This window comes from Amphiura filiformis, chromosome 17 (assembly GCF_039555335.1).
Source record: "Amphiura filiformis chromosome 17, Afil_fr2py, whole genome shotgun sequence".
Lineage (NCBI taxonomy): Eukaryota > Metazoa > Echinodermata > Ophiuroidea > Amphilepidida > Amphiuridae > Amphiura > Amphiura filiformis.
Genome location: NC_092644.1, coordinates 1,378,622 through 1,522,800, shown reverse-complemented (window position 1 = coordinate 1,522,800; position 144,179 = coordinate 1,378,622). Strand labels below are relative to the sequence as shown.

Sequence of the window (144,179 nt, the reverse complement as noted above, 5' to 3'; positions counted from 1 at the left end):
TTAATGTTACTTTGCACCAATTAGTTACTAAAACAAAGGCCTATGCAGTATAATTATTTTAATATTTCATTGTTGGTGCTTGTTTGTGGTTCAAGGATCTATGCATCATATTCAGATGTGATTATTGCCTATTGCAAAATAAATAACTGGCATGAATAACAAATTTGCAAACTTTTGCCATCTGCGAAATTTGTAAAATTTTCATGCACATGACTGAACATTCATCACTTTACCTAGGGTATATTCAATATCGATAGTGCAAGAAGTAGTCAATTTTGTGTAATTAATTCTCATGTAGCATTGTGTCTTTTGTGCTCAAAATGGTAAATGGGACTGCTATTTTATGCAAATATTCAGTTTAACATGATTAGTGATGTGAGGATATTGCCATTTAGAATTACAACAGACAGGTGGATTATTTTAACATACTCTCTAAATGTAAAAGAATACAAAACTTACTCCCCAAAAGAGTGGTTCACTTATAAAACCACTCAAAAAAAAGAGTGAAATGTGTTTTTTAACTTTAAAAACACTCTAAAAGTAAAAAGAGTGAAAACCACTCTAAAAGAGGTAATATTAATGCTTTCAAGGAGTTAAATGAAGGAGAACTCTAAAAATGTGTTGTCCTTCATTTAACTCCTTGAACATGTTAAAATTCACTCTTTTCGAGTGGTTTTCACTCTTTTGAGAGTGTTTTTAAAGTTAAAAAACACATTTCACTCTTTTTTGAGTGGTTTTATAAGTGAACCACTCTTTTAAGGAGTAGTTTTTCACTCTTTTACAGTTAGAGAGTAAAAGTACACGTCATGTAGCAGATGAACTCAACTTATATTATACAGAAACATCTATGACATATATTTTAAGACGTAGTTTTATACAATGCATGTAAAATGCTGATCACATTTCCGTAATGCAGGGTAGGTCTATATATACAGCGTGTCCCTGAAAAACTGTATTGTCAGCAACTTTCACCTTTAGGTATTTTTATGACGAAGTCCCTGATCAAAGTCCTGCTCAAAAGTACATCTAGTTGATTTTTACTTGGGCTTTCGCGATCAATAAACTGGTAGATTCTAAAATCAGAATTGTTCAGTATTGAAGTGAGCTATTATAAATAATTATAATTATGTTGCATTCAATAATTATAAACCTACATATACTTTACTTTTACTGTCACTAAACTACATAATTTTTTTATAGCCACTTACTAGTATTTTTTTACAATTTCTCTTCAAAAAATATTGGATCGGATATCGGATCAGCCAATTTAGAAATTTAACAGATCAGCCATCAGATCTGCAAGGGAAAAATCAAGCTTTAGTAAATTCAACTAAAAATACGGTTTCTATCTTCTAGGGATACATGTATGTATAGAGTTGGTAAGGCCAACTTAATTAAATCCTGTGTTTCAAAGCTGCCGCGCATGTTAGTAAAATCGTGCGCGTACTCCTCTTTGAAAATCAAGAAATTAATTTTTTTTATGTCTTTTTATTTATTTTTTTAACAAAAAGGCAAAAATAAAATCCGAAATTCATATTTGATCATAAGTTTCAGATTTTTTAGCAAATTTTGGACACAAAAACAATAAAAGAGAAGAATGATAATTTGTAGCAGTGACTTTATTTGTCTACTATTCCAACATTTGCAACATTAGGTTATTGTTGCACAAAATTCTTGTCTGAAATCCTTAACTGACACATAAAAAAAATAAACATAAAAAAAAATACAATAAAAATACCCGCATTCCGCATTAGGTTTTCAATTTCTCACAAGCTTTGAGACACAGGATTTAATTAAGATGGCCTAATCAATAAACATTTTTGACAAAAATATTTACTGACCTTTATTTTTTTGACCTGTTATGTTTCTATAGAAACTAAAAAACAAAGTGAAATAAATTAATACTTTTCAATAATATTATTTATTCCTTTTCATTCAAAGCTATTCAATAATGTTTGTTCAATACTGTCAACCCTAGAAAATGGAGCTATTTCATGGAAATTGCACATTTCGCAACTTTGTACTCTACGGCCAAACTTGACTGCAACGTCACTGAATCATATTATCATGCAGTCATTAGATTAGGGAGGGCACAACGCATGCGTATTGTATAAATACATGTTTACTATAATCTGCAGCCCAGGCCAAAAGCAAATGCGTCACACAAATACAAAAGATTTTATGAGCCGGCTGCACAAACACACTTGCAAATAGTGCATGGCATATTAGGAATCATTGTTCGATATGTAATCATTTTGCAAATGTTGATTAAGGAAATAATAAAAATATCAGTCTCACACTTTCTGGTCTAAGGGCAGGGTGGACAGGCTATATTATGATCTACATGTATGCATTATCTACATCGATCACTGATATGATAATCATACAACTATATGTATACATTACAAGGGCTTAGAGCAAGAACTAGCTATGTCCACAATTACATGTTACTCATTTCGGCAACAAATGGATGGTTAATTCTGCCCTCCATAATAAATGCAAGTGACTTTGGGGTATATGCATGGTCACTTAAAAAGTTTTATTTATTTATTTATTTATTTATTTATTCTTTCTTTATTGAGGGTTATACTGCTTCAGTGACAAGCACTGCTTTTCAAGCAGGCCCTCATTATTTATGTTAGCATATTTAGTTAGATGCAAGTGACCATGTACATACCCCCACAGTCACTTACATTATAGAGGGCAGAATTAACCGTCAATTTGTTGCACAAATGAGTAACATGGAATTGTGGATATAGCTAGTTCTTGCTCTAAGCCCTCAAAAATTTACATGTATATGGCATGATTGAAGCAAAATTTAGCATTGGCAACTATACCAGCTCGTGAGAGTCCCCCCACCGCTGAATGTCAGACCCCTCATCTTGGACCTTCCCCGCCACTCTAAAACTTAATAGTCCGCAATAAATTCACCTTTAACCCTAATGCCCCAGGTATTCTTTGGCAAGGGGGAAGGAATGAAGGAAGGAAGAAAGAAAGACAAAAACTTTTTTCTCGAGTGCGGTTTTGAACCACCCCTCGGGTGCCAGACACACGCACATGGATACCTTTACACAGGGGTCTAGTATGAGTTCTGTTTTTCATTTCATTAGAAACCAGAACAACACAAATATGTAGGCTCTAAAAGAGTTTATGGCCTAAATCAGATAGTTTTACGCTCTCTGGCTTTCATGCTGGATCTCGGAGCTTGTTCCTTTGTTATGCTAAATCCTTTGCCTATTTTCTGTGCACAAATTCGTTCCTACACAGATGAATGAACATTTTACCATTTTAAGACAATTATTCTTTCAATAAGATTTGGGTACATTTTGTATGGAAAACAATGAGATTTTGAACATTTCTATTTTTTTTTAAATGGTACAATTACCGAATATGGTGCAACTTTCTAGACTTGAGTCCAGTCCTCGTTTACGGAATTTAGGGTTAGGGTTTGGGTAGGGCAGTCTTGTAATAAGACTAGTACAGTTGCACCCTATTCGGCAATCGCTCCAACAAAACACCCAAAAACACACCAGATTTGTGCGCATTTTAGGGTTGGTAGGGGAGGACAACACAACAATGTTTTTTGCCTATTGTGGTAAAAGTTTGTTTGCTGATCTCTATAGCATATTATACAGACAGGCTGCATTTATATGTTAGAGCTCTAGCATATATATGCAGCCTGTCTCAGAGAAAGGCTGCATATATGCTAGAGAGATCTCTGAGACAGGCTGCAATCCTGCATGCAAGAGAGATCAACAAACAAACATTTTAAAAATCCACCTATGAGCAGCCACTGCATGCTAGGAGTACATTACAGACAAAAATATCTATAATCTTAGCTTCCAATCATTTCCAGTACCTCACTATGTAAATCCCCCCAGCCAAGTTTTGCTGAGTTCTATAGAAACCAAATACCTTCATATACCAATCATGTACACAAATATATAAACTTCATATCATGCAGAGTAGCAGTTATATATTATATTTCCTAAAACAAAACGAAATACAATTTATATCCACCATAGTATCTATGGACAATATCTGTGAACGCACATACACACAGGACACACCTAAACACAACACAACACTACAATGTATATGAGTATGAGTACCACTGTACTACTAGTGCTATTGTTGAGTATACTGCAACTCCATTTGAATTTTTTTTTAAACATACACAATGTGCATGGAATATTGGTAAAATTCACTATTAAAGTTATCAGTCTAAATCATTGTTCAATCATTCATTTTCTGGATGAGTCAAAATTCTCTAAAGCAAAACCAATCATGTAAAACATTCATTTTGAATACAAATATAACTGTTAACTGGCAACATCAGTTTTAATATGATGTTGCCATTGCTGTAGAGGCTATCTTACCGTTAGTGCTGGCCCATTCACTCCATATTGTAATGTATATTAAATGTTGATAACCTGAGAAAAACCTCCTTTTGTAGTAAACATAATTTGTATGTTGTTACATGATCACAAAATACCACCTATTGCTATTGACAAAATGATCATAACACTTTGACCTATACCTTTAGTGTACGTGTACATAATATAAATATTGATAGCATAGAGGGTGTCTCAATACCAGGAAGCAGTGAATCATGACAAATGGTGCTAGGTTACCATAGCAACTCATAGTGAATTACTATAGAAAATCATCTAAAATCAATCTTATATTGCAAACATGGTTCTACCATATCCCTGGAAACATGTTTTTCACTAGGATTCACAACATGCTCATCTATCAGGGCACAGTTCTTTAACCCCAATACATTGTACATTCATAGAATGATCTTTGAAAATTTGGGTACAAAAACTTGTACTCTGTAACTTGAGGTCAAATTTGTGCACGATAATTGTTTAATTGAGGTTATATTGAACTATGTCATTGGGAGGATGCTATTGTAGTCCGTAGTCATGATAGTGTCTGGGGATATATCCCTTTTCCAACACATGTTTACTTTCTACTAGTTATGACACCCAGGTAAGTCCACCAATAAGGTCAATAGTTGGGGAATGTTGGACTTAGCTATGTTTCATTTGGCCAAAAAGGATATTTTTCAATAAAAAAAAAATAGTTCTGAAATCACTCAGGAAGAGCATTCAAAACATGGGTAAACTAGAGAAGAGAAATAATGCAAGTTTGTGTGATGTGCAATAGTGTTAAGCAGTCAAGTGGCAGCAGAAGCATTAAAATTTTGTGCCAGTTTTAGGGGACATCTAAAAACTTTCAATTTCAGACTATTTTAGCCCAAAATGAACATGAAATTTGTTATTTGCCCCCTCCCCCACTGCCTATGGTGTTAAAAGTATGTAATCCCATATCATATACAAAAAACACCTCAAAATGTGGAATGATGATGATTGGTAGCAACATTACCTTGCATCATGATATATTATCATGCTGTTGACTGGACTTGTCACCATATAACCTAGTAGTCACCCACTGCACTATGCCAATAACACAAGTAGCCAGAAGAAACACACCGAGCTGGGAAAAGATGCGAACAAAGTTATATTATGAGATCTATGTCCCTTACTTATAAAAACTTGAAAAGAGGTAACTTTCAAAGTTGTTTAACTTCCTTTGTCTATTAAGATCTCACACCACCAAATCAGAGTCCCATAGAGATATGTGCTAAATTTGCCTTAAGAAAACGTCATTTTTTCTTCACAGGAGCGACTCAGTTTTAAGCGACAGCTATGATGGTTGAAATCAGCCCTTGCCTGATCCCTCTGGCTGGGAAAAAATATAGGTTGACCGTCATTATTTTTTACGACTGGCCCTCAAAGTCTACGATGTCTGGGAATTTCCTATTTTTCAGGCAAAACCATGCCGGTGTTTCTGTAAAGAAAAGGCTGCTTAAAATCATTAAAAGTTATTCGATTTCTCCCATCTGTGGTACACTTGCAGGAATTAATATTACTAATCATGACCAATCCAAATTTGGCTAAAATTATGCAAATTTCTGCTCATTTTAATGCTTAAATTCACAATCAATGGGTTTTTCTGAGAAGTGAAATTAAAGGGTGCACAACCATATATACTATTTGGTGGTGTGAAATCTGAATGATGCAACATGTTTCTGATTATCCTTAATTTCAGACTATTTTAATCTAATTAACTTATTTTTAGCATAATTTGAGCAAGAAGCTGGTTAAAAAAAATTTTCAAGCAGAATCATTGTGTTCTGTGACATCTGCTATCTACTGAAGATAGCATTGTGATTACCATGTTAAAAATTCACCAAGACTTAGGCTTTCAGCAATTTACAGTCAAGAGGGACAAGTAACCAGGCAGACACACAAAAACAAAGAAGAACATGACCACAATGTCTGAATTATAAGTGTTGAATTATATGGCCTATTAGTGATATCTTAAGTCTGCCCCCCCCTTAAGCTTACCTGATCCATGGACACATTTTATGAGCTCCAACCAGTGCCCTAGCCCACGTGCCACCATATACTGATGTCTTCTACATCTGGCACTGAGTCATTGCATACCATCATGATTGTAAACATTACCTGGGTTACCAGTAGTGGAATCATAAGCTTAGCCTACCCCCCCACCACCAACACACAAACCGTAAGCTTACCTGATCCAGGCGCCTATTTCATTAGTTCCACCAGTACCCTAGCACCATACTGCAATGTCTTCTCTATCTGGCACTGAGTCATTGCATGCCACTGATGATGTAAGCTTACAAAATATTATGATTACATTGCATGGGCCTAAGTCACTCTACGAAATGGAATCTTTCACTCAAACACACATTTTGGGTCATAAACTCACCTTAGCACTGGTATATTAGTAGCAAATGTTGCAGTTCTCTTCAATTTTAGCCTTTAATTACATAAATTCAGTCAATGCACTTCTTCTGTGAATCCAAACACGAATTAGGCACAGGGCTAACTTGCTCAATCAAAAGTTGAGACTCACACACACAGCTCCATTCAGATCTCACACCACCAAATCAGAGTCCCATAGAGATATGTGCTAAATTTGCCTTAAGAAAACGTCATTTTTTCTTCACAGGAGCGACTCAGTTTTAAGCGACAGCTATGATGGTTGAAATCAGCCCTTGCCTGATCCCTCTGGCTGGGAAAAAATATAGGTTGACCGTCATTATTTTTTACGACTGGCCCTCAAAGTCTACGATGTCTGGGAATTTCCTATTTTTCAGGCAAAACCATGCCGGTGTTTCTGTAAAGAAAAGGCTGCTGAAAATCATTAAAAGTTATTTGATTTCTCCCATCTGTGGTACACTTGCAGGAATTAATATTACTAATCATGACCAATCCAAATTTGGCTAAAATTATGCAAATTTCTGCTCATTTTAATGCTTAAATTCACAATCAATGGGTTTTTCTGAGAAGTGAAATTCAAGGGCGCACAACCATATATACTATTTGGTGGTGTGAAATCTTAAGGTGGCCTTGAAAAGAGCTGTTCAAATTAGGATGTAATCATCAGTGGATATAATATTTACATGGCCACTGTCTACAAGGTCATGCTTTAACTTTTCCTTCTACTGAAAGCTTTTTTACTTTTTTTAGGAGAGTGACATCCACCTCACCTGAAATTATTAGAACTCAATGATGTTAAATTTTAATCACTCCCTGAAAAATCCTCTGGGGAGTAATGTGTAGTCAAAAACCTGCAAGGTGTTGATGTCTAAATAAAATACAGGTGTTTGTTGTTGTTGTTTTTATTTTGATCTTTTTTCTTATGGCTCTTTTGTGGCATCCATTGACAATGGATATTCTGAACAACACTTTTCAGGGCCACCATTTCTGTTGGATGAATTGTGTTCAGTGTTGTTATCACTGATTAGTAAGCTGTAAAATATAACTGCAAGTGACAATGGATTGTTTTTTATCATATAATTACAGATGTTTTCATGAAGCATGGCATTGAGTAGTTGATGGAAATGGCCACTCCCTCACGAACTAGTCGAAGGTTATTTAAAAAATGTAAGTAAATATATTTGGATAAGTCTAATTAATAATCTGATAAAGTGAAAAACAAAAACTTTCTGGAAACCTTCAAGTGTAACAAACCCTATCACAATGTTTGTATGAAGGTATGTTTCATGGTTGTCCTTCTAGACAAATCTAGTTAGATTTGGGGCATCAAATATCACATTGTTGAACTTAAGTTTATTCGGCTAATATAACTTAAGGTGAAAAAATCAGATTCATAACACAGTGTATTGATATAGAATAGCGTGCATGCTGTTGGGCCCACAGTGCTTAATGCGTGACTGGTGCACGCTTATGTGAACTTATGCAAGTGTGAGTTGGGACTTTATTGACACGAGCAGTAACAAAAGCCGAATAATTTCAGCCTTAAATAAACCGAACAAACTTTAGGGCTTAAAGACCCATCCAGTTGACCAGGCAAATATACAAGGGCAACTCAATTAAGTAGGCTTAAAAAATAATCAAGTCAATGTTCACCTCTATACCACCAAACTTTACACAGCTCCCAAATTAATGTGTTTTCCAGATATTTGGAGCGGCCTTTAACTGGGGACATGAGGCCTGAGCCTTTAGTCAGCTGAGGACCCCAAGTAGCCCGTTTTGGGCCCCAAATACCAAATAAAAATGCACTTATATATCTTGTTTCATTTGTTGACCATTTCAGGTCCTGGGAGTAAACACGGCCCTTCTGTGACAAGGTTGACCGCAATTTCTAGGAATGTCAGGAATGTCTTTACCAGTGCTTCAGGTTGTATATCTCGCACCAAAAAAGCAATATCCAAAATTCCACACAGAATTTTCTCCAGAGTGTCATTGCGTAATGTGAGACGCGCAAGCACTTATGTACAAACCATACAAACTGAGATAAAGAGCCCAAGTTCCTGTAATGCTATCGGTACTGATACTCTAGAAAAACTTTCCGAAGCTGAAACATGCTCGGAATCACCAAAACATGTAGGCAATATCCTTGGAAGTTATGGTGTTGGCGACATTATGCAAAATCTTGCTGCTGAAAACTTCAAAAGTGTTGGCGAGAAGTGTGAGGACACTGTTCCAATACCTGGATGTGCAGACAGTCTTTGCAGAGGTACTGCTGATGGGTGTGAAAATGAAGGCACTAGTGGCAGAGAAGAGCAAAATCATTCTCAATTGTTAAACGAAGACACTGAAGGAAGTTGTTGTGGACCATCCACTGAAAATAGTGAAGATACAGACCTTGTCAAAGTGATGACTTCTTCAAATGAGACATTAGGTGAAGGCAAACCTGATATGAAGTCTTGCCAGACTTCACCCATTGTTCATGATAGAAACAAAGGGAAAGAGATACCTACTGCACCTGGGGATAACACTCTGGATGCATCTACTGACATTGGGACTGCTTCTGCACAACAACTTCTACAATTTGAAGATTCTGCCCAAAATGTGAGCAGTACAGAAACACGGGCACTTGTGAAAACTGATACTGATCAAGAGGAAGAGTATGCCAATGCAGAGAAAGAAAACACAGGAAATGGTACTACAACAGATAAGGTGGAGCTCTCTATAAAGGAAGAACAACAAAAAGTGGATTCTGCACAGGTTGATCAAACATCAGGCATGACTGTAAATGAAGAAGTTCAAATGGCTCCTGAGCATTCTTCACAACTGCTTACTGCTAATGAAGTTGCTGAGAAAGCTATTCCAAAGTTTGCTGATCAAATCAACAAGGTTGAGAAGCAGAAGAAACAACATCATCTCCTTGAAGATATTGCAGCAATGCAAGAACATCATGAGGATGTGTCACATGACCCATCTATACACCAAGTTGATGACACTAACTCGTCAGTCAGTCAGGTTGAAGATCAAGACAAAATTGGCAAACTGTATTCTTGCACCAAAGAACCACCAACTACTTCAAATGGTTTTTGTAAACCATGTTTTGGAGGAGAACTTCATGAGAATGACCAAAATGCAAGTTTAGAAGTTGCCAATTCAATTACGAAAGTCTACCAACCAGAAAGTGACCTGTCATCTTTTCAATCTACTGATAAGAAGTCGCCAAATCTGATAGACGAGGAAGAAGAAGAAGAAGAAAAGAGTTTGATGAATGAAGAGAATCTATCTATTATTAGCCAGCGAGCAGAGAGTGGTTACTTCTCTAGCACCTCACACTCAATGAGCAGTTCAATTCCAGCTGACCTTCCAATTGGGGATTCCCTTCATATGCCTTTAAATATAACCATAGCTCACCCAAGTGGAATCCAACCTTCAAGCCCAAGCACCAAGAAGCCCAATGATATGAAGTTTAAAGGTGGAGTGTGTCGACCTGGAGAACAATCAGATGCCTCCTGCAATCAGCCCACTGATCTGAAAGACCAAGTTACACCAGAAGGTTTGAATGGTGGTGCTGCCAGTGGCAACAATAATCCAAATATGAATCCTGCATCTTCCAAGCAAACACCTCTTCTTGGAACAGAAATGCCTTCCATAGAGGTTGACCAGCCACAACTGACAGAGAAGCTTGTTGTGAGGAAATCTGTTGTTACAACAGTGGATATATACCATGTCTCTGGCAATTCTTCCTCTGAAAAGTATTGTTTCTCTTATGAAACTTCACTCCACACAAAGGAAGAGCATCCATGTCCTGACATCACTTCAAAGGTGGCCTTCTTTCAAGCTGTGGCTGACATCAACATCTTGCAGTCACCTGTACACACTGGGAGAAATGCGGAAGCTAGAGATTGTTCTCAGCAAGAAACCAGTAGTGGTGTTTTACAGAATGGCACAGACCTACGCCTTAGTTCAGATGGAATTTTATATAAGGATGAAATCGATGAAAGTGATGACACAGTAGTGTTTTGTGATGCCATGCCAGCTTCGGATGCATGCAATCAATTGATACACACAACTGTCACATGTTCATCTTCACCACAGCTCAAAGAATGTAAATTGGTGTGCACAACAACAGAAACCCCACTGATGGTGGGGACTCTCCCAGAGGAACGTTCTCAAGCCAAGCTTCACAAGCGTGAACAAACATGGGTGAATGGCACAGTAAAAGCAAAGATAAATGGAAGAAAACAAGAATGTACAACTAGCAAACGTCAGGAACCATTCAACCCTCCAGCAGATTGCTTCAGTACCTCCCATGACCAAGATATGCTCGCTCAACTTGGGGTCGTTTCTGCACCTATACAGAATGTTCAACCTCCAGTTTCAAACAATAACAACGCCAAGAATGAGTTGATTCATACAGCTACCCCAGTTCAAGACCCACTAACTGTTACAGAATGCAATACAGATGCAAGTGTAAGGATGTCTGCTCAATATGTGCCTGCAGAAACATCGACAGATATGCACTGTCAAGCTCCAGCAAATAATAACCCTTCCAGGTGCACACAAGTAGAAGTTACTACATGTAGTGAACATGTAGCTGAAGATGCAAACATGTTGACCACCAATCAAACCATGACATGTTCTCAAGATCAGTCTGGGGCTGAAGTTGCATTGGATGAACGTCTAATAAGTGTTGAATTGCCTAATGAAGAAACATCACTAATTGGTGGCATGCAAACCAATGGTCTACCAGATAATACTGCTTCTACATCTGGAAACACAGAAGACTTGGCAGACCAAATCCTTGTACCAGATAGGCAAACCGAACAGGGCAAGATTAGTATGCAAGAGGAGTCCATTGATGCATCCAGTGAATCCATATCAACTGTTGATACACCTGATGACACTACATCATCTACCAATGCATCATCTATTCATCAAGAAATGACAAATGCTGAGCTTGCCAAATGTAATCACAGTGACCAGGCATCTAGTGGCTCCAGGTCTGATGTCATATTGGATGCAGAAGTGCCTGATGAGAACACATCTGAAGAAATATCGCTACCTGGTGGCATGCAAACCAATGAGCTACCAAATAATACTGCTTCTAAATCTGAAGACACAGAAGACTTGACAGACCCAATCCTTGTACCAGATAAGGAGGCTGAACAGGACAAGATAAGTATGCAAGAGAAGTCCATTGATGCATCCTATGAATCCACACCAACTGCTGATACACCCGAAGACACTACATCATCTACCAATGCATCATCTACTCATCAAGAAATAACAAATGCTGAGCTTGCCAAATGTAATCATAGTGAACAGACACCTAGTTGCTCTGGGGCTGATGCCATATTGGATGCTGAAGTGTATGACAAGGACACATCTGAAGAAATATCGCTATCTGGTGGCATGCAAACCAATGGTCTACCAGATAATACTACTTCTACATCTGGAAACACAGAAGACTTGGCAGACCCAATCCTTGTACCAGATAGGCAGACTGAACAGGACATGATTAGTATACAAGAGGAGTCCATTGATGCATCCAATGAATCTACATCCACTGTTGATACACCCGATGACACTACATCATCTACTGGTAGTACCAACACATCATCTACTGATCAAGAAATGACAAATGCTGAGCTTGCCAAATGTAATCACAGTGGCCAAGTACCTAGTGGCTCTGGGTCTGATGCCATATTGGATGCAGAAGTGCCTGATGAGGACACATCTGAAGAAACATCACTAACTGGTGGCATGCAAACCAATGATCTACCGAATAATACCGCTTCTAAATCTGAAAACACAGAAGACTTGGCAGACCCAATCCTTGTACCAGATAGGCAGACTGAACAGGACATGATTAGTATACAAGAGGAGTCTATTGATGCATCCAATGGGTCTACACCAGCTGTTGATACACCTAAAGAAACTGCATCATCTACCAATGCATCATCTACTCATCAAGAAATAACAAATGCTGAGCTTGCCAAATCTTATCACAGTGACCAGGCATCTAGTGGCTCCGGGTCTGATGCCATATTGGATGCTGAAGTGCCTGATGAGGACACATCTGAAGAAATATCGCTATCTAGTGGCATGCAAACCAATGGTCTACCAGATAATACTGCTTCTACATCTGGACACACAGAAGACTTGGCAGACCCAATCCTTGTACCAGATAGGCCAACCGAACAGGGTAAGATTAGCATGCAAGAGGAGTCCATTGATGCATCCAGTGAATCTACATCCACTGTTGATATCCCTGATGACACTGCATCATCTACCAATGCATCACCTACACATCAAGAAATAACAAATGAGCTTGTCAAATGTAATCACATTGACCAGGTACCTATTGGCTCCGGGTCTGATGTCATATTGGATGCTGAAGTGCCTGATGAGGACACATCTGAAGAAACATCACTAACTGGTGGCATGCAAACCAATGAACTACCAGACAATACTCCTTCTACATCTGGAAACACAGATGACTTGGCAGACCCAATCCTTGTACCAGATAGGCAAACCGAACAGGGCAAGAATAGCATGCAAGAGGAGTCCATTGATGCATCCAGTGAATCCATATCAACTGTTGATACACCTGATGACACTACATCATCTACCAATGCATCATCTATTCATCAAGAAATGACAAATGCTGAGCTTGCCAAATGTAATCACAGTGGCCAGGCATCTATGGCTCCGGGTCTGATGTCATATTGGATGCAGAAGTGCCTGATGAGAACACATCTGAAGAAATATCGCTACCTGGTGGCATGCAAACCAATGAGCTACCAGATAATACTGCTTCTAAATCTGAAAACACAGAAGACTTTGTAGACCCAATCCTTGTACCAGATAGGCAGATTGAACAGGAAAAGATTAGTATGCAAGAGGAGTCCATTAATGCATCCAATAAGTCTACACCAGCTGTTGATACACCTGATGACACTGCATCATCTACCAATGCATCGTCTACAAATCACGAAATAACAAATGCTGAGCTTGCCAAATGTAATCACAGTGGCCAAGCACCTAGTGGCTCTGGGGCTGATGTCACATTGGATGCTGAAGTGTATGATGAGGACACATCTGAAGAAACATCGCTACCCGGTGGCATGCAAACCAATGAGCTACCAGACAATACTGATTTTATGTCTGAAAAAACAAAAGACTTTGTAGACCCAATCCTTGCACCAGATAGGCAGACTGAACGGGACATGATTAGCATGCAAGAGGAGTCCATTGATGCATCCAATGGGTCTACACCAACTGATGATACACCTGATGACACTACATCATCTACCAATGCATCATCTACTCATCACGAAATGACAAATGCTGAGCTTGCCAAATGTAATCACAGTGACCAGGCATCTAGTGGCTCCGGGGCTGATGTCATATTGGATGCTGAAGTGTATGATGAGAACACATCTGAAGAAACATCACTAACTGGTGGCATGCAAACCAATGATCTACCAGATAATACCACTTCTACATCTGAAAACACAGAAGACTTGGCAAACCCTATCCTTGTACCTGATAGGCAAACTGAACAGGGCAAGATTAGCATGCAAGAGGAATCCATTGGAGCATCCAATGGGTCTACACCAACTGTTGATACACTCGATGACACTACATCACCTACCAATGCATCATCTACTGAAGTGCTTGATGAGGACACATCTGAAGAAATATCACTAACTGGTAGTGGCATGCAAACCAATGAGCTAACAGATTATACCACTTTTAGATCTGAAAACACAGAAGACTTGGCAAACCCTATCCTTGTACCAGAAAGGCAGACTGAACAGGACATGGTTAGTATGTCAGAGGAGTCAATTGACGTATCCAATGAATCAACGCCAACTGTTGATACACCTGATGACACTGCATCATCTACCAATGCATCATCTACTCACTACGAAATAACAAATGCTGAGCTTACCAAATGTAATCACAGTGGCCAAGTACCTAGTGGCTCTGGGGCTGATGCCATATTGGATGCTGATGTGCCCGATGAGGACACATCTGAAGAAACATCACTACCTGGTGGTGGCATGCAAACCAATGATCTACCAGCATTTACCACTTCTAAATCTGGAAACATAGAAGACTTGACAGACCCAATCCTTGTACCAGATAAGGAGGCTGAACAGGACAAGATAAGTATGCAAGATGAGTCCATTGATGCATCCAATGAGTCTACATTAACTGTTGATACACCTGATGACACTGCATCATCTACCAATGCATCATCTACTCAAGATATAACACATACCGGTACTGAACTTGCTAGCTGTAATCAGGGTGACCAGACACCTAATGGAGGCACATATACAATAGCTGCTCAAGAAGACATGAAGGCTGCTTTAAATGAAGACAAGACGGATGCTGAAGTTGCACCAGATAGTGTCCATACTGATACCGAGTCTCAAATACTAGAGAAAGCTTCTACTCAAGACAAACCACAGGGAAGCCCAAGTGATGACTTATTAGACCAGGAAGCTTCTGTAGGTACATCACCGCCACTGAAAGGAAGTCCTCAAAAACCCTCACCTTGCAAGTCTCAATCATCTCACCAGTCTAATGAAATCCCTAAAGTAGGCGCAGGTTCTGAAAGAAACACAACAGGAAGTGTAGGTGAATCAAAAGACAAGAAAGATTCCTCTGAATTACCAGCTGGGCAGACTGGATCCATACAAACAAAAGATGAAGATCAAGATGAAGACAAGTTGTCTCAGAAACAGACGCCTCAAGATATTCCTCCCAATTCTGAAGAAGAGCATCTTGGATTCATACACATTGAAGATGAAGATCTAACTGTTGATAATGATTCTCAATTTATAGATTCCGCTGAAGCACACAATACAGGTTCTCAAAACCAACCACCTGATGTGTTGAATGCATCTGCAACAGCTGGCCAAAACCATGAAGAAGAGTTTCTAGGACACTCACCTACAGATACAGCTGGTCAAGATGTCTCCACTGTAGACACATCTGCTGAATCAAACAAAGCTGTTGAAAAGGACATGGCACTAACTCAGTCTCTCTCAGTTAATTTAGATAACATACCTGACAATAGTGAAGTTTCAAAAACACCAAATGAAGATTCTTTTGCAGATGGAGGCAAGACTCTAAATCTTCCAGCTGATCCGCACTCTCAAGACATCTCACCTGATAATAATCTTGCTTCTGGATACAGCCATACTCTCAATAGGCATCAGATAGCATCAGATGAACTCCTGAAAAAGGAAACAGCAACAAATCATGAAGCGAGCAAGCCGTTTGAAGGAGCTAGAAAAAAAGTGATAAAACGCATACAAAAACCAAGCAGTAAAACACAACAGAAAGAAAGGACTTCACCACCAGGACAAAAAGAAGCGTTGGTCGCAACATACAAAGTGGAGCAGACTCAATCCTGCACATCCTCAACTTCAGCGACTATCAGCCAACAAGAGAAGGAAACTAAGCGAGGGTGGTGAACAAACCAAAGACTGTGATGTTGACGGCTCAGATGATGGAGACGATGGATTTGCTATGGATACGCAAGCCACACCGTATCAAAGGTAAGAATTTGAGACTGTAAAAGTATTTGTTTAGAAATTCTTAATACATTTGTAGCTGCGATTAGCAGCTCATTAAATCACCATGTCCCTGCATCATTTATAATAAACATAAAATTGTAAAATATTTCTTTTCAAACTACTATCACAGGATGATCCTGTGCTGGGACCTGGGTTCATTTCAGTGTTAGATGAATACAATTATAATTAGAATAATGCACAAGTATAGCAAACACATCTTGTGTATTTGGAAAAACGACCATTCCTACTATGGCCGAGGATTTTATAACTGGCCAGGAAATTGTGCGATAGACATTGGATAAAAACATAGACAGTAGAGATTCTCTCTACTGTCTATGATCAAATTCAGGCAACCATTTTAGAGAACAAACACTGAACTCTTGAACCATTGAAGAGATACATGATTTTAATTGAATGTTAATGATCTCATTAAATATCAACAAGAAAATTCTTATAATGCAAATGTACTGCAAACTCTAACTTTAAAAAAAAAAGCATCTAAACATTTACTTAATGCATTGCAATAAAGAGGAATGGTTACCCTACTTCTTAATTAAGTTTAAAGAAAGTTCAGAAGGTGCATTAATTATTACATAATGTAAATGAGTGAATGTTCTATAGTCATTCAGTAGTTTTAAACAGTGTTTTGGAAATAAAACCTAATACTGGAACATAGCAAAGTTGCAAAAAGTAAGTTCTAGATTTATTTCTAAAACTCTATTACATAATTATTAGAATAGAAGCACTGGATCATTGGGTGTCACTGGCTCCTTTAACTAACTTTGCAAAAATTTCTCTCCAACTTCTCCTTGTTTCGATAGTTTCCCAACTTTGCAGGCATCTTCCAGGAAGAAGAAAAAGGAGGACCACTTTGAAAACTTCCTTCACGACTTGGCAAGCGAGTGTGTTCTTCGAGAAGCTATAGACCATCCGATCAATGATCTCCAACCAGACAGAGGCTTGAGTAATCCTGAACCTCAGCAAAGGCCTAGTAATCTATCCCAACAACAAAACAGGGATGCAAGAGTAGTACAAGCATTGCAGAGAAGTAGACAAGTAGATGCCAGGGGAATAATCCGTGGACCACCTAGACCCAACTATAATCCACCAGCAAACGGCCCTATTCAGCCGCCTGTTCGCATTTACCAATATCTGGTAAGTTTACATGTGTTATTGGTGTTTATGTAACAGTTGATGCAATGCTTTTATAACCCCTGAATGAGTACTAATAGGGGAGAGCAGGTAATTTTGATGAGAAAAAAGTGTGCAGGTCAAATGAATGGAGGCTTCAGTAATAACACTGAAAGATGGTATTTGAGTGCTGCGTGCCACATAGTTATGGCCTTCTTAATGCTTCATTGCATGAAATCAAGCTCTCAAAGAATTAAAAAATGTTTTTCACTGTCCGGATAACAGAGATATCTGTATGAAAGAGATCCAGATAAGAGAGGTTGGACTGTACTTTTCATGGCTTGGATGTCTTGAACTCACTAAGACACACAGATATTCTGAAGACAGGGCTATATTTCACTGGCTGCTGCCAGAGGGGATTTGCTATTTGGTCTAATACCATTTGGTCTAATATGCATTTTGTCTATATCCATTTCGTCTAAACCCATTAGGTCTATATCCACTACGTCCAATAATAATTTGGTCCTTTAACCATTTGGTCCGATAACCATTTGGTCCGATAACCATTTAATCTAACAACCAATAAGTCTAAAACCATTTAGTCTAACAACCATTTAGTCTAATACCCATTTGGTCTATAACCAATAGGTCTAATAGCCATTTGGTCTAATACTCATTTGGTCTACAAACCATTTAGTCTTTCAAGCATTTAGTTTATTAATAAATAGACGAAATGGTATTAGACTACCTGGTTATTAGACCATACAAGTATTAGACCTAATGGTTATTGGACCAAATGGGTATTAGACCAAATGGTTATTAAAGAAATATTAGACCAAATGGTTATTAGACTATATGGTTAGTAGACATACCGGTTATTAGACCAAACAATATTAGACTAAATGGACATTAGACTATATGATTATTAGACTAAGTGGCAATTAACCTTTCTGGTAATAGACCAATTGAATATAGACTAAACGGGAATTAGACCAAATGGTATTAGACCAAATGGCAATAGACCCTGCCAGAATGTAGAATATGCTGCCTACTTACTCGACAAGATCCAACTCGCCAAGGTACCAGACTGGTACACACAGAGTACCAATGCTGCTACTGCACAATACCCACCAGCAGTGGTACTGCACAGATACTTCACTGGTACTGCACACAGTACCAGCCAAGTATCTTGGCGACGGTGTACCTGTGCAGGCAGCCCCAATAGGAATCTGGTAGTGTACATGTGCTGGTTTCATACTTTGCTGCCGGTTTCATACTTTCCTGCCGCTTGCTCCTTTTTGCCGCTCTGGCGGCGATTTTGCTTCACTGTGCAGTCGCACCAGAAACGCTAGCAGTGACCAGTGGCAAGCTGATATATCAATCACCCCACCGCTTTGCCCAACAGCATCGTCAGGAGTTAATTTCAAGTCAACTCGGGAGTGAGGCCACTCTGAGTATGAGAACGGAAGCAATTTTTGGCGGGCTGAGCAGCAACATTGGCTTTCATATTCATGCCGCTCAGTGGTCCCGGGGGGGGGGCACTCAACACAAATGACCATACGGATATGCTCCCCGGAAAGACCCCCTTTTGGGTTTCGCAGCTCGAAAGACCCCTATATTTGACCAAAATACAGCTCGAAAGACCCTTGATTTTGATAATTCCAGCTCTAAAAGACCCAAAAATTGCTCATTCCTCATATTTCTTGTTTTTTCAGGCAATTTTCAACCAAAAAGCCCAGAAAGACCCTTGATTTTGACTTTTCGCAGCTCCAAAAGACCCCATTTAACTTGTTCACAGCCCGGTTCGCAGCTCCGAAAGACCCCTTTTACCGCAACGCCGTCAGCTCCCAAAGACCCACCACCTCAAAATTCGGGGAGCATACCCACCAAAAATTTTGATGTGCCCCCAGGTCAGTGGTGTGCTGCTCCACTTGCAGAAAAGTACAAACGGCATGATGAAACGTCACACCGCTCAGTGGCAAGCACAAAAAAGTATGAAACCAGCATAAGTGTTTAATCAGACTCATATTATTTGCCTAATTTTGTTTTGTTGACATGTTATGTGTCTCAATTGGCTTACTTTAGTATAGTTTCTTGTGTACCCACTAGCTTAATCATACTAGTAACTGTTGGTACGGTACTTATTTACTTTTCTATTTTGTATTAATTCTCGATAGGCACAGAGACGCAGGATTTCAAGCTTACCTGACGTCGTGGAGGACACATTGCTAAGCTTCCATTCTGGAAGAAGTGATGCCAATTCTGAGCCTGATGTGACTGGCTAGGAGGACTTCCATATCTGTAGAAAAACAAACCATCATTAACCATGCACCAGTTAATGTTTGTAGTGATTTGTACAAAAATGCCATTTCATGAAATTCTTTTCCTTAATTTGTTACTGTATATCGGGAAATTTTCGTGGTCGAATATGCATGTGCAACTGCAAATTTTTAGCCTTGCAGAAATATTTATTATTAATTATGTATAGTACTTATAGTGAATATATTTGGAAACATGAATTAAACACCCATTAAGGGATCTGGAATGAGCGTTTTGAGCATTTCGACAGTATTTTTTGTGGGACATGAGAGCACATCAGACATATCGAATTGCATTCTGAATACGCAGAATGTCTTTCTGATACCAAATAATTTTCATTTTTGAAATTCACGATATAATACAAATTTTATGACAAATTATTAAAATTTGATATTTTTCACATTTTTGATATATAACAGTCCTCAAGTAAATTTTTATAAATCTAATGATATATTCTTAAAGTGTATGTAGCTGGGAGGAAAAGCCGACGATCAATTGAAAATTTTGACATTTCATATTGAAGATATGGAATTTTTTTCCCAAAAGACCAACAAAAATTAGGTCTTTTGGGGAAAAAAAATCGTGAATTTCAAAAAATGAAAATTATTTGATATCAGAAAGACATTCTTCATATTCAGAATGCAATTCGATATGTCTGATGTGCTCTAATGTCCCACAATAAAAACTTTCCAAACGTTCATACCCCTTCCCTTAAACTGTCCAGAATTGATAAAATCACGCAAAATTAACCCCGTGAAAATATCCCACTATACAGTATTCGTGAAAAGCTTTATAAACAGGCTAACTATTAGAGTTGCAAGATGAAGTCAACTTTTAGTCGTAGTCACAACGATTAGCATTCATAACCTCATTAATATACGCAGCAAGTGCGATCCAATCAAAAGATATTGATTGCCTGACCGTGCACTAATTGCGCAGTCATTAATAACTCACAATGACTCCTGACAATAACTCACAATGACTTCTGCGCGCTCATGCGTGTATAAGCTAATCGTTATGGCATCGCATACGCAATGCCTTCGCGCTTCTCTGATTGGTAGCTCTTGTTGTCGGCACGAATGCTAAATTCGCCTGGTCAATTTTTTTGTAGGGTAGGTAATAACAATAATAAACTGGTTATATTTAACAGAATTTTATGACATAAAATGACAACAAATGCCATTTTGATTTGTTCAAAATATTAGATACGACGGTAATTAATGACAATAATAACTTTGCACCATCTATTTTGAGTTCATTGTGTGAAATTGTCGGGTTTTGTTTTGGGCTTCGGTATTTTTCCTCGGGATGGAGCAATACCTCGGCCCAAAACGAAACCCTCCGATTTCACCCAGAGGGTCACTCCCATTACGGCCTGTACACCATCCGCGATAATCAACTTTTGAAAAGCACCCTAAACAAGGATTTAACCCTTGGTTAAAACGCTACCCTAAACAGGTAACACAAGCCTGTTTTCACACCCTAAACAGGGATTATTTCTTGCATCAAATTTCATACCCTAAATTTCATTTCCACGTATTAGCAATTGCAATTTTGCTACCCTTTTTTTTCCAATTTTTCATCTTTTTGCAGTGCCCTAAACACGATACGCGTGTATCGTGCCTACCCACGAAAAAAGGAAAACTACCCTTTTTCCGCATTTTTATTATCGCGGATGGTGTATAGGCCACAATGGGAGTGAACCCCCAGGGAATTTCACACAATGATCTCAAAATAGATGGTGCGCAGTAATTATTGTCTTAGAAGTAGACACTACTTTTGACCATGACCTGGTGATAGGCAACTGTCTGTACTACATGTATGTACAAAAAGCTTTAATAATGTTTAAGGAAATATTAACTAAAAATGTAGATGCCTAGATTTATACTGCAAAATTATTGTAAGTTCATGTTAAAGGCTCTATCTGTGATCCCTCAAAGTGTAAAAATATTTCAAACCTCATTTCTAGCTAAGCCTCTACTCTTTATGCTCCCCAATAATTCTACCTTTTCCACTGCTGAAAAGTACCCTAGTTCTTGGAACCAATTTAAAAAAACTATTTAATGAGATTTTTACTTTAAAATATTCCGGACACAAGAGCTGAAATTGTTATTTGACTGTTAACTTATCTACATTGTACATGTACCAATTTTCCAAAAATGTAAAGTGGAGCACTAGGGTCTAAGAAAGCAAGCTGGAAAAGTGGGTATTTGGGGTTGCTATTAGGAACCTAAAAATGGGGTCATCCATCAGAACCACTTATTATAGCCTAAAATGTGATATGTTTTATGGTTCAGGAAGTTATGAAAAGCTGTTAGTCCTGTGTACATGTGATATCTGTACATTGTTATAAACACTTGTAACAGAGAGGACCTTGCCCTTGACATCCTAATTTATGAAATGGATCCTGGCATTGTATTTGTAATAATTGTAATAAGGCAAAAAAAAAAAAAAAAATCGTTGTGTTGCCCTCAACCGTCCGACCCTAAATCCTGAAAAATCAGGGTCGCAATTTTTTTTGATGATTCTTACAGATTTGTTCAAAAACTCAATGTTTTTCACTTAAAATTAATATTTTATTGTAAGACTAGTCTTTAATTGTTGTCTAACAGGTATCCAGAAGTCAAAATTGACAATTGTCCCCTAATTGAACAAGCATTAGGCGCATGAAAGTCGATTCCGAGTTTATCGTCCCCCGCCCGTGTCACTTTTTGGAAACTAAAAATACCCGCGTCAAATTTTCAACAAGAGCACCAATGGCGCTGTGGCTCTGTGCTTTTTTGAATGTGAAAGTAATTGCAGTCGAATGTGCAACAGGTGAAATCATATACATTGTATGTGCCAGATCACACGCAATCATACATCTTGCTGGTTGGTAGCTATATCTTATTTGCAGAGCATAATACATCCATCAATAAGTTTCATATCCACATGAGGTTTTAGTAATTTGACCACAGATGACCCCTGAGTGACCTTGGATGACCCCAAAATGACATTCCAAAAATTTGGCTTGAAATGTTGACTGTACCCACCAAGTTTCATGCCCATGCGAGTTTTTACTAACTTAACCTCAGATGACCCCTGGGTGACCTCGGATGACCCCGAAATGACCTTCCAAAAATTTGACTCTAAATGTTGACTGTACCCACAAAGTTTCATGCCCATACAACAGTTTTTAGTAATTTGACCTCAGATGACCCCTTGGTGACCTCAGATGACCCCAAAATGACCGTCAGAAAATTTGACTCTAAATGTTAACTGTACCCACCAAGTTTCATGCCCATACCACAATTTTTAGTAATTTGACCTTAGATGACCCTGGATGACCTCGAGTGACCTTCACCCACTAACCAATACAAACTTGTTCTGTCTGGGGTCAAGATGCACCCGCCCACCAAGTTTGAAGAATGTGCGACCCCTACTCTCCGAGAAAAAAGGTTTTTGCATATTATGCATAAATTATGCAAATTAGGTAGGTAATTACCATATTTTGCGCTGAAAATCGAATCAGGTCGAGATCCTCTGGTCATGCTACCCCACCACGTTTCATCATCATAGGGCTTAGCATTCTTACGGATCCCCAGAAACAGCTTCACAAGGCGGATTTCTTCAGATTTCCAACCATTTTGTAGAAGCGCCCGCATAAATTATGCAACTTAACAACTAAATGCGCATACTTTTCGCCAAAAACTAATCAGGTGATCAGCAGGTGTGTATCATTCCTGTCACAAGGTTTCGTTACCATGCACCGCTATCAATTTGCGCTGATATTCGCATAAATTATGCAAATTAGCTATGTTAATTTGCATATTTTCACCGAAAACATACAATTACGGAGCAAACTTGGATACCCTTCCTCCCACCAAGTAGCGCCCCGTAGGTCTTACGGTTCCCCAGATACAGCTCCGGACAAACATTCGGACATCCCACCCCCACACACAGACGGAAATAGTGATTACTAAGTCCCATCCTGAACAAAGTTCAGAAATGAAATTTTATCAATTTGCGCTTATTTTTGCATAAATTATGCAAATTAGCTATGTTAATTTGCATTATTTTTCACCGAAAACATACAATTACGGAGCAAACTTAGATACCCTTCCTCCCACCAAGTAGCGTCCACGCACTGCGAGGTCTTACAGTTTCCCAGATACAGCTCCAGACGGACACACGGACATCCACACCCCGGACAGACAGAAATACTGAGGCGAGACAAAAATGAAATTTTATAACAAATTTTTGTGACTTGAGATCATTTGCATTTTTTGTAAACACCAAAACTGTTCTGTCCTGACATGTCTGTTGTGTCATGTGTGTTGAACCCGGGCCAACCGAACAATCGTAAGTTCTGTTCGGATCTGGATCTGCCTGGTCTGGATGCTGTACTCCGATTAAGCAGGACTAGCCTACATCACATCAGTGTTTATTTCTGATAGATTTCACTTCATGATTTTTTCTTCAATTTCATCACTTACGAAAGTACAAAAGTTGACAATCTAGTAGTCAGTATAACCTCGGAGCAGTTCGTGTGAGACCTACGTACATGGAATAGTAGTACATGGCTTCCGAATTTGGAACTTCACATGTTCAACTTGTCATGCCGGTCGAGTCCCGCGTTTACAACTAAAATCAAACCACTTCTATATTAAGTCCATCGCTGAATTTTACAAATAACTTAAATAAACATCTTTATATTTAATAAAAAAAATATTATGGTATGCTCGTAAATGCTTCGGAATGACATTTACCAGAAGCTCATGAGCTCAGAATGGTAAACAAACTAGCGTATTTTCACCTCGATTATGCACCGTAGCTCCGTAGCTCTCTGTGGTTGAGTTTGCAAGGTCAGTGGGTCAGTGAACTTAGTCTCCTATGCAGCCAGTTTGGTTACGCTCCCTCCAGGGGGCGCAGTACTAATTCAGCGTCCCATAGGATAACGTGTGAATTCGGCCTACTTCAAGCGCCATTCCTGACGTCCCTGCAATACTTGGCAAAATAAATTTGGTATCAAATTAAAGCTCTGTTTCTCTAGATTCCAAAACATTTGTCGGCATATATCGATGACCATTGACTTTTTTCGCTATTTTGTGGTGCAAAAAAAAATAGCTAAAAATATACTAAACTCACCACTCACATTTCCAAATGGGGTTTTCTCTAAATCCGCCACAGAGAATTGCTTTTGAGATCAATTGTCCAGTTTTTTTCTGCATGTTATCATTAAAGACACTTGTCGAATTCATATGAGCCAATATTGAGTGATTTAAAGTGAACATGGCGGTAGATATGGTCGCTACAATCTCATGTTCACTATGGACTATATTAGCCGAATTTCGTTGTTACATAAAATGCGGAGTGATTTAGTGTTGCGCCCTCTTATAAGGTGTTAAAAGGTTTTAAAATCCACATTTATTACTCATTATGTAAACTAGAGCAAATTTGAAGCTCAACACCGAAGATTTCATGTCTCTGCGACATTCCGTTAAAGAGAAATGATGTTTTAAAGATCAGTGCCGAAATGCCGAAAATCGAATATTTCGACTTTTCCTCCAATATGCGAAAGTTTGTACAAAACCCACAAAACTAGTGACATACGACAATTTGAGCACGTCTTTGAACCAAGTTTAATTTCTTTTCTAGATTATCAGTGTTGCCATTTTCTTTTGCAAATCATTTATTACTGAGTTTGAAGTATAAATACCCCCCCGTTCCAGTGGTAACAATTACGATCTTTTTGCGTAGGCCTACTGAATATTCAGCAAAACGGCTTCATGCAGATTAACAATGTCTATTAACCTTAAAATCCATTTTTGAGCCTTTTTGAGGATTTTTGGACGCATATCTAGACTTTGTAGGCGCCTACTCGGCCAATAAAGTTTTTTTTTTCCAATAATTTTTCATGAGGATGACTTTTTGTAATCTTTGTTTATCATCATGATTGAAATAGAACACATTTTGTGAAGCGCATCTCTTATTTTGCGCGAAGAATGCAAAAGGAACGCGTTCATAACGACGGCCGTTACAAGGGGGCGCAGTACTAATTCAGCGTCCCATAGGATAACGTGTGAATTCGGCCTACTTCAAGCGCCATTCCTGACGTCCCTGCAATACTTGGCAAAATAAATTTGGTATCAAATTAAAGCTCTGTTTCTCTAGATTCCAAAACATTTGTCGGCATATATCGATGACCATTGACTTTTTTCGCTATTTTGTGGTGCAAAAAAAAATAGCTAAAAATATACTAAACTCACCACTCACATTTCCAAATGGGGTTTTCTAAATCCGCCACAGAGAATTGCTTTTGAGATCAATTGTCCAGTTTTTTTCTGCATGTTATCATTAAAGACACTTGTCGAATTCATATGAGCCAATATTGAGTGATTTAAAGTGAACATGGCGGTAGATATGGTCGCTACAATCTCATGTTCACTATGGACTATATTAGCCGAATTTCGTTGTTACATAAAATGCGGAGTGATTTAGTGTTGCGCCCTCTTATAAGGTGTTAAAAGTTTTAAAATCCACATTTATTACTCATTATGTAAACTAGAGCAAATTTGAAGCTCAACACCGAAGATTTCATGTCTCTGCGACATTCCGTTAAAGAGAAATGATGTTTTAAAGATCAGTGCCGAAATGCCGAAAATCGAATATTTCGACTTTTCCTCCAATATGCGAAAGTTTGTACAAAACCCACAAAACTAGTGACATACGACAATTTGAGCACGTCTTTGAACCAAGTTTAATTTCTTTTCTAGATTATCAGTGTTGCCATTTTCTTTTGCAAATCATTTATTACTGAGTTTGAAGTATAAATACCCCCCCCGTTCCAGTGGTAACAATTACGATCTTTTTGCGTAGGCCTACTGAATATTCAGCAAAACGGCTTCATGCAGATTAACAATGTCTATTAACCTTAAAATCCATTTTTGAGCCTTTTTGAGGATTTTTGGACGCATATCTAGACTTTGTAGGCGCCTACTCGGCCAATAAAGTTTTTTTTTTCCAATAATTTTTCATGAGGATGACTTTTTGTAATCTTTGTTTATCATCATGATTGAAATAGAACACATTTTGTGAAGCGCATCTCTTATTTTGCGCGAAGAATGCAAAAGGAACGCGTTCATAACGACGGCCGTTACAAGGGGGCGCAGTACTAATTCAGCGTCCCATAGGATAACGTGTGAATTCGGCCTACTTCAAGCGCCATTCCTGACGTCCCTGCAATACTTGGCAAAATAAATTTGGTATCAAATTAAAGCTCTGTTTCTCTAGATTCCAAAACATTTGTCGGCATATATCGATGACCATTGACTTTTTTCGCTATTTTGTGGTGCAAAAAAAAATAGCTAAAAATATACTAAACTCACCACTCACATTTCCAAATGGGGTTTTCTCTAAATCCGCCACAGAGAATTGCTTTTGAGATCAATTGTCCAGTTTTTTTCTGCATGTTATCATTAAAGACACTTGTCGAATTCATATGAGCCAATATTGAGTGATTTAAAGTGAACATGGCGGTAGATATGGTCGCTACAATCTCATGTTCACTATGGACTATATTAGCCGAATTTCGTTGTTACATAAAATGCGGAGTGATTTAGTGTTGCGCCCTCTCCACAAAAATGTTTGTGTGGAAGGGGCGGAACCAAACTGGCTGCTGTGGAGACTACTGCAAGAATCGATCAATCACACAAAACTGTTTGCTGATTGGTTCAGAAATGGTGATGTCATCAATCAAGAAAAACTAATCGATTTATTGGTTCAAAATTTGTTGAGCATCGCAGCTTATCGGTAAAAACGTGACCTTTAACAAAAAAATCGGCACTGTCACGGCACAGTGCTTTCGTACTGCACTTGCGCAAGCCAAATAGTCCCCCAGAAAAGTCATTTGTTCAGATTTATTCGGGGATTTATTCAAGATTCAGACATGTTCTTGACTATTTTTTGACATTCCTTACCTATCTCTTTATTTAAATTATAAAGAAATAGTGAAGAAAAGTTAAGAAGTAGTCAAATAATTTCTGATCTGAACTAAATCTTAAGAAATGTACCTCCATTGGTTTCCGTCTGTATTACGCATCTTAAATTATACAGACCAGAATAATCTCTAGCACACACAGGAACCAAGATATAACTCGATTATCGTGACTATTTTGGTCTTTTTACCCAAAATAATACTTTTATCGCCTGAATTTCAATAAAATCTGGAGTGCAATCGATTCGAAAATAACTTAGCCAAACTTAGAAACGAAACTTAAGTCTTCATATCAGTCATTAAATGATCCTTAGCATAAAAACCAACAGCGTATTGTGGCCTGAAAATGAATGCTAGTTAGTTGCATGACAAAGGCACTGATAAGCTCCGCTCAGAGCCAAAAATGCCAAAATAATTCATTATTTTCAAATTATCAGTGTTTTCACCAGTTTTAGTAATTGGAAACATATATTTTTGTTTGTAAAACATATAAATTCATAACTTGGAAGCAAAACCAGGCTCTTATCTAACTTTTCTAGTCCCTGCCCATATAAAAACATGTTTATAACTCACACGTATGAGTTTGGGTTTAAATCAACATGCATTTTAGGTCAATAATGAAATCTGATGAAATAATGAAAAATGAAAAATGAAAAAGTCACCTCATCAACATGGGGAAAAAAAGGGACGATAAACTCGGAATTGACTTTCATGGGCCTTATTTAATATTTGAGGGGATTTTAAAAACTGAAGGTTTAAAAAAAAGAAAAAAAGAAAAAAAGAAAAATAATCCCACCGTCCTACCCAAATTTCCCATTTTTCCACTAGAGGGCAACACAACAATATTTTTTTTGGCCTAACGTAGAAGTAGACTAGTTATTACTGTGTCATTATAAAAAAATTCACCTATTTTAAGCTTTTGAATGTATCAATGCAGTAATGTTTAACATAAGAATGTAACAGCCATTGATATTTATTTATATTGATATTAACACTCAAAATGAAATGGATGATCAACTGATCATGTATTTCTAAAGCAGTATACAGACTTTTTATTGTACGTACAATATTGTATGTACAATATGTACGTTATTTAATCTATTGCCATTCTATTACCAGTAATGTTTAAGTTCTAACGAATGTTTGATGACGTAAAATCGATAATATATTTCTGCTAGATATTGTATGTAACATATTATCGATTTTTCGTCATCAAACATTCGTTAGAACTTAAACATTACTGGAAATAGAATGGCAATAGATTAAATAACGTACATATTGTACATACAATATTGTACGTACAATACTCGGAGTCTGAAGCCCGCTTAATAGGCCAAATAAAATAAATAACATCAAGTACCGGTATATTGTCCCCACCCTCAACAATTTTTGGAGACTTTTAATTTTTGCAAACACTTTCTTCAAGTTAGAGGTAGGGCTTTGGGGAAATAACAAAAATATTAGGGGCCTCCCCACTTTTATGATGACAAAGCCTTTGCAAGTACAATTTTACACAGAAATGAATAGTCAATTTGCAACAAATTAAAAAATAATACGGGCCACCCTCACAAAATTTTGAAAGTCTGGACGATATACATGTTATTTTATCTTACTTAACCTTTCCTCCATGCCCCATTATTCAAAATCGTGCACTGTGATTTGTTGAAACAAGTCGCATGAAAGATCTTAAGTTAAAATAAAATGGCCAGGGCAAGGAACTCCGAAGGAACTTTACGTTATTCTCGCACAACAGCGCACAGCAAAGCTTGATGCAGTATAAGCACCATAACACATTCTACACAAAGCATGACGCTTGGTTACGCGTATAATACGCAATACATGTACTTACTCTCACGTAACGCTTTGGCTATGCAAGTATGCGTACAAGCTCCACCTTGAAGTAAACATATTAAAATATTTGAGCAAAATAAAGAGTGCAGCATAATCCATAAACCGGTAGCGGTACACACAAATAATGTGTTCTCAGTAGAAACGTGCTGCGCCTCACCCATTATTTACGTTGTTAGTGCCTCGGATACATTATTTGGGCGCAGAAAAGGTTATGGTAAAACATTATTACCCTTTAATTCTTTAAAAATATAGTGCAAATAAATATTGAAACATATTTGTGATGCGATCAAGCAAAATCAGTCGGAACTCGGAAATATTAAAATTTCAATTTCTTATAGGATAGTAAAAGGCATTTACAAAGCTGCATTTTGCAGAAAACCACATTGAAATTGAACAACCAGTTCCAAAGATATGAGCAATTAAAGAGTTTCCAAAACAAGAGGAAACAAAAGGAAATATTACCTTTCTTTGGCTATATCTCAAAATCAATATTTCCGAGTTCCGACTGATTTGGCTTGATCGCATCACATTTATTAATTTTTGAACAATCAAACTGAAGATGACAAAATATTTCACAAACCAATAAACGGTACCGTAGGTTGAAGTCAATTGTGACTGCTAGTTTAAGAATATGCAAATTTATGCAAATCAGGATGTTTTTCTAACAATGAACACCATTTCATAAGAAACAAAAAGTATGTTTTCAGAAAATATTGACTCTCATCTACAATATGAGACCAAAATCACATACTTGACATGACATTTAAATTCACAATTTGGGCGCAATATTGCTTGGAATTGCCCATACTGTATATACTTTCAGTCTTCATACGTATGTGATCTGCTCCCATGAATGATATACCGGTACTTTAAAAGCGCAGTGACGTGACTGGAGTGAAGAAGTTAAGTTAATTTGTTTCAAACATGTGTCATGAGTTTATAGTGTTACGGTGTATGTGTAATAACATATTTAGCATGGACACAAATGAAATTACAATGCAATAAAATAGAAATTCGCATCCTTATCTTTAGAAGATTGACCCGTTACAGACTAGTTCCAGTAACTGTAACCATGGGTCCGTAGATGTCATTAATATGTTTATGATAAAGACTGAAGTCTTGCTGGCAAGACTAGCTACAGACGTACATGAGATCAGGTATAGGGCCTACTACAGACGTGATGAGCTTGTGTCTGTTTTGTACCTAACTGCCGCAGGTATCAGACACAAGCTCATCCCATCTAAAAGCAGGTTTTCTTATAATTTCTAAAGATTGTTAGTATATTTATGAGTAGACTTGCCAGCATGATGACTTCGGTCCTATCCTTTTAACATACTGACATTTACTGGGCCCGATAATGTCATAATGTAATAAATAAAGATACTAGACTCGCTTGCCAGTCCTATATACGCCGTACATGAATCGAATCCATGGGTTCCTACAGTCACCGATGGAAAACAGGGTACTGAATAGCTGTACACCATGTCCATATTGGCCAAGGGAGGGTTTGTTTACATGGCAATAATTCCTTCAGAATAGGCAATACAGATTCCAAACATATAAAACTTACCTCATATCAGTTTTAGTGGCCCCTAATAACTCCAAATTGACATGACAATTAATTCTATTTGCTCAATTTCATACCAAAATCAAGGAAAACATGGTTTTGTTATTGCAAAATAACATGAAAAATCAGAAAGGTTATATCTGGTTATTTGCAGTAGGCCACTTCAGATAATCAATATGGGTACTTGAATTGCATGACTCAGTAACTTTCTGCTCATTGTAAGAGTGAGAGTGTTGTAAACTTGATTGCATAACCATGATAACATCAAGATATTCTTTGTATTTGAGTTGTCTGATGATGGTATTAGAACTGTCATGGATGTAAACATTACACAAAATGTCAACAAAACATGCTTCTGCAGAACTCATTGCCTGTACATACATGTATGTGTGTGTCACTCTGAGGGCCGATCTGAGGGCTGATGACACACATTCGATGGGTGTATATACGCAGTACCTATGTATATTAAGGACTGGCTTACGACATTTTGGATGTCAATGGGAAATACACACTTAACGATTTGCGCCGGTTAGAAACTTGAAAAAAAATCTTTAAAATTTCATCAATGTATATATAAAAGTGGTACCAACCTTATTGTGCTTGCTAATTTAAGACTCGGTTGAAACAAAATTAAGGATCAAATGCATTTTAGTGTCCAAAAAGGCAAAATTATCGTCAAAGTTCTGCCGAAATCGGCACCCTTGCGAAGGGTTCAGAATTCGAATCGGGAACGAAAATATCCGATCTTTGCGATCAAAAACACAAAATTACAACTTTAAACATACTATTGGCAAAAGACATTATTACCAAACAATATAGAATAGAAAATTTGACATCATTTTCTCAAAATATTGAAGAAATTTGCTCACTAGACATCGAAAAAGTACGCAATCCAATTCCCATTCAAACACGTGGGAAACTGAAAGTGCATAATCCCCACTAAAAGATACTGAGTTACAGTTTATACTGGAACTAATTTATGAGATATATTTCTATAGTGGTAATTTCTGTTGTGACAAACACGCATCTACCGTATTTCGTCAAATAAACGCCCCTGGGGGCGTTACATTTTCCCAAGGGGGGGGCATTTATTAGAGGTCATTTTTAGCATGACAATTCCCGTTAAAATCATTAGGTAAGCTTCGCTAAAATGACGAACTATGAACTTTTGACACTGACTTTTGGTTCACTTCCGGGTTTCTGATTTTCACCATTTATTGCTGCTATTAGTTACCGACCATGTGAGCAACTTGGTAATTAAGCTTACTACACAAGATAGCATGGAAATATCGGAATTTTTGAAACATCTTGGTTGAAAAAAGTGACGGGGGGCGTTTATTTGAGGAGGGGCGACTATTTGATGAAATACGGTATTCAATCCTCTCTCACTTCAATGGACATGGTGAATAGAAATGATATGGTCATCATCGAGGTCGCGCCATTGTCGCTGAACATGTTGAACTTATCTTGGAAGTCATGATGAATAGATTTATACATGTGTATTATTACTGTTCTTAAAAAAACAAACCATGTTTTCTACCTAAGGCGCTCTAGCTGAAATACAGCAAGATAATGTAAGATAGTAAATGGTCATGTTTTTTATACTGGGACCCTAAAAAAGGTGGTGCTGTCACATTTTGCTAAATCATTTTGTCTACTTATTCCTATATTTTTGCTAAATTTCATCATGAACAAATGATTTTGGTCTTATTTTGAAGATAAATTATTAATCTAATGAATTAATAACAAATACAATTAAACAAATGAATTAATTAATTACAACAGCTTAATTAAGTTAATTAGTCAGGGGTGGTGCCGGAAGTGGAGGAGCCGGAAGCGGAGGAGCTCTGTGTAATTCCAATGGGAAGTTGGTGTTCATTAATAAAATTTATGCACTTTGTTGCCTAGTAGAAGTAAAAATGCATTTGCATAATGTTAATCTTATTTTCTAACTTTCTATCTATAATTGCCTAGTTAATCTTAATAAACATAGTAATTAGGGAAGTTAACAAGCTTTTTATTAATGCAATGGAATGTGGGTCATGCAATACAACAGGCTTTAAATTTTGCATGCATGCATATGAAATCAATTTAAATATTGTTTCATCTTTGAAATATAAAATATATCTTCTCAAAGGAGATTATTACAGTCAAAGGATTTAATCTGATGACATATTGATCTCTGGTTATTGTTAAATAGTTAATTGATGTAGGCTAATTGTGCATGTATATGCCTACAATTATTCACTGTATATTGATTTTTGGAACACGCTATATAGGAATTGGATATTTAAATTTGATATTATAGCAATTTTGAATATATTTTCCAAATTTAATGGCTTACATGTAGGGAAATTTTACATAAATTAAATAATTTAAAATACAACTTTTTTCACACCCTGTATAACACAATGGGCTTAACAAATATAGCACAAACTATATATTTAATGAAAGGACTAACTGTGTACATTCCAAATATCAAGTTCATTTTCCAATTTAATATACTATGTAGAAATATTGGAGTGGCAAAGAAATTTATTTTTTTCGGTATTTTTCAATGGAATCACCCTGTATATTTTTGGTACACCCTGTATATCCACTCAAACTTTCCAGATTTGCAATCCTGACAATATGATCCTGTGTCATATACTGGGGTACCAAAAAAGGTGGCTTTGTTACATTTTGATGTGCAGTTTGGATTTCAAAACACTGTCTCTTGAGTATTCCTTTACTTAGAAGATTCAATTAGGTCTTAAATTGAGGCTAATTTATTCTATATTACTCATGTTTTTATCCTGTTTTAAAATATTTTTCAATTATTTTCTTATGACGTTTGGCATGAAATGTGCCAAGGGTGGCTAAGGATTAGGGGGAGGAGGATTAGGGGGAGGGATTCATATTGTAAATTTGATTTAAAACCCCCTTTAAGAATTTGAATAGAGTAAAAAATGTCTAAATGAACTCCCAGACATCTAAACCAAGTAAATAAATACAGAAGTTCATTTAAAAGACCAATACTTGCTCAGAATGAGTGTAAATGTGGAAAAAAGAGGTGGGGTTACATCTTCCCTACTTTGTGATTGTTTTTGCCCGCACTCTCTCATTTTTTAACCGATTTCCATAAAAAAGGTGTCAAAATGCTTAGAAGGATGAACCACTTCAAATGAGATGTGTAGGTAAAATGTTTGAACCATTTCATTTTTTTACTATGTAACACAAAGGTACCCCAGGTTGTGACACAGGACCATATATGCTTTTTTTAAATGTATATGTTTACATAGTTTGAGTGAAAACTTTTTGAATTATAATCAGAAATGCAAAAAAGGAGTGGATTTTTGACAAATTGCAAGATGTGACACAATTGGGTCCCACCTCAAAAAACATGACCAAATGTATTTTAAATATCTCGAGCTATAGACTGCGGAACCCAGTCCTCAATGATAGTCAGTCATTTATCTTTTGGTCGTTATATGACTATCATTTGAGGACTGAGATGTTATAATATATTTTCGAGGTGCAATTTCAGACAATAGCTGGGGATTAGTGGGGCAGAGGTTATCTATTCTGTCGGTCCGTGTCACGTCACTTCCGGTTGATGATCAGGCATGAGACTGCACTTTCCTAAAAAAAACTGAAAAAACTGAAAATGCGCGTGAAATTGGGCAAAAAGTACCAAAAACAGGCTGAAATTAAATAAAGTTGCGGAAATTTTGACTATAAAAAAAACTGAATTCAGTTTTTAAACTGAAAATTCTCATGCCTGGATGATGTACGAGTGAAAACAAGTCCCTGATTCGATTTTTGTTGATGATTTCTGTCATTGGTGTTATGTAAATTTCGATCGCAAATAGTCAGTGGAATCAAACAACCATTTCTAAGTCTTAAGAGTGAAAGAAACTTACTTGATTTACCGTTTATATACTAACAAACTTAAAATTAAATTCCATGGTCGAGTGTCGTTTTTTTCCGAAATTGAATGCCACTCCAGCAACATCGCTATGTAGCCTCCTTCACAGCCGGTTTCTGTTGTTCACAACAAACCGTGCGCCACATGCAGTTTGGGCCCGAGACTAGAGATAGCCCGGATGTTCGACCGACAGAATTGAATCATTTCATGACCACTGAAGCATAGTCAAGTCTGCAAAGGACACTCAGCACAAATTGAAAGACCATGTCAACTCTCGACAAAAGAATGCATGCATGTCAAAGGTCATGTTTTATTATGACACCAATTTGGTGTTTGTTATGCTCCTCGAAATTAGTACCTTACGGTCTATGTCTGCTCGAGCTCATGTGATGTCATGAATGTGTGGTCTGGTGGTCAATGGTGTGGTGCCGAATTCTGCTCCACATTGCATGAACATGAACATGATGATGAATGACTCGACCCGGGGATGAATGATTTCAAGAATCATTTTCAATTTAACTTTAAAATAATAATGTTTTTTTCTATTCAATGAACAGTTGATTCACACTTGCATTCATTTCTGAGTTCATCCAAAACACTCAACACCCTCGCTGAACATTCTAAAATCAATTTCGTGTGTGGCTGAATTTTTACAGACAGCTTTGAGTCTGATGTTGACGTGTGCTCTGATTGGACAATGATACATACGAGCTGTCTTTTATCAAAGTGGTCAAAGGTTAAAAAGTTTGTAATGTGCAAGACGGTATTTATAAATCATAATAATATACTAGTAGTATCTTTGAGTATACTTGAATTTATAGGTATATTCGTCTCAGATTTTTACGTTTAAGTTTAAACCATATAAGAATGAAGTGCATTTTACTGAAGATACACTCCCTATAATAACTATCATAAATATTTTTTTAATATAATATAGGCCTATAAATGATCAAGGGTGTTAGCTTTTGTCTGTCTGTCCAGTTCTTGTTCAGTGTGTTGTATTTTAATTGTGAGCAATATATTTTGATGCCGGCAACACAAAACGTTTTTTTATATAGAGGGTATCAAATACTATCATTCAAAAACATTTTTTTAACTTACTGCAAAAGATTATACACCGATATACCGTATAAATATAAGTGTTGGCAAACTAATTTGCAAAATAAAAGATTTGCCATAAAATATTTTACAGTAACATATTTTTAAAATGCTGTTGACGTTTTGACCAAAAACCAAAAACGCGTTTATAACGTTTTTGTGTTTGCTGGGTGCTTATAATTATAATTATATGTGTGCACAGATGATCAATGGGAATGATAAATAAACTCAGAATCAGGTTAGAATGGTTATTCTTACCTTGTCTATTTCTTTGGTAAAAAAATTGTAAACGACTGATTATTTCAAATGATGGTATATTTGCCTCAGGGTTAGGTAATTGTTTTAACTAAAGTTACTGATTAAAAACCGCATATTACTTCTGAGAGAGAAATACTGGGGGCTCAACTTTAGAAGTGGCGTATATGGTCAATTCCAGCCAAAGCGGGACAAAATTCTCTCTGGGGGCCATTTTAAAAATGTTTTCCTTTTCATTTCTAGACTTATCAAATGAGAAGATCATATCTAGTGAATCATCGGGTGGAAGTGCCATCGGATTGAAAAATGACTTTTTTTTTGCTAGACCAAATAAAGTGTTAAATGCCCATATGCATGTTACCCACGAATTTAACCCATTTTCACCTGTTGTACGCCATAAAAATTTACATTTATCTACAAAGAAATATTTTTGTTATTACAAATTTTAAGAAAGAACCAGGTGTACAGGTAAGATTGTATCAATTCTTCGAGCTCTTTCCAAAGTGGCTGTCATTTAAGGGGTACTACACCCCTGCCCAATTTTGTGCCTATTTTTGCATTTTTCTCAAAAATTATAGCGCATTGGCGACAAGTAAGATATGTATATTATAGGGGCAAGGACTACAACTACTGCACTGAAAATTTTATTTCAGCACAAACAGTTGTGGAGTTACAGTAAAAAATTAGGGAAAACCAATATTTGATCAATAAATCAATAACTACTTGTCTTGAGTTGCTGAATTTTCAGTGCAGTAGTTGTAGTCTTTGCCCCTATAATATACATATCTTACCTGTCACCAATGCGCTATCATTTTTGAGAAAAATGCAAAAATAGGCACAAAATTGGCCAGGGGTGTAGTACCCCCTTAATATTACTGCATTAGTTCGAAAGATTAGAATAAATGCTTTATAAAAATATAAAGTTAGATTTTGTATCTCGTCGTAGGATGAGGACCTCGGATGGATTCGTGGGGTAACGGCGTCTGAAAATGAGCAAATTCCTATTAATTTTTTGATAATAATTAAAAATTACTTTTCCGTATGTCAATAATTCAGGCTACAATGGCACTAAAATGAATTTTAATCATAAATCTCTTTGAAAAAAGAGGATCATTGGATACAAAATAGTTCTCCACGTTTTAACCGTGACAAAGTCGTGGTACACGTTTAATACGATACCATGGTGCGGTATTGCTTATGGGCCTGATACGTGCATGGAGGTTCATTTGCATTTTGCTGTTTATATAGTAATGTTATATAATTTAGTAGAGGAGCAGTAGTAATGTTCCGTGACCAAATCATTAAGGTTCGAAAGTGTTTTTACTTGCCTGAAAGATACTGAATTTAGCTTGGACTGCCCTCTTGACTTCAACATGTTCAAAGTGTTGTTTATTGTTGGTAGGGGTCAATAAGCCCAATCGGCATTGGAAGTTTGCAATGCATTGTAGGACAGTTTTTGCAGTTTTAGGACACTTTGTCCTTTGACCTTTCAGAAAATTCAGAAATATTGGGTTTTTGTACGTACAAAATATAATCTAAAAATGTTTTACAATATTTAAAACAAATTTAAAAAATATTAGTATTTTATAAATTAATTATTTGGTATTTTTAATGATCAAAATTGTGACAATAATAAGAAAATTAATAATAATTATGTAAATTTTCCCGATATGTCAGAGGTCAAAGTGTCCTAAAACTGCTCTCAAAAACCGGAAGTTAGAATGGCGATTGGGTCAATTCAGGTTAAACAGGGGTCAAAATTGAAAGAAATATCCAATCCTGTTGAAAAGTTCGTTTTTGCCATATAAAAATCCAAAATAATTTTAATAACAACACTACATTCATTGCCATCAAGTTCAGTCATGTCAGTTATCACTTCAAAAACGTTTTTGTATATAATTTATTTAAAGGGTCTACTTACCTTAGTGGAAAATTAGAACTTTCTTTTGAAAGTACATTTTCTTTGAAAGTATGCACTTGAAGATAACAGGGTGTCCCAAAAGTCTCGATACCATTTTGAACCGTCATATCTTTTGCTAGGATTGGCCGAGGGGAAATCTAAAGACATAACACTATATTTGGAAAGAGTAAAAGCATACAATTTTTTGGATACCAAACATGATACATTTTCCTTCGTTAATAAGACAAACATGATCAATGAACAATACAACCCAAATGCGACATGTCAATAATGGTAACCAAACATGTGCGTTTCTCGTTGAGAGTTATGAAATCGACTTTTAGATATCGCTCTTCGCCTTCTTTTCTAGTAAAATTTCGAAGAAAAATCTTATAATCTGTTATGATGATATGGTTGATAACGATAGGCGGCTAAGCTTTACTATACCCTACCACATGGGTAGGGTATTCTAAAGGTACTCCCGATAGGCTATATTGAATTCATTTCTTCATAGAATTTCCAATTATTTAAGGGATCTAAAATGAGCGTTTATTGCGTTTCGACAGTTTTTTTTGTGGCACATGAGAGCACCTCAGACCTATCGAATTGTATTCTGAATACGAAGCATGTCTTTCTGATATCAAATAATTTTCATTTTTTGAAAATCACAAAATAATAAAAATTTTATGAGAAATTATAAAAATTTGATATTTTTCAAATTTTTGATATATAACAGTCCTCGAAGTAAATTATATAAATCTAATGACATATTCTTAAAGTGTATGTAGCAGGGAGGAAAAGCCGACGGTCAATTACAAATTTTGACCTTTCATATTGAAGATATGGATTTAAAAAAAAAAATTGGTGTTTTGGGGAAAAAATCCATATCTTCAATACGAAAGGTCAAAATTTTCAATTGATCGTCGGCTTTTCATTCCACCTACATACACTTTAAGTATAAATCATCAGATTTATAAAGTTTACTTCAAGTACTGTTAAATATCAAAAATATCAATTTTAATGATTTGCCATAAAATGTGTATTAAATTGCGAATTTCAAAAATCAAAATTATTTGATATCAGAATGACATTCTTCGTATTCAGAATGCAATTCGATATGTCTGATGTGCTCTAATGTTCCAAAATAAATACTGTCTAAACGTTCATACCCCAGCCCTTAACAATGTTTATATATATTCAAATAGTAGTTTCAATCCTGGCCATGATCACGTTGATGATGAAGCGCCAACTGAAGAGCAAATGTGACAATTATGTTTAGAAATGCCTTGACTTTGGAACACTTTAATAAAACAACTGGTTGTTTTCCTTGGGTTTGCAGTTACAATATAAAAAAAATGACACTTAATGTTGACCTCCCCGTTTTTTATCATCCACTGCGAATTATAACCATGATAACAATCCTTCGTGCAGGAATCTTGTGAGAGAGCAAAGAATTGAAGAATGGAAAATTACCCATCTTCAGACCCAGGGGAGGTCACTCCCATTGTGGCCTGTACACCATCCGCGATAATCAACTTTTGAAAAGCACCCTAAACAAGGATTTAATCCTTGGCTAAAACGACACCCTAAACAGGGATTTTATTCCTAACATCAAATTTCATACCCTAAATTTCATTTCCGCGTATTTAGCAATTGCGCTACCCTTTTTTTTTTTTTTTACGTTTTTGACACCCTAAACACGACACGCGCGTATCGTGCTTACCCACGAAAAACTACCCTTTTTACGCGTTTTCATTATCGCGGTCTGGTGTACAGGCCACAATGGGAGTGACACGTTTGAGGAAGGGTCAGCACGTTTGAGGTGCCTCAGTTCAGAGTGGAGATTCTTATAATAAGTACACTTGGTAGACAGGGGAAAGAAGAATTACGCATCGCACACTAGCACAATTAAACATGAATTTACAAATGGAAACATTACATGCATAGGCAGATATACCAGAGTAAAAACTCCGGACATACCTGCCTGTGCGGGGACTCGAACCCCAGACCTCTCGCTTGTCGGGCGAGCGCTCTTACCACTGAGCTACACAGACTGTCCCTGATAAACAGGACTCAAGTCTGGTACTTATGGATATGAGCAGTCATGCGGGGTAAACAGTACAAACAACACATTACATACCAGTGTACGAGATCAATTAATGATGCTTACCCGCCGGCCTAATATAATCATGCAAACAAGGGAAGAGACCTACGCATCATACACTGGAACATGGAAACATTCAAACATTACAAACTAGCGCACGAGATCAAATTAATGATGCTTAATTGTATTCTTATTAGAGTCAAGCGGTAGCATGACCAGCAAGTTTTAAAAAACGACTGAAAAAGAAGAATAAACAGATGCACCGCGGGACTATATTTACACGAAACAAAACGCTATTGTTCTATGATATTTTTCGCTGGGTACAAAATGTATCTAAAACCATGCTAAATCTTATTTACTGTCCAAAGTGTAATATTTTAATAACTCATTAATTCAAAAAGTTACACAAATCTTAGAGTCAATCCGATTGTTTGATAATAACAAACATTCTCGCTTCATTTCACGCGGTATTTCATAGCCAAAATTAGTGGCAAATCATAGCTAATCTAGTCCGAATAATCAGACCCAGAACAAAATATTAATTTCTGACATGATACTGATATCCAGAATCTTTCGACACTGCTACAGCCATACATGGCTGTCACTGGCGCACTACTTTTTGAGATTTACTTTCAAATATACCCTAGCATTTTCCTAGATACCCTACATACAAATTCTGGATCTCATTCGCCAAAAAATCAAGTTTTTCACAATTCTTTTATTCTTTCCGGACCACAGCGTACATTCATATTAATAAATACTCCACTTTCACACCTCGTTATATCGGGACGTCACCGTGGCGAAGCGGTTAAGGCCATGGACTTCTAATCCATTTATGAATTTTTGCTCAAGTTCGAAACTTCTCACCACTTTTTTTTAAATGTTTTATTAACCAATTTATTGTCATAAATCAAGAATAACACCATTTCGAACATCCATTGCTATTGTGATATTATATTTTTTTTCATCAAACAAACATGTTTGATTTTTTACACACATATAGGTCTAGGCCTAGGGCCTACTTTCACCATCCAAATGCTTTCACCATGCCTGACTGACTATCATGACATCTTCGTCATTTAAAACACATTGATCAGTGGCTCTGTTCACAGCTCAGACTGAAATTATATTTGGAATAAATATTATAGGCCTAAATTCTCACAAATTTAAATCACAAACCGCGAAAGATCGCCAACAACTGCCGCTGAATATTGATATCCAACTAGATTTCCCCACAGGGCTATAAAGAACCACAAACCGCGAAATTTGGATATCCAACTAGATTGCCCGGCAGGGCTACAAAGAACCACAAACCGCGAAATTTGGATATCCAACTAGATTGCCCGCAGGCCTATCGATTATAAAGAACCACAAACCGCGAAATATGGATATAATTAAGACCACAAACCGCGAAAGATCGCCAACAACTGCCGCTCAATATTGATATCCAACTAGATTGCCCCGCAGGGCTATAAAGAACCACAAACCGCGAAATTTGGATATGCAACTAGATTGCCACACAGGGCTACAAAGAACCACAAACCACGAAATATGGATATCTAACAAGCTTAAACTATAAATTCTCACAAATTAAAATCACAAACCGCGAAAGATCGCCAACAACTGCCGTTGAATATTGATATCAAACTAGATTTCCCCACACGGCTATAAAGAACCACAAACCGCGAAATTTGGATATCCAACTAGATTGCCCTGCAGGGCTATAAAGAATCACACACCACGAAATATGGATATCCAAAAAGCTTAAAATATAAATTAGCTCCCGATAGAGGGCAGGGAAATTAAAATCACAAACCGCAAAAGATCGCCGACAACCGCCGCTTAATAGGGATATCCAACTAGATTGCCCCGCAGGGCTACAAAGAACCACAAACCGCAAAATTTGGATATCCAGCTAGATTGCCCGCAGGCCTATCAATTATAAAGAACCACAAACCGCGAAATTTGGATATGCAACTAGATTGCCCCACAGGGCTGCAAAGAACCACAAACCACGAAATATGGATATCTAACAAGCTTAAACTATAATTAGCTCCCGATAGAGGGCAGGGCTTGATGAAAACCACAAACCACTAAAGATCGCCGACAACCGCCGCTTAATAGGAATATCCAACTAGGTTGCCCCGAAGGGCTACAAAGAACTACAAACCGCGAAATTCGTATAGCCAAGTAGATTGCCCCGCAGGGCTACAAAGAACCACAAACATTAAAACACGATTATCTTGCCTAGTCGGGGCATTTAGTATAAGTTTAAATATATGCGCATTTACCAGTTCCGACTTGAAGTAGGCCTAAATCGGACTTACTCTCTGTGTCTCTCTGGCATTGTCAACATTGGGTATGTGTAACAGTTGTTCATATTTATATTTTCTTTACATATTTACGTAGCCTTGAATAATTAAAGTATACTAGTATTAAAATGTATATTAATCATTGTATACGCCTCTTAAGTTTTGTTTAATTAGGGCCTATTTATTGTCATGAATCAAGAATAGCAACTTCAAACATCTATTTTTTCGTTTTATGGAGCACTTCGTAACCTGATGGCTTTCCAAGCTTGGAGCTGCTTGGCTACATTCATAAAAAGAAAAGAAATCTACCAAAAAACGTTGACAACGTAAAGAAATCAGCAAGTTTAAAAAACCCACCTCGGCTCACTTTTTGAAACTTGGTCCCATTTTGAACACCAACAGCAAATCAGTGTTTTTATTTTATTTCAAGAGAATACAGCGTTTCCAACAAGATTACAAGCCTGCTTGTTATTCGTTTAATTCAATCATTAATCATGATTATTACAAATAATTGGATATTGGCTTACCATGCAAGAACAAGATAATAACCTTTCAGGTCGTTCCAGAAAGCTTACAAATTAATATTGCATCTGCACATTAAAGATACATAACACTTCTGGATATGTTTTAAATTTATATAAATATGTTTAAATCAGTACCTTTTAGAAATGGGACCAAGTTTCAAAAAGTGAGCCGAGGTGGGTTTTTTTAAATTTGCTGATTTCTTACGTTGTCAACGTTTTTTGGTAGATATCAATATACAGGGGAAAGAAGAATTACGCATCGCACACTAGCACAATTAAACATGAATTTACAAATGGAAACATTACATGCATAGGCAGATATACCAGAGTAAAAACTCCGGACATACCTGCCTGTGCGGGGACTCGAACCACAGACCTCTCGCTTGTCGGGCGAGCGCTCTTACCACTGAGCTACACAGACTGTCCCTGATAAACAGGACTCAAGTCTGGTACTTATGGATATGAGCAGTCATGCGGGGTAAACAGTACAAACAACACATTACATACCAGTGTACGAGATCAATTAATGATGCTTACCCCCCGGTCCCCGCACTCCGCGCATCCGCGGGTATTCATGCTCGTCGAAAATTTCGCGAAATAAGGGGTGTATTCAGATGAAGAAACGCGATTCGCGAAACACACAAAAAAGGGGTGTTTTTTCAAACCACGTGTTCGCGAAATTGAAAAAACAAAGGTATTCCATCGAGCAGCCGACGCGTTTCAGCCAGAAAAGAGTATATTAGAAATATCATTCGCGTTTTAGCGAAAATAGGGTATTGTCGAAGGGCAAATAATTCGCGAAATCGCTAAAAAAGGGGTGTTTTTCCCTAAAAACTTCGCGAAATGAGATGCAAAAGGGGGTGTTTTTAAAGTTCACCGACAAGCATGAATACCCGCGGATGCACGGAGTGCGGGGACCGGGGCTTACCCGCCGGCCTAATATAATCATGCAAACAGCTCAGTGTACGCATCGCACACTAGCTCAGAAACATTCTTGTTTTTTGACACACCAATGGTTAATGCAGGTGAGATAAAAAGTATCACATACTTCATTACATATTTCATCCACAGTACATTGATTAAAGGAGTATTTCGTGATTCTAGCATCCTCTTTTTATGACATTTTTCAGTAGATATCCACGAAAAAAACCTATTCCCAAAATTTCAGTTGATTCCGATTTTGCGTTCGCGAGTTATGCTTGATTATGTGTATTACACTGCTCCATAGACAATGCGTTGTAATTTCGTTCTGGTGCACCAGAACGAAATTCAAATTTCACGATATCTTTGCTAAACGAATTAATCTGCAAGAAATATTTTGTACATAAACATTATGTAGCCGGAGGTTTCCAGTGATATAAAAATCTCAACTTTTTTGAGAAAAGTGGGGGGATGAGGCTGTGGATCACGAAATGCCCCTTTAATATGGTAAGCATTTATAACATTGAGCTTATCAAGGAAATTATTCATGTTTTCAACATAAAAACTTGATTTATAATTCTCAGAGTTGTTTTTGTCCCATTTTGTGTAAATATCATTGGTATTAGAATGTTGAGATGCATTAATATCAACTTGCAATTTATCAGTTAAAACACATTTGAAGTAGTAATTGTATCCAACTTATTAGTTATTGGAAGACAGACTTGAACACTGATAGGCTTATGTTTATCATATAAACCTGGATCATAGTCATCGATACTAAAATTTGTGATCAAGGGAAGTAATGAGGATGACATTACAATATAATCAACCACGCTTTTCCCAAATTTACTTACACTATAATCAACCACGCTTTTCCCAAATTTACTTACACAAGTGTAATCACCAACGGCTTTGTCTACCAAATCTACCATTCAGTATTTTTATGTCAAAACCATTACAAATATCAATCAGTTTTATACCATTAACTTCTTATCCAGATTATACCTATTTGTCTCAAGACATCAGGAAAACACAACACTAAAACAATGATTAGACTCCGCATTGCCCTCACGATCATGAGGACCATTTATTAAGCTATTGACCATTCAACAATTTTATATTCATTTCAACAATTTTATATTCATATACATCAATATAATTGAGATAAATAATGATAGATTTCATAGCACTTTCATAGCAATTAAGACATAATATAACCATACTAAATTATTTATCTTCCAATAAATATTATTAATAACACAATACAATAATTATTGGAAAATGTGTACAACAAGCCAACCATACAGGCTGGACATGCAAGAATTGACTTCTGTATCACATTTAACCAAATTTCATCTTAAGCAAATACAGATACCTCTTTGGATCAAACAGAGGATTGAATTGGAAAACAATATTTATAACGCAATTATTAATCAAACAGAAATCTCCAAAAGAAGAAACAATACCAACTCTATTAATGAATTAAATCTTTAAATCCCTATATAAGCTGGTAATGATTGAAAAGTAAGCCACAATTTACTATAAAATAATATTAATAAATGAAATAATCCACTGACAAATACAATCAAGCTAAACAGATACTTCAAATAAGCATAAATTACTCTACATAAAGCGCAGTAGAAAGTGGAGACAATCTACTGACGAGATTCCTCAGGATTTGAAGAAACTCCAGACAAAGCAGCGTAGTAGAAAGTGGAGACAATCTACTGGCGAGATTCCTCAGGATTTGAAGAAACTCCAGACAAAGCATTTATTAAGCCAACACAAAGCGTAGTAGAAAGTGGAGACAATCTACAGACGAGATTCTTCAGGATTTGAAGAACTCCATACAAAGCATTCATTAAGCCATCACAAAGCCTAGTAGAAAGTGGAGACAATCTACAGACGAGATTCTTCAGGATTTGAAGAAACTCCAGACAAATCAGCATAGTAGAAAGTGGAGACAATCTACAGACGAGATTCTTCAGGATTTGAAGAAACTCCATACAAAGCATTTATTAAGCCAGCACAAAGCGTAGTAGAAAGTGGAGACGATCTACAGACGAGATTCTTCAGGATTTGAAGAACTCCATACAAAGCATTCATTAAGCCATCACAAAGCGTAGTAGAAAGTGGAGACAATCTACTGACAAGATTCTTCAGCATTTGAAGAAACTCCAGACAAACCAGAGAGTAGCATAATTTGACATACTTTTATTGAAGCATCTTTGACAAATGAGATAACTGATTTTCCCTTCCCGCTACTGGGTGGGTGGGTGGGTTTTTTTAGTCCAGCATGATCGGAGGAGTAAACGCAAGTGGCTTACTAAGAAAGGTATGAGCACAACAAAGGAAATGGAATTAAAGCAGAGACCTGATTGGCTGCGCCCCACTAAAGTGCCATCTGAATGGCCAGGAATCTGGGATTGTTGCTATAACAACACAACAACTCCTACATCATTCCAATACCATGACCCAAATCAATAGCATAAACTTTCAAGAGGACTTGATATGGCTCAAGTGGAAATGATAGGATAATTGTCCAGACTTGGCTACACATGAACGCCCAGCTCCCCTGATGCTGAGACAATTTGTTTTTTAAAAGATTTTCAACTTAATTTAAAAATTCAACTTAAAAAACGTAATTGTTTCAATACCATGCCCAGCAAACACAAAACGTTTTCGACATCATTCGCAAAAGGTTATCAGAAAACGTTTAAATGTCGGGTTATATACTACATTAATGGTATAAAACGTTTTCATAACATTAAATAACATTTGTTGGTAATTTACTGCACAGCAAACACAAATGTTTTACAGAAAACATTTAAATGTCGGGTTATATAAAGGGTATAAAAACGTTTTAATAACATTCCAAAAACATTTTTGAAAACTTGGTAGAAATCATTCTAAACAGAATGTTATTTTGGGGTTGAAACAAATATTGAAAAAAATGTTTGCCCAAAATATTTACAATAACGTTTTAAAAATGTTTTCACGACCTTTATATAACCCGACATTTAAATGTTATTAAAACATTTTGTAAAAAACATTTTAAGAACATTTCTGTGTTTGCTGGGTGCAAATATTTTAACATTATGTTGTTTAAGTGTTGACAAAATATTTGGCCAAAAATGTTTGCAAAAATAGTTTACTATGACATTTCGAAAACATTTTAAAAATATTGATGTAGTGTGTTTTCATACAAAACGTTTTATAACGATTTCATGACCTTTATATAACTCGACATTTTAATGTTATTAAAACGTTTTTATCCATTTTAAAAACGTGTTTGTGTTTGCTGGGATGATCATCCAAGCATTACTGGAGTGCGCGTGAGTAGTGTATACCCCGGGATTTTTTGTTGTTGCATTATTCTTGGCTTTAACCGAAATCATTCACTCAGGCGGGACGGAACGAGTCAGTTCAGTTTGCAACATGAAGTCTATATACTTGATAGTATGCGTAGTTCTGGTTTTTAGAATGTGCGAGGCGACGCCTCACGGCTCTGAAACAGGTAAGAAGTGATCATCAAAGATCCTTTTATAGTATCTTTGGTGATGCCAATTTTGTCTATAAGTTTATTCAGGGCTTATAAAATAAATGTAGATATTTATATAGCGCTTTATGCCGTAAACAGCCTCAAAACGCTTTACATTTTTTCCGCCGTTATTAGAATATGTCGGAACCACGTTTGCTGCCTACAAATGGCGCAGGGTTCATCAATACAGCGACTGTGACTACCCCTAACAGCTTCCCATTGCACCTGGGTGGGGTGAGGCATGCGAGACAAAGCGCCTTGCCCAAGGGCGCAACACGGTGGCGGGACGGGGACTTGAACCCACGCATGTCAAGCAAGCTCTCAGATTATGAGTCCAAGACCATAACCACTGAGCCACCGTGCCCTCTAATGCAGTGATTTGCAGTGATTTGCTCATCAAAATCATCAAAATTCAGATGTTGGCACCTAGTACATCCTGTCTCAAAAAAAATTGTGCAAGTGAAAAGCGCCCTCTTTGGCAGTCATGAAATACCGTTGTGACATGATGCTTACATCGACGTCTCGGGCGCAGTCTTAGCTCTCAAATGGCGTTTGTTCTGTTCAATTTGCTCGTTCCAATTTCGAGATATGTTTATTTAACAACGAAAGGGTAAAATCACAATTGTGCCACTTTTACTAAGGAAAAGAGCTATACAATGTAAATCAATGATAGCTGATGTTGCTGCGTCTAATGCACTCCCGCTTTCGGGGTGCATGCATTTGCCGCATCAACATTAGCGCGCGTGTATTATTTTGTCTAATATCTCTCCTAACAAGTAATACGCGTTCATTAACCTATAAGTGCGCAATATTTGTTTGTCTTTTAACATGTCTTAAGTGACTAAGATAACAGTATTTACCATGATAAAATCAGTGACATGCACATGTATTTAATTTTTACAGCAGAATATGAAATATTTATTTATCTTTTAATCTCTTTTAAGTGGAAAAAGAGAATCATCATTCCTGCATCATGATAAAACAGTAAAAACAGTCAATTTTGTATTGTGTAATTGATGCATTCTTTTGATTTCACAAAGGAACTCTTGATAAACTTGATGCTATCACTGTTACATTTAAAGCCCTCTTCCCTAGTAAAAGTGGCACAATTGTGATTTTACCCTTTCGTAAATTATGCATGTTAAGTGTCAGGACACGACCAAGCGCTGACTGTGGTAGTGACCATCAGCTACTTGTAGCCAAAGTGAAACTATAAATGATGCTGAAAGCTAAGAGAGACAATGCACCACCTACCAGGTATGATGTTGACAACATTCCCACTTAATATTCAGTAGATGTGAAGAACAAGTTTGACGAGTTACTGAAAGTTAATGAAGAGGAGCAGATCCCAAATGAATTGTGGGAAGACATGAAAGAAGCAGTCCAGAGCACAGCAAAGAAGTACATCCCCCGTGGATCTCTCAGCAGACCTTAAACCTAGCTGATGACAGGAAGAGAGCCAAGGCAGATGGAGGAAAGGAAGAATGGGCACGCTTAAACAAAGAGGTCTCCAAAAGTGTTAAGGAGGACAAAAGAAACTACATCGAAAGGAAGTGTGTGGAAATGGAAAGATGTAAGGGTGACTAAAAAATAGCTTTTGGTATTGCCAAAGAACTTACTAAGAAGTGGACCCCCAGGATGGATGTTATTGATGAGAAAGGTAACCATGGTAACACTCTTACCGAAAGTGAAGACATCAAAAGGCGATGTGTCAGGGGCTATTTTAGGAGAAAATAGTCACTGCACGTTGGCGAAGATCAACCAACTGTCATGACTGTGACGAGATTGCGGGGAGGGGTGAAGGGAGGTTCCCCCTCATGTTTTGGAGAGTTTTAAAAATCATGCATTTTAGTGAGTCATTTTTGACTTAAGTTATCTGATTGAACACTTGACACTCATGAATACAAACGTGCCAAATAGCTTTGAATAAAAATTGAATTAAAAAGGAATTTGGCCGAAGGTCTAACATATTGATTTTAGAGGGAAATTACTGCAGTCAAACGCTTTTCTCACTTGTCGAGATTTTTTTTAAATTTTACTGACAAGTTATCAAAGTTGTGAGCTCAAACTATTGGGGTCCAGGGATCCGCCTTAGATCCCCTGGTGGAGTCCAGAGTCAACACCCTTGCTGGGGAAGGGGTCTCAAGCTCACGAGTTTTTTAAAGGCCTTTTCAAAGAATCCATATTAATTTTTCATGAATAACTTGGAAAGAGTATTCTTGAAGTCATTTAGTAACGTCTCGAGATTTCCAAGTTGATCATATTATACGATATTTACTTCTTTTTTGGTGAGTGTAGCCAATTGCATTTGATCATAATTTGGTTTAATTCATTGTGTTAAAAATCATTTCATTTTATGACCACTCAAACAGTAAGAACTCTCTTCTGAGGCGTTTATTACTGACAACATAATCCCCACTATTCTGTTTCCAAACCATGCATAGTCACATCGCGAAAGAATACATGGATTTATGCACAAAAGATCTAGACGCTGAAAAGAAACGACAGGTAACCTACTTTTAGCCTTGGTTCAAGGCGTTAGGCTGTTTCTCCATGGAGGTATATAAATAAATGGAGAATGATCTAGCCAAGCATCTTTTGTACTACGTTGGTTATGACCAATTATTGTTGAATAGGCAATTTCAGGGGATATTGATTATGCTAAGCTGATTACATTGTTAAGTCTGTTTCACTGGTCATTTATTTCAATGGGGTGCTAAATGCAGTTACTTATAATGTTTATTGGAAAGTGCTCATGTTTCAGAAAATGTAATATCAAAATGTCATTTTCGCCAAAAAATTGCATTGAAATCAGTCCTTTTGAATAAAATAAACACCCTATCTGTAGGCCTATACCTGTTATATTGTGACCCCCTACATTTTGGTCATGATTCTTGAAAAATTAAATTAGGCTATGACCCCTATTTTTCTTTCCAAAAGTTATGACCCCCCCGCCGTATAGGCCTATTTGGAACCGCCTCTCCAAAGAAAATGATGGCCCCTAATAATATTAATAATCATTTAGGCCTAAATACTGATAATTATTTATTATAAAATGAGAAGTTTAATGATGATGAAAAGATTTTAGCTGAATTCCGAAGTACTTCCGGTAAATTTTACTCGCTCTTAACTCAATTGGCCCAAATTGGCCCAACATAATTTTTTTCACAATCGGAAGGTAAAAACGTTTTGCTTTCATTTGCACTATATTTGAACTCCCTCAGACCCCCTTAAAAGCTTAATATATGAACATGAAAACTAAGTATATTTGTCAAGTTACGGCACAACTAGTGTTGAAAACAGTTTCATAACTTGAGAACAGAACATCCAAATTTCATCGGGTTTTCGCACAATCATACATTGAAACTATAAGCTATCAAAACTGGCGACTTTGAACAGCTAATTGACTAGCTGACGTCATTATACAGTCTCTTTTACAAGCCTTCCGGTACGGGTCAATGTAGGGTCAATTCCTATGAGGAAATTTTGGGAGTGACGATCAATGAACCATGGTAGAGTCTCATAACCATCGTGGAGATCAATAGCTTGTGCTGAAGTGGCTAGTCATTCAAGTTTGGTGACTCATTGAATAGAGGTAATCGGATAATCTCCACTTAAGAGATTAGAATTCTGGCGATCATTCTCCATTTATTTATATACCTCCATGGTTTCTCTCTCTCATTTTTTTTCATTAGACAGTGTCGGATAATCAGGACCAACAAAGGAATTAATTGCAATGATACTAGTGATCATAGCCTTTTTTTAAAATCAATATAAACGATTACACATTTTGGATTTTGTTTACCAAAATTTGGCCCTAAAATGATTCTCATAAGCGTTTTAATGTTGATGAATGATAGCTACTGCCTACTGGGAATATATATTTAAAGTAGCATATGCCGAAAAAGTAACAAATACAACCATCTTCAATTGAGTAGGCCCCGCTAAAAGCACGGTGGCAGTGACGGTGGTAATGAACCTCGTGTTGCATTTTGTCATTTAAACAGCTTGCTCAGGAATGCGCGAAATGCGGGCTAAATACACACGTTGTGAAATTGACATTCTCAGGGGTACTAGTAGAGGGTACATAGATTATGTCGTGAAAAGAACTTTTATATTTGTTAACATTAACTTAAATTATTTTCAAATATCTACATGTAACCTTTGTGGGACACCCGGTATTTCTCAATGATGACAAAGTAGCCGAAGCTCAAAACTTCATCAGGATACGCCAGTGAGTCAAAAACAATACAAAATTGCTACTAATCTAGTAAGAAATTATTAGTACATATTTGGGTACTTTTGACCAAATTTTAGCTCTAAAATGAGATTCCGATTCTGACATTAGTTTGACATTACGGCATCATTTTCACCCAGAAATCCAAGATGGTGGCCGGCACCATCTTTAAAAATTTAGTTTTGAACAAGAGGACCTAAAATCGTGTACAAAGACACTTTTTTGGATATGTCGACCACAAGGATTTCAAATTTGACATTACTTTGACATTACGAACTCATATTTACCCAGAAATCCAAGATGGTGGTTGCCGGCGCCATCTTGAAAAAATAAGTTTTGAACCAGATTACCTAAAATCGTGTACAAAGACACTTTTTCCGGTAAGTCGACCCCAAGAAATCCGAATCTCACATTAATTTGATGTTATAACGTAATGTCAAACTAATGTCAGAATCGGAATCCTTGTACTCGACATTATCCGAAAAAGTGTCTTTGTGCATGATTATAGGTGCTTTGGTTCAAACCTTAAATTTTCAAAATGGTGGCGGCGGCCATTTTGGATTTTGGCCTCTAGCGAAAAATGCCGGGATTTTTGCAAGGGACATTTTTGACTATTTTTTTTCTAAATGGTCCATAGAAGTCGAATCAAACCTTACTATTTATAACATTCGGCCAAAGCCAGGCTAATCCCAATAGTGCTCAGAGGCTACTAAATTTAAGGGACGCCATCCGGATATGACGGGACAGGGATATGGGAAGAGGTCCGATTTTAGATGCAGGAGGAAAACCGGAGCACCCGGAGAAAAACCTGCGAGGACGAGCATGGATCGGCAACCAAACTCACATGTGGCGCCGCGGGGAATTGAACCCGGGCCACAGTGGTGAGAAGCGAGTGAGAAGACCACTACACTAACCCGCCCTCCCAGAGAGTGGTCACCAAATTGAACTTTTTCACCTAAACTACAAGGAATCTTTGCCTATTCCTTTTTGTTGCGATCGCCTGGAGTTGCCGCGCCAACCCCATTAACCACGCTCTATGACAAACGGAAAGTTGCCAGAATTGTTTTGATTGTAAACACTATCATGACTATCGTGAGCAAGGCGTAAGGGGAGGGGGGAGTTGATGATTCAAGAGTTTTCTAGAAACATGACGAAAGCGCGCGGTAATGATGTGTTAAGAGCGGTCAGAGCAAACCTTTTGACATTTTATCTGAATATCACCATAAGGTAGATGTTATATTTAAAGCATCCCTATTGAGTTTGTCGACTGGCATAGAAACATTTTAAGCACGGATTTTTAATTCTCACTGCACGGATTTTTAATCTCACTGCACAAACGTGCCAGGAGGCACGTTAAAATAGCCCCTGCGATGTGTTCAGTATAGTTCCCAGCTGTTTGAGGCACAAGATGACAAGGTGTATGTACAGTGTGAAACGAGTGAGGAAGAACCTCCACCATTGAGATCCGAAGTTGAGCTTGCCATGGAACAAATGAAAAATGCTAAGTCACCTGGCATTGATAATGTAGCTTCTGAGTTGTGGAAGGCAACTGGGAAAGAAGGGGTAGACCTAATATGGCGTCTATGTGGTATCATCTGGAAAAAGAAGAAATGGCCGAGAGAATGGTGCAGGGCAGTATTTATTCTACTGCCAAAGAAAGGAAATTTGAAAGAGTGTGCCAATCACCGGACCATCAGCCTGATTTGTCATGCAAGTACATGTATAAAGTGCTTCTGAAGATCATCATCAAGAGAATGAAGAACAAAATGGAGCAAGAAATATCTGATGACCAGGCAGGATTTCGTGAAGGAAGGGGGACTAGGGACCAAATTGTCAATATCAGGAATGTGATTGAGAAATGCGGAGAGCATAGACTTCCTCTTTACATGTGCTTCATAGATTACAGTAAAGCTTTTGACTGTGTTAGCCACCCTCAGATGTGGGAAACTATGAAAAAGATGGGTTTTCCAAGCATGCCAAGTCATCTTGTGGATCTGATCAGCTGCTTATATGAAGACCAAGAATCGGCAGTCAGAACAAGTAGTGGGGACACAGATTAGTTCAAGATTGGAAGAGGCTTACGACAGGGATGTGTGCTATCACCAAACCTATTTAACATCTACTCTAAAAGACATAATGAGAACAGCTTTGGAGGGGTTTGAAGGTGGAGGGAAGTGTGTCGGTACAAGAATTACTAACCTAAGGTACGCCGATGATACCACTGTTATTTGTAGCCAGCAGAGAAGAGCTGATTGATCTTTTGAGGCGCATCAAAGAGGCCAGCGAAGAAAAACACCTTCTCCTTAACATAAAGAAGACAAAAATAATGGTTGTAGACAGAGAGCGGAAAAGTGATGAGTTTGTGATAGATGGAGAGCAAATTGAGGAGGTGAAGCAATTTGAATATCTGGGTTCAATGATTAACAACAGTGGTGACCGCACAACTGAAATTAAGAGAAGACTGGCTATTGCATGGACAACTGTGCAGGGCATGTCAAGCATATGGAAAAGCAGAGGCCTATCCATTGACCTCAAGGTACGCCTACGTGCAACTGTGTTTTCCATTGCGACTTATGGATGCGAGTCTTGGGCTATGCCCAAGAATGATAGGAAAAGAGTAGATGCTTTTGAGATATGCTGTTACAGGAGGCTTCTACAAGTGACATGGAAAGACAGGAGAACACATTCCTGGATCCTCGACAAGATTGGTACAAGACTAACCATCAGAAGCGGCATAATGGAGAGAAAACTGAAGTACTTTGGCCATGTGTGTATGATGTTAAGGTTACGGATGGATATTTCATTAATAATAACAAAACGTATAAAGACAAAATAAAACATTTTACATGAATCTGTAATTTCTGTATACTTAGATAAATTAGCTACATCAGACATTATTTGAACGGGACTTCAACTTTGTCAATACTGCTGTTTTCCTCGGGGTTTTTTGTGCCAATTTTTCATTTCAAAAATACCTTTACAATTTCAATGACTTCACTTTTGTACATGTAAACTTACCTTATATTAGTTATTGAAAAAGCATGTCCGCCGCGTCTCATTACGTCATGGTATGAATCGGTATTGGTGCTGTTAAGGCCTATATACGGTCAAAATGGTGAAAAGAAAGAAATGCGCCAATAATGTCATGCCTTTTGCATATATTTATCCGTGTTTGTCCTATTTTTACCCTCATTTTTACCCGTGTTTGGTGTATTTTTACCCATGTTTGCATATATTTTACCCGTGTTTGGGATGTTTTAACCCATGTTTGGGATTGCTTTGGTTTTTTTTACCCGAGATTTATTACTTGTATCCGTTATGGTGTTTTGTTATGTGACATTTTCAATTATTTCAAACGTTATTATATGGTGATTTTGACATTTTTACCCATAATTTTTCCATATAATTTTTCCATATATAATTTCAATAATAATTTTTCGCTTTTATTTTCTGGGAAAGAAATGGACAGCTAACGAAAATTGCATTTCGGCTGGCCAAAAAATCAAGTTCTTTCCCCTGCGCCCAATTTTACCCTCCCTTGCACAACCTCTTATTTGTGGATGCCAGCAGCCATACCATAATCCTTATGGTGTTTTTTAAACGTACCCCTTTTAGTTTGGTAGGATTAGGCACCCGCCCCATAAAGGCTTGCCAACCCCGGCGAATATCCCAGATACGCCATTGTGCGTTTTGGTTTTATTGATCGTCAAAGACATTTCTATAGAATCTGAGGTTAAACATGACATATGATTTCTACTGGCGTATACATCAAAAATTATTTACAAAGGTTTCCATGGATACTAGACTCATAAAAAAAAAAAAACTAGAAATAACAATAATGATCCAATGAACTATGTGTATGAATTTTTATTTTATTTACTTTCATGAATTAAATTCATTACAATTAGACTAGACAATAACATACAGCAAGATCTGTCTTCCAAAAAGACATCGCGGTAGGCATACATGAAATATTACAACTTTGCAATTATAACGACCTTGATATACACCTTAGACAAAGGAATAACAATTGTATAAAGTAAATATACAAACTACAATATATTTACTCATATAGAATATAGAGAATATAAACCCTGTGACCCAACACCGAATGGCAAAACTGGTCGTAGCCTTAAAATAACTTCACCACCTAAGATGAGGCCAACCTGGGAACTGCTGGGGCACAGTGTCATCTCCCCGATATCTTCATGGCAGAAATCGCCATGGTAGGTTGAATCCACCGCCACGCGCGCATGGCCATTTTGTATCGACCTGTTTAATAGTTTTGAGTCGCATAATGGGCCGAAGGACATCTGACTAAGGCTACTGACAATAGCCCCGATTAGGCCGGTGACTGACCTCGCCGAGTCGAGCATGGTACATGTACGCCATAGGTCATATGCTTTTAGACTACCTTCACGATTGGCCTATACACTGCGCTATATAATTCGGCACATATAAATCAGAATCAGTTTTTGACTCAAGACGCAAGCTTCTATCTCAAGACGCAAGCTAACGACTATCACATCTGTTCAAAATATATATTCAAGTGCAAGGAAACATATATCTGGTTTCTTTATACGAAATCATTTACGGGAGATATTCATAATTTTCTACCCCGTATCCATAGATTTTCGTCTCATATCAAACTCGTGCATAGGGCATTCACGTGTATCGATCCCGGGTATTGATTTTAGTATCTGCAGAGAAAGTAATTATTAGTAGGCATGTCCACTAAAAATTGAAGTACTTTTAAATTGATTCAGACCTAACTTATTGGCTTGGAATTGATGAAAGAAACATTTTGGCGTTTAAATAATCTTAATCGGACGTTTCATTCCAGAGATATGGCCTTTCGAGTGTCACGGTTTTATATAGGGCTGCTAGAACATGTTAAAAAGTTAAAGTCCAAAAAGGAATACTAACAGAAAGTGCAACTTTAAGGTACTTTTTCTTAATGTATTTATTAACTAGCGTTATCTGGAACATTATATTTGTTTATAACAACATGAAAATAAGATCATCCTGAAAATTTAATCGATTTTGTTGACATACAACAAAAATATAAGACCTCAAAACCCATGGTTTGTTTGGTGAAACCTCAAGCATGATCATAGATGGCCGCCATGGAAAATATCTCCATAGAGGAGATGGACAATAAGTGCATTATTTCAAATGAATAGCGGTAGTCTTAAACATTGTTCAATCTTTTAAGGTCAGCACATTTTATCTTCAAAATTATTATATTTCATCATGGCATAAGTTTGGTAACATTAATCACTACCAATTTTGAGAAATTTGCTCCAACTCAAAGGTTATCTTTACTACATTGAGCAATACACTGTGTGTGCATGTGCCCACTATGGTTTCCGAGAGTGTGTGGTTCCCAGTAGTTTCTCTCCCTATGGATATAGGTACACGGTCTGTAACACAGACTAGGTAGTGAGTAGTGCACGGGGAAGTAAAAGATTTGAGATGGTCCGCGGTAGGTTTAAACATTCTTAAATTTCTTAACATCCTGCACATTTTGTCTTCAAAAATAGTTAAATTTTATGAGTATGTAAGTTTGCTTGTCTGATTCACTCCAAATTCGGAGATAATTGCGTTTGAACACCTGATGCACGGAATGGTGTCACTTCAACCTGTTGTAGTTCTCATCTCATTAGATTTTTCATTAAAAAAAGTTGATCTCATCATGAAGGAAGGTCCTCTCTATTTACTGACCAAACAGGAAAAAGTTTGGTTAATGTTTTCTGGTGGAATCAGGAATTTCTTGAAACACCCTGATATAGGCCTACATTTGGATCAAAACAAGTATGTACGCCATTTAACAGGCCTGGGATTTCTTGTATCGATCACTTTCTCCATAGACAATACGTGTGTGAGTGCACGCACACAGTAAATGAAAAATCGTTCTAGTGGAAACTGTATTAACAGTGGTCATCCCTATTATTAGCCAGGCGATGTCGGTGTGTGGGGCCAGACAATGAGTGAGGTCGGTCCACTTTAATAGTGTGGCCGATTTTTGCTCTCACTCCCATTTCAAGTCAACCTGGGTTCAGACAGGCAATTTCTTTTCCTTTAATTTTTGTACTAAGGCCATAATTTTGCATGTAGGCCTATATTCCATTGTATTATAATTCTGTTTCTTATTTATATATAATGTATATTTGTTGTTTTTGACGCACCGCTGGTTAGGCGTGTGCCACTGATACAAAAGTGTATGTTCCAATAAAAAAATTTAAAAAAATATATATATAGGCCTAAGCATGATGGGGTTACGCGGGATTGAGAAGTCACTCGCGTTCTGAATCCCGAAGTCCCGTCACGTACATGTTCCACAGCCAATTGAAAACATTTTTATATGGAAATTTATAACCAATCAGCGATCGTTATTTCGATCTTGTTTACGAAGTTTACGAAGGACCACAAGCCGGCTGGGAATGAGACGAACTTTGACCTTGGATTTCTGAATTTGGCCAAATATGACCATTTCGGCATAATTCTGATATTTACCCTTTTCACGTTTGTAGTAAAATTGGTTAGGCTAGACAGAGGGAATGCGGGGATTATGCACAAATTAATGCAAATCATGTTTATTTATTAAGAAACCGGTGTATTATGCATATGGGCAACAAAATAGCCTCACGCAAACGCATGCGGACTACGGAGAAGTTTAATGCAATGCCATTGTAGTCTAGTTCCAGATCATGCACTTCAATGTTTTATGCAGTTCAAGTTTTGAATGAACAGACATTGCAATTTTCAATACTAAATTCAGTTTCCCAAAATTACTGCTTAATTCAAGGTTACTTCACCTTTTGGAACAAGTTTGCTACAGTTTGCAATATATTATAATATTTATTCCTATAGTTGAAACTTTCAAAAGATTGGAGTTTTCTTAATTGGATATTACAACAATGGTTATCCAACCCCCGCTAAACGTGCCATGATTGCATTTTGTTTACAAAGAAGTTTTATGTCATATTTTAAAAGAACCAGTCATAATATTGTCTGTGACTGCACATTTTTCAATATAATCAAAAGCTATTCATTCAATGGTAGATTTGGCAACAAGTTCAAACAAAATGATCCCTATCTTTCCCTATACGTATTCGTAAGGTCAGTTGCTTGGTGCAATTTACATATAGACATCGTGAAAACTTCGCTGAATTTGCTGAACTCGAAAGTATAGTGCAAAACATTTAGCATTATCCTTTACTGTTCTAATATTCGTTTAGGACAATAAGAGCTAGCAAACCTAAAGTTAAACCAGTCATTCCCGGGCAGTCAATCCACCTACTAAATTTGATATGTACAAGAGCTGGAATAGTTTATTATTCACAATGTTGCTGATATTTATCAGGGTTTAATGTTAATTGACAAAGTAGAGACCATTATTTTGTTATACCCGGGGTTATACCTGTGACCTGTGCGTAAGCTGTCTGAAAAGTGTCTTGTGAATTATAGGGACAGGGGGGGGCACTCACTTAAAATGTGTGACGTGTGTGCGGCCACACGAGAATTTACAACACGCTGGGTGAACCTTGAAGTCGGGAAACCATATGGGATGTGTATTTGCGATGGATCTACATGTATGATGATGATGGAAGTGATCATCAGAGCTGTTGAGAAGGCTGGTCCTGGGCCGGGGTCCTGGAGTAACGTTTCATATAAGCCCGGAAAGAAGAGCGTTCACCAATCCGTGCCTTCGTGGCTGACCTGATAATTCCATATTTAAAATCATAATTGCTCTACCGCGAAAGACGGGTGACCGCTAGTATCTATAATTAGTCAGTTCTTTATAATTGTAATTTTCATTGCAATATTTCGTTTGTTTGTTTTTGCATAATACAGAATGCTACACCGATTCGACTGGGAGTGATTATCGGGGTGCAGTACATGAAATCATATTTTGCAATGAATGTCAAGCCTGGACAGCACAGGAACCCCATCAACATGACCGTACACCACAAAACTATCCGGACTTTGGTCTTGGCGAACACAACTATTGTCGTAATCCGGATGGGGAACCAATTGGGCCTTGGTGTTACACCACAGATCCGAAAATTCGATGGGCATACTGTGATGTAGGTCCTAAGAATAAGAGCTGTGATACGGGTAAGTTTTTTTTCAGATCTCTAGATTTAAGGGGTGGAATATGAACGTGTGGACAGTATTTATTGTAGGACATTAGAGCACATCAGATATATCGAATTGCATTCCGAATACGAAGAATGTCCTTCTAATATCAAATAATTTTGATTTTTTGAAATTCGCCATGTAATACACATTTTATGGCAAATGATTAAAAATTGATATTTTTTATATTTAACAGTACTCGAAGTAAACTTTATAAATCTGATGATTTATTCTTAAAGTGTATGTAGGTGGGATGAAAAGCCAATGATCAATTGAAAATTTTGACCTTTCGTATTGAAGATATGGATTTTTTTCCCAAAACAGCAAAACAAAATTAGGTCTTTTTGGGAAGAAAATCCATATCTTCAATATGAAAGGTCAAAATTTTCAATTGATCGTCGGCTTTTCCGCCCAGCTACATACACTTTAAGAATATTATCATTAGATTTATAAAATTTACTTCGAGGACTGCCTGTTATATATCAAAAATGTGAAAAATATCAAATTTTAATAATTTGTCATAAAATTTGTATTATTTCGTGAATTTAAAAAAAATTAAAATTATTTGATATCAAAAAGACATTCTTTGTATTTAGAATGCAATTCAATATGTCTGATGTGCTCTCATGTCCCACAAAAAATACTGTCGAAACGCTCAAAACGCTCATTCCAGATCCCTTAATGGAATCACATACTAGTTTTGCAAACATTTATATAACTCTAAAGAACTTGGAATGTTGCAGGCCCGTATGCAGGATTTCATTTGGGGGGTGCTGATTTTGAAAAATTGACTTTTTTCCGGGGGGGGGGCGATTTTGTGAAAAGTGGACATTCTTACCAAAATTTGGACCTTTTTTTGTCCAAAAAAAAGTGTAACAAACCTGCGTACGAGCCTGAAATGTTGGTATTCGATTTGTTGTATATCTATTTCAAATGTACAATATGATTAGTTTTCGAAGTTATGTGAAGTCGGATTAAAACTCACTACAAAATCTAAATAAAAAGCAAGTGCCAATTAATACAAAAACGTTTATCGAATTTCCTAATAGGGCCTATATTGGATACGGTATGTATAATATTTCTAAAACTACTCGTCACTGTTTCTCCTTCAGATGAAATCCCACCTGAAGACGCTGCATATTGGAATGCACAAGGACGAGAAGAAATTGAAGCAGCTCTTGACGCTAACGATCGTCCCAACATGAACATTGCCAAGAATGTGGTGTTGATGATCGCTGATGGACTGGACACGACAACCGCTACTGCAGCAAGGATCATGAAAGCAGGTGTTGAAGGTCAACTGACCTTTGAAACTCTTCCATTTTTTGGAACGCTTAAGGTAAATGGGCTATTCTAGTTGAAATCCATATATGCACCCCTATGGAAGATATGACATTTTTTCTCCTCTTACAGAGGGAGTAGAAAATTCAAATAGGATTACCTGAATGGGTGACCCCATTTGAAACGTGTTGGTGATTTTTTTAATGATTTTTTGAAAATTGAGCATTTTTGACCATTTTTGGTGCAAATTTCTCGAAGTTGGTCAAAATTCAAAAAATTATAAAAAAACGGGTCCAAGATATTTTTATCTAAAAATTTTATCCAAGATTTGTTTTTTGTTACGTTGTCCGAAAAAAATTGGGCCAAAAAACCCGTTTTGGGGGATTTTCTACAAAAATGATCATTTTTTGCCCAAATTTGACCTCACAGATGACTTACATCAAGTCTTTGCCATTCTGAAAATGTATATTCTTTAGACCAACAATTTAGTTCCATAATTCCAGGGTTACGACTTATAGCAACTATTTCCCGGCCCCCCAAGTCAACACAAATGTTGACAACCATGAGAGTTACCAAATCTTTCAAAAGCCCCCTTTTGCAATGATTTTTCATCAAATTTACCCCCTTTTTCATGCAAAATCAAGGACAAAATATGGCCCAAAACAACCCCTTTTTTGCGGTTTTCAATGACTAGAATTTTAAATACCCGCTTTCAATGATTAGGATTTCAAACACCCCTTATCAATGAGCCTAAATATTGACATAAAATTTCTGGATTTTCTCAATTACCCCTTTTATCAAAATTTCGCAGACAGTGCAAATTAAATACCCCTATTACGCTAATTTCACTGTCAAATATCACGGACAGTGCAACTTAAATACCCAATATTTTACCAATTTCAAGGTCCTTGCTACTGGTAAAAAAATAACCCCTTTTCCGCGCAATTTGGTAACTCTCATGTTTGTCAACTTTTGCGTTGAGTTGGGGGGCCGGGAACTATTTACAGCATCTTGCGAATGGTAGTGAGCTTTGGCAAAAATTGCATTGGTCATTTCATAGCGAGTGTGTAGAAGAATTCAAATATCACAGATATACTTTTGTAGGACTTGTGGTTCTTGAGTTATTTTGTAAAGAGGGCTGAAACAAAAACACTTTTGTAAAACGTACATACCTCATTAACAACAATAAATCAAGCAAGTTTTCAAAGTATATGATTTGTAAAATGAACATATTTTGCAAAACATCAAAGTGTTATTTTTTCAAAAAACTCGCATCCCTTTTTACCATGCATTTTGCTATTTCCGATTTGTTAAAACATATTTCAGCTCAACAGGTGTTGTTCTGTTCAAATTCCTTTGAATAATGCCTTTTGTTTTCCTTTTGTGCCGGATAGACTTACAACTTCAATAGTCAAGTTCCCGATGCAGGATCAGCAGCAACTGCTCTATTTAGTGGTGTCAAGACAGTGTCCGACACTCTCGGTGTCGATATCAGCGTTAAATACAACGATTGCAGTACTGTAGAGGCGGCAACGGTCGACTCTCTATTAGATGATTTCATTAATGCAGGTACGAATCCAAATATATCTTAAAGGTGTGTGGTTCGATTCTGTACGAAGAGCTATCAACCAGAAGTTCTTAGGGACCATTCCATATTTTCATGGGGTGGGTTTTAGATGAAGAAAATTGAGAGAACAAGGATTGGAATTTGACATTTTTTAATTTCTCACACCACGACGTAAATATTGAATGGTTCCAGTAGCATTCCCAGGGGGTAATGGGGAAGCGCCTCTCCCTTATGTTGAACAACCGAACTCGGGTTGAGTCTACGAGCCCGCAAGGATTGATTTCAGTCAATGTTGATGTCATATGACAGATTAGTAGTGGCAATTTGCACAAGGCCCTCGCCTTGGCGGGCTTAGACTCAACCCCGGGACTCAACTCGAGTTCGGTCATTCAACGTCAAGCTAATATTATGCCTATACGCACGGTCGATAGCCGCAGTTTGTGCGGGAATCAACAGTGGCGTAGCGTGGGTCATCATATGTATGGGAGGGGACACCGACCATGATTGCAATCGATTGCGGGGGACGTAACCCCCCCCCCCCTCCCCTATGACGTCACGCCACTGGGAATCAATGCTCAATCAATTACTCTATACCTACCTATAGGCCCCTACTATTAAAATTGAGGTTTGGAATCTGTAATTTGCTCATAAACATCTGTAAATTAGACCTGAAACCCAGTGGCGGTGCCATGGGGGGGGGGCATGAGGTCAGAACTCTTGCCGCCCCTGTTGCCCCCCCCGAAAAAACCCAAAATTACGAAAATTTCCACTTTTTACGGTAATTTTGCGCAAACTTTGTTGATTTTGCCCCCCTGAAATTCACTTTGCCCCCTAATGCCCCCCGAAAAAAAAATTCCTGGCGCCGCCACTGCTGAAACCCCAAAGCATTTTACTCAAAATGGAATCAAACTGTTTTGCCTCAAATTTGTACCACTGATCTTGCAAACTGGATCCAAATCCTAAAATGATGAAACCAATCATAATTATATGCGTTGATCCTTATGCAGGAAGATCCACTGGTATTGTGACTACAGATCGTTTGACAGGGGGTACACCGTCTGCTTTGTATGCACACACTGCTAATCGTAAATGGCAAAATAATGCTGACCTACCAGAAGATGTACCTGATGGTTGTATGGACATAGCAGCGCAGTTCTTGGAACGTGCGGATGACATTCAGGTAAAATATTAGGCCCGGTTCATACTCCATATATTTAACGTCGAATACATATTCATTCAATAAGTTAGTAAGAAAAAAAGACATTTTGACCTACGTCCAATTTTCAGTTGAGCAATTTTACAGAGCTTATTCTGTTTTAATTTTTAAACATAATTATATAATTTAAGTAAAAATATTTGATTTTCTCCACAATTCAAAAGGTGGTCTATTAATATATTATTTAGAGCATTTTTTTAATTTCGCTATAGACGTCTACAAACGTATGTACAACTTCTTTAAAATGGCCAGTACCCCCATTTTTTCTCCTGGTGCATGCACTTCAAGTACATACCGGTACTTAATTTAAAGGAATTTGGTCGAGCGGTTTGGTAATGAAAACCTGCCGATCTAACTGATTGGTCAATTACATGATATTTTCACTTTAATCACCAATCAGAATGGAGCTTTGCAAATAATTCACCCCATGTTTTTGTGTGGTGAAATTATTTTAACAATGTTGCTGATTGGGCCAATTGATAATGAAATCTTCTTTTTGGCCAATCAGCAGATAGTTCTCATGGGTGTTCTTTGAAACAGGTTGTTTTAGCTGGTGGGCGAGAAGACTTCCTACCAGATAATGTTCGTGATCCAGAATACTGTGGTAGACATCCACCGTGGTGTGAATTAATCCAATGTGATGAGTATGGCGTAGGCCCGCCTGAATGCTGTGGTCCGTTATACGGTAAGAGGACTGATGGCCGTAATCTTACACAGGACTGGTTGACAACGCTTCGCGATGCTAACGCAACATACGTCTGGAATTTAACAGATTTTAACGAAGTGGACTCCGCATCTACAGACTATCTTCTCGGTAAGTACAGTGTTCTTTCACTCACTGAAAACGGGTGACGAGGATGTGCGGCCACATTGCCCTAGGTGTCGATCGCACTTCATGAATATTAATTGAACAGTTTCCAATATTATGTCAGCGCTCAATCGGATACAATAGATGAATAAAAGCTTCAGTCCGTTGGTAAGGATCATTATTGTTTCTTACAGGTCTGTTTGAGCCAGAAGATATGCGTTATGAAAGTGACCGTGGTATGGATAGGGCACTGGAACCTACTCTATCGGAGATGACAGGAAAAGCTCTGGAAATATTGCAAAAGAACGAAGAGGGATTCTTGCTGATGGTTGGAGGTATGTGTTCAACTACTACACAGTAAAAATAATTTGGACATTTTGACCGAAAAAATTAGTCGTCAATAATGTCTATTAGTAGCCATTAAAATTAGTCAGTTCCAGTCATCCATGACAAATTAATATTAGTAGAGCAAAATGATGTCTCAAATGTCTAAACATTATGACTTTCCCATTTAGCCAGTGATGCAAATGATGTCTCAAATGAATAATAATAATAATAATAATATAATAATAATATAATAATAATAAAACGAGATTTCTAAACGGCGCACTAATACACACAAATGCGGCCTCGAAGGACCAATAAACATTAGTCATGTGACTTTTCAGGGGGAGCGTGGATTAACCCAATGTATTTAGTGTCCAACATGTCCAATGAAGCTTGGTTACAAAACATTACTCGGTGGTCACTCGATAGTTGGCCCAACAATAACTTAATAATATTCTTGGTCCTTCATACAGCTCAAAGAGTTTACCATGATTTGCCTGACATGTCAGTCACCCCATCGAACCCGGGCATCGAACACACCTTAAAACCAATATTACCCAAACCATGAAAATCATAGCAAAACTAATTGATCTATTGATTATTGTTTAATCCAGCCGGCCAAATTGACAGTGCTCATCACGAAGGGAAAGCTCAGAAGGCCTTATTTGAGACTTTGGCTTTTGACGCTGCTGTGCAGAAGGTATTGGATATAGTTGATCTGAGAGACACGCTTGTCATTGTGACTTCTACTTATGCGCAAGCATTGAGCTATGTTGGACACAGCTCCAGGGACAACCCAATACTTGGTAATATAATCTTGTGTTCTTAAATGATAACGACATAACGTCAACTAATACACTGCATTTCTACAACTTCATTGATACCTAGTTTAGCGTGCATACGCGTGCGTATATGGGGTTTTACGGGGGGTGGGGGGGGGGGGGTGAGTGAGTGGGGGATGGAATATCTGCAGGCCCTATGTCAATAGCCTACAATAGCCCATAATGATAAAATGTAGTTTTACACTTACAATATCACTGAATAATAGACTTCCCATTCCTTATAGTTGACTCTTTAGAAGTTGATTTTAATTATAGGTTTATGCAATGATTTACCGTCTCTCTAATAATCATTTTCATATAGGCCTTAACGATAACGAGAATGGAGACGATTCACTGCCATTCACTACCCTGCAGTATAGCATAGGACCTGGTGGAATTCTGGAGTTGGCAAGTTGGGCTGAGAATGGAACCAGAAGGAATCTCACCGATGAAAAAACAGGTTCGTGTCAATATCAAAGTGCATGAATATGTAATAGACTATATGTTTGGCCGAACTTGATGTGACAAGTAAATGAAATCTTGATCGACTATCACCCACTTTCCCCGACTTAGGCCAATATGCAAGTTGAGCTCAGCTCACACTGGACCCACAGCCCGTCAGGGCTACATCTCGGGCCACAAGCTTGACAGGGCTGAGGCCGGAGACTTCCATAGTGAGGACTTGCAACTAACGGAGTTCCAAATATAATAGCCCCGCAGGGCAAAATAGCTGGCTTTAACAATAACTAATATCTTAATATCAAAGATCACATGCACTCACGTCATAGCAAAACTTAATTATCATGATTATTATCATTTTTTTCTTCAACAGCTCATCCAGACTTTGTCCAATCTGCCAGCGTACCCAAGTCATCTAGCAACCACGGTGGTCAAGATGTACCAGTCTACGCTGCCGGTCCCATGGCTCATATGTTCCACCGTACTCATGAGCAGACCTACGTGGCTCATGTTGCTCGTATGGCCGCATGTCTTGGAGAGTACGAAGGTGACTGCTCTCGCTCTCCACGCAAGATGAAGTCCCGAAAAAGGCAATAATATCGAGCAGGATTAACGTCGTCCAATATGCGTAGATCCAATATTTTACGAAGGGGGGGGTCGATGATCCATGCAAGCATGCTCCCGGCTCCCCATACGCAAATACATGTGTTCTACTGTTTTTGACCAAACTAAACTCATAATAGCAACTTTTAGCGTGCTTCTCGCACATCATTTGTTCCAGTTTCGCGTCACTTGATATTTGATCACTTTAGCTTTTAGCTTAAAGTGCTCACTATGCACACATTACAGATTCGGGGCGAAAGACGCTCCCTTCACTCTGATTCACTGATTTCACATCAACCTCCAATCCCCCCTCAATGTCAAATAAGAAATCTACGACTGACGACGTCAATTATTTTAAAAATTATAAATTATAAATTGATAGAATATATAAATTGATAGAATATATAATCGATGAGACCAATTTCATAAATGTTAGGGCTATTATAGATTTTTTTTTTTTGGTAATGTATCTCAAACGCGTAACATATTAATTAAGTAAAAATAGAAGTCAAATAATCATCGTAGTTGCACATCAAGTGCCACACCTCTTATATAATTTTGGACACCCAAAATTGTATTTATACCTGGTACAATATGATCAGCGCCAAATTATAAAATAAGTATAATTATAATTATTTACTTGTTTAAACTTTGAGAATTCCGATAACAGTTTTGGTATAGACAGTGATATTGTCTGATATTTTAATCGTTCTCCAAACGTTACATCAAAGAATTGGCAATGACGTCGTAATATAAATTATAATAGAGCCAATCTGATTTTTTCATGAAATACATTTAAGATAACTATTTAATACTGATTATTTCACGTACTAAATAAATTAGAATTGCGATCAACACGATAATATTCAAGTACAGTATATTTGATTGTTCTATACTTGGCTAATCGTTATAAAGGCGGGCAACATTTATGCGTGTGCCATTTTAATTAAAGACTTTCACTCTAAAGAGCTTGAATTATTGTAGCAGTTATTGTTGTTGTTATTGTTGTTTTTTCCGCAGGCGGATATAATACGGAATTTGCTGGGGATAAAATATAATTATTTGACACATAATTTTGACTGTGGAAATTGTTTTTGTGTTTGGTAGCTTTATGTATAACAAGATTGACTTATGTAAAATTGTTGTTGTATATGTGTTGAGTTTTTGTACGATAATTTGGAAAAAAACATTCATTTTAATATACTGTTTTTAGAAACACACTTTCTCTGGCCTCTTCACTGAGCTAGACGCATGCGTGGTGTCAATTTTGTATAGAATTGGGCTCATTTGCATATGCATAAGTTCGTTGATAAGGCTGTGGCGTACTTAGTGATAGTAGAGTTCCAGTAAAATGAAGTTGCACGATTGCGTTTGATGATATAATGCGTATATATTTAAACTGTTGAAACATTTGTTTTTGTAAATCTGCACAATGTCCAGGCATGTCGCAAATGGCAAATATTGTATTACGTGTAATAATATGTCCTAGTGTATTGTATTTGTTCGAAAAGTTTAGCCCCGCTTATTTACTTCGCGCAAGGCATAGTTAAAGTTGGATAACTTAATTCACGATAAAGGTAGGGATAGAGATATGACGTCATCGAAAAGAGATTTGTTTTAGATTGAGAAATAATGCATGTCAAGTAAAATTTTCGCTGACATTTTTATTTTACTGTTGTATTCATTGTTGTCAATGAAAGTGACAGTAGAATTTCGAAAATAACCGTGTATTTATGACGAATTTATGTCATGGGACTATTTGTTATGGTTTTAATGCGGAGGGACATGGAGCTATAGAGGTCAGTAAACGTGAAATGGTCAAAGTCACGTGGACAGGCACATGGAGTTGCAGACACGTGCAATAAATTATGCATGTCAAGTAATTTTTATTGTCGTATACAATTGTTGTATAGGTCTACTGAAGCTGACAATCAATTCAAAGAAGATAATGAAGAATGATGAGGAAATGTTTGTCATGGGACTATATTTTGCTTTAACGGGACATTTTAAGTTAACGTTCAGATAAAGTGAAACGGTCAGCATGGATGACACGTGAATTGAAAAGTCTTTGTCTCCGGTTGTTTATTGCGAGTTATCGGCATGGTTCCGGGTTTGGAGTAAACTTATTTTCTCGTTTTATACACAACGTGTGATCACTGTGATGTAATCGGAAACCAGCGAATAACGGCTGGCGTAACATTTTGTGATGGGGTTAAGGGAGGTGTTATGAGCGAACCGTGGTTTGGATTCCAGAGGGAGGGTGCCTGTAAGAGGCACAGCCATCAGAAAATGAATAACTGAGATCGCGCGCCAAATAAACTTACTGCAGTAATTTTCCAAGTCTTTAAAAAAATAGACATAGGTGGGAATCGAACCCGGCACCTTCCGGTTCTGAATCAACAGATAGTATCACTAAGCCAACTTCCTATCTGCAATAAAACCTGTGATATTAATTCTTGATAATGTTTAACGGAAAAATCAATACTAATGTACGATGTCATTCAAACTCTAATAGAAGTCCCACAACTAAAGTAGCAATCGATAAATCTGCTCACTCAATCATCAAATAATCAATCGAAAAATAAATAAATAAATAAATAAATAAATAAATAAATAAATAAATAAATGTGTCCGTTCTCTCGAGCCCCAAAACGTCATTAAATAAATAAATAAAATAAAATAAATAAATAAATGAATAAAATAAATAAAAAAAAAAATAAATAAATAAATAAATAAATAAAACAAATAAATTAATTAATTAATAAATAAATTAATTAATTAATTAATTATTAATTAATTAATTAATTAATTAATTAATTAATTAATTAATTAATTAATTAATTAATTAATTAATGTGTGCGTTCTCTCGAGCCCCAAAACATCATTAAATAAATATATAATATAAATATAAATAAAGAAAGAAATAAAGAAATAAATAATACAAAAAGAAATTATAAATTAGTTTTTCTAGGACCTACGCTGGAAAAATAAATCAGCGCATAAGAAAAAGAAACAGACGCTCGGATTCGAACAAGCGACACTGAGAACAGCAACTAGGAAACCACAATGCCTTAGACCACTCGGCCATAGAAGCACACAGTCTTCTCCATGTCAAAAAATATATATTAACCTTTAACGTTGCGCAATATTGGCACGTGACACGGGCACATGTCTGTGGGTAAAGATACTGCATGATAGAAAGGCGTGCAAAGGATCTATCCCTGAAGTTAATGGTCATTGACATGTAACCAATTTTTTTGTATACCAGCTACACTCAACCTATACAAAGAAGTATATTATTAGGCGTTGACGCAATCATGAATGCGGGAAGTATAAAACGCATAGTCGCCACTCGTGCACTTGTTTGAGCCCACAGGTATTCCGGAAACTGCATTCAACCCCGAATTCAGAGGTCGATTTTGGGTTGTTACATGCAAATACAAACTAATTATATCATGAAAAAACCCACCAAGAGGACTACGATACTTATTCAGAGCCAATCTACATTCTGTTATTTACAAAAGCCGACGGTCAAAGTAAAATTATAAAAGGAGCAAGACCAGATATCAACGTTAAATCACGGTAAGCCTAAAATCGCATCGAAAACGCAAAAATGCAGTCACAAAATTTATAATATTACTAAATCATCACAACGAATTGTAACGTAGGTATGCAGAAAAGAGTTGTATTAGCAATAACAAAGTATGTGCAAAAAGATTTGTCTTTGGCATGTCGTTTTTTTGAAATATCGCCAAAAATATGAAATTTTGGAAAAACGCCCCAAAATTTAAAACAAACACGAACCTTCCAAAATAAATATATATTAGCACTCGGCGGCCCAGTCACTACCTGTCGCTGTGATTTGGGGTAACTCGTTGCTTCCCTTCTCCAGATACCTGTACTTCAAGGTCGCTCATACCCCAGCCCTTAAAGGAGTAGTGGGGTTAATATAGAAGGTTACCATGCGAAATGACTTGACCAGGTCAGCACGTCAGTGCATACTGCGAGTTTGTTATCAAGATTTTTATGAACCCAAGCTCAAGTGCACTAATTGCTTCTTGTAGCATCACCAAGGTAAACATTCGCATGGCCTTGTAAGTTGTGCATGTTCTCTCACACAGTGGACTTGACATATAGGCCTACGTTCTCTGTATGCTGCTTTCAGCATAATTATAGACCTTTACAAATATTTTACAAACCTGTTACTCCCGGTGGGTTCAGTTTGTATTTAAAGGTAGGACGTATGACCGTTCCAGGATTTGAAAATGACCCCTATTTCACGGGGAATCGAGGACATTTGCAGCAATTTTACCCCCTATTTTGCGCGAAATCAAGGAAAATTTGCCCCCAAATACCTCCCCTATTTTTATCATTTTGAGGACGCATTTTCATTTCACCCCTTATCACGAGGAATCGAGGACATTTTTTCGAAATAAATACCCCTATTTTTACCATTTAAGGACGCTTTTGAATTTTTACCCCTATTTCACGGGGAAATGAGGACAATAACGAAAACTGTAGCGGTAAAACACGGACGAAAGTCCTAGAAATATACCCTATTTTTCATTTCAAGGACAATTTGGCTCCAAAACACCCCTAATTTGGACAATCGCGAACAATTTTGTCCTCGAAAATTCCGCGGACATTTCTTGAAAAGTACCCATAATTGGAACCATCATGCGTACACATTGTCAGTGAAGACTGAACCCATCGGGCTGTTACCCGGGGCTGTTACTCAGATAAAAAGTATCATAACTCCAAAAATGCTGTTAAACTAAAAACCACATTCTTGTGATTCCATTGAAATTAAGTTATGTGTAGTACTGATTTAAAAGCAACCCAAGTTACGTATTAAATATGTCACAATCTGATCATGCAGAACAAAGGAAGCATTTTTCACAATTCATTTCCCGGAGGGGGGGGCACTCCTATTGTCGCCTGTACACCATCCGCGATAATCAACTTTTGAAAGCACCCTAAACAAGGATTTAACCCTTGGCAAAAACGACACCCTAAACAGGTAACACGCGCCTGTTTCACACCCTAAACAGGGATTCCTTGTATCAAATTTCATACCCTAAATTTCATTTCCGCGTATTAGCAATTGCAATCTTGCTACCTTTTCCCCCAATTTTTCATGTTTATTATATACACCCTAAACACGAAACGCGCGTATCGCGCCTACCCACAAAAAGTACCTGTTTTACGCGTTTTTATTTATTGCGGATGGTGTACATGCCACAATGGGCGTGACCCCTACCGGGCAACCGCTATACTTCAATATGCTTGGTTCTAGAGTTCTGATGATTTGTAGTATGCCCCTACACCATATTTTTGCCTTGATCTCAATTACAAATTTGGCGGCTTGGGCCCTAAACCAGATATCACACATTGTTACAAAACATTCCAGCAACCTGTTATTTCAGTTACTTGTCTTTATATGAATATACTAAAGTGAAGTCAAATAGGCCTACAGCATCTAACTCAATTCATACAAAATCTCAGTTTTGTTTGGCATTGAGTGTTAATGCTGTGCTGACCTTTCAATTAATATTAATTAACAACATTAACAACATTGAAGACAAACCTGCAGTGACAAAATCATTAAACGGAGACGAATATAACTATTCGTCTCAGATGTGACATGTTTTCATTCAAAGATTATTTATTCTATACTTCTCTTAAGTTAAGTGCTTTCAGTGATCCCAGCGAAAGTACAAAGAAATTTTGTCTTAAATACATAGCTTTCAGCTGAATTACTATGTTAGCACATCTATGACAATGCAAAGGTACCAAAATCTGAATTTTGATGACTCACGATACGATCGTCCAAATGAGCAAATCGCCGAATGGGCTTTAAAACCTGTTACTTTTAAATCAGTGGCTCCGGAACCGAGGCAAATCCATCATGTTTCCTTTAATCACTGCGTTGTCTTTTTTAAAGACATTTCTTGTTATTGTTAATCCCCTAAAGGAGGATGTCCCATATGTTGCTTCATCCCCACCAAAATAGAGATCATTAGAAAAATGACATGTATCCTACTTTTTGTATTCTATTAAACTACAAGTTTCGTCCAGCTACATCTGTCTTGAGCCATTGCTGATAGTTAATCTTGACTCAGCATGCTGTCCATATCCCTCAAAAGACACTGAATGTATCCAGAACAAGGTTCGTCGCCGTCCGGGTTTCCTCTTGCCAGGAGTTGGGACATACAATGCATACTCCCCCACTGGCTTACCATCAGGCGGAGCACATGCTCCACAAACCTCAGCCGACGAGTCCCGGCCCTCTTAACAAGCGGCGACGTCCCTGCCAGACTGCAGATGGCAGAATATGGCACTCCGCCCACTCTCCTGATGTGGAGCAACCAGGTATAATAGGAACAGATCAAGATCAATGATCTGAGATCAAGGAGAAGCAAAATAACTGTATGATAGTCTGATGTCTGGCACCGCATCGGTAGATGAGATGTGCTCATTAGATGTCATTGGTCGGATTCTTAGTCACACGGAGGCCAAGAAACAGGCTATGACAACACATACTGCTCTACTCTGGTTACAGTACAAGGACATGGTAGACATTTTACTCATCGAGCAAGGAACTGGAAACTGTATCTACAGGCTACCCATGATATGCTGCCCTATTTTGCTGCATCTGGAGACATACTTTATGCCAAGTCTGCGTATATTATATTTGCAAATGATGCAAGATTTTGTAAGATGTCCACAGAAGATTCCAAGATGGGAACCATGTAGTGTGAAGAAGTGGTCGCTACTGGGCAGAGTTGTCCACAGGTCTTATCATTGAGCAGGTCCTTATGAGGAGTGTAAAGACAAGTGGAGGGCTGAGCAGAGGATGTGGAAGAGCAAGACAGAGTAGGGATGTAAACAACACATTAGAGTTACTGGGCTACCTCAAAGAGCGGTGTCCATTCAATCCAGACCCTAACCTGCACAATATTGCAAATGAAATGACACTCAGACAGAACTGTTAATGTGGGCCAATCGAGAGTGAGCAGGATTTTCGATCTATCATCAGTCTTCAGCTAGGAGTTGTGCAGTAATCCAACTGCACTGTTTGATTCATCAAGCTTTCTCCTGGAAGCGACTAAAGCAGCCCCAGCAGATGCACCTATTGAAGATCAAAGTGTAATCAGTCAGAGCCTGGTGAAAATGTGCACTACATTTTGGACGGTGGTGCACTACTGCACCGTCTTCCATGGCCCCATAGAACGACTTACAGCAACAGATTATGTTACTGGAAATCCAACCATAGTTTTGATGGGTATGAAGATAGTCCCACCACAAAGGATGCCACAAATCTTAGGAGAACAGGCCTTATCCCGGATTTACTTTACAGGTGACATGGTTATCAATTCCAAGAAATAGGAACTCCTTGCATCGAAGTTAACATGCAATGTTTCATCAACCTCCTCAGTGACAAGCTGGAAATGACCGGTTGTATTACATTTTATGCACGACACAATGCGATGTCCTGAGTCACCACAGCAGTAGAGTCTGCAAGACCTATTGATACTGTTCTTGTTGGTGATGACACTGACCTCCTCGTCCTACTCATCTACTATGCTGAACTGAATGCACATAACATCAACTTTAATTTGCACCAGAACCAAAGCAAAATTTGTGAAATAGCTTGTGTGACCACATTCTTTTAATCCATGCTGTTCTTGGCTGTGACACCATATTCCGTCTATTTGGAATTTGGAAGGGTGTAGCCCTCGAGGATCAAAAGGAATGCCAGCTTTTCTGAACATGTCGAGGTATTCAATCAAACAGAAAAACATCTTTAAAAGGACATTATCAGAGGTAGAGAGAAGTCACTGTACTGGTCAGCCTGCACAATGGTGAATCAACAGAGGAGCTAGATACCCTGAGATACAGGAAATTTTGTGTGAAAGTCTCAACTAGCACCTTGCTAAGTTGTAGAAGCATTGACAAGTACCACAGTCTGTATATCTACTATCAAATAATAGAGTGGAAGGGTTAGGCAAACACTTTGCTTCCAGAAGATTGGGGCTGGCAGATTGTTGATCGCCAATATCTTCCATACATACTGAGTAAGCGCCAACACCACAATCATTGCTTGAGATCATCAGATGTGGATGCAAGAAAGACTGCGAAAACAAAACTGAACATGCCGAAAGTATGGGCTACCTTGTTCAACAGCCTGCACTGTGTGTCGTGACACTTGCTGTACCAGCTCGCCGCCACCAGACATTGTACATGTAATTGATGCTACTGAAGATGACTTTGCCACATAAGTGCCTATTCTAAGCTGTCATATTGAGGAATACAACAAAACTTTAAGCCAGTCTGGATGATAGCCATGGTTTTGTGTGATATTTTGTATTAATAATCAGGGTATTGTCAGTATGACAAATCCGTAACTGACCGCCATTTGTAATAAAGGCACACAGATTATGGCATATGAAACATTTTGGAGTACATATATTAAGATAACCCATCCTAAAACATACATTTTAGGCAGGGTTTTCTTTAAGCATTTTGCTGAAGGGGTATTTTCAAATTTTTTTGACCCATTCAATTGTGAATTTTTCCTCTGAAGGAGTCAAAAACATTGCCCAAGGGGTATTTTTATAATATTATTTTTGAAGACATTTTAAACATTATGTGTGTTTTTGGAGCCATAGGCGTAGATCCGGAGGGGGTGGGGTGGGGGTAGGCTAATTTGGGGGAAATCTCCCCAATATTTTGCCAGGGGATGGTCCATACAATCATCCCCCAATGTTGACGCCTGTATGTGGGTTTCTGACCAAATTAACCTCATATTTGGCCATTTTAGCCCCAAAAGTGCAAATTTATTCCACTTTTGTACCATATTTCAACAGTTTAGCTTCAAAATGGCAAAATGTTTGGTACCATAAACTTATTCTTTTTCCAAAAGGTGCTGGATTCACTATACTTCAAGACATTTTTTCACCCCCCCCAGTCAAAAAGAAATCTACGCCACTGTTTGGAGCAGTGGCGGATCTAGAGCAGTCAGAAGGGGTGGGGGCAATTTTAGAAGAAAATAATAATATTTAAAAATGCCCCCTGAGAAGTAAGAAACTTTTGCAAAATGCAAAACTATTACTGTGTAAAATTAAGTTTGAACAGTTGAAAAGCCGAAAATTGTGAAATGACGGTCCATAAAGCGGCAATAAAGCCCTTTCGTTGTCACGTTTTCCCCATTAGACCTATAAATTGTGTTAAACATAGGGCCTAAATTGGCAAATGTCGAAAGCAGAAGCGAAAATTGTCACATGTTTATCCACTACACATACACATGGGGGTGTCTGAGGGGGATGTTCCCCCAGAGAGGGAAAATTTTGCAAAATTAAAGTCCAATTGAAGACATATTTAGTGCATCATTTAAACAGAAAAAAGGACCCGAACCCAATTTGCAAGATTTCAAACTGACACTATACAATTTTAGAGACTCGCAATCACTAAAACATACATGGATCGATGCTGACAAAATGTGGTGGGCCCTACATATCGGGAGTAGGTCCTAAATGCCAAAAGCCGAGAATAAATGCACAATATCGGGTGTTTCTCTATTCAAATCTTGCAATATCTGAACGCGTACGTTTTCAAGATTTTGTACGCATTGGACTTTGGGACTATGGATTTGAAGGAGTCAGAAAAGTGCCTGAACGCGTAAATACGCGTGTTTTGTGCGTTAAAGTAAACCCTGATTTTAGGCTTAAGAATCACTCCAAAAAAATACGTAATATGAGAATTATGACTAAATAAGTTCAAACAGTACTACAAATGGCGGCCATTATGGATTTATGCAAATTAGGGTACACATATTAAAGCATGTTGCACACTTGTGAAGCATACATAGAAATTACTAATCCTAAAATGTGCACTTTAGGTATTTAAATTACCACAAAAGTTTTGTAAACTGGGAATGATGACCAAATCAATATAAACTGTCCCAAAATTGGCGGCCATTTTGTATTTATGCAAATTAACGCACCCATATTAAGATGTTAGGCAAACTTTAGACTATGCCATAGTCGATTTTTGATAAATAACAATGTTATTAACCATGATGAACGCATTCAGTTGAACTCGAAATTATACTGATATTTAGTACATCAAAATACTAGTATAAAATGGTTATGAAAAAGTTTAGGCTATATAATTATATTTGTGACAGTAAAAGTAAAGCCCTACGTAGGCTTATATTATTGAATGCAACATTATCATAATGGCATAATTATAATGACACTTCAATACTGAACAATTCTAATTTTAGAATCTGCCAGTTTATTATCCGAAAAACCGACTATGGACTTTCACTTTTAAGCAGAACTTTACCCCGGGACTCACACACTGTCAATCATACTTGTTTATCAATCAAATCTAACCACAAGACTAAGCATGGCGGTACAATACGCGCTAGATGCATACGTTCATCCACCAGCACAAAAGCGCCGCATCCCCTAGATAGTTGTGTACCATGTATAGTTATAATGGTATCAGTACGCGTCGGGAGGATTTAAACAATAACGAGATCTGGGCGACCAATCACAAGTCAGATTCATTTTTAAAGATGCATTACATCATCACCAATTTTAGTTAGGCCAGAAATTGGCCTAACTCTCAAGGCAAAGTCAGTAGTCCACTTGGGAAGCTAACAAACAGAGGGCGTACGGTGACTGAAAAGATCAGTTGTGAAAATCTATCAATTGTGCACTCATTAATTAAATCAGAGTTTTAAGCTTAAATTTAATAGCCAGAATAATGCACAATTGGCAAGTGGACTACGGAGAAGTCTAGGCAAACTTGTGAAACATGTATTGATTATCCATTCTGGAATAAGCATTTTAGGCATCTAAAATACCTGAAAAGTTATATAAGATGAGCGTTAAATTCAAAAATAAGGGTAAAAAATCTATGAATTGGCGGCCATTTTGGATTTATGCAAATTAGGCATATTTCCACCACTTGGATATTTAGGGACATTTAGTATATCATGCTAGGGACATTATAGAAATGCATTGTGGTGAAAAAAATTATGTTGCAATTTGTTTGACCTTTACCTAAAAAAGTCTATCATAAAACTGGACGTGTTTTTTTAAACTCGAAGGGCGTTTTTTCAACTCGGCGTAGCAGTTTTTGAAACTCGACGTGCATGTGTTTTTTTAAACTGAACATACGTTTTTCAAAAACTCGACGCGTTCTTAAAAAAAAAGGCTTGACGTTCCGGGCTTGACGTTAGGCGTATAAGATGACTCAGTGTGGCGTGCCATAAATGAATGAATGACTGAAAAGTGAAGGGCAGCCATTTCCACTTGGGTCAATTCCACTTGATCCTAGTGGGACATGGCCCTAGTAGCTCCTAGTGGAATTGGACGAAGTGGATCAAATGGTAGGCCCCCGGTAAGCCTATTGAACCAAATGGGATTGGAACAAGTGGGAACTGGACCAACTGAAGTGGGAATATAGGCCCTACCAAGTGGCATTGGACGAAGGAGAAACAATAGATTACGTAACGCATTGTTCCTTTGTGCCGATTTGATTTGCTGACAAGCTATTCATCGAGAGGTACATTTTGTTCAGGACAAAAGGGTTTCGCCATTTAATCGGTAACTGACCTGACAGCTTATGCACGCTTTACCAGGCAGGCTACTGTCAAAGCTTGCCAACAAGTGATCAAAAGAGAGTCATGTGAAAGCGCCCACTTGAGCGAGAGGTACCTTTTGTTCTCATACAGCCCACGGGTGTAATTAAGTCTTCGCCAGCACACAAAAGCACACTTTACCGCCGAGGGAGCGAGAAGGGGAGAGAGGGAGAAGGAGATCGAGGGAGTGACAGGCCCCTGAAGTGTAGGCATAAGAAAGAATAAGTGTAGAGAAAGGAAAAGAAAGGAATGAATTAAAAATATAAATGATTATTATTATTATAGACATGATAGAAACTAAACATATAACAGCACTAGGCAGCCATTCAATGATGCCCAAACCTTTATGCGTTACGTAATTAAAGCACTCGTCATGTATTTCACACCTGCCAAACAAACAAAAGTCACCTAATTTCGAAAACTGGACGTTGAATGTACACTCCAATGAATTTGATTGGCAACATTTTCTAATATGCTTATGTCAGCGCTCTAATCGGAAAGAAATAGATGCCGCCGCATAGATTGGATCAAATGGGATTGGACTACGAGTAAGTGGGGTTGGATTGGACCAAACGGGATTGGGCCAAGTGGCAAGGAAGTAAATAGCAAGTTAAGGGTATAGACAAGGTATTGTTGGTTGATTTTCATGATCTAAATCAATGATCTAAATCAATATATTATTGAAAAATAACACTTTGAAGTTTTGCAAAAGTTCATTCTGCAAATCATATACTTTGAAAACTTGCTTGATTTATTGTTGTTAATGAGTCATGTACGTTTTACAAAATTGTTGTTGTTTCTGCCCTCTTTATATGTTATACAACATAACTCAAATATCACAGGACCCGCAAAAGTATATCTGTGATATTCGCTATGAAATGATCGATGCAATTTTTGCCAAAGCTCACTATCATTCGCAAGATGCTGTGAGTGTGAACTACCAAATCGCAACAGTTTAAAATAGTTGATAACCTTTTAAATTCTTTTCATCTGGGTGTGCACAGGCGGCGGATGACATGATCGAGCCGGCAACTTGTGAAACCGCCCGGCCGTATGGCATTTTCCAATATAGTCGGTTAGTTTTGTGGGGTTCATTATCGAACCCCAACGGTTTTAGCTTGTATTTATATTATTTATCAACATAGGCCTATTTGTTTGTGATATTTCAAGCGTTTTAAAATTGCAAAATAATCCCATTCAATTACACGGTTGACGATGAAAATTTACTGAATTTAGAGAATGCAATGCGGCCACCACCTGGGTGGGCAGCTCCATTGATAATGTTGAAAAGATCTCAAGTGCTATTTACCTGCCTGTCAAGTTGGAATAAACCAAATGAATTGTCACGACAAATGTCTGCGTACTTTGAACTACCTTCTGTCAAACCTTCTCATTGACGGTGAATCTGAATGGGAACATTTTATGAAGGGAGAGAAACAGACCATATCAGAAAATAATCGGTGCCTTGTTCATTGTCACCACGCTACAAAGTCTTGCGTAGCTAGGTGGAGAAAACCTTTACGGTGAGTCTGAGTGGAACATCAGATAATAAAAGACCTATTGAAATTTTGTTTTTCAATGTTTTTTCCTCAAGTGGTGGAGTCTACGTGCATGACGTGTGGTATCCATTTCTGGCTTTTTGCCCGGGGATGGAACTCTTTAATAGTGGAGGGGCTGTGCAAGAACTATGAGCCCCCCTGCCAAATATTTGGGATGACAATTTGTAAACCTGAAATGGTCTTGCGCAGCGAGCAGGAAAATTTGCATATTTAAGCTGGGATTTAAGCGTTTCTGTACTGGTTTCCAAAGACTTTTGAGCGTTTTATTTAAAAGGATCCCCATGAATCAACTAATGAATGTGTACTAAAACGCTTGCCCCCCCCCCCCTCGGCTGGCCAACAATTGCCACATCATGATATTAATACGATCGGCGAGCTAATACCCGCATTTTAGGCGTTGGAATGAAATAGCAATTTGTACCTCATTTGCTTGGGTCGAAATTAAAAGGGGGCAATTAGTGAAAACTAACATTAAGGGGGTATTACACCCCTGACCAAATTTGTGCCTATTTTTGCATTTTTCTTTAACATTATAGCGCATTGGGGCAAGTAAGATATATATATATTATAGGGGCAAGGACTACAACTACTGCACTGTAAATTTTATTTCAGCACATACAACAGTTGTGGGGTTACAGTCAAAAATGAGGGAAAACCAATATTTGATCAATAAATCAATAACTACTTGCTTTGAGTTGCTGAATTTTCAGTACAGTAGTTGTAGTCCTTGCCCCTATGACATACATGTCTTACCTGTCACCAATGTGCTATAATTTGTAAGAAAAATGCAAAAATAGGCATAAATTGGCCAGGGGTGTAGTACCCCCTTAACTATTCTGTATGCAAATCACACATTATGGCTTAAGGCATATGGTTTAAAGAGCATTACTGGAGTGCGTGAGTATAGCCTACCCCGGAATTTTTTGTCGTTGATTTTTTTTAAATACATCAGCCTTGGCCTATTCGTAATCATTCACTCAGGTGGGATGGAACGAGTCAGTTCAGTTGGCAACATGAAGTCTATATACTTGATGGTTTGTGGCGTTCTGGTGATACTTGGAATGTGCGACGCGTCTCCGTCCAATCACATATCGGGTAAGAAGTTGTTACCAATTTTGTATTTAAGTTTATTAAAGGCTTATTTAGTAATTTGCTCATCAGCATGATTGTAAAGTCATCAAAATTCAGATTTTGGCATCTTTTTTAAGCACGATATTAAGTGTTAACGATGTGCTAATGATAGGGCCTATAACATTGTTCATGAATCTGTAATATGATGTGATATGATATGATATGATTTTATTAACCTGTACAACACCCGGTACAACATCGCGACCGAACGGCCGAATTGCATTATACAAGAAACACAACAAATGTGAAAGAAAAAAAAACACTTATAAAGCAAAAATATGGAAAAGGGCAACTTGGCATGGAGAACAGCAGAGAGATGCAAATGGGCAAAAAGGAAGCCATGCACCAACAAGACTATGCCATAGTCGATTTTTGATAAATAAAAATATGTTATTTAATCATTATGAACGCATTCAGTTGAACTCGAAATTATACTGATATTATTTTATTACATCAAAATACTAGTAAATGGTTATGAAAAGGTTTAGGCCTATATAATTATATTAGTGACAGTAACAGTAAAGTAGGCTTATTGAATGCAACATATTATAATGGCACTTATTTCTGAGGATAACAATCGCGAAAGCCCGAGTTAAAAATCGACTATGAACATTGCATTTTTAACAGGACTTTCACCTAAAACCCGACATTTTTACCTTAGTTGTGTGTTTGCTGGAACAGACTTTTTAGGGGATGTGGAATATTAGCTTCTAACGAATGTTTAACGAGTGCATGATTTCTTGTAGGCGTATATATACATTATTATTATTTTTACAATGGATTCCACGGATACCATGGTTTTATGAGGAATAACATTAATAATTTACTTTGTTAATGATTATTATTACTGGGTATGAATGTACATACAGCAAGAACCGTCTTTCAAATATATCGCGGTAGGCCTACTTTACAATGAAATGTCCCAACTTTGCAATAATAATATCAATAGGCCTACACCTTAGTCATGAGGAAAAGTATTTAAGTGGCAATAACTATAGGAATGCCAATATTTATGATAAAGTAAATATGCAAACTACAATGTATTTACCATAGACATAATAGAATAGGCCTATAACCCCTGCGACCGACCCAACGCCGAATGGGCCCACTCTGGCCGCAGCCTTCAAAATACTATGACCACCAGCTACCATCCAAGGCTGCAAACCTTGGAACTGCTGGGGCCAGACAATGCGGCTATAAGCGCTGTGGGGCCAGAGTGAGGTTGGCCCTAACTTAGTGAGGCCGAGTTTTACTCTCACTCCTAGCGGGCCCAGTTGCACGTGACACTCGCTCATGTCCTATAAATATAATTCCAATGTCACGTGCAATCCATAGGCAATTGAATACATTTTTATATTGAAATTTATAACCAATCAACGATCGTTATATTTTCTCCATTATCACCGGAAGACGGTTTGTTTAGCATGTTCAGTGATGAAGGAACACGCAAAATAGGCAAATATTTGCGAAATTTGCCATTTTGGCTACGAAAATGTTAAAAATTTGACAATTTGGTGTAAATTTCTGATGAAAAACGGGAATTGGGTGTAGAGTTTGCCTAAAAATAAGGGAGTCTACAGGTATGACACGTACCAATTAAATGGGAGTGTCCCTCCCGATACGCGGTGTACGTATTTAAGGGCAACAAAATTACCCCACACAAATACACACCTTAGCGCAAGTATATATACTAAGGTTTTACCGTCGTTACTAAACCTATCGACGAAATTTTTTTAAATTTACATATTTTGTACATTAATATGTGTAGATAATAAATCAGGAAAAAAAACAGGGGGTGCCGGACCTCACTTTTGAGCTACAACCGTTTTAAAAGAGGTGTACATTTCTAAAAATCTCTGTACACTTCAATGGCAAAATCAGCAATTTGTCCAAAATATACCACCTTTTGCGTTATATAAAAAAATTGTCGAGACAAAATTTTTTAAATTTTATATATGTTATGAAAAGAAAAAGCTCTGTAAAATCGCGCAAAAAAAATTGGGGTACCGGACCTTGTTTTCGCGTAAATTGACCAAAATAGGTCAAAAAAGCATTTTTTCTGCGACACCATGCGTAGTTAATTGCGTATATGGATATTTTGGTGCGTACCAACTCGCTGGTATACAAGCGCGATTTGATGCGCGATCAGCGTTCGTTTACGCATATGGCCACAAAAAAGAAATTGTCTGTTTACGCAGGAAAGTTTTCAAAAGGCTAAGAAGTGTCCATATTAAATAGGAACAATTATAATGATGTCGACCATAAAAGACTTAATGAAGCCTTTTCTTAGCCTAATTCTAATTTGGTGTATTTTGGTCACAAACGGGTGTAAGAAAGACTCACATTCTGCAAAGATTTTGGGCCAAAGTGACGAATTTTCAGCTTTATGTTCACCTGACTCGAATGACCAAAAAGAGGATTTATTAAACATGTTAAGCGAAGCGTTTGACACATGGGCGGAAGTGTTTGACTATAATAGGCCTACCGTAGGCATAGGCCTACTTAGCATGCTTAGTACCGAGAGGAAAACTTTTTTGGTCACAAAACTATAGGCCTACGGAATTATCTCGAGGTGGATTCATTATCATCAATGGTTGCAGTTCAATTAAAGCGAAGTTAAACACTGGGTTTCCTATAGCTGTAGAAAAATGTTTGGCCAATTATGATATCATTTTTGTACATGTAGGCCCATGACCCTTTTTTTTTTTTTAAACTGAATAGTTTTGATGATGTTGTCTGCATGTATCGCATGCATTATGAATTCAATGCACGTAGTAGGTTTTTACCCAATAACACAAAATGCTTTAAACATTTAAATGTTGGTTATAAACTTTTATTAAAACATTTTTAAAATAACAATAAAAACATTCAACACTTGCTGCAAAACATATTCTAAGTTGGTACAATGTTGCCAAAATAATATATGTCTACAATAACATTTTTTACAACATGTTTTAAATTTTGTTGTAGTGTGTTTCATTATGAAACGTTCTAGGCCTACAAACGTATGATAGGCCTATAATATAGAGTGCTTACCCAACATTTAGGCCAAAATATTATTAAAACGTATTAACCAATTTAACCAACACTCGTTTAGGCCTAATGTTAAAACAAAACCACCCTAATTCTATGTGGGTAGGCCTATAACTTCATACCATCTATTGGACACTACTGTCGTAGGCCTACTTTGGGGGGGGTCTAGGTCCGTTATCAGTGGAAGCACGCTGGCATTTGGTTTGTACATGTTGTATTTAATATATTAGAAGCGGCCACTTTTTTTGCGCTCAGCAAACATTGTTTTCTTTATTTTGTGGCCCTAGTTATCGCCGGTGCGTAAAAACAACATTGACACGCACAACACGCATCGTTCTCTGAAATCAATTTGCAATAATAATTATTATATACCAATATTCTGAAGGGAAACTTTGAAAAGATTGCTGACTTATTTATCTTATTTGAAGATAACAATAATAGTTATCCAACCCCCGCTAAACGTGCCATGAACTCTACGTGACACCATGTCATATTCTTTGATTGCATTTTGTTCAAAATAAAAAGATAGTTGACTACAACAGAAATCTGATTTCGATAGAGAACGTTCCTATTTATTGCATGACTGCACAATTTTTCAAGATAACTAAAAAGTAGATTCATTCAATGAATTTGTTACATTTGGTAATATGTTCAAACAAATTCTTTGACATGATCCCCTGGAACTGATTTATAGGGTTGAACTCTATCATTCGCTGAACTCTATCATGTCTATAAAGTTGTGTCAAACATTATTGTTTACTGTTGACCCATTCCATGTCAACTCCAGGGATGTGCACCGCAGCACCTCTTCAATTTTTTTTATTTTTCTGCGTGGTGGTAGATATTGATGAGAAAGTAAAATCCCGAAAATTTGAGCTTCATACTCCATTTCGTTTTCCCGTGGCATCAATTTGAAATTTAGGGGGAAAGCAAAAAAAATGTGTCGCAACGCGAAAGACGACGTTTGGAGGTCCATAAATGTATAAGGGGAACCCTTTACAACTTTGAAATGTATGTATCCTGGGGTACTTATTTGTGTAGAATTCAAATCTGGTATCAGAGAAATCTTGTAACTCTTTAACTTTAAAAGATATATGGCCCTCAAAATGCAACTTGGTCCATCCAGGACCAACTTTGGGGGGTCAGAACTCCAAAAGTAAAAATAATTTTATGGTCCATTTTTGGCCAGTCAGAGCCCTTTGGTAGAACATTTACTCTTATCCAATAATATTGAGCCTATTAGAATACTTTTAGCTGAGATATTACCCATGCAAAACCCCAATTGTACTGTACATTTTGACCCCCCTGAAAACCAATGTCAGACATTTTGCCCCACCATCAATTTCAGGTATGTTTAAGATATGTCCTTGGACAACATTTCTGAGAGATATTGGCTTGGGGTCTCGATGGCTTCAACACATCACTTAGGTTTGCCTACTCCATAGAGTTGTACACATTTTTGATTTCGCATGTATAATGACTTTATGTACACTCATAAGTGTAAAGAAGGTGTGCGGAGCGCGCAAAAATGTTGCATTATATAAACCAAGTTGAGTCAGCGGCCTTTAAAAATTTTATACCCCTCTCTATTTTGGGTGTTAAAAATTACAACCCCCTATTTTTGGTCTAAAAATTCTACGACCCCAGTATATTCATGACCCCCCCCCTCATTCCGAAGAAAAGGACCCCTCCCCTTATTGTACAGGTTTAAGATTATAAGATCATAATAGCAACATTATTAGTCAAGTTCTTTACGATTGTAATTTCTTTCGTTTGTTTATTTTTGCATATTACATTATCCTGGGACATTTTCAGAATGCTACACCAATCCAAGCGACTATCGGGGTACAGTAAATGAAACCATATTTTGCAATGCATGTCAAGCCTGGACAGCACAAGAACCCCATCAACATGACCGTACACCAGAAAACTATCCGGACTCTGATCTTGAACTTGGAGGACACAACTATTGTCGTAATCCGGATGGGGAACCCCTTGGGGCTTGGTGTTACACCACAGATCCGAAAATTCGTTGGGCATATTGTGATGTAGGTCTGATGTCTAAGAGCTGTCCTACGGGTAAGTTTTTTTTTTGTTTTGTTGTTTTTTGCATATCTCCAGATTTAATGGAATCACAATACTAGTTGTGGGATAGGCTTTTACGACGGGAATTCATAACAATTAGTGGGTTTTAGCGGGTTCGCCGTCGGACAAGTTTAGAACTGTCAAGCTTTCGTCAGGAGTAGCTCTGACTTCTTCAGGACAAAGTACCTAAGAATGTGACATGTAGACCGCCCCTTGTCTACTGATGACTCTGACCAGAGTCGTTCACTGAATACTGCCCCTTGTCAACAGAGAATAAGCAGACAGTATTGCAAACATTGATCATATAGGCCTAAATCTAACGAATTTGGAATGTTCCAAAACAACTTTACCCTATTTCAAAGGTTAGCTGCTCGGATTATTTCCACACGTAATTCAATGGAATGTGTCCAATTGCTAACAGTAAGGCATACAATTTTAGGGACCGATCGTTATTTACGGCAGGGGGTGAATGAGCGTTTTGGAAAAATATCGACAAAAAAATTCGCGTCCCCCTCGCGTCCGCTCAAAATTTTCGGATCCCCCACCCCTTGTTTTCCCAAATTTCTCCATTTCAAGCTTAACAATCCACCCTCCTGTTGAGAATCTGTGGTTCAACGAAAAAATTCGCGTTCCCCTCTCAAGACCCCCAAACAAAATTCGGGTTCCTTCCTCAAAATGCCCATTCCCCCTGTCGTAAATAACGATCGCTCCAATGCATAGGCATACATGTAACTGCGCGGGGAGGACATGACTGTAGGAAGGAGATAAATAGTAATAAAGAAACTGTTTTCAAAAACTTGGAATGGATGTTTATTAGCTGATGCCATGCAGAACAGGATTTAGACTTTATGGTTCAAGAAACTGAAGAAAGACTTATAAGGCTTATAAGAAATATATATTTTCAAAGAAGTATCAAAGAATATTTATTTCAGTGCAATAATGTTGTTTTTATTTGCATATCTAAACCTCTTCAGATACAACTATTAAGAGAGTAATGTTTGAAATTCGTGACATTTTTAAAAGGGATCTGGAATGAGCGTTTTGACAGTATTTTTTGTGGGACATGAGAGCACATCAGACATATCGAATTGCATTCTGAATACGAAGAATGTCTTTCAGATATCAAATAATTTTAATTTTTTGAAATTTTTATGACAAATTATTAAAATTTGATATTTTTCACATTTTTGATATATAACAGTCCTCGAAGTAAATTCTATAAATCTAATGATATATTCTTAAAGTGTATGTAGCTGGAAGGAAAAGCCGACGATCAATTGAAAATTTTGACCTTTCATATTGAAGATATGGATTTTTTCCCAAAAAGACCTAATTTTTTTTTTGTGTTTTTGGGGGAAAAATCCATATCTTCAATACGAAAGGTCAAAATTTTCAATTGATCGTCGGCTTTTCATCTCACCTGCATACACTTTAAGTATAATCATCAGATTTATAAAGTTTACTTCGAGCACTGTTAAATATCAAAAATATCAATTTTTAATCATTTGTCATTAAAATGTGTATTACATTGTGAATTTCAAAAAATTATAATTATTTGATATCAGAAGGACATTCTTCGTATTCAGAATGCAATTCGATATGTCTGATGTGCTCTAATGTCCCACAATAAATACTGTCCAAACGTTCATATCCCATCCCTTAAGTACAATAACTTCAAAGTTTCTTGTACATAACATTTTGTAATGACAAGAGTGAGGTTTGAGGTTACAGTTGCTTTGCGCATATTTGAAGAAAATTGTTTTTATATCATGAAAGTTGCATAACATGACGAAATATCATAGTTTGACATTTAAATTGTTTATTTTTAATTTGTTTGATTGTGTATATAAAATTACTGCAATAATGTGCGTGTATACTCTCATTCTCTATCTAACTCGCCATCGCAAATGATGCAACGTGATAGCCAGCAGGCCTTCGTGTGGACAAAGTTAATTTTGATCCTTTGATTTAAAAGTAGTGTCACGTTTTTGATTTAATACATTTTTGCCTAATTTTTTTACTAAACACTCTTAAGAAGATGTTCTTTACGAATATTTAAAAATAATTTGAGACAGACTTTTCAATTTTGAGATATAAACCTTTTTAGTTGGGTAATGTTGTCTTTGGACCACCTGTATTAGATTTGTTGTATATATCTGTTTCTGTTTCAAGTAGTTTTGAAGTTGTGATGTCTGAAACTATTAAAAACTCACTACAGTTATTAAGGGATCTAAAATGAGCGTTTATTGCGTTTCGACAGTATTTTTATGGCACATGAGAGCACCTCAGACCTATCAAATTGTATTCTGAATACGAAGCATGTCTTTCTGATATCAAATAATTTTCATATTTTGAAAATCACAATATAATACAAATTTTATGACAAATTATAAAAATTTGATATTTTTCGAATTTTTGATATATAACAGTCCTCGAAGTAAATTATATAAATCTAATGATATATTCTTAAAGTGTATGTAGCAGGGAGGAAAAAGCCGACAGTCAATTGAAAATTTTGACCTTTCATATTGAAGATATGGATTTTTTCCTAAAAAGACCTAATTTTTTTTTGGTGTTTTGGGAAAAAAATCCATATCTTCAATACGAAAGGTCAAAATTTTCAATTGATCGTCGGCTTTTCAACCCACCTACATACATACACTTTAAGTATAAATCATCAGATTTATAAAGTTTACTTCAAGTACTGTTAAATATCAAAAATATCAATTTTAATGATTTGCCATAAAATGTGTATTAAATTGCGAATTTCAAAAATTCAAAATTATTTGATATCAGAATGACATTCTTCGTATTCAGAATGCAATTCGATATGTCTGATGTGCTCTAATGTCCCAAAATAAATACTGTCCAAACGTTCATACCCCAGCCCTTAAGCAATTGTCAGTTACAGAAACGTTCTTTTGATTGAATTTTCTGATATATTATATAATAGGCGGGATAATAGGCATGCACACCCGCATGCACACAGCACATTTCTAACTTCTCGCCACCTTTTCTCCTTCAGATGAAATCCCACCTGAAGACGCTGCATATTGGAATGCACAAGGACGAGAAGAAATTGAAGCAGCTCTTGACGCTAACGATCGTCCCAACATGAACATAGCCAAGAATGTGGTGTTGATGATCGCTGATGGACTGGACACGACAACCGCTACTGCAGCAAGGATCATGAAAGCAGGTGTGGAAGGTCAACTGACCTTTGAAACTCTTCCATTTTTTGGAACGCTTAAGGTAAATCGGCTACATTCTAGTTGAAATCCATACAACTCCCTATGGAAGATATGACCTTTTTTCTCCTCTTACAGAGGGAGTAAAAAATTCAAATAGGATTACCTGAATAGGTGACCCCATTTGAAACGTGTTGGTGATTAGGGTTTTTTTAAATATTTTTTGAATTTTTGACCAACTCCACCAAAAATATTTGAAATTTGGGCAAAAATCAGGATTTTTTAAATATTTTTTGAAAATTGAGCATTTTTGACCATTTTTGGTGCAAATTTCTCAAAGTTGGTGAAAGTTCAAAAAATAAAAAAACGGGTCCTAGATACTTTTATCTAAAAATTTTATCCAAGAATTTTTTTGTTACGTTGTCCGAAAAAAATTGGGCCAATTTTCTCCAAAAATGAGCATTTTTTGCCCAAATTTGTCCTCACAGATGAATTCATCAAGTCTTTGCCATTCTGAAAGTGTATATTCTTTAGACCAACAATTTAGCAGTTACCAGGCCCAAAAGTTTCCATAATTCCAGGATTACGACTTATAGCAACTAATGTATTTACATCAGCATCTTGCGAATGGTAGTGAGATTTGGCAAAAAATGCATTGGTCATTTCAAAGCGAGTGTGTAGAAGAATTCAAATATCACAGATATACTTTTGTAGGCCTTGTGGTTCTTGAGTTATTTGGTAAAGAGGGCTGAAACACTTTTCTAAAACGCACATACCTCATTAACAACAATATATCAAGCAAGTTTTCAAAGTATATGATTTGCAAAATGAACTTTTGCAAAACATCAAAGTGTTATTTTTTCAAAAAACTCGCATCCCATTTTCACCATGCATCTTGCGATTTCCGATTTGTTAAAATATATTTCAGCTCAACAGGTGTTGTTCTGTTCAAATTCCTTTGAATAATGCCCTTTGTTTTCCTTTTGTGCTGGATAGACTTACAACTTCAATAGTCAAGTTCCCGATGCAGGATCAGCAGCAACTGCTCTATTTAGTGGTGTCAAGACAGTGTCTGACACTCTCGGTGTCGATATCAGCGTTAAATACAACGATTGCAGTACTGTAGAGGCGGCAACGGTCGACTCTCTACTAGACGATTTCATTAATGCAGGTAGGAATCCAAATAGGTCTTAAAGGTGTGTAGGTGGGTGTGGTTCGATTCTGTGTGAAGAACCATCAAAATGTTCTTACCGTCCGGGCGTTCTTATATTGGGACCATTCAATATTTATGCGAGGCGGCAACGGTCGACTCTCTACTAGACGATTTCATTAATGCAGGTACGAATTCAAATATATCTTAAAGGTGTGGGGGTGTGTGTGGTTCGATTCTGTGTGAAGAACCATCAAAACGTTCTTACCGTCCGGGCGTTCTTATATTGGGACCATTCAATATTTATGCGAGGCGGCAACGGTCGACTCTCTACTAGACGATTTCATTAATGCAGGTACGAATTCAAATATATCTTAAAGGTGTGGGGGTGTGTGTGGTTCGATTCTGTGTGAAGAACCATCAAAACGTTCTTACCGTCCGGGCGTTCTTATTGGGACCATTCAATATTTACGCGGGGGATGGGAGGAAGGTGTGGGGAAAATTGATAGAACAGGATTGGAATATGAGTCTGCGAGCCCGCAGGGTACTTAAATTCTAGATTTCAAGGTGGGGAACTCGATTGATGTTCTTATTTTTATACTTTAGGTTTGGAACCTGGAAAACGCTCATAATTTTCTCAAACATGAATTAAGATTTAAACACCATGAGCATTTTACTCAAAACATGGAATCAGATTGTTTTTTGATAGGCCTCAAATTCGGACCACCAATCTTAAAGGGGCATTTCGTGATCCACAGCTTCATCCCCCACTTTTCTCAAAAAAAGTTGAGATTTTTATATCACTGGAAACCTCTGGCTACATAACGTTTATGTACAAAATATTTCTTGCAGATTAATTCGTTTTGCAAAGATATCGTGAAATTTGAATTTCGTTCTGGTGCACCAGAACGAAATTACAACGCATTGTATGAGGAGCAGTGTAATACACATAACAGGGGCTATTTTAGAAGAGAAAGGTCACTGCACGTTAGCAAACGTAAAAGCGAAAAGAGCAGCTAGCGGAGACAAGCTTGAGGGGAAGGGGTTGCTGTCAGAGGGGCTGTCTCCCTCGAGTTCTGTTAACTTTTACAAATCACGCGTTAAAATCACGCATTTTACGGACTCATTTTTGACGTAAAGGGCTGAGAGCTGAGAGCACATCACTCAGACATACCAAATTGCATTCTGAGAAGGTGGAGTAGCCTTAACTGATATCAAATAATTTTGAATTTTAGAAATTTGCAATATAATACACATTTTATGACAACTTATTTAAACAAATATATTTTTGACATTTTTAAAACAGTCCTCGAAGTAAAGTTCATCAATCTAATGATATGCACTTAAAGTTGAAAATTGATACATGTCTGGTTCACTTATGTATTTCACTTATTCATTTAACAGACTTGTCATTATTTTTAATTACCTACAATTGCATGAAAGTACATACTAGGATCATGTCATTAAGTTTATGGTATTAATATGCAAAAACGAATACAAACTCTGCAAAAATGCATAAAATGCACACAGGTGCCTACAATTGCACGAAATTAATATCTGTAAAATGTAATAGGCCCTGATGAAAATAAAAATCCCTTTGATTTACTTAGAAGGGTAGGTTTCATTTAAAATGTCATTCTATTTAATTGAATTGTCATTTTTGATAACTTGATAAAATGTTGAAAGAAATGCTCACGTGTCCCTACCATCTCTTAACCTGACGCACAGTAGCGTAAAGTCCTCAAAATGTGATTAAGATTTCTTCAACTTAAGTGATGCAAATTGCATAAAAAAGTTGCATACAAATTTCATTACAAAAGATTAAACACACTCTTCATGAACTAAAAAATGTCTACAGTGCTCAACTTAAGGGGGTACTACACCCCTGTGGTAAATTTGTGACTATTTTTGTATTTTTCTCAAAAATAATAACACACTGGTAACAAAAGTTATGTATATTATTGGGGCAAGGAATCCAATTACTACACTGAAATTTCAGTGACTCGAGACAAGCGGTTCGTTATTTATGATAAGAAATGAGGTACATCCTATCGGTACCTTATTTCTTATCATAAATAACGAACTGCTTGTCTTGGGTCACTGAAATTCCAGTGTAGTAATTGGATTCCTTGCCCCAATAATATACATAAATTTTGTTACCACTGTGTTATCAGTTTTTGAGAAATATGCAAAAATAGACACACATTTATCGAGGGGTGTAAAACACTAAGATGTTCAGTCCATAAACAGGGTGTGTATTTTCTACAAGCATTATACAGGGTGAGTCAAAAAAGTGCAATAGTGCAAAGAATCCATCTTTATTTTATAACCAGATTGAACTTTTAGGATTTAAAACACATGATATATTCATTAGTGGCCTTGTGTGAAAAAACGTAATTACACTTACCGTTCTGTTGTTATGACACATTTTACAGCGAGACCAAATTTTAATATCCACGGGACATATAAATTTTGAAGTTAGTTAGTTTTATCTTTATTAACGTCACACTCTCACATAGAGACCAGTCAATTCTGGCTTATGAGTGACAAAACAACAATATACAATATAAAAATATAGCATATACTAATACTAATAATACATATAAACACAATGTAGTCAAGGTTTTGAAAAACAATAACATGCATATACATTTAAAAAAATTAACGCAATGAAATGTTAGCTGAAACCTCATCAAACGCCCATAATGCTATGGGCCTAAGCCAAAAGAACAAAATAAATGCAAGAAGCCTCAAACTCTGTAAGGTAGATTTGGAACAACTGCTGTTTTCTTAACCTCATTGGCACTGAAGTAGAATGGAGCACCCAACGTTTTATTTTCCCTGGTCTTGTATAAGTAGAGGAAACATTACTTTTGTTGTTATTTTCATATTTACCTTAACATTAAAAATGTTCAAAAGAAACATACAAATTTATGGGCGGGTTTTTCAAATGTCGAAAGGAATGCGTGCAAATTGAAGTGGTGTGAATTGCAAAATATCCAGTATAAGTTGGACACATTGCAGGGAATTGAAAAATTGGAGTTGGAGTTGGGTGAGGTATGGAGGACTTAAGTAATATTAGAATGTCAGTTTGAACCGAAAAAAGGGAATTGAAAGAACGCAAAAATCAACCTTGATTTAAGTTAAAGCCAGGTTCAGATCTGGTGTCTTTATTTCGCATTGTGTGCTCTCATTCAAATTACATGGTGCCTCGTGGACAAAGGGTTAAAATGGGTATCGCCATAAAATGACTCATAAAGTTAAAGAGTTCACATTCTTTTCTGGACAATTTTGGTCCGGTAGATGGAGCTGCCAGTGTTGCTGATTTTCTCGTCCAGAGGCTTTCCCCCATGAGTGACCGAAAAATTGGGAGGATAGGGCGTTACCAGTGGCGTTTTGAGGCAATATTTGCTTGATTGCCCCTGCCAATTGAATGTTTACCTGATCACCACAAGCTATACAATATCGCATATAGGATTTCCCGACTAGATTAGTCTTACTTTTTGGAGAACTTCTTTAAGTTCTTTTCATTTCTTTTCATCTTCTTTAATTTCTTTTCAAGTCATTTTTGGGCTGAAACTAGTATAGAAATATTTTAAGCACGGATTTTTAATTCTCACTGCACGGATTTCTATTCTCACTGCACGAACGTGCCAGGAGGCACGTTAAAATAGCCCCTGACACATAATCATGCATAACTCGCAAACGGAAAATCGGAATCAACTGAAATTTTGGGAATAGGCTTTTTTCGTGGATATGTACTGAAAAATGTCATAAAAAGAGGATGCTAGGATCACGAAATCCTCCTTTAAGCACTGAATCCAAATCCCACATTGCATTTAAAAATGATGAAACCAATCGTATATTGTGTAATTATGTCACTTCTTATGCAGGAAGATCCACTGGTATTGTGACTACAGATCGTTTGACCGGGGGTACACCGTCTGCTTTGTATGCACACACTGCTAATCGTAAATGGCAAAATAATGCTGACCTACCAGAAAACGCACCTGGTGGTTGTATGGACATAGCAGCGCAGTTCTTGGAACGTGCGGATGACATTCAGGTAAAATATTAGGCCCGGTTCATACTCCATATATTCAACGTCGAATACTTTTTCATTCAATAAGTTAGGTCAAAATGTCTTTTTTTCTTACTATGTCCAATTTTCAGTTGAGCAATTTTACAGAGCTTATTCTGTTTTAATTTTCAAACAAAAATATCTGATTTTTCTCCACAATTCAAAAGGTGGTCTATTAATATATATTAGAGCATTTTTTTATTTCGCTATAGACGTCTACAAACGTATACACCTCTTTTAAAAATGGCCAGTTCCCCCATTTTTCTCCTGGTGCATGCACATCAAGTACCCCGGTCATGCAAGTACATACTAAATTTAAAGGAAATTAGTCGAGCGGTTTGGTAATGAGAAAAAATCTTAACTGTTCTTTGAACAGGTTGTTTTAGCTGGTGGACGAGAAGACTTCCTACCAGATAATGTTCGTGATCCAGAATACTGTGGTAGACATCCACCGTGGTGTGACTTAATCCAATGTGATGATTATGGCGTGGGCCCACCTGAATGCTGTGGTCCGTTATACGGTAAGAGGACTGATGGACGTAATCTTACACAGGAATGGTTGACAACGCTTCGCGATGATAACGCAACATACGTCTGGAATTTAACAGATTTTAATGAAGTGGACTCCGCATCTACAGACTATCTTCTAGGTAAGTACAATGTTCTTTGACTCACTGAAAACGAGTGACGAGGATGTGCGGCCACATTGCCCTATAGGTGTCGATCGCACTTCATAAATATTATTTGGCAACAGTTTCCAATATTATGTCAGAGCTCAAATCGGACACAATAGATGAATAAAAGCTTCAGTCCGTTGGTAAGGATCATTATTGTTTCTTACAGGTCTGTTTGAGCCAGAAGATATGCGTTATGAAAGTGACCGTGGTATGGATAATGCACTGGAACCGACTCTATCGGAGATGACAGGAAAAGCTCTGGAAATATTGCAAAAGAATGAAGAGGGATTCTTGCTGATGGTTGGAGGTATGTGTTATACTTGATCAACTACTACACTGTATTAAAAAATAAGTTGGTCATTTTGACCAAAAAATTGGTCATAAGCAATGTCTATTAGCCTTATTAGGAGCCATTAAAATTAGTCAGTTCCAGCCATCCATGACAAATTAATATAAGTAGAGCAAATGATGTCTCAAATGACTAAACAAGAATCATGTGACTTTCCTATTTAGTCAGTCTTTTATGACTAAACAGTAGTCACGTGACTTTCCCGGGGGAGCGTGGATTAACCCAAAGTATTCAGTGTCTAACATGTCAGTGGCGTAGTGTGGGTCATCACCGGGGGTCATCATATTGGGGGGCACAAGCCATTTTTGACCATTTTCCTATGGGATTTTCTAAATTTTGCAATCGTTTGGGGGAAGTGCATGCCCCCCCCCATGCCACTATGACGCTATGCCACTGCAACATGTCCAATGAAGCTTGAAGCTTGGTTAGAGAACAACAATGGATCAGCTGATGATATCAACACAATTGCCTAGTTTTTTGTCAAATGATAAAGTATAATGTTTCTTAACTTAAAAAATTAAATTAAAAAAAATACTCAGAGCCTGACATGTTCAACCCATCTGGCACGCCTTAAAATAATGGACTAACAATGTTACCAAATCCATGAAAGCAATGACAAAACTAATTAATCTATTGTTTAATCCAGCCGGCCAAATTGACAGTGCTCATCACGAAGGGAAAGCTCAGAAGGCCTTATTCGAGACTTTGGCTTTTGACGCCGCTGTGCAGAAGGTATTGGATATGGTTGATCTGAGAGATACTCTTGTCATTGTGACTTCCACTTATGCGCAAGCATTGAGCTATGTTGGACACAGCTCCAGGGACAACCCAATACTTGGTAATATAATCTTGTGTTCTTAAATGATAACGACATAACGTCAACTAATACACTGCATTTCTACAACTTCATTGATACCTAGTTTAGCGTGCATACGCGTGCGTATATGGGGTTTTACGGGGGGTGGGGTGGGGGTGAGTGAGTGGGGGATGGAATATCTGCAGGCCCTATGTCAATAGCCTACAATAGCCCATAATGATAACATGTAGTTTTACACTTACAATATCACTGAATAATAGACTTCCCATTCCTTATAGTTGACTCTTTAGAAGTTGATTTTAATTATAGGTTTATGCAATGATTTACCGTCTCTCTAATAATCAATTTCATATAGGCCTTAACGATAACGAGAGTGGAGATGATTCACTGCCATTCACTACCCTGCAGTATAGCATAGGACCTGGTGGAATTCTGGAGTTGACAAGTTGGGCTGAGAATGGAACCAGAAGGAATCTCACCGATGAAAAAACAGGTTCGTGTCAATATCAAAGTGCATGAGTATGTAATAGACTATGATGTTTGGTCGAACTTGCTGTGACAAGTAAATGAAATCTTGAATCGATTATCGCCCGACTAAGGCCTATATGCACCATTTGAGCTCAGCTTGATACCGGACCCACAGCCCGTCAGGGCTACATCTTGGGCCAAAAGCCGGAGACTTCTATAGTGAGGACTTGCAACTAACGGAGTTCCAATATATAATAGCCCCGCACGGCAAAAAAGCTACCTTTAACAATAACTAATATCTTAATATCAAAGATCACATGCACTCACGTCATAGCAAAACTTTATTATCATTTTTTTTCTTCAACAGCTCATCCAGACTTTGTTCAATCTGCCAGCGTACCCAAGTCATCTAGCAACCACGGTGGTCAAGATGTACCAGTCTATGCTGCCGGTCCCATGGCTCATATGTTCCACCGTACTCATGAGCAGACCTACGTGGCTCATGTTGCTCGTATGGCCGCATGTCTTGGAGAGTACGAAGGTGACTGCTCTCGCTCTCCACGCACGATGAAGTCCCGAAAAAAGCAATAATATCGAGCAGGATTAACGTCGTCCAATATGCGTAGATCCAATATTTGACGAAGGGGGATCGGTGATCCAAGCATGCTCCCGCCTCCCCATACGCAAATGCATACTGTTTTTGACCAAACTAAACTCATATTCGATCACTTAAGCTTAAAAAAGAGCAACCGTTTAGCGAGCTTCTCGCACATCATTTGTTCCAATTTCGCGTCACTTGATATTTGTCACTTTAGCTTAAAGCTTAAAGTGCTCACTATATGCACGCATTACATCATCTATATAGATTCGGAAGCGAAAGACGCTCCCTTCCCCGGGGCTCTCTTCACTCTGATTCACTAATTTTACACCAACCTCCAATTCCCCCCAATGTCAAATAAGAAATCTACGACTGACAACGTCAATTATTTTAAAAATTATTATAAATTGATAGAATATATATATGATCGATAAGACCAATTTCATAAATGATAGGGGCTATTATAGATTTTTTTCCTTCTTTTTTTGTAGTTTTGCTATAGACAGTGATATTTTCTTATATTTTAATCGTTCTCCAAACGTTACTTCAAAGAATTGGCAATGACGTCGTAATATAAATTATAATAGAGCTGATTTTTTCATGAACTACATTTAAGATAACGTACTGATTATTTCACATGATAAATTAGAATTGTGATCAACACGATAATATTCAAGTACAGTATGTTTGATCGTTTTATACTTGGCTAATCGTTATTAAGGCGGGCAACATTTATGTGTGTGCCATTTTAATTAAAGGCTTTCTCTCTAAAGAACTTGAATTATTGTAAGTGATTGTTGTTGTTGTTGTTATTGTTTATCCCCTAAAGAAGAATGGTCCAATAGGTTGCTTCATCCTCACTAATTAGAGATCATTGGAAAATGATGTAGCCTACTTTTGGCATTATTAATTTAGCATATTAAAGAAATATGGGCTATACAGTGTGTACCAGAATAGACCCATTCCATGTCAACTCCAGGGATGTGCACCGCAGCACCTCTTCAATTTTTTTTTTTCTTTTTCTGTGTGGTGGTAGATATTGATGAGAAAGTAAAATCCCGAAAATTTGAGCTTCATACTTCATTTCGTTTTCCCGTGGCATCAATTTAAAATTTAGGGGGGTCAGTGTAAAAAATGTGTCGCAACGCGAAAGACAACGTTTGGAGGTCCATAAATGTATAAAGGGAACCCTTTACAACTTTGAAAAGTATGTATCCTGGGGTACTTATTTGTGTAGAATTCAAATCTGGCATCAGAAAACGTGTAACTCCTTTACTTTAAAAGATATAGGGCCCTCAAAATGCAACTTCGTCCATCCAGGACCAACTTTGGGGGGTCAGAACTCCAAAAGTAAAAATAATTTTATTGTCCATTTTTTTTGCCAGTCAGAGCCCTTTGGTAGGACATTACTCTTATTCAATATTGAGCCTATTAGAATACTTTTAGCTGAGATATTACCCATGCAAACCCCAATTGTACATTTTTGTACATTTTGACCCCCTGAAAATCAATGTCAGACATTTGCCCCACCATCAACTTCAGGTATGTTGAAGATATGTCCTTGGACAACATTTCTGAGAGATATTGGCTTTTATGGCTTCAACACATCACTTGGTTTGCCTACTCCATAGAGTTGACATTTTTTATTTCGCATGTATAATGACTCTATAGAGAATGCAAACCTAACTGATGTGTTGAAGCCATCGAGACCCCAAGCCAATATCTCTCAGAAATGTTGTCCAAGGACATATTTTCAACATACCTGAAGTTGATGGTCGATCAAAATGTCTGACATTGGTTTTCAGGGGGGTCAAAATGTACAAATTGGGGTTTTGCATGGGTAATATCTCAGCTAAAAGTATTCTAATAGTATTCAATATTGGATAAGAGTAATATCCTACCAAAGGGCTCTGACTGGCAAAAAAATGGACAATAAAATTATGGAGTATGAAGCTCAAATTTTCGGGATTTTTCTTTCTCATCAATATCTACCACCACACAGAAAAAGAAAAAAATTGAAGAGGTGCTGCGGTGCACATCCCTGGAGTTGACATGGAATGGGTCAATAAACAGTTTGAAAAATGCCACTTGGCAGGGATTTGGTCAAAAGGCTCTAGTTGATAACTGAATCCATATCCTGTCCTCCCGCATTGGCTATGAATGAATGAATTGGCAATAATTGCCGTGAAAACATGCTACATAATTAACTTTAAGACACTATAACAACATAACAAAGAAACAACATCCATTTATTGGTCCTCAGCTTTTTAATAGTCAACATCAACAGAATTACAAAATGCAGCAAGCTGAATCTTGGACAACTATCCAGTTACTACCACACGGAATAAAGCAATTTCCTATTGTGGTAGCTGGATATTTGTCCCAAGATTCTGCTTTCTGCATGCAAAACCCACAGCGTTTGTGTGTGAGGCAGCAAGCATAATCTTGGACAACTATCGAGTTACTACCACACAGAATAAAGCAATTCCTATCGTGGTAACTGGATACTTGTCCAAGATTCTGCTTTCTGCCTGAAAAACCCACAGCGTTTGTGTGTGTGTGTGTGGCAGTGAGCAGAATCTTGGACAACTATCCAGTTACTACCACACGGAATAAAACAATTCCTATCGTGGTAACTGGATACTTGTCCAAGATTCTGCTTTCTGCATGCAAAACCCACAGCGTTTGTGTGTGTGGCAGCAAGCATAATCTTGGACAACTATCCAGTTACTACCACACAGAATAAAGCAATTCCTATTGTGGTAACTGGATACTTGTCCCAAGATGATGTCTTCTGCATGCAAAACCCACAGCGTTATCATGAAAGACAATCATCACCATCAGATATAGGAAATCAACAGATGTTTTCATCTATTTCTAAACATTTACCAAAATTCTTCCATATTTTTCTACCACAAAATTGTTTTTAACTTACACATTTCACAATCTGCTATCACCATTACATGATTTAGTAACTATTTTGTCACCGTTTTCTAATTCCATTCATAAACCAGGACCATAAATGAAATACCAATACATCAAAGAGTTAATGCAAGTAGGCCCTATCTGCAATATAGCTGCCTGGTGTCATAAGATGATTTTTTTAGATGTGTACTATATTATAGAATGCACAAATTCTCAAATGTCTACAAGGCAGCTATTACAGGTTGGGCCTGCTTGTACCCACCCCTTGAAATTAAAATATTAATACACATAGACGAATAGTACTAAGAAGAAAAAAGTAATATAAACTAAGTTACATTTCAGGAAAAGAATATATACGTATACTGCTACCTTTTGATTTTCAAGTAATGACAAATTTCAATCACAACACTTATTTTTCAAAGGTGCCATTATAAGTAATTTTGGCATAATCTAGTTGGTACAAAAACATCAGTATAGTGTAAACAATATACATGTAGGTTGATTTATCTATGCTTTTTGCAGCTGTTTTCATGATCCACATTGTTTTTTCTTTGTCAAATATTGCAATCCAGAAAAGGTGAACTTTGTTGTGGCACTACAATTGAACCCATGGTTGGAATGTGTCGCATGGCTGTTTGTTGTACAGTTGTATAACACAACTTCTCCTTGCCACAAAGACACAGAATTTGTAATGCTCACTGGTGCAATCAGATGTGACCATTTAGCCAAGATTGCTTTCACCGCCAAATGGCTGCTTTCTTTAATTCTGAATGAAGACTAGCTGACTTTCACAAGTCAGTTGCTGCTTACAAAAAAAAACCAATAGCTTACAAAACAATTTCAATTCTGGAATAGTGAATTGAAAATAAATCATGAAAACTAATGCAAAAAAAAACATGGACAGAAAACTGTCACAATTTTAAGAAATACAATGGATGACTGTAAATACACATACTGGGTACTTGTAAAACTTATGCACAATGGCACCTATATACTCTTATTATTGCAATCATGACACCGATATTATCAAGAAAGGAAAATACTGGGCAACTAAAACTAACAGAGTACCATAATATAATAATACTGAATTAAACCATTCACATATATTTCCTCTATAATTGATCAACCAGATCTTCTTAACACATTTTGGCTTCATATAAACTGGCAAAGTCTGTAAGTTAAAACTCAGCGTAGGCCTAACACATTTCTGTTTTTGTTGTACAATGTATAAAACACAAATTCTCTGTCAAAAGAATGGGTAACTCCATTTGAAATCTACACCCCGGCCCCTGTGTGGGCGATTTACATCTTTGTCTTCCATATGGGGCGTATGGATTTCAACTGGAATAGTTCATTACAAGGTCTGATACTGATTAGCACAATGGTCTCAAGAGATTTTCTCTGCTCCCAGAGTAAACTACAGTACAAGTTCATAACTAATAAAGCAGATACAGTACTTTTTACTTTAGCAGAGTAAAAGGAATATTTGTGCGATACCAAACACGACTCAGTTTTTAGCTAGCCAGCTTAGTATGCCCCATAAGCCTTTGCATGTGGACCCCCGATGTCATCATTTGACGTCACGACGATGTGCAAATAATAGCGAACACCGCTTCTGCCCATTTCCAAAGCAGTAAGAGCGCAATAACAATGTGCGCATCAGAGTGACAACATCAGCAGTCTGAATGTTAAGGTTTACAAGATTTACCAAAAAAGGTGAATGGATGAATTGGAGTTAATAAATGAGACTATCACATCAAGCAGCAACTTTCATGTATGCCGTTCTAACCAAATGTACTCAACAGTTGATCAATGCACATAATCATCCTGATTATACTGATGGCGCAAAATCATGGTCGTTGAGAACTTAGTCTCAGCTGGAGGCGAAACAGGACCCAAATTTGGGGTCATTGAATAATGATCTTCTTTTCATCCTGATTTTCCAGACAGCAGTTTCACATAAGACCCAAAGCAAACCGCATGTATGTGAGGCGCCTCCATTATAGGCAAAATATCGAATTCTCAATCGCGAGAGCCAACTTGGGTACGCACAGCCCAGATATTTGCGTCCAGCGTAATATACAAAGACCACACGCTTATGGCTTAGGCACATCTTTTGAGAATTTAACAATCGGTCTTTGTTCCACTAAAAGTACGCTGACGCAGGCTCACACAGCGGTACAATTCTCATGATCGAGAATTATATATTTTGCCTATAGTAGTATAATCACCATTTAATAAACCTGCCATGAGAATTAGTAACATCACACTGTTACTCTAAAATTAGCATTATGCATATATACGGTTAAATAAGGTTGAGAAGTTAAAACAAGAGCTAAATTCATTATTTGTTTTTTGAGGAATGCACTATTTTCACTATTATACACATTACAATATATTCATATATATTCATTTTCATAATTTCTATTTACATATTAGTGTAGGTTACACCAGGGGGAACAAACAATACCACATTAATGTTAAAACAAAACAAATAGTTCACAATGTTTTTCACTGGCAAGTTCTACCATAATTTCTTTAGGCCTTAAGTTTGAAGGCTAGCAAGAGCTAGAATTCATTCAAAACACAATTCAATTGAAATCACTCCCCTGATCACTCTCCTAAACATCTTCAGAAGAGTGATGTGGTGCTCCCCTGTAATTCTTAAAACTCAAGGCCCGACTAGCCAGCAATTTAGGATACATTTTTCGTACTTCAAAGACTGTTTCTTATCTTGGCTATGTTACTAGTAATACAGTGAGATGTTAATGTCAATGAATTTATGAAGGAGAAGGCCCACTCTACTTATATGCTTACTCATTATGATGTGAATCGGTCATATTGGATTGCCGCACATGGGGATTAAATTGAGTATCTTTTACATTGTAAGGCATATGTCAATCAAACTATAATTGGCATTGTTGACTGCTAAGCATACATAATGTTAGTGTTTGTACAAAATGTACATGTATGTTGAGGTGCTCAGTGCATTTTTGCCATACTTGCATCACAAGGCGAACACAAACGAGTATACTCTAAAACTAAAGAATGTGTGCTGGGCAACATGGCTTGCACGCAATTCAGAGGTACACTAGTTTACTCCTTAATGAGTGGCATGACCATTCTCCTATTTAATTCATTGGTATACTGTCTTTTCATACACTAGCTACAGTTGTTCAAAACATTAAAATGTCAAAATAATTAACGGTGCTTGAATGCAAGTCACAATGCAACTGCATAGTTATTGCTATGCACTTACTACCTTTTTGCTCTCAACTTACATTTACACACATATGCCTACAGGTTGCAATTGGAGCTCACAATACATTTTTATGACCAAGGGATATTTTTGTCTAATTACAAGTTTAGAGTATGATTCAGTATGTATCGGGTGTACACAAATACTAGAGGTGGATGGATGCATCAGCAACTTTTTCGTACATTTTAACATACAAAAACTATATTTTGCGCATGACATTTAGTCTGAATTCAGCACCAGTTTTGGTATTCATTATTAGTGGATCATTTTCACTTTAAATCTTCTCCAGAAATTAACAGAACCAAAATATTATTAATCTCAGTGCAGTCTCGCCACGGTTTTTACTAGCAATGTGCAAACTTACTTGAACACTGAACTCTGACCTCTGGAGACTTCTTGAGTTCTACTACATCTGAAGAAGAATTGTTAGTCGAACATTAATTATTTTCTACTTTTAATTTGCTACTATATAAATTTAAATAGTTATAAAGGTCATAATGGACACCCATTTACACTCTGCTATCTGCATAATTTAACTTGCCTTCTTTCCAATCAGTGCTGTTTTTCTGTGTTGTTTATTTATTCTTGTAGGCCAACTCATTCCATTTACCAAATTGATTTATTAGTATTTGATGAATTGTTTAAAACTGATTACCGTATTTAGTCAAATAGTCGCCCCCCCCTCAAATAAATGCCCCCCACTTTTTTTTCAACCAAGATGTTTAAAAAATGCAGATATTTCCATGCTATCTTGTGTAGTAAGCTTACCAAGTTGCTCACATGGTCGATAATAGCGTCACTTTTTGGCGAAAATCTCGATTGGAAACCCGGAAGTGAAGCAGAAGTCAGTGTTTCTAGTTCATAGTTCGTCATTTTAGCGTGAATTTTAAGTTTACCTAATGATTTTAACGGGAATTATTGTTCTAAAATTGACCTTGAATAAACGCCCCCTCTTGGGAAAATGTAACGCCCCCCGGGGGCGTTTATTTGACGAAATACGGTACTTCAAAATATACTTCCCAACATTGGGCCAAAATCAACTGCACCATCATTTTTTCGCTCTACAAGCGGCTGAAATATTGTCACAATATTGGATTCACGATGGGCTCTTCATACCACATGTACAGTTCATGTCTGAAAATTTGCAATCAATAACTGTAGCTTGAGTTTACTGATGTGCAAGCATCACACTAGCAAGGTTTAGACAAGTGGCAGAGTGGATACACTGAGGAGACAAGCCCTATTCAACCCATGTGAGCATGCAAGTCCATGTGATCGATAGCTGAATAATGACATTGTGTGACATCATCTGCACGGTGAATCTACTCTGCTGCTTACCTTAAGGTCATAAATAAGTCATGCTTGATGCACTACGTAACCTAGGCACCGGAGTTTTGCGCGGTTCTCGCACATTTTCGCACATTTGGGTGTCCAAAGCGCATTTTGGGTTCCATCGAGAATGTTCACGATTTTGACCTATCGATAAGCTTAAAGTTAAAACTTACGATTTTATGCCCCAAATCGGCAGCATTTACAAGAAAATTCATAATATTGGTTCTAACTTCACTTATGTACATCAAAATACAAATAACGATCATTAAACCAAGCATAATGTGGGGAAATTTACCCTTGCTTTCGACATTTCGATCGACGATTTGTGATGGTCGCCATCTTTATTTTTTATTTTTCCAGAAACTGGAAATGAACCCGAAATGAACCGGAAGTCGGTCGTAATTGATTGACATGCCATCGTTTTACTGATGTTTTTTCGTGTTTTGCATTGATAACAGGGGATCACGCATTTTAACCTATTTTTTGGCGATTTTCGCAAGATTTTGAAAAAGTGGCCAGCGATTTTGCTGTTTTAAATCGCGCAAAACTCCGGTGCCTAACGTAACCCATACTTTGGTATAAACTTCCTTTTGATGTGACCATTTTAAAGTTCAAGAATTTTGCAAATCATTCCAAAGTATTGTTTGTTTGTGGACAGGGTTCGAATTCGGCGCATAGCAGTTTGCTCCATATTTTGAAGTAACTGCAACTGCTACCCAATTTTGCATTTGTATAGCACTTTTTTATAGTGCTTTAGTATATGGAAGTATGCTGATTATGATAAAAAACTGCTATCCAAAATTTTTAAACTAATTCGAACCCTGTTTGTGGATGTGATGGAATTGGGGTTACATAAATAGGTTGCCATATGATCTATCCATAAGGTACCTATGCATTCTATTTTATATCACCAATACCACACCACATTCTTTTAGCGACACAGATACTTGTACACAAAAAATATTTGCAAAATTTTGGAAATTAAAACCCATCAAAAGTATAACTTTCATATTATACAGATAAAATTATTGCCTGCATACACATCTTACTCCATCACGGCCATCCAAACATTAGACAAATTTTATATTGATTATTCTATCTAAATCTACTAGTTTATAGTCGTAAGTTCTGGTGTAATTCTGGTTTGATGTCGAAGATGATTGTGAATAACTGCTGCAACACTTTCTCCTTGCTCTGCGCCACACGGCTGTCAATTTCACCAATTTTGCGACGTGTCTGCTCTTCAATCTCTTTCACCTGATCTCCTTTTGAACCTAGGTACTGTAGGTGAGAAAAAAGAAATCATAATCCAATCAAATTCATTTCCAAATTTCAACACACATAAATCAGTTCGGGCTAATCGTAATTCACGGACATCTCTGATATCAAATAAGGGTAGGTGATTTCACATACAGGGAGTATGTGGTATCACAAGCTTTGTTGACAGCTGGGCACTCGATGCAGCACATTGGAACAAAGTAAAAAGTCATTTTCAGATCAAATGACGCAATTCATGGCTTGGATAGTTAAATAGCAGGCACACAATTTGGGCTAGCTACAATCCTGAATAGGTCTATAATGAAAGACAAAGATAAAAAGACTAGTTTGCGTCTGATGTCATCTGTCAATCAAACTCCGAGCACGGTTTGTTTACAAGTGTCGTGATGATACGAGTTGCTGAACACGGCGGTAAAACCGGGCGCCTTATTGTTAATTTTGCACCTTTAAACATACAAACCATCTCAAAAGTTAGGTCTTTATACTAGGAAACTTTCTTTGGTGAAGGCACCATGTCAACAATGCCTAGAAAAGTTGCTTTTTGCCTTGTAAGAGTATCGTAATTTTTCGCCATTCACTGCTATTCCTTTTCTCCGATCGGCACCAGTCAGATGAATCGACCTTCCTTATACGCGCTATTAGCCAATCAAGGATCGTAGAGAATTTGATTGACAGTGACGTCAGACGCAAACTAGTCTTTTTATCTTTGTCTTTCATTATACTCACAAAATTATTTCCGCCGCGCCAGTTCACATTCATCAACATTACTCAATCGTTTGCGACTGGGTTTTGAGACTAGAAAGTATGTGATTTATTAGACATCCCCTAAACTATGATACTGTCATGGGACTTGGTACTTCAAGAATATTTTATATCAGAGACATCCATTAATTACGAGTGCCCCCGAACTGAAATAGCCAGGACAAATGGAAGGTATGAGAAAGAAGCCAACAAGACCTGCATAACCCTCCCCATCTGTGTATGCTCATACTAGGCCTGGCATTTTCGGGTATTTTTTTATATATTTTTTTTTAAAAGTTTTTTATTTTTTCGGTTTTGTAGTGTTCCTGGACCTAGACCTAAATGCCAGGATCATTCATGGTTGACCTAAAAAAAAATATTTAAAAAAAAAAAAAATTCAAGATACTTTGTATTTTTAATATGAAAATCGATACTTTGTATTCATGTCATACTCTATTAATGATTTCAAAATGCATTCAAATTAAAAAAAAAACCCGGGTAATGTAATCTCGGTCGGGTACCCGTTTACCCGACCGAAAATGCCAGCCTTAGCTCATACCATACTAAACAGTCGTAATGAGCGTCACATTTATAGTGATGCATCTTGCATCTGCATGTCATATTCGGCGTCATAGTGTGACATCAAAATCTATCGTATTGTCTACCCCTGCGTTGCTGAAGGGGAAATACCAGGCTGTAGTCAGGGTTCGATTTACTTTGAAAAACTTGCATAGTAATTTTTAGCGAAAATATTATTTAGGTGATGTTCTTATAATATTAGCATATGTTTACATTGTAAAATATTGCTAAGCTAATATTTGTGTAGCAGAATGGGGAGCATTTTGCTCCACGACACAAGTTAAATCGAACCCTGGCTGAAAAGTTTTGGAACTTGAGTGTTTAGTAGGGGTAAGATTTGATCTCAAGATAATACTATTTGATTTCAATGTTCTTACATTTTGTTGAGTATCAGTAAATATGCTCTCCCGTTCCTTCTTATACTTGTCAATTTCATCTTGCGCTTCTTCTTTGGCCTGCTTCAGTCTTCTGGCCTTCTCTGCAGGAACAAAATCAAACAAAGTGGTATACATTATTATTTATGATGTACGGTAATTCAATTAGCAATGAGGCGATTATTTGCGAGTGACATCATGCCAACCAACCAAATAGTACATTATGACACTGTAGCTTTTTGCACTCAGCTTGTTTAGTGAATTTCCGCAGGTCGGTGAAATTACCATCAAACTTCCACCAAATTCTGAATCCTTGCGAAGCAGAGTTCGAGTTGGGAATAAAACATCCAATCTTTGCGATCAAAAGGCAAAATTAAAACTTTGGGAGGGTAAAATCTTCACAGTAGAAATTTCAATTAAATGAGCAGAGCCTGATACAGCTTGCTGCAGAATAAGGCAGGGATTTTTGGTCGGGTTTTTGGGTACCCGACCAAGATTTCACTACCTAGCCCTAACCCTAAGGGGTACTACACCCCTGGCCAATTTTGTGCCTATTTTTGCATTTTGTTCAAAAATTATAGCGCATTGGTGACAAGTAAGATATGTATAGGGGCAAGGACTACAACTACTGCACTGGAAATTTGATTTCAGCCCAGACAACAGCTGTGGAGTTACAGTAAAAAATTAGGAAACCAATATTTGATCAATAAATCAATAACTACGGTACTTGCCTGAAGTTGCTGAATTTTCAGGGCAGTAGTTGTAGTCCTTACCCCTATAATAATACATACCGTATCTTATTCTTACTTGTCACCAATGCGCTATAATTTTTGAGAAAAATGCAAAAATAGGCACAAAATTGGCCAGGGGTGTAGTACCCAGTACCCCCTTAATTCCAACCTTCGCCCAAACCCTAAACACTAAGGGGGATGTCATTTTCTTCGGCAGGGGTCATGAATATGTCGGTGACTGGAGTAAATTTTTTTACGACGCCCCCTATCGCGGACTAAATTTTTTTACGACCCGGGTCCAAAAAATGACCCCCCCTTTCTGCCGGAAGTAAGGTGCGAAGCACCAAAAAAAAAAAATGTTAAAAATTTTGACCGCAAGCGTAAAGAGGAGTGATACTACCTTGGCGTGAGACCGTGAGAAAGTGACCCAATGCGTGAGACTCACGGCCAATCCATGAGAGAGTTGACAGCGGCCCCCCGAGTATATTCATGACCCCCCTTCCGAAGAAAATGACAGCCCCCTAACTTATATGATGGGCTATGTATCGTATCCCACAAGCTACCACATAAAATCTCATGTAATCATGGTAATAGACTGCAAAGCATTCTCGGTAGGGAAGATTGTTGCAAATGGAAAAATTCAAAGCGCCCTCGCCGCATCAGGTCAAGAGGTCAAATGATGTCAATGATGTAAATAACTGTAGAACCGAGCAATACCCTCCAAGTAAACGCAAGCGTTTTCACAGCAAATCAACAGGGATCGTCGAATTGAAGGTAACACAAATTGGTACAATATGATGGTCAATATAGAGGTTCATTTCTATAGGTAGGAAAAGTGTGCATTTAAATGTGAAAAATATGTTTTTTCAAATGGAATTTTACAGCTCTTGCGGTAATGGTATGACACATGCCAAGTGACCCAGGAACACAATGTCAATGAAAAGGTCAATTTTCATCATTTATTTGTTCTGTTGCGTTCAACCATCTCCAACAATTTTTTCAATGGAAGTTCCTCTGGCCCTAATGGAAGTAAAAACGGATACTACTATGGCCAGAGTTCTAGGGCTAGCCGACTCAGCCATCTAGAGATAGAGATAGAGATAGATATAGCCCCCATACATGTACACTACGTACTACTCAGCCATGCAGATATACGTAGTGTATGGACGGTGTCTCGTGGTTCGGAAAGTCACATAAAGCTGGTGGTCCCGTGTACAGGAAGAGTCAAACATGCAAATCCTGTGTACTGTACGTGAAGTGTCAATGTGTCAGAGCTGTTCGAAAAGAGAAGGGGGATATCTGTATAATCACTTCCTCTAAGTTCCAGAGGACTTATGTCTGGTTCCATACAGCAATACGCAGTATTGCTGTCTGGTTAGCAGGTACGAATAATTCCGCGTGAATTGAGACGTCGGAGCCGGTCAAACACAGAGGACTAGCCTACATCCCGTATCCTACTATCAGTCAAACAAGCAAATCTCTTCACGAATTCACTCACCTTGCGATCCTATATCATCAGTTGAAACAAACATCTAAGTTTCCAAAAACAACTTTGTCATTCCTCAAAACTACAACTTGTACAAGTAACTTCATTAATAAAAAATTGAAATCCTACTATTACCCGTTATTGAAAATTTAGTTCGATATATGTCAACCAAAAGAACGCACAAGTCGAGTTCAGTTGACCAAAATGGTATCTGCTGCCTCCTGTCACCTCAGATATGACGTCAGTATCAATTAAGCTGCTTATTAAATATTCATACATACACGCTATGTAACAGCGCGCATGATTGGTCGAGAGCCGGGCATAAACAGCGTTTATGCCCGGTGTCCCGGATGTTAGATCGCCGGGTAGGAAAAGTGCAGGAAAATCGTGTATTTTAGTAACTTTTTGTTATTATTTTGATGAAATAAGAATCACAAAATGTTCTGGTATGTATGAGCGGGGTTCATTCATATATTTTCATGACTAAGCGGTTGTTTATGCCCTCGGCCGCAAGCGGCCCTCGGGCATAAACAACCGCTTAGTCATGAAAATATATGAATGAACCCCTAATTCATGAAAAGGTCACAATCTGTGGATCGGATTGGTTGAAATCAACGCCACATTTTTGACCTTACAGTGGTCAGAGATATGCATATTCATGTATGAAAACAGCGATGCGGATATACACCTATCCGACTTCGCCATTACTGCGGTGTCCCCGATGTAAAACTGCGGTGTCCCGAGGTCGGGGGTTCTATCCATTATTTATTGTGTGCTATACAAAATTGTACCCGGAAATTGTACACAACAGTGATATTCAATACACAATCATGAGTATTGAATTACGAATTAAATCTCCGCTCTGGTACATCTGTGTTGCCGTCAATAGAGGGCCAAATACAGTTAATGCTTCTCGGATTGGTGTATAGTATCATCACCGGGACTGAGAAATGCGACATTTTCGATGTTTGTACCGGGGAATTTCAGACACGGAGACTCCGAGGAGATTTCTACAAATTCGTCCAAAGGTAACCAAAGGGTTGGGGGTCGCATTTTTAAATATCGCTAAATGTTTCGGAATTGAGGTCAGCTAAAAAGTAGACAGTTTCGGGGACTGTAATTGGTGTAGATGTCACATTTTGAACAGTGAGCGATAAGTCAGTGACCAATTTGATGCTCATCACAGTGTAAATATCTTTACTCAGGGTACAGAGGACTTCCAGTTTAGCTCAAATGAGCTGCTATAGGAAGTATAAGAAAGGAAAGGAAAGGAAAGGAAGGGAAGGGAAGGGAAGGGAAGGGAAGGAAGGGAAGGGAAGGGAAGGGAAGGGAAGGGAAGGGAAAGGAAAGGACTGGACTGCCGGAAATTTATGGTCATGTGATTGTGATCGATCATAGATTTTCATTCACTCAGTGCAGATTTACTGTGAAACACTCACATCATTTTACTATCAAAATTTGCCCTCTCACAACTCACAATTCAAAGAAAATACAATTTTCAGATGGCCTACATAGTTATGTGTATTTTACAGATATAACCTACTCTTTCTTGATTCTCCAACCCGCTCTGCAGCCTTCTTTTCTGCCTGCAGTAACTGCTGAATTCCTGGAGTTTGAGCCGCCATGTTGGATGAGAAATGGCAAATCAGGTGACGTTAGGGCGCCGCCACTATAAATTAAAAGCATTTGGGTGTTTCAACAAACTATTTTGAAGCTCTATCAGAAAATGGTGTATTTTTGGAAGTGTTCAAGAGCTTTCAAGTTGGTGGGGTCCCGGGGTGGGGTTGGAAAATGTGGGATCAACAAAATTTGGGCCCTACATTTTGGGATAAAAAAAATCAGTTAAAATATTTGAGGGTAAAAGTACTCTCAAGCTTCAAATCAACAAAATTTGCGCAATTTACAATCTGAGTGTAACACAACCGGTAGGCCTATTGACTCAAATGAATAATAACTCCAAATGGTAATTTTTAGCTAATGAGTTAATAACTTTTTAATTTTTGTTTTCTTTTTTAGGACATGAAGAGGGGGATCAAAAATATTTTAGACCATAAAAGGGGAATAAATTAAATCCACTTTTTTTTAAAGGGGAACAACAAAATAATAATTGATGTCCGAGGTCCCAACTTTTCCAACCCCCTCCCCCCCCCCCAAAGTACTTATAAATACTGGCAAATAAGTACCATATCTCCAAAACCCTCACATCACTTCAAAAAAGAAAGCTGGGCGGGGTGGGGGGGGGATACATAAAACAAAACTGGTAGCATGAGGACTCACTCTCAAAAATCATACCAACGCATAATTTCACATCATCCAGCTCAGAAAAAAGTAGGCCTACTGTTGACCTATCCATCGGTGCAGGCCTACATTTCTAGCTATATGCCTAGTTCTTGAGTTTGGAAAAATAGGCCTACTTTAAACAAAGAGTAGTTGGCCATAAATTATTTGTAAGAAAACAAAACAAAAAACCCAACAACAAACAAACAAAAAAATACACCTAAAATATGAACCAACTCCTGAACGATGCGGGTGTGGACGAGAACCAGGGACTTTATAACTATATAATAGGCTCCCTATATAGGCCTACTTTACAAAAGTACATGAAGGCAGAAATGTTTTCCACTGGATAATTCTTCTTTTTCATGGATTACGAGAAAATCAAGAATTCTTGAAGCGATTTATGAAAACAAAATTAATCACAAACTGTTAAAAATATAGCATTTTGTAAATGTGAAATTTGTTATTTATCAAAAGAAAGTTTGTTTCTCAATGCTGATATCATACACCAGATCATGATCATGATTATAATTTTTTTTAATAGGTGGATATATAATTTATACCACAGATAGGATCCGGGGCTTAGGATCTCTGTTTATACCGGTGGCCTACATCAAAGAATGTCATGGTCAAGGCTCTGTATTTGTTCCAGACCCTGGTTTTGTTCAGTAAATAAAGTGGTCGAGCGCCCTCTTGCTATCTAGGTGTTGCCTAATTAGTCAAAACTCCAAAGTGACGAAATACTAAAATCAGGTGTTCAAGACTTAGGGATGTGTCTTGATATTGTGAAGTTTGGCTTTCAGAATTTGAACTTTGAGCAAATCATTATTTAAAAGCAAATAGATACGATACCAATAACAATAAATTGCAATTTCTAGCGTTTCTCGCCTGAAAATGCCATTCTTGAGATGTTAGCATTAATAGCTGTTTTTAATAGAAGTCAAATTTGATCTTGAGCGACATGTTAACTTTGCACTTTATGATAAGTGTTACATCGGCCAGTACAATATTAGGAATTATTTTGTGATCTTCTGGATTTTGAAACTGTGTTCTGTATAACTAAAGTATCAAGAGTTACTGGCTATTATGCAAAACAGGATATTATTTTTCTTAAATCCAAAACTGAATTAGTTCTGTGTTTTTCTGCAGGGAGGAGTAGTACCCCATGTTTCATATTTTATGCCTATAAAATGGAATTGAAAAAAAAATCCTTCTTTTGTGAAGTCTATGGTGGGTATGGAGCCTTCCGGGGGGGGGGAGCCTTGCCCGGGTGGGGGCCTTGACTCCAGTAGCATAGCCAGCAGGAGGGGGGATGCCCGCAACAAAAAATACAAATTAAAATGTCCCACAGACAAAAAATAAAGGGGGAAGGAGCCTGTTTCCCAACAAAATGCTCATAGTCACCTGTTCCCACTTCCCACAAAAATGAGCATAAAGTCGCCAGGGCACTATAATGAGAAGATAGACATAGGCTACAGTCCATTAATCATGACAAAATGGAGGAAAATTTGGATTTTTGAAGACCAAAGCAAGGAGCCAACTTTATGCTCATTTTGTGAGAGCTGGTCATAGTGTGTTATGGCTATCATAGCCCTCGAAATATACAAGTACGCACATTGTCACAAGCCCTTTTTGGAAACTTTACATGCCGACTAGAAAAAAACCCGGTATAGGCAATTCGTCTTTGCCTCCCCCCCCCACAAATTTTTAATTTGCCCTTCCTCCTGACGAAGAAAGGCTATAATGTCCCTAGACCCTACATGTATAGCTGCTTGGCTCCCGCATGATATGCTAAATTAATATTTAAAAAAATTTGTTTGGTTGCCCTCAATCGACTAACCCAAAAAATGGGAAATTTTGGGTCGGTTTTTTTTTTTTCAATCACTTTTTTGGAAGAAACCTTAAATTTGGACAGAATCAAGGACTTTTATATTTGTTATTCACTCATTTTATTTCCATTAAAATACACAATTTTTTTACCATAAAATGATCAAGCATTTGTCAATAGGCCTACTAGCCTTTTCGAAATCGAGGAAAATCGAGGAAGAGTCCATGCAAAAAAAAGGATCGACCTACCGACCCTCCAAATTTTTGTCTCTGAAGGGCAACCAAACAATTTTTTTTTTGCCTAGTATTAAGGGAAGGGGTATGAACGTTTGGACAATATTTATTGTGGGACGTTAGAGCACATCAGACATATCGAATTGCATTCTGAAATACGAAGAATGTCCTTCTGATATCAAATAATTTTAATTTTTTGAAATTCGCATGTAATACACATTTTGGCAAATCATTAAAATTGATATTTTTGATATTTAACAGTACTTGAAGTAAACTTTATAAATCTGATGATTTATACTTAACGTGTATGTAGGTCAGGTGCGGATCCAGGGGGGGAGCGGAGGGGCGCGCGCCCCCCGTAAAAATAGCAAAAGTAGGAAAGATGGGGCTCGCGCCCCCCGTAAAAACGAGAAAAGGGGAAAAACGAGAAAGAGAAAAGGAGAAAAAGAGAAGAGAAAGGCGAGAAAAAGAGAAGAGAAAGGTTAAATTGCGCGTAATTGAGTCCTTCATTTTGCTAAAGGCCTGCCCTCTACATAGGCCTATGCGTAAACAACTGGCCGTTTTTGCTTTTGTTCGGACACCCGTACACTTTAGGCCTATATTGTTTTAAGTAATAACTGAATAATAATGATTAGGCCTACAGTAATAGTGAATAATGATTATGTTCCACGAATGGCTTCGATTGGGCCTTCATTTTCACACATTTCCGAACTTACACAATAATACTTTAATAGTGTCAAAATCGTCCACCAAATGGTTTCAACTGGACCTTCTTTTTGCACAATTTTCCAACTTAGACACCCCCTGCGTATGTATAAAGAAGTTGTCCTTTTCTTTATGCTTTGGATACCTGGAACTTTATGTTTAAAGCAATTGAATTTATACAATAATATTGAAAACTTGTCCACGAATGTGAAATGAGCCGGCATGGTCATTTTACAAATTTTCCGCTCTTTAAAACTCAAATTTTACACAATAATAATGTCAAAATGGTCCACCAAATGGCTTCAATTAGGTCTTCATTTTGCAAAAGTTTCTCACTTCTGAGGGGGCACATCCCCCTCAGACACCCCCCTGCGTCGCGCAAGCAATTAAATTTATACAATTATAATATTGAAAACTTGTCCACGAATAGGAAATGAGCCGGCGGCATGGTCCTTCCACAAATTTTCCGCTCTTTAAAACTCAAATTTCACACAATAATAATGTCAAAATGGTCCACCAAATGGCATCAATTAGGTCTTCATTTTCAAAAAGTTTCTCACTTCTGAGGGGGCACATCCCCTCAGACACCCCCTGCGTCGCGCCAACAATTAAATTAATACAATTATAATATTGAAAACTTGTCCTCGAATAGGAAATGAGCCGGCATGGTCATTTCACAAATTTTCCGCTCTTTAAAACTAAAATTTCACACAATATAGTGTCAAAATGGTCCACCAAATGGCTTCAATTAGGTCTTCATTTTGCAAAAGCTTTCTCACTTCTGAGGGGGGCACATCCCCTCAGACACCCCCTGCGTCGCGCAAGCAATTAAATGTATAAAATTATAATAATTGAAAACTTGTCCACGAATAGGAAATGAGCCGTACGCGTTATATTAATATTGAAATCTTGTCCACGAATAGGAAATGAGCCGTTATATTATAATATTAAAAACTTGTCCACGAATAGGAAATAGCCGTTATGGTCATTTCACAAATTTTCCGCTCTTTCAAACTCAAATTTTACACAATAATAGTGTCAAAATGGTCCACCAAATGGCTTCAATTTGGTCTTAATTTTGCAAAAATTTCTCACTTCTGAGGGGGGCACATCCCCCCTCAGACACCACCCTGCGTCGCGCAAGCGGACGCCATGACCGCTTCGCGGCCATATAGTTCGTCGCCCTCTAGAAATCTCATTTATTTTGCGCCCCCCGTATTTTTTTCTCTCTGGATCCGCGGCTGTAGGTGGGATGAAAAGCCGACGATCAATTGAAAATTTCGACCTTTCGTATTGAAGATATGGATTTTTTTTTTCTAAAACACCCAAAAAATTAGGTCTTTTGGGAAAAAAATCCATATCTTCAATATAAAAGGTCAAAATTTTCAATTGATCGTCGGCTTTTCCTCCCAGCTACATACACTTTAAGAATATATCATTAGATTTATAAAATTTATTTCGAGGACTGTTATATATCAACAATTTGAAAAATATCAAATTTTAATAATTTGTCATAAAATTTGTATTATATCGTGAATTTCAAAAAATGATAATTATTTGACATCAGAAAGACATGCTTCGTATTCAGAATGCAATTCGATACGTCTGAGGTGCTCTCATATATGTCCCACAAAAAATACTGTCGAAACGCCATAAACGCTCATTGTAGATCCCTTAAACAATCATGCTCAATTTAAGGTCTTGTTATTGGATTTTAGTCATTTTGTAATGAGATAATTGCTGTAAAATACAACTGGCAACCATACGTCGTCTGCTATGCCGCACCACACATGCACCTGTCGACAAGCGAGACTACTGGAGCTGTGTTTCTGTCGACTAGAAAACATCAACTTTTGCAACTTTCATCAATTCGATATTGTTTTTGGTACGTGGCTTCTTGCATTTTGTAAATGGTAATAGGACCAATTTAAGTCCAGCCCGCCCAAGATAGCGTACAACAGTTCAGGTGGCTGGGAGGGTAAGGAGAGAATCTCACTCAGCTGAGCCTCATCTCAGACTCAGGTCAGCCAATGAATGATAAAAGAGCGACGGCGGTGGGGTGTTCCTCACTAATTATACGGGTATATGAATTATGATAGTATTTGTAATAGGCCTACTGAATATGTAAGTAAGCTTATGCCTACAACCTTAAATAACATAAAGTGGGGCAGAACTCTGGTGGATAGAACAAAACAAATCGCACTATTTTTGGGCAATTTCACAGGTGGTGGCCAGGGGCGTAGCCAGCGGCTTTTTTGGTCAGGGGGGGCAAAATAAAATTTTTGGGGCACAGACGAAAAAAATTACAGTTGCATCATACAATACATAGAGACAAAAGGCTTTATTGGGACGATGTGCGCGCGTAGCGCGCAAAAAATTGATACCGGTATTTTACACTATTTTCGGCCATTATCAGGATGGAAAGGGCTTAATCTTTGCAATATGCGCGCGTAGCGCGTCAAAATTTTGTATTTTCGGGCTGACATATCAAAACCTTTCTATGTGAAAAGTAACATGTTTTTTACCCAAAATAATATTCACTATACAATGAAAAGCGAGCATGACCTTGATCAACGCGAGCTCTGTGGAGTCATGCTAAAAATAGATCGTGTAACCTGAGCGAAAAAAACGTAGCCTCACGCAAAGTCTCACGCAGTCGCATTTCACTGTAATGCAAATTATGCTGTGGCATATTGGCTGTGCCTAAGACTAGACGACCCGGCCATTATCGAAGGGACTGGAATTGACTTCTGATTAAGGGGTACCCATAGTTTTTTGTATGCTGCGACACCAAATTTAGGTCTATCATAACAATTTTTAGATGACCATTAGGGAAAATGTCTATACAGTCGATAAACCCGAGGACATTTTTAATAACGTAGCGCTATTTCGTAGAGTGACTGTGGGAACAGGCCAGGTTTGACACAAAAACACAGAAAAACTTGATTGCACGCAGGAAGGAAACCAAATATAGTGAAAAGACAGAATAAATAAAAATTCACGGCGGGTTCATGGAAGCACCTACAGCTTCAAAAAAATAATTTTAGGGATAAGGAATATCTCACGGTCATATAGACTTGGACGCAAAAATTCTGCGTTCACTAGTTCGAATTTGACGGCGATTTAAAGAAATATTGGGCCATTTTAAACCAGTTTTCTATTACGTTTTGTATAGCACAAGTCTGCCGTGGATTCACTGATTCTGAAATGTTACTAAAGGTTTTGATATGATTTCATTAGAAAAGGGCTCCTTGCCCCTTTTCTTTTCCTTTGCCCTCCTGATTTTCCCTTTTATTTTTTGTCAGAGGGGCACTTTTTTCTTTCATTTTTTGTCAGGGGGGGCACTCTGCCCCCCCGCTGGCTACGCTACTGGTGGTGGCAGATGCGATATCGGCATTTTTGACATGGCCATTGGATTAACACATATTCAGTGGCGTAGCGGCAGGGGGGCAATTGCCCCCTGGCAAAAATTGCCTGTTTGGGCCCCCGCCCCCTAGCGCTATTTGGGCCCCCGCCCCCTAGCGCAAGGAAAAAAGAGGAAAAAGGAGAGAGAGAGGAAAAAAGGGAGGAGAGAGGGAGAGGAGGGGAAAATGGTACTATAGGCTTTTTCAAACCACCGGAAAAAAAATTGGGTCAACCTTTTCAGGCTGTTGAGGAAGCGCGGCAACCTTTTTGGTTTGGTGGATTTGGGCCCCGCCCTATAAAGGCTTGCCCCCCCCCCCCCCCCTGAAAAAATCCCAGCTACGCCACTGCACATATTCATACATACACGCTATATAACAGCACACGTGATTGGTGTAGATGTGAAATCACCGGGTACGGTAGGGAAAATGAAGAAAAATCATGTTTTTAATAATGATTAATGTTATTATATTGCAATTTTTTGTTATTATTTTGCCTTCGGGCATAAACAACCGTTTAGTCATGAAAATATATGAATGAACCCCTAAATCATGAAATCTTCACCAACAATTTTAAATTTGTTATGTGGTGTCAAAGCAAAATTATCTGCACTCTAAAACCATTGGGGTACGACAACTGTAGGCACTGTAAGTACCGGTAATGTGGTTTTTCAATTTATAACAATCTATTTTGAATGGGGCTGTTAGCCTTGTATTTTTGCCAGCCTCGAACATCATGTGTCGCGTGTCATATACCGCCTGCAATTTCATTCTAAAAGGCAAACCCCAACACTCCTGCCAGATTTTGCCCACACTGCGCCGTCCATGACCATGCCCCATTAATATTATCATGGCCATGACCCCCTCACCATGTCTTGCCCACTCCTCCTCCCCCCATCCCCAGCACGCTGTGTTATGTCATGAGAAAACTACTGGCCAGGGCCAGTGGCTAAATCGACCGTGGCTGGGGGGGGGGGTGTGACAATAATTGTATGTGAATGGCATAATAAAGTTATGATGTTGCCCCATTCTAATCAGTAATTTGCTTCATTTATGTCGCTATAACTTAGTTTTAACAGTAGTGCCAGTATAAACGTGTTTAAAAAAAATGGGAAAATTGAATATATGAATACAAAACCCACCCAAGTCCATACTTTGGCCAAATTGAGTTAAGCATGGGAAATTGTTGCTATACATAGGCCTGTCATATATATGAAAGATCAACACTCATCCTCTGTGTCTATTGAGCATGTGAAAAGTAGCATGTATGAAAGAAACACCCAACTCCATGATTTGAGTCTTGTAACACATTGCTTGAAATCCAGTATGTATAAAAGTCCACTTGTAACACATTCATTGCTGGAGAGTGACTTTTGAAATAAAAATGGGTTTAATAAAGGAAAGTGTGTGGTTTATATTACATGGCAGTATGCTTATCAACATTATACACTGTGTGCTTTATTTTGTATTATCTTACTAGTGGTAATCTCATTCTAACATTGTTGTCTTTGTATATGATTCAAAAAACCACCCAAGTCCAGCATTTAAAATGAACCCCACAAAGTCCCTGAAATGCTAATTGTCATACCTAATAGGCCTACAGTTAAATCCACTCATTTGCACGTAAAACTTACCATATTGACCAGGTAAATCTAACTGAAGGAATTAAAATGATACACAGGAATCACTTCCCATGGACTTGGGTGGGTTTTGTATTCATGTCTTCAATTTCAGTCCAACCCGCACACACACTTTTACACTTTTAGATTCTTGAGCATACTGGGCAAAACAAATTGGGGTTAACAATTCACAACTTCTCAGCACGAAATATTTCAGTCGGTACCAAGTTTGTGCCCATCCCCCAGTGCCCCCCCCCCCCCTATTGATTCTGAAAATCTGGATTTTTAATTACTGTTCCCTGAAAGTGGATTTCAGGGGTGCGGAGCAAATCAAGTGAAATTGGCAAGAGTTCTGACTGGGGGCATTTCCATGCCCCCCCCGTAGCGCCGCCACTGATTTTTGTTTCCTTTGATTGTCGAGATCGGGATGGTAATTTCACACATAAGGTGCACATCCAAATTGTGACTCATTCACAAATTTCACTCCTTTTTTGTCGCTCAAGATCCAATTTGACTTCTAAAACGGCTAGTATTAATGCTAACATCTCCAAAATGCCATTTTCAGGTGAGAAATGCTAGAAATTGCAATTTATTGGTGTGGTATCTATTTGCTTAATGTTGTAAATGGAGTATGGCCACTTCAGTCACACCTTGTGCTATTTGGGCATTCCACACACCTACTAAATTCTGCACCAATGTGGATTGCCATTAATGGAGCAATGTGGACTTGTGTAGTGTGACCAAGGGCTGTACCAGGAATTCGGGGGGGGGGGCATGGGGGGAAAAGTGAATTTTAGGGAGCAAAATCAACAAATTTTGCACAAAATTGCCGGAAAAAGTAGAAATTTGTGTACTTTTGTGATTTTTGCCTTCAAAGTGGAGGGGGGGAGAAAAATGGGGGGAGGAAATTCCCCCTAGTGCAGCCACTGCTAGTGACTGTCTTCAGTCCTATCTACATGGCTCCAGGGACTAATTCTACATGGGTAAATTTTATGCAGTAACAGAGTGTTGCAATATTTGAAAGCATGTCGTAGAAGTTCGTCTTACTGCAAATAACAAGACCTACAAAAAGTTGTGCTGGGAGAGCGTTATGCATTCACTGCACAGTTTGAAGTATCAAACTTTGGCATCTTGGCAAACACAAAATGTTTCACAGTCCCAAAAACATTTTTGAAAACCAGATGCAAAATATTTTAAAATAATGTTATGAAAAAGAGTTGAAAAAATATTTTCAAAAATGTTTGCCAAAAAATATTGTACAATAAAACATTTTGACAAAGTGTTTTTTCATAAAACATTTTAAAATCATTTTCATATTAAACCTTTATGAAACCTGTCATTTAAATGTTGAAAAACATTTTGAATAAAACCAAAATGTGTTAACATGTTTATAACATTCTATCTGCGAAGCAGGCCATGGAAATACATATAGATAGATGCGAATTAATGTGTGTTACTTTGGAGAGTGGTAACACACATTAATTCGCATCTATGTGGAGTGCCCATTTAGTGATGGCTATTCTGCATTGAATAACTGTTTGTGATGTGGCAGGTGTGTGGAATACCAACTTTAAAGTGTGACTTATCTTGTATCACATAACAATGTCAAGTGTCTCATCTGAGGAGCAGGCTGCTCACTGATTTTGTAAAAATTTACACTGCACATGCAGGTTAGCTCTTGACTTCCCAGAATATGGATATTTTATGCCCATATTTGGCACAAATATAGCTTGCTATCACCTGCAAGGGAATTTTGTTATAGTTACAACTAACAGTTTTATAGTCTTTAATACTGCAAGTGCAATGGCATAAACTCTCAGAACAGGACCAGGGGTGGGAATAGGAGTATCATGCATTTGGGAGTTAACACTGATGCTCTGAGTTTATTAACATACTAACTAGGTCTAGCATGCAGCCACTTTTGTTGCACAAGTTGAGACATCTGCCAGGGGGGAATTTTGAAAGTTCATGCAAATGTTCTATTCTATTCTACACTAACATGCAATAAAGCCCCACCAGATCGGTATGAAGGGAAACAGGGAAACAGAACTAAAGGTTAATATACTGAATACATAACAAATTTTTCAGGGATAAAATGGGGACGGCCAAGAGTAGAGTGTCCTTGAAATGACAAGTTAAGTTCGGGACAAAATTTTGGTTTTGCCCTCTCACACTAAATCCTAGCTACTGTATAATTGTTAGCATTTAGGACTGTCATTCGAGGAGTTTGACATGGAAAATATCAAATGAATTTTTAAGGCTCTGTCGATGTTGAACTCTAGGATGTTTAAATAGTTTTTAAATACAATAGGAAAATGCAATATTGCAATACTACTTTGGACCAAGTTCACCCACAGTATTAAGAATGACTTTACAGTACCCGATGGGTAAAAGTCACCAAAAGAGTGAAAGACCAATTTTACACTTTTGGAAAAAGGAAAGACAGCTCAAATAATGATTTAAAAATAATAATGCATACCATAATGATTTCATTGTTTGGACCTACACATCCTATTATATTTGATTGTAACATTCTCTTCCTTGTAAGGATTTTACAAGTTTGTGTTAGGCAAGGTGAAGCTTGAAAAATAAAACAAAAACATTAAAAAAACATAAAACAAGAAACCCCAAAAACCAAAAAAAAACCCAAAAAAAACCAAAAAAAAAAAAAGAAAAAAAAAAAACCCAACAAGAACAAACTTGAAAACATTTACAAGGGAAGTGACAAAGGCACAAAGGCAGAAAATAATAATAAAAAATATAAAGCCATACTCATCAGAAACACAAGGTATTACCAATCATACAAAATGGTAATTAAGCCCCAAATTGTGAACTGATATCCAGGTTTCATTTCCTGCATTTTATGAGGCCAAATCGTATGCATTTAATTAAGAATCAATGGTGTGTAATTGCAGTTTTTGACAGATCTATGACAAATGAATCTGTGACACCAATTTAATGTACATGCATCACTTTCATAATCATTGGTGATGTGATGCGAGCTATTCCATTTGAATTCCACACTACCCCTGTGGAAGATTTTGGAAATATCTCCCACAGGGGGAGTATGAATTTCAAATGGAATTAGCACATTACCAACTCTTTTTGAAACTCACCCTCCCTCTGTGGAAGATTCAGAGTGAATCGTTCTCAGAGGGTGTATGAAAGTCAAATGGAGCTGCCTAATGTGCTATTCCATTTGAAATTCATATGATACTGCCTGGGGAGAAGATATTTCCAAAATCTTCCAAAGGGGAGTGTGGATTTTAAATGGAATAATTCAATTCAAGGGTCAGTCCAAAAATATTTCAAATATAAAATTCAACACCTCGACCATGTCCGTCTTTATTGATGTAAGTAGGGTTGTATTAAATGCAGTAGCGATATAATAATGAAGCATGATAATAGGCATAATTGCAGATGTATAATTTAATTGAACTGGCTTGAGCATTTCATTGGTTTAGGGTGAGTCACAAATTGGCACTGCGTGCATAGAAACGTCCCAAATTTTGATTGAAAACGGAGGAAAAAAAGAAAGGTGTGGGACACGGAACCAGTCGTGTGTCTTGCAGGTTTTCTGGCCATATCAGTGGATAAGTAATTAAAGGAGCAACTCTTACTCAGTGAAGAGAAATAATTTGATTTTCTAATAATGCAAAACCATCCAGTTTTATTGTATAGTGTGAATGACAACAGATCGGATCAATTTCAGTTTATTAAGTTTATCAATTTGTAATGGGATTTTTAGCCTGGGAGTATTTTAATTCCTTTGTTCTCCTAAATGACCATGTTTAGATAGCTGTACATTGTATTGTCAGTGTACACGTATGTACAACTTGTTACGGCTTTCCATTGATATTTTAATTTCTTATGCTATTGGTGCCATATCTCATTTTTATAGGCAGTTGTTTAATTTTTCAATCACATGCTCATTTTCCACGTACATGTATGACAATTTGAAGCCCAAAGGCTTGTTCATTGTATGAAAATTGAAAGTTTTAACTCTTCTTATATAGATGCAGGATGCAGGAGTACTGATTATATTGCTTTATAATTATATGTACCGTACAAGTAAAGCCTGGAAACAGGAAATCGCAAAGCTCCTTCCAGGAATATCTTGGGATATGTTATGTTGATATTTTGACGGAAATTTTGCCTTCCCATACAGAAGAAAATGAGAAGTTGTTGGAAATGTGTTATTTTGATGGGATGGGAACTCTGGCTTATCTTAGTATGAAATAAACATTTTTGTCTATGCCTGGCTGTATGTTTTTTTAAATAGTTTCAACCTGGATCTTGAAATAATCTAATGAAAAACTTGGAAGAAAAAGATGAGGTCTAGAAAAAATGTATCTTTCCATAAGCATAAGTCAAATTACCCACAAAAATGCAATATTTGCCAAAGTTTCTGCTTCTTTATTTTAGTAGCTCAATTTCTCTCTAAAATTTCCCTGGAAGGAACTTCCTGAATTCCACAATGTTTCCAGGCAGGAAAAAGATTTTACATTATTCATATTGACTCAAATAATAGCTTTCCTAGAAATTCTTACTGCAGCGTGAAATATAGATAAACTGTCATGCTATACATTGGTTTGCTTTAACGCGGCTGTGTACTCTAGCCATTGTTTCTTTCTCAAAATTGAGTTTTTATGATATGTTTGTACCTTGTTATGTTTTTTATAAATACAAGGAATGAAAATCCAGATTTGTAAACTCCAACTGCAATATTTTAAGGATTTTATTTCACTATTCCACTCGTGTTTGAAATTGAAAAGGAAAGAAAATCTTTGTTGTACCAGCAAGGTACACGCGCGCAACAACTCATCGCGTTGCGCATCGCGCAATTTGTTAACGCACAAATCGCGACGCTTATCTGCATCGTGGCGCATCTTATGGAAACACCACGGAAGCACTGATTTCACAGGGTAGTGGTCAAATGGCTCCGGTTTAGCTGATAAAATGTGGGTTTTTCAAGTTCTTTCCCCGATTTAAATATCAAGTTATGAATGGATTTCGCTCAAACTTCTCAAGAGGCTGTGGATTTACCCGATGTTCACGTAATATAAGTTACAAAAGCGAAAACTGTCGCATTCTCCTGTGAGATTCGATGAAAGTGCAAAATGTGACCACTTTAAACTTCAACGGCCATTATTTCAATGTTCATTTTCTCGGTAAAATGACGATTTAGGTACACGATAACTCAATGAATACAGCATCTATAGGTAAGCAAATATGATCATCGTAAAAAGCATGATCGACTCAAGAAACGGTTTTCTCATTTTTTTATATTTTGGTCTATTTCCGATGCCTTATATGGTCAATATCTCAAAAAATAAGGCCAATATCAAAAAAATAAAAAAAACGTTTTTGGAATGGAGCCTCAAAATTGAGCTAAAAACAAAATAAAATATTTTGGAAAGAGTGTTTTTTGTTATGATGTACCTAACAAATATTGCCAAAAACTCACTTTTTGTGATTTTCTTCAAAATTGTTGTTTTTACCCCAAATCTGTATTTATATTAAGATTTATTGATGTCTTGCCGTCATATTAATTTATACTTTTATATGTTTTGTGCGAATAATTACAAAGTTATTGCACTTTTACTACATGCATGTCTGAGAGTACACAGCCACCTTAAGTTCGGTCAGTGATGTCAATGCTTTTTCACAGTTGCGCTGCAAGCGTGCTGACAACCCGCCCTTGTACACTTGCGTGTATGTTCTCTATGTGCGCAATTCGATACTGCGGCCAGTGATATAAGCTTGTGCATCACTACCAAACTTGAGGTGAATCAAATTAAACTGAGCTCAAAAAGAAACTTATAATTTTTTACAACTTGTGAATCACAAGGTCATATCTTAAAATACTGTCAATCAAAATGAACCAAAATTACAGACAGGATTACCTTAATACTCTACTCAAAACACATGTCAGTAACCAAGCAGTTGTCCAACTGACACAACAGCAAAATGCACTGCTGTGGGACAGCTTCCTGGACTTCCTTCACTTTCACAGCCCAACATTTGGGACCCAGGACAAAAAATCTGTGAGAATGCACACAACATCCTTGCACAGATGATAAAACGGTGCTGCTTTCTGCTTTTCATACACTTTTGTCATGAAACAGGGCTGGGCTGTGAATGTGGTCCAGGAAGCTGTCCCATGTCAGTGCATTTTGCTGTTGTGTCAGTTGGATAACTGCTTGGTTACTGACATGTGTTAAGAGTAGAGTATTGAAGTAAATCTGTGTGTAATTTTGGTTCAATTTGATGGACAGGATTTCAAGATATGACCTTGTGAAAAATTATAAGTTTCTTTTTGAGCTCAGTTTATAATTAATAGCAGTGTGAACATGTTTCATTCTGTTAAAATTTTAATTGCCTACTGTAGCTTATTGTTGAAAAGAGTATTTCTTTGATGTGTGACTTGGTTCCTTCACTTGACCCAGAAACAATGGACAATAGACATTAATTAGATTTAGGGTTTATTGTTTGTCACTGTATAACACTACAAATTTTGAAAGCCAAGTTATTTGAGTTATAAACATCAAATTTACTCAATACCAATTTTCAAGATCAAGTCTGTTTTCATCTATCCTATTATCACGATTAAGTGATATTAAGTCGCAGAATTTAAATATTGAAACTCAAACAAGTTACTCATTGTGATCATCCAATGTAGGCAAGTGTCTTTGTCCTGTCAGAATTGAGAATGATTTTATGAATGGTTTAATATAAAAGATTGTCATTGTAATTGTTGATAATGTGTCGCTTGTGCAAACTTATTGCGGATATTGTTCAAACAAGGACAGTGAGACGGGTTTGCTTTAACTATTCCATCACTTATAATTGGGTACGTTCTTCTTAACCTCGGATACAAAATTTCTTATCATTTCATACACAATTTGAGAAAGGCACACATGGTGAGCCCTTGTGAAGGCCATGGTTTACGAAAATTAACAAAAAATGTGTGCATTAGGTCACAAAAAAGATGTTTGTCTCAGAAGACTGTGTCCATAGCTTTTTAAATGAATTTTAGCGCTTATTTTCATTGTCAGGGGAAACAGTCAGAGTACCGCTGCTGTTCCATTTTATTCAGACTTTCTGAGACAAATTTTTTTTTGTCTTAGTTATACAAGAATAATTTTTAGCATTTGAAGTTCGAACCTTTTTTTAGTTTATAGTTTTGAAATTTTTTGTTTGTTAAATGCCTCCAGGCCTGTAGCCGGGATTTTTTTAGGGGGGGGGGGTGCTGATTTTGAAAAAGTGGATTTTTTTCAAAGGGGGAGGGGATTTTGTGAAAAATTGACTTTTTTCCCTAAATTTGGACCTTTGACCAAAAAAGCTTTAAAAATCCAATTTTTTTGTTCACTACGCTCCCAAATTCTTAAATTTCGGGACTTTATGTACATAATTTTGCAAATTTGGGGGATGCATCGCACCCCCTGGCTACGGCTCTGAATGCCTCTTAATAATTTATAGGATTGTTATGGAATTTTACAGTAAATTACTAAGAAGATTCAAATATGTTAAACTCAGACAAAAAGTTCACCTTGCTATAACACTGCCCTATATTTTTGTGCTCACTTGTTTTTACAGATCAAGAGTATTGGATTGTGAATTGTCCTTAGAGACCTCAAGTCCAGTGGAAATTCAACTTTGTGAAAACATGGCAGTGATGCTTTGGGACTAACAGAGGCCAAACACAAGGAACATTTGTAATGGTCAGAATATTTTGTAGGTAATGCAGTTTCATCTTGTCTATATCTAATCCCAGGGAGAGTTACACTCGCCTTGAAATAAGTTGGGATTTGTGGCACTGACTTTTGAACAGAGGGTCGTAAGACCAACAAAACAATCCTTTACAGTGCACGCTTTAAAAATAATTGTTTCAAAAGCATTTTATCTTGATGAAAATATTTCATTATGTGTATAAGAATGTAAGTTTTGATAGTTTTGAGAATTTGAAGCTTATTTTGACTGACTTTAATTAAAAACATTTAGAAACCTTCACTCTGCATTGGATTTTAAATTATTTGCAAGTTATGATATGTGCTATTTATTTGTGCCTAAGAATGGATCAGGGACTCTGAAGAATTGGTCAAAAACTTATGTTTAAAAATCAAGAAAATTATGTCTAATAAAAGTAAACTTACGTATAAAGAGCTTATGGCGATAAATTTTTAATGACAGAATTTGTAACTAATATGTTCTGTACATTGATTACGAAGCCTAATGTGTTAACAAAAATTAAGTGGGCCAAATGTATGCAACCACAACTAAATGAATGAATAAAATAAAATTAAACAAAAAGTAAAAAAGAACAATAGCAAATCAAAACAAGTAAATACTAATCCTTAATGATATGGGCAAGTGCTGAAGATTGTTGATAAAAGGCACATCTAACAACTGCGCTGTAATGAAAATGTTGTTAAAATTACTGATTAAAAACATGTGCCATCTACTGAAGATGTGGGTCTGAATAGCCATAGTGCTGTCAATGGTCCTCAGGGCATTTTGTGACATAAGTACACATTTCCTGTAAAAACACAAGAGTGTGCTTATCTCAAATGGTGGAGGAGCTGATGGGCATTATAACAGTATGCTGACAGAACTATAGCATGCTTATAATTGGATGAAGAAACTATGCTTACACTTTACTTAGATTATTACTGTTATAAAAATTTAATGTGAAAAAACATTGAGAGATTTTCAGCACAAAACATTTTGCATAACAGCTTTATCTAATGATAGTGTTTTTAGTTGAATTTAATGAACTTTGTATGAGTATTTACTTTATAAATCTTATACAGATGCATGTTGCTATCTTCTGAAGATGCAGCATGTATTTAGTTGAATACACAAGTTAACTATATGTACGAGTATATATAGTTATAAAGCGATGCATGTTGCTATCTACTGAAGATAGCAACATGTATTTAGTTGAGTACACAAGTTAACTATATGTACGAGTATAGTTATAAAGCGATGCATGTTGCTATCTACTGAAGGTAGCAGCATGTATTTAGTTGAGTGCACAAGTTAACTATATGTACGGGTATATAGCTTATAGATTATAGCGATCATGTTGCTATCTACTGAAGATGGCAGCATGTATTTAGTTAAGGCCACAAGTTAACTATGTATATGTACGAGTATATAGCTTATATGATGCATATTGCTATCTACTGAAGATAGCAGCATGTAGTTAGTTGAGTTCACAAGTTAACTATATACTAGGGGTGTGATTTTCGGGTAATTTTGTGCCCGGGTACCCGGCGCATTTTTGGGCGGGTAACCAGGTACCCGAAATTGCAAAAAAAAAAAAAAAAAATATTTAATTATTTATTTTTTCGGTTTTGGGAGTGTACCTGGACCTAGACCTAAATGCTTGGATCATTCATGGTTGACCTAAAAAAACCACAATTTTTTTATTTTATTTTTTTTATTATTTATTTTTTCGGTTTTGTAGTGTCCCTGGACCTAGACCTAAATGCTAGGATCATTCATGGTTGACCTAAAAATAAAAAAAATAAAAAAATAAAAAAGGGGTTTTGTATTTTTAAGATGAAAATTGATAATTTGTATTCATGTCATATTCTATTAATGATTTCAAAATGCATTGAATTTGAATGCATTTTGATATCATGAGTATGACATGAATACAAAATATCAATTTTCATATTAAAAATACAAAACATCTTGATTTTTTTTTTGATTTTTTAGGTCAACCCTAGCATTTAGGTCTAGGTCCAGGGACACTACAAAACCAAAAAAATAAATGATTAAAAAAAAAAAAATGAATTTCGGGCACCGGGCAGGGTATTTCCTGCTATTTACTGAAGATAACAGCATGTATTTAGTTGAGTACACAAGTTAACTATATGTACGACTGTACGAGTATATATAGTTAGATGTTGCTATCTACTGAAGATAGCAGCATGTATTTAGTTGAGTACACAAGTTAACTATATGTACGAGTATATATAGTTATAAAGCGATGATGTTGCTATCTACTAAAGATAGCAACATGTATTTAGTTGAGTACACAAGTTAACTATATGTACGAGTATATATAGTTATAAAGCGATGATGTTGCTATCTACTGAAGATAGCAGCATGTATTTAGTTGAGTACACAAGTTAACTATATGTACGAGTATATATAGTTATAAAGCGATGATGTTGCTATCTACTAAAGATAGCAACATGTATTTAGTTGAGTACACAAGTTAACTATATGTACGAGTATATATAGTTATAAAGCGATGATGTTGCTATCTACTAAAGATAGCAACATGTATTTAGTTGAGTACACAAGTTAACTATATGTACGAGTATATATAGTTATAAAGCGATGATGTTGCTATCTACTGAAGATAGCAGCATGTATTTAGTTGAGTACACAAGTTAACTATATATGCAGTATATATAGTTATAAGCGATGATGTTGCTATCTACTAAAGATAGCAACATGTATTTAGTTGAGTACACAAGTTAACTATATGTACGAGTATATATAGTTATAAAGCGATGATGTTGCTATCTACTGAAGATAGCAGCATGTATTTAGTTGAGTACACAAGTGAACTATATGTACCGGTATATAGCGTTTAGATTATAGCGATGATGTTGCTATCTACTGAAGATAGCAGCATGTATTTAGTTGAGTACACAAGTTAACTATAACGAGTATATATAGTTATAAAGCAATGATGTTGCTATCTACTAAAGATAGCAACATGTATTTAGCTGAGTACACAAGTTAACTATATGTACGAGTATATATAGTTATAAAGCGATGATGTTGCTATCTACTGAAGATAGCAGCATGTATTTAGTTGAGTACACAAGTTAACTATAATGAGTATATATAGTTATAAAGCGATGATTTTGCTATCTACTGAAGATAGCAGCATGTATTTAGTTGAGTACACAAGTTAACTATAACGAGTATATATAGTTATAAAGCGATGATGTTGCTATCTACTGAAGATAGCAGTATGTATTTAGTTGAGTACACAAATTAACTATATGTACAAGTATATATAGCGTATAAAGCGATGATGTTGCTATCTACTGAAGATAGCATGTATTTAGTTGAGTACACAAGTTAACTATGTATGGGTATAGCTTATAGACCACTTGACGTCACTGTTTATCAACAAAGGCGAGGGATTTGTCTATCGATATGCTTGAACGAGCCGCTACACCAGGCTTCCTCAAATATATTTGTTGAAGCGCCACATGAAATAAAAGAAAACTGCAAAGCGCCACTCAATGGCTGCGAAGTCGCCGGGGAGAGTCGGGTGTCCCCCCTCTGAAGCTTTCGATTTTTTGAAATTTGAAGTGCAAATGACGTCATTGTGTGCAACATTTACTATTTTAGTCTGTCTTTACAAGGATAACATGGATAACATGCGCCAATAAAGTATCCTTACACTTGGAAAAATATTCACAATTTCCAAACTGAACAATACTAGGTAAATTTGTTTTCTTTTAAAACAGATGCACTATCTAATTCTGCACATTATGACACCACATCGTGCATACAATCAATCAATCGGTCCATGAGTGGCCAACGGTTCCTGGTAAGCCGTATACTTCTACTACAGTATATGCAGTCTACATGTTCTCTGTTGACAAGGGGCAGTCTTCATTGAACAGCTTTTTCAGAGCCAACAAACCTTTTAATTTAGCAGCTAGGCGAGGTCTGCTTGTTTTCTATAGACAAGGGCAGTCTTCAGTGAACGGCTCTTTTCAGAGCCACCAAAGCGTACAAAATCAGCAGATAGGCGAGATCTGCTTGTTTCTGTAGACAAGGGGCAGTCTTCAGCAAATGGCTCTTTTCAGAGCCACCAAAAACTTACACAATCAGCAGATAGGCGAGATCTGCTTGTTTCTGTAGACAAGGGGCAGTCTTCAGCAAACGGCTCTTTTCAGAGCCACCAAAAACTTTACATTAGCAGATAGGCGAGATCTGCTAGTTCTCTGAAGACAAGGGGCAGTCTTCAGTGAACGGCTCTTTTCAGAGCCACCAAAACCTTTATATAAGCAGATAGGTGAGATCTGCTTGTTCTGTAGACAAGGGGCAGTCTTCAGTAAACGGCTCTTTTCAGAGCCACCAAAAACTTTACATTAGCAGATAGGTGAGATCTGCTAGTTCTCTGTAGACAATGGGCAGTCTTCAGTGAACAGCTCTTTTCAGAGCCACCAAACCCTTTATATTAGCAGATAGGCGAGATCTGCTTGTTCTCTGTTGACAAGAGGCAGTCTTCAGTGAACGACTCTTTTCAGAGTCATCAGTAGACAAGGGGCGGTCTACATGTCTCATTCTTAGGTACTTTGTCCTGAAGAAGTCAGAGCTACTCCTGACGAAAGCTTGACAGTTCAAAACTTGTCCGACGGCGAACCCGCTAAAAACCCACTAATTGTTATGAATTCCTGTCGTAAAAGCCTATCCCACAATATATTGTTCCTATCTACTGAAGATGGCAAGATGAAGAGTACCCAAGTTAACTGTATACATGTATGAGTATATAGCTAGCGATGCATGTTGCTATCTACTGAAGATAGCAGCATGAATTTAGTTCAGTACATGTATGTGTACGAGTTTAATAAATATGTATAACTTATACTGATGCATGTTACTATCTACTGAAGATAGCAGCATTTAGTTGAGATAGCAGCATCAATTAAGTTGAGTACACAAAAATACATACTGTACGTATACAAGTTTAATAACTATGTATAGCTTATACACATGCATATTGCTATCTACTGCAGATAGCAGCATGAATTTAGTTCAGTACACAAATGAACCAGGGCTGTCAACTTTTTGGAATTGCTTGGCGTGAGACAGAGCCGTACCGGGATTTGCGGACTCCAATGTTCATTTTGTACCATGATTATTTGAGCCACGGCGCTCGAGAATGTGAAAAGCGGGGGGGAGGGGGGGGTAGGAGCAACAAATTATTTATGACGATGCATGAGATTGTACTAATTTTCCAGCTTTTTGCGTGAGATTTACTACCTAGGCGTGATATTATACTACCTTGGCGTGAGACCGTGAGAAAGTGACCCAATGGCTGAGACTCACGGCCAATGCGTGAGAGTTGACAGCCCTGAATGAACTATGTTCATGTGCTATTTTAATAACTATACATAGCTTATATACAGATGCTGCTATCTACTGAAGATAGCAGCATGAATTTAGTTCAGTACACAAATGAACTATGTTCATGTGCTAGTTTAATAACTATACATAGCTTATACAGATGCATGTTGCTATCTACTGAAGATAGCAGCATGTATTTGAAAATACATTTTTACCAACATGTGCATTCACCAACAATATTACAAAAGCAATAAGGATGCTGGGTACACTACACACAGTGTGGGCACACCCCACCACCTGCACATACACATGATGCATGTTCATTCACTGTTTAAAAAAACATGCTCAAGTATGCTTGATGCACATTCAGAAAGAGAACATTGCATTAAGTGACACACTGCAAGTAGGTAATGTAGACATGAGGCGTTTATTAAATGCAGTTCACAAAATTCTGGTCATCAGCAACAAGTGTCAACTGTTCTTTGGGGACAACATTTCGCTCCCAATTGATTTTCCTATGAGCTTTGGAATCTTGTGCTTTGCATGTTTATAAGTTTGATCACCTATATCTAGTCTGTAATACTGTACTGGCGGTGTTGTAGCCCTTGACCCTCCTAGCACCATAAATCTATTGGGAATCAATATACTCAGCCATCACTTAGGGAAAGCCCAAAGGATGCACTGATTGTATGCATACACAAGAGCCTCTAGTATGGGAAAGCATGTATCTTGTAAATGCTGATAAGATACTGAAGAATAGCAAGGGTTGTGTTCATTTCTCAAACTACAAATCATTGGGGTGGTTCTTAGGGAAAAGTTTTATGAAAATAGCATAGCAGCATTTTCAGGTTTTCGCATATACATGGATCATCATAAACAAATTGGAGTACTTTTTCAAAGAAACAAAGAAACCTGTCATTTTTCATTGTTGTGCATGTGGCAGAATCTGTGAGATTTTCCATTTTTTTAATTGAAATCATTAATTTTTTTTATTGTGCAGACCATTTTGGCAGCCTTTTATCATTCAATTCTGTAGTGACATTGGTGCGTATTTTGCTGGTCAAAGTATCAAATATTGCATATCTTATTCAATGGGTGCGTCTTGTAAAGAATTCACGTAATTTGATTGGTTTTGGTGTATAATATCTCACAATAGTTGATAGTGATATTAGTCAGTAGTAGCGCCGCCATAGCAACGGCGGCACGCTTGTTGCTCCTCAATGATCGCGCGATAATGCGTTCGCGTAATACATGTGCGAGAACTAAGAACGCGATTTGGCGGTTTAGATGTTTGTGATGGTTTCGTTCATTTAAAACAACAGGGATGTCCTCACAAAATTAACTTTATTTTTTTCTGAAAAAAGGCAGTTTTTCTCGCAAAAATTACATTAAAACTGAATAAGAATGAGAATAAAAGATAGGATTTTGTCTTTTGCCTATCCAATATCGTGTCATAATGGATGGGGTGGCCAATATTTTGAGTAGTGGATGCCGGTGCAAAATCCTATCTTTTATTCTCTAAATAAAGTTAACTTGATCACACGCACGCTTATTTGTCGACATGATTGCAGCGAAAAAGAATTGACATCAACACCAAACTTGTAGTGAACCAAATTAGTTTTATCCTGTCATGGCTAGTCATACCTTGCCCCATGTTGAAATTTAAAAAAAAGCTACAGTTTAGTAGTCTTTTTATTAGTACCACTTAAGTTAAAATAATTTGTGGATGGCTTGAGGTGTTTGGCTGGTTGACACTGTTTTGACTAATGGTTCAGCTACTTGAATTTTGTGACTTGATGCAATTTTCTACCAGACCAAAGAAGAAGACCCTTGGAATAGCCTTATATGATAATTCAAATTTGAAATCCTACTAATACATTACCACCTGTGCGTAATGGCCATATAATATATATGGTATTAATGTCAACACTAATGGCGAAATGACTGATGAATCCATGTTTCAAATTATCAGAGTTGGTCGGGTGCATGATATTGACCCACTTATGCTATATAGTTTTATCAAATTGTTGGTGGACAGTTCAAAAATTGAAAAATAATAAAAAAGTTTTATGAAAAAAAAAAAAAGATTTTCAAATCAATCTAAATATCATAGTATTGATAGTATTGGATCAAGATTTTTTTCCCAAGGAAATTGTAATTAAGGAAAGAAAAATTGTTTAAAAGTGCCAATTTTGTTAATTATTTTATCTTTAAAACTTAGATTCAAGCATTCAAAGCATTAACGAGATCATGGTATTGGGATCATCACATCAGAAAATCAAAATCACCTCCATCATCAAAAGATTACTGTTTAAGGTGAGTCACAGATGTTGGATTCAATCGTCGGACAAAAGCTAAATCAAGCGGATAATGCGCATTGCCATCTCATCAGCAGGGACAGGCGATTTGCGCGGAACTTTTTTTCCGCGCAATTCCGCGCAATTGGCCATTTTTTTTCCTATGGGCAGGTATACATGATTTGCACTGAAAAATGAGTTCCGCGCAATTCCGCGCAATTTGCTATTTTTTTCGCGCAAATCGCCTGTCCCTGCTCATCAGCCATGATCATGCTCATTTGACGAGTAATTAGTATGCCGCTCAATGCTTACTGCGATCATATATATTTCTGAATGTTTTCATCAACTCGCAAGTTTGGCTGTTCTTGATATTGGTAACCCTCCCCCTCTGGGTCATCACATTAGGGGGTACGGACCATGATTGGGGGGCACCGGATCTGATTGGGTGGGGCACAAGCCGTTTTTCTGCAATTTTCCTATGGGATTAAAAAAAATTTCAGATTGATTGGGGGGGGCACGTGCCCCTATGACGCTACATCACTGATCCCCCTGTAGACATGTCACTAAAAGCATCATAGATGTCATGTCCCACAATCAGCACTTTTAAATCAAGGAAACATTGAAAATATTTTATTTACTTGCTTTTATAAATAATTGATCTACAGGTACAAAAATAATGATTAGATCAACAAAACTGTTACTCCTATACTTCGTCTATTTAGCCAAAAAATTGAGAAAGTATGCAGTTTTTGTAATAAATTGTAAATTAATTAAAAGCCCTTTCATTAATATGAAAGTGAAAATAATGTATGCAATTCATCTCTGCTATCCTTATTTCAAAGGGGATGGCATTAAATGGAAAAGCCATGAAGTGTCCAATCAGCTATCCTTGTTTTAGAGGAGAAGGGATTGATAATGGAATAGCCGTAAACATACCAAATAAAAGCTTTCATTGGAGGAGAGAACATCCGCATTTACTTGATTAAAATGTGTCATACTCATCTCAATAAAGTAATCTGCACTTGCTTGCAATATTTCAGTCCATGTGCATTACTTAAGTTCATTTGGCCATTACAGTTGAAACCTGTCCACCCAGTGGGCTATGGAAGACATGACCTTAATCTTCTGCACAGAGTGTGAATTTCAAATTGTGTGGGAGATTAAGGTTATGTCTTCCATAGGGGGTGTATGGATTTCAACGGGAATAGCCCAATTTATCACATTCATTTACAGACATTGATGCATACCAATATTGGAATTAGTTCAAGTTTGTAAATTTTCTTCCCTATCACTCAGTAAGCGATTTTGTAATGATTAAAGACCAGTTTAAATGTTTTTATTGTGACTTGCATTTTCTACACTAATTCAGTTTGCTGCTGCAATTTTTGTTTCTCAGAGGCAATTTTCTGCGCAAGTGATTGGGTCCCGGGGATTAGCTTCAATGTTCTTCTTCTACATGGGCTATTCGATTGAAATCCACAGCACATACTTTAAAAGAAATGATCTTAACTTTCCACACAGGGAGTGTGAATTTCAAATGGGGTTATCTGAATGGGTGGCATTTTTGACGTGTAGGAGATTAGGGTTATGTCTTTCATAGGGGGTATTTGTATTTCAAATGGAATAGCCCTATATTTGTCGGGTACCTGAATGGGGTGACTACATTTGAAATCTACACTCCCTATGTAGGAAATTAAGGTTATGTCTTCCATAGAGGGTGTATGGATTTCAAATGGAATTTGTTGCAGTGTGAGACAAATTGTTGCTGAATTGTTTTTTTCTACAGCAAAATTGCTGCTACATTTGTTCCAGCAAAATTATGGCAAAATGCACAAAATATGGTTTTGGCCTTTGGCAGCATTAAGTATTATTGAATTATTAGTTATGATGTTGCACTGATTCAAATGAAGTAAAAGCAATGGTCTGCTATTCATGAAGAAGCAATCACTTCTGCAGTGAATCAAACTTTCCTCCTTACGCTGAGCTTGTGCCTGGTGAAACCATCGACTCTGAAGACAGAGTCTGTGGTAAAAGTGGGTCTACCCTAAAGCCATGAATTTTCTGCTTTACAAATGCTAAATTCCGCTTCGCTCCGCTTTGTAATTTTAGTACATTTCTGACATTAAAAAGCCCGCGATAAAGTCAGTAACTTCGCTCCGCTGACCCGTGTACAACTTCAACCCAGGCGTTGTACGGTAAATCTATGACGGATTTTACTTTATTTTGATGAATTTTGAAGACCCATTTCATTTAGTATTTTATTTATTTCTTTTCAATTGCATTTTTTTTCTTTTTTAATGTCATCTTTGCTTGTTTAAAAAAAAAATTTTTCTCAGAAATGCGTTTTCCGCTTTACCTCCAAATTCCGCAGAATTTCCGCAACGCGGAGAATTCAGTGTAATTAGAAACAAGAACTGTCTTTAAAAAAGACAATGCCATAGATAAAGATCATATTTCATAATTTTACATCCAAGTACTTGGAATGCTAATAATTATTTGTGTGTGGAATAATAAGCCGGGTGGGAAATTATTGATAAAATACCATCAATGATATATACTGGAAAATACTGTGAAATACATGTTGAAAGCTGCATAAATGTGTCTAAAAACGACCCAGGTTGACCGCAGTATGAAGAGAAATTCACTGTCTTATCTGGTGTTTTACTTGCATTTCCGGAAAAACCCACAGTGAGCATCACTTTAAATGGTGAAATTTACAAAGCAGATCAACGAGAATTGTGATTAACAATAAATGTGCCTTTTTATTTGAGCCCAAATTCCTTAGAGAAAGTTAGATCCCGGAGTTAGATTAATCAACCATATTTGCACATAAGTGAAAATATTCACCCAATGCGTAAATGGTCAATATCCTAAGAAACGATGGTAAATATGTAAAAAAGATCAAGTTACCATGGAAACATGTAGAATTGAGTTTGGAGATTAGTAGAAGGTAAAAGTGACTGGCATTCTGGACATATAGACACTTGTGATTCATGAGTGTGCATTTTGAGTGCCATCGAAAACCAGAGGAGTATATCGTCTTTCAGGGAAGAAAAGTCATGGTATAAAAAAGCATTCCTTAACATTCATTTTTTTTTTGGTATGGTTTGGGGTTAGGCTTTAATCATCCCTGGTGATTTTAGAATATTCATTGATGGGATAACATTAATATCAAACAAATTTTTGCAACCAATTAAGCTCAAAAACATGAATAAGGTTGTCAGGTGTAAAATTTTAAGGTTATAAAAATTGTGCTTTCTTTACTTCAAAAATCAAGTCATGAAAATAACATTATTTTACTATACACAAATATCTTAATTTTAACTCAATTAAAGTAAATTGGTGATGATGTATTACACACTAATGTCACAACAGTATAGCAGTGGAAAGGTTAATTTATTCCTCTAGCTAGAAGTAGCTTAATTACTGAACTTGGCATTCCTGAACATTTGTGATAAAAACAGCACCCTCTGAGGAAGGAAAGTATTAAAATACCAAGTAATATTGATTGAAAAAAAAGAGCTGTTGGAAAGTAGAAAATAAGTGAGGCTTTGGTATTTTTCTTAAAAAAGAAGGATATCTGAAGGAAAGAGCATTGATCATTAAAATCCGTAAATAAGATGGACTCCTGAAAAGCATTGGGCATAAATTCAGATGGTATTGCTAGGATATCCAACATGACAATCTCTAGGACACAGTTCCTTAACCCCAATATGCTCCTACATACAAAGAATGACCTTTTGATGTGTTGGATACAAAAACTCATGTTCCGCAACTTGAGGTCAAAATTTGAGCTGTGCTTGTTCAATGAGGGTCATTGATCTATGTGATTAAGAATGAGATCATTATGGTTCATAGTGTATTGTGCTATTCCAGTTGAAATCCATACACCCCACGGAGGACATAACCTTAATCTCCCACACAGGGGGTGTGAAATGTTACCAGAATGAGTGACTCTGTTTGAAATCTACACCCCTGTGAGGGAGATTAAGGTAATGTCTTCCACAGAGGGTGTATGGATTTAAACTGGAATAGCCCCTTCCTTAGGCAGCCACACTTAGGGCCCCTTAATTGTCACAGGGCAGACCCTATTCCTTGTAATAAGATCCCACATACATGTAGTAATCCATTAAATCCAATCAATACCTACCAATTTGAGGTGAAAACAAGGCTAATTTGATTGTTTAATATTTCAGGTTGGGTGACCATCAACGCGGCCGGGCATCAACGGAATCCTGATGAATTTGAGAAGAGAAAGCTACGCTTGCCCGAGGTGACAGGTGGCAACTTTTGCTTGGTGACTGACCGTTGTGTTTGGACATACCGACTGACCGGCTGACTGACCGCCCCGGCAGGTTGGTAAGTAATTGACCACCAAGTATTGTGATTGAAAGTGTGTTCTTATCTCTTTTCATTACCTGATAGCGAGTTATTCATTTTTATGTGTACATAGAAATATAAATTTATATTGGAACTTGGAGACATTGACTTGGTTATGATGTCATTTTGCATTAAGGCCCAATAAAAATATTTAATTGTTTGCTTGTCCACAAAATCTCTCTGGGAGGTATGGTTGGTCGGTCAAATTATAATTATAATAATTTTTTTCCTAAATTACAGCCGCTTATGCATAATAGCCTAAACAGGAGTGAATTGGAATATTTCTTTACTTAAAATTTCATAAAAAACAGTCAAGAAAGGTGAAGGAACCCGTTTATAAAAAAAATTCACTCTTAACCTAGATGGATCAGGATCAGAGAAGATGTCTTACCCTTCCCATAATCCTTTGCAACATGATACATCCAGTACAGGAAATGACACTCCTATTACTTTATAACAGGGTCCCTTTGTTGAGAATAGACTAGTTAAATATGAGTCGATATCCTGGGTTGATATTCAAGAAGTAAACATATTTTGCCTTCCAAGCTGCTATCGCAAAAATAACAACACATGAATATATTCCTTTTTGTGTATAGGTCAAAACAAAACCCATGTTGCACCAGACAGTAAATCAGTACATGAAATTAAAATGGGAGAAATGCATTATGGGTATCTTCTCTGGATCAGGATGCACATTAATTTGGTTATTTCAACCTCAAGTTCTTTTACTAAATGATCTTGATGCAAAATTGCAAATGTAAAGTAAAACCTGACCATGTTCATAACAGATACTCTTAAATTGTGATTTATTTGAAACATTCAAAGTCTTTTATTTTTAAATTTAGGTTCATCTATCATGAAAAACATTCAGATAGTAAAAATCAAGCCATAACATTCCCCATTTCTATCATTTGTCAAGTGGCCTAAATGATACTTTAACATCTCCTTCAAAGGGGAAATTGCGAGGGAGAAAAACACTGAGAAAAGGAATTGTTGTAAAGTGATGCCAAATTTCATCAAAGTGTTTTGTTGCTGGCAATTTATTCAATAACAGGCAGCCTAAAGCTGTATTGAGTGTCATTCCCACAGAGCCTCAGTCAAACTGTCATCTTCTTCATTCATGGCTCTTAAGGGGGATGCTACCTTTTTTATTTAGGTTTTTAGATTACCATATTTTCTCTGAAAATTCACAATTGCAGTGTGATGAAATGTAATAAATTTATTTTGTTGTAGATATTTAAATTTCAATGGAAATCAAATATTGTAATATTGTAAGTAGTCCTAGCTCAATAGTAGTTATTCAGATGTAAATGAAAATATGAAATAAAATGTTTTGACACTTTGTTATCTTCAACTTAAGAGCCACTAGACCTTTACAAGTGCAGATGCAATTTGAATTCCCATACCACCGGCGTGTCCAGGATCTTTTCCTGCGGGGGGCTCAGCCCTCTTTCAGATTTATGTGGGGGCTTGATGGCTAAAAAAACGGCTGATTTTACATGATTTTTAACAAAGTGCGGGGGGCTTCAGCACCCAAAGCTCCCCCCCTGGACACGCCACTGCATACGATTGTACCTGTACATCTAGTTGATTTGATAAATTATAATTTTCTCTGGGATTTTCTCCTTGGAAATTTATACATAATAAAAAAAAACAATTAAAAAGCATTCAAACAGGTTTTTATGCTGAGCGTAACCTTAAAATGCTTTTAAAACTGCTAGGTTTACTTTTCAAAAAAATGCATGGAAAATTCTGAGCTATATCAATATGGTAGACTCAAGATTTGTAATAAAATAAAAAGTATGATAATACAAGTCATTTGAATACATCATTTTTAATTTCCAACAAATTATTGAATGCAAAATGATATGTTACCAGTTTTAAGGACCTGTTATTGGGCGCTGGCTTACCAGTACTGTTCAAAGCATGTAAATGGTAAAGAGTGAATGTTCTGGGGACAGACAGACAGAAAGCATTGAACATTGGCGGTGCATCCACCTGCTCCAATATCCATAACATGAATTACTTTACAATTGTAACGGAATTTAACAGTTAGTGTAAAGGAATGTTGCTTGAAGGAATTCATTAGAAGTTGCCTTTCTTCTTGTCTGTACAGGATGTCGCCATTGATTGATTTAAATGGAAGATTTGATGCATTTTGGGAATTGAATAATATTGAATGGGAGCGATGAATAGAAAGGGGTGAGTTTTGATAACATTCTTTTAATGCTCATGTCCTGTTCAAAATTTAGAAACATTAAGGGACCATAAGAATCGATCGGAATTTCAAGTTATTTAATAGCAGGTTTGTGGTGAAGTGCATGGATGTAGCTTTTTACTGTCTATGATGCAATATTTGTTGATGTATTTTGGGAATTGAATATATTGAATGGAGTGATGAATAAAAAAGGGTAAGTTTTGATAACATTCTTTTAATGCTCATGTCCTGCTCAAAATTTAGAAATATAAAGGGACCATAAGTATCGATCGGAATTTCAAGTTCAATATTTAGTAGCGGGGCTGTGGTGAAATGCATGGATGTAGCTTTTTACTGTCTATGATGCAATATTTGTTGATGTATTTTGGGAATTGAATATATTGAATGGAGAGATGAATAAAAAAAGGGTAAGTTTTGATAACATTCTTTTAGTGCCACATGTGTCCTGTTCAAAATTCATATGATCATTTTGGATACATTTAAGGACCCATTTATTGATCTGAATTCAAGTGAGCCATCTTTAATAGCAGACACTCATCTTTAATTCTCTTCACGCGGGTGTCGACTGCATATGACACGTTTCAAAAAATTTCTAAAAAATCACGAATTTCAGAAATTTAAATTTTCATGACCATATTTGGAATCAGCATGAAAAATGCATTAAAATGAGTACAAACAAGCCTAGTACTGGTTCAGTATTTCTTAAGATAGCTCTTGATATTTTGAGAAAATATTTCTTCAAAACTTGAACTTTTTCCGTTGAAGCGCATGGCTAGCACGCAGAGCATTAATAGTAGGCACTCATCTTTAATAGCAGGCATGGTGGCCGGGCACGGTGGAAGCACTAGTGCTGCTTTTTGCTATCTATGATGCATATTTTGTTGAATGTCTTGTGGAGGGTGGGTACCTTTATCATTTTAAAATCGTAACTAAATTGACTGGGTTGCGAGAGGAATATGTGCATGCACACAATACACTGCCCTACATCCCCCACACATGATTCCCCACATACACAAACACAGATATGTACCTTTATGTGCACATTAAGAATCTTATGTTCTGAATCAAATAATATGTGATCTCTGGATTTAATATAAAAACTTAAATTTTTCTGTAATTAAAGCACTTCAGGTTAAGTCTTTCACATGGTATTTTAGTACACCACTGGGTCCATACAATCATGCTAAAAGCAGAAATTCAAGAAAAATTGTGGGTGTTGCTGTGGAGCAAAAGCTAGCAAAGAACACACTGCAGACAAACAACCTGATTTAAGGGGGTACTACACCCCTATGGTAAATTTGTGACTATTTTTGCATTTTCTCAAAAATAATAAC

General features: G+C 37.2%; 4 protein-coding genes across 5 annotated transcripts; 3 read left to right on the top strand and 1 right to left on the bottom strand.

Moving 5' to 3' along the window:
- Positions 1-14,152: 14,152 nt before the first annotated feature.
- On the top strand, positions 14,153-17,344 carry LOC140138308 (uncharacterized). Its single transcript, XM_072160219.1, has 2 exons — positions 14,153-16,390; positions 17,230-17,344. The coding sequence occupies exon 1, from the start codon at positions 14,153-14,155 to the stop codon at positions 16,304-16,306; it is 2,154 nt and encodes a 717-aa protein (XP_072016320.1). The 3' UTR covers positions 16,307-16,390; positions 17,230-17,344.
- LOC140138306 (uncharacterized) lies at positions 16,362-19,993 on the top strand. The gene is made up of 3 exons (XM_072160217.1): positions 16,362-16,390; positions 17,230-17,563; positions 19,717-19,993. The coding sequence occupies exons 1-3, from the start codon at positions 16,362-16,364 to the stop codon at positions 19,822-19,824; spliced, it is 471 nt and encodes a 156-aa protein (XP_072016318.1). The 3' UTR covers positions 19,825-19,993.
- Positions 19,994-47,641: 27,648 nt separating this feature from the next.
- On the top strand, positions 47,642-98,820 carry LOC140138303 (uncharacterized). Its single transcript, XM_072160213.1, has 21 exons — positions 47,642-47,789; positions 59,908-60,171; positions 61,305-61,531; positions 62,868-63,042; positions 64,048-64,220; positions 64,797-65,070; positions 65,259-65,399; positions 66,006-66,197; positions 66,535-66,672; positions 67,045-67,261; positions 73,713-73,989; positions 81,356-81,584; positions 86,469-86,732; positions 89,764-89,990; positions 90,923-91,097; positions 94,970-95,142; positions 95,534-95,807; positions 96,001-96,141; positions 96,830-97,021; positions 97,356-97,493; positions 97,836-98,820. The coding sequence occupies exons 1-21, from the start codon at positions 47,711-47,713 to the stop codon at positions 98,057-98,059; spliced, it is 4,194 nt and encodes a 1,397-aa protein (XP_072016314.1). The 5' UTR covers positions 47,642-47,710; the 3' UTR covers positions 98,060-98,820.
- Positions 89,552-112,409, bottom strand: LOC140136785 (V-type proton ATPase subunit G 2-like). 2 transcript variants are annotated; one of them, XM_072158378.1, is made up of 5 exons: positions 112,315-112,409; positions 108,558-108,658; positions 106,149-106,863; positions 105,589-105,629; positions 89,552-89,627 (listed from the first exon to the last, which is right to left on the bottom strand). In XM_072158378.1, exons 1-3 carry the CDS (start codon positions 112,394-112,396, stop codon positions 106,696-106,698), a joined length of 351 nt encoding a protein of 116 aa, XP_072014479.1. In that variant the 5' UTR covers positions 112,397-112,409; the 3' UTR covers positions 89,552-89,627; positions 105,589-105,629; positions 106,149-106,695. The 2 variants fall into 2 exon arrangements, with proteins under 2 accessions (XP_072014479.1, XP_072014478.1); XM_072158377.1 differs by lacking the exon at positions 89,552-89,627 and having other exon boundaries at positions 104,961-105,629.
- Positions 112,410-144,179: the final 31,770 nt, after the last annotated feature.

Coding starts and splice junctions, on each gene's coding strand:
- LOC140138308 (XM_072160219.1), top strand. CDS start 14,153: ATGACAAATGCTGAGCTTGCCAAATGTAATCACAGTGACCAGGCATCT.
- LOC140138306 (XM_072160217.1), top strand. CDS start 16,362: ATGGATACGCAAGCCACACCGTATCAAAG. Junction 16,391..17,229: donor CAAGCCACACCGTATCAAAG/GTAAGAATTTGA, acceptor TTGTTTCGATAG/TTTCCCAACTTTGCAGGCAT. Junction 17,564..19,716: donor TTCGCATTTACCAATATCTG/GTAAGTTTACAT, acceptor AATTCTCGATAG/GCACAGAGACGCAGGATTTC.
- LOC140138303 (XM_072160213.1), top strand. CDS start 47,711: ATGAAGTCTATATACTTGATAGTATGCGTAGTTCTGGTTTTTAGAATG. Junction 65,400..66,005: donor ATTCTTGCTGATGGTTGGAG/GTATGTGTTCAA, acceptor TGTTTAATCCAG/CCGGCCAAATTGACAGTGCT. Junction 95,143..95,533: donor AACGTGCGGATGACATTCAG/GTAAAATATTAG, acceptor TTCTTTGAACAG/GTTGTTTTAGCTGGTGGACG.
- LOC140136785 (XM_072158378.1), bottom strand. CDS start 112,396: ATGGCGGCTCAAACTCCAGGAATTCAGCAGTTACTGCAGGCAGAAAAG. Junction 108,659..112,314: donor GGTTGGAGAATCAAGAAAGA/GTAGGTTATATC, acceptor TTGTTCCTGCAG/AGAAGGCCAGAAGACTGAAG. Junction 106,864..108,557: donor TTACTGATACTCAACAAAAT/GTAAGAACATTG, acceptor TCTCACCTACAG/TACCTAGGTTCAAAAGGAGA.